The sequence below is a fragment of the Bombus fervidus genome, chromosome 6 (genome assembly GCF_041682495.2).
Source record: "Bombus fervidus isolate BK054 chromosome 6, iyBomFerv1, whole genome shotgun sequence".
Taxonomy (NCBI): Eukaryota; Metazoa; Arthropoda; class Insecta; order Hymenoptera; family Apidae; genus Bombus; species Bombus fervidus.
This window is the reverse complement of record NC_091522.1, coordinates 4,822,629-4,961,077: the sequence shown is the minus strand read 5'-3', so window position 1 is coordinate 4,961,077 and position 138,449 is coordinate 4,822,629. Positions and strand designations below refer to the sequence as shown.

Below are 138,449 nucleotides of genomic sequence, written 5' to 3'. Positions count from 1 at the left end.
GAGAACACGAGAAAACAAGAAAAACCTAAATAAACTTGCAAAGGAATTAAAGAATAAAATAAGGGAACATCATAATAACGAATTCTCAAAATTCATCGAATCAAGAAGTGAAAAGTGTCAGCAACACAACTGATAAACGCTGCACCATACTCCGCACAACAGCACAAGGAGTTACAAACTTAATTGAGGCAACAAAGACAAGTAAAGCACCAGGATTTGACTTGATCAATGGGAAAATCTTAAAAAACCTTCCCCCAAAGGCAATAAGACTAACAACGATAATATTTAACGCAATTCTAAGAATACAGTACTTTCCTACACTATGGAAAATAGCACAGATAGTAATGTTACCCAAACCAAACAGAAACCCACATCTAACTGCATCCTACAGGCCGATATCATTACTACCTGCGTTTTACAAGTTATTAGAGAAAATAATATATAACCGCTTAAAACCAACAATAGAAAAAGAAAAACTAATACCGAACCATCAATTTGGATTCAGGAATAAACACTCCACAATAGAACAAATGCATAGACTCGTCAATGAAATCTTACAGTCGCTTGAAACAAAACAATACTGCACAGCACTCTTTATGGATATCGAAAAAGCATTCGACAAAGTTAACCATGAAAAACTTCTTCAAACAATCAAAAAGCAATTTCCAGAACAAATCTACAAACCACTCAAATCTTACTTAAACAACAGAACCTTTGTAGTAAAAATAAATGATGCATACTCTGAAATTAAGGACATCAAGGCAGGAGTACCGCAAGGAAGTGTCTTAGGACCAATATTATACACACTATACACGGCAGATATACCAACAACTGTCAACAGTAAAACACTGACGTTTGCGGACGATACGGCCATACTAGTGAGGCATGCAATGTAGAAACGGCCGCCGCACTACTACAAGAACACACTACAAAAATAGAAAAATGGCTGCAAAACAAACAAATAAAAGCGAACACCAGCAAGTGCAACCACATAACATTTACACTTAGAAAAGGAAAAACACCAGACATCCAACTGAACGGCGCCCACATAGCACAAACAAAGCAAGTCAAATATCTAGGAATACATTTAGACACACACCTTACATGGAAGCACCATATAAAATCAATAATAAACAGAATAAGTGCAAAAAGGAAGCAGATGTACTGGTTAATCAATAGAAAATCTAAATTAAGCATAATGAATAAACTAAATATATACAAAACAATAATCAAACCAATCTGGACATACGGAGTCCCACTATGGGGGACGACAGCAATGAGTCACATAAGCAAAATAGAAATAGAGCAAGCAAAAATTTTAAGGACGATAGTTAACGCTCCATGGTACGTCAGAAATGAAGACCTACGAAAAGATCTAAAAATTCCAACAGTCAAAGAGGAAATCGCTAGATACGCAAAAAAGTACAAAGAAAGACTTGCAGCACATCCAAACCAGCTGGTTGTTGAAACAAATAAAACCAAAATAGAGAGAAGACTGAAGAGGAAGCATCCCGCAGACCTTGAAATAGAGATGCAATAGGAGACCTAGAAGATGGAACCCCGCTGGGGGTAACCATCCACATGCTATATTTTTATTCTTTAAGCTATAATATTTTACCAAATGTCCTTCTGGACAAATTGTAAAAATTTTAACAAATAATCAATAAAAAAAAAAAAAAAAAAAGTTGGAACGTTGGCCGATGAGCCAGTAGAATTTTTAAAATTTTGCTTTGAGTTATTTGGCTTTATCTAAGATATGTTGTTTCCATGTCAATCTTCTGTCCAGAGTCATGCCCAGATATCTGACTGACTCTTTATCTGGAGTAGGTATGTTGTTTATCGTCACCTGTGGGCAAGTTTGTTTTCGTAGCGTGAAAGTTATGTGGCTAGATTTGTTTTCGTTGACTTTGAAGCGCCATTTGTGGAACCACTCTTCCATAGAGTCGAGGCCTCGCTAGAGAGTAGAGGAGGCAATTGTCGGGTCTGAGTGTGACGCTAATAAGGCTGTATCGTCAGCAAATGTCGCTATGGTTATATCTGTCGAAGTTGGTAAGTCTGCAGTGTAGATGTTGAACAGCAGAGGTCCGAGGACACTGCCTTGGAGTGTGCCAGTTTATATAGGAAATATTGAGGTTATAACGTCTAAGTGTTTTACCATGAATTGTCTATTGGTTAGATAGGATTTTAGGATAGAGTAGTAGGTGTGTGGTAGGGTTTTCTTTAATTTGAACAATAGTCCTTCATGCCATACTTTGTCGAATGTCTGTTGAATGTCTAGAAATACCGCAGTGCAATATTTTTTCTCTTCTAAGTCTTGGTTGATTTTGTGAATTATACGATGAATTTGCTCTAAGAAACTAAAACTAAAAACCGAAACTAAGATAATGGAGATGAAAATACACCGGGCCTTCTCTTTGGAATTCTTAGGAATATCCGTAACACTTTAACTTATAAGCAAGCAATTGTCTGAGATTTGCGATAATGAGCCTGGGCTCAAGGCGACAACTAGTCGCCGAACGTAGCCGCGGTCACAGGATGAACGTTTTACCTAACAGAGGTATAGAATTGCATAGCTCTCCTTAAAAAGAAATAGTTGTACCGACACCTGACAGTAAACATTCCAACGGTCTCTGCCCCGTGGCTCGCCATACACAGACCCTATTCTTCGGGCAAGATGATTGCCAGATGTCGATGTATCATTCACAGTATATGTTCAGCTAGCCTGAGGACCCGCTATAAATCTTAGGATTTAGTTAACTAAGATCCTTCAAATTGACAAACAGTCTTTATCCTAACAGTCCGTAAATCTGTCACCTACTACGGGAAGGTACGGAAGATCTGCTTTCCTCACGTACGACGCTTCCCGTTAGCAACTTTCTCTCAAGGGCGGCTAACATCTTTTTCTAACCACCAACATAGAAATTAACCAATTAACAGCAACGTTCATTTCCCTCACTTTCCGAGCGGAGGCTTTCCTCGACGAATCCGATGATCTCGTGCCCTTAGACACACCCTATCATAATTTTCCTCTGCAGCATCACCGCGACGGATACGATCTCGTCAGCAAGAAAAACAACGTCTTTACGATCAGTGGATACTTCACGCTTTTAACTACGAGTTTGACTTAGACTTTGGAAGAGAGTATATTTGTTATCCCGTTGACCGCGGATTCGTTATCGAACCTAAGACCATTGTCACTAGTGTCTAATCACCGCGGTTACTTGTCGATTTTTTAATACTCACACTTGTGCCAATCAACATTACCTCGATTGCATAACAACGATGGCTAATTCCAGAGAAGATTCATTACACGTCCCTACCCTTAATCATAACCTTAACCCGACATATATATTGTAATCTATATAACTAAGTCCAATTTCTGGGCTAATAAGCTGAAATGGATAAGTTACTACTCGTACAATCCACCTTTTTACGCACGTATATGCATTTATACATGTATTTGTTGGTATCATATACGTGTATGAGTTGTATGTGCATTTGAGCGTTTTATCGCAATGCGTACACAATGATGTGTCAATTAAATTAATCCATTGCTTGATTCATTGCCTAATTATTTTTTGTCATGAAATTAATTTACATACCTCACGTACAAAAATAAATTATTATTAAATGTATGGTAATTATTTATCTTTAGAAACACCATGCCGATGATCTTGATTTTCATACACGTTGTATGATTCTGAATAATTTTTCTTAATAATTTAATCGATGGTTGTCTACAATTTGCGACATATTTGCAAAAAGCTATTGTTACTACTATATCGAATCTTATCTATACTACATTACGGTGGCTTGCAAACAATCTTTATAACGGGCGAACTTTTTCAAACAACTGATGCTGAGGTTCTCTCTACTGTAAACAGTTTTTTTTTTTTTTTTTTTTTTTTTTTTTTTTTTTTTTTTTTTTTTTTTTTTTTTTTTTTTTTTTTTTTTTTTTTTACTGTAAACAGTAAGTGGAATAGGTTGTTCGGAACGAAGGACAAGCAATACAAAAAAAATCTTTTGAACGCACAAATATCACATGCATTAATAGCCGCTATTAAAATCTACATCAACCCTTATCCCCGGAAAATGAAAATACATACTGATCAATCCAGCCGTTGTGAAGAAGCTGATTATCACCCATGCTGTCAGTATAGCATGCATGATATACTGACGCATATGCTGCTATGGACGTATACGTGTAACCAAGATTCAATGAAGTAGTATTAATAGTTTTTTGTAAATATCTTGAAAACTGCACGAGGCAGCCAATTAAATTATTAAGAAAAGTTACTCAGAATCATTTCTTTAACATATGTGAAGATCAAGATCATAGGCTGGTATCCATTGAGGTAAACAATTACCAAAAATATTGTACAAAATAAATTCCACAATATTCTACATATATATATATTTCATAATTGTACAATTTAAACTGCGCTACACTGTCATTAATTCAAGACGCTTCATTACTCTTACGCTAAGACTACACGGGCGTTTTGCACGCCGTATGTTGCACATCGCGTTTTCTCCGTCGAAGTGAGATCTTGACTTTATGAGTGTTTTACGTACATTTGACACGTTGCGCGTTACACACCGATACTAAATATTGTGTCGCAATGCCAGCTTGTTTCGTTTTCCGCATGCGATATGCGACAGACGGCGTTTGGCAAGCATGTCAGAACGTGTTCTACGTCTGAATAATCAGTTGCATTTAAACACACAATTCGATCTATGTCCGTTTACCGTTACGCAGAAGACAACACCTCGTTGCCACCTGATTAAACAACCATCCTTCGTCGTTCTTTGTCCATTATCTTATGATTTTATATTTCATTGGACCATAGGTCCCACCAGTGAGCCAGAAAATATCCTAAATCTGGAGATTCGAAAAGTTAGGAATAGTTCGTGAAATTCTGTTTTATGCTCTGAATCGATGAAGGCGACAACTCTCCATGATGTAGCTAAACCTTGCTTTAGGGAACAAAAAATTATTAATTTGTCGCCATACTACATAACTTCTAACCATGATTCGTTCAATGAATGGAGTCGCTGGCTATAGATAGAAGCACGTAGTTGGCAACCATTTTGGAGCTGTGAATCAAATGCCCCCAACCGCATATGTTTTGTATATGTTTAATTTTTCGTCTCAACAATGCTTCAAGTTACCTGCAGGTAATAGTTTTCCTAGTGCATTCGAAGAATTTAGTTGCGTTTTTAGAGCCAGGTTCTTTCTTCAAATTCTTTTTCGTTTCGTTTCTTTTATTTTTTTCTTCTTTCATGTTTTTTATTTTGTTTTGCTCTGTTTTTTATTTTTTCGTATTTTAACTTTTATTTTGTTACGTTTTCTGTAAAAATAATGGCCATAATAAAATAGAATTTATATAGCCTAATCGCCTTAAAAGAAGCAGCTGTTATTTATTTGGTTGCGAGAGAATAGTCCTTTACATAGTAGTAAACAGTGCCACAAACGTCAAAAGCTGTTGATTATTGCTGATATAATTTTATAACTCAGAAGCACAGGGACCGAACAATTTCGATGTCCCATTAACCGCGTCAAATGTAAACAATATGTAAACATGATTAACCCATTTCTTAATCAAATCTGCTTGCCTTTGGATAAGACGATCGTTGCGTTGGGCTGGACTTATATATTTTTTGCTTTGGGTAGTTCTTATATACTTCAACTAATACATATAGATGGAAGTTAAATAGGTGGCAGAGAAAGAACTGGATGCGAAGAGAACGATGACTTTGCTAGCCATCTGTGTGAACTTCTGTGGCGGCGATATTGCAAAGTGCATCAAATCGACACCCCTCCCCCCCGACACCCTCACTTTCCCATCTCAAGCCTCGAGTCTAGCTTCCAGTAGTCCCAATTGCAATAATAATAAGTTCAAAATCCTTTCCATTGCCTGCGTCCCAAGCACTTCTAAAATTGCTCCCATAAATCCTATCCTATAAATCCTACAATCAGATGAAATTATTGACACATTTGTAAGCGAACTTCAAGGAAATATAATCTGTACTTTATATAAATGCGCTACGATTTTTCCATAGCGTCACGGTTTGCTCAAGATGTTAGAACACGTATAGGAAAATCTTATTTGTTCGCCCGCGTTGACAATTCTACAAAAAATGCTCGCATATATCCTAAATGTCGTAACCGCAAAACCGTTGGGGCCTGCTAATCTACAACGCAGTAAGAGAGAGGGTTTAATTTATAGAACCCTCAATTGTTCTCCGACGAATGACGAAAACCAGGCGAGTGCTTTGTACATTTGAAGCTTTACATCTTTTACACATCTGCCATGGACGAAGAGGTTCCCGCCAATTCATTTGCTTCTAGCACGAGCTTCCATGTCTTCCACCACTGTCGCTAGCGGCTCTTCATTGTTCCCAAACACTGTTACTCCTATCAATCTCCACATTTCAAACTTCTCATGTAGCATCGTCCAGTTCGAAAAAGAATTATCGGCTCCGACAAGACATTCGTTATCAAATTTCTTGTAAAAGGAATTCGTCTACAATTTGATAATATTAAATCTTGTAACAAGTTAAAGCACCCCCTAAAAAGGATGAACACTTCCAAGCACTTGTGCTAAAAGAACTCTCCGGTATTCTTATCGAGAAAATAATGGAAGAGTTGAGAGAAAAAAACCTTAATCCGTCTTCTGGTGCAGAAAACAGAAAATTTATAATGTGTAATGTTAATTTCCCTCCTAGCACTAACATCAGTGAAGTTGATAGAAAGCCACGCCGCCTTTTCAACGTCCGAGTCTCTTGATATTGTATACTCTTCGAGAAGTGCATATGTGATTCACTTTAGGAGTAGCAATTTTGTTTCCACAGTAGACATTCCACCATCCAGAAAGTTCTTGAGACCAATCAATACATAGCTCATCAACACTATTAAATCAACTCATTCTTCTAGACCTCGCCAAACCCATTGATACTGTTTGACACGATGCTCTTCTTTACGAGTTCCATCTCCGAGCATCCATTTAACTCCCACTCATTAAATCGTATCTCAGTAACCAGTCTCTCTACGTCTTCCATCGTGGTTATGCTTTAAGTAAACATCCAATCCCAGACGAGGTGCCGCAGGGCTCCATTCGCGGCCTAGTACTTCTCGGTATATACATGAACTATACGTATGTAGAACCATGTGCCATTGCTCTTTTTGCCGATGAAATGGCAACTATATCTCTTCCTCATTTCTCAAAACATTCCTCGACAGACTTCAGAGGTATCTAAACTCAATAACAGATTTTACTGCCAATTACATCACCAAGCATCCTAATCCGGAAAACAAGATCTCATAACCAGAACAAAATCCCCTGCAAAATTAAAGCTATCTTCCCCATGTCTACCCTTCTCTTCCTCTCCCTCACTTACATCCTCTCCCTATCACTATACAATCACTATTTCTACTTCTACCTTCTTCTATTCCCATGAAATTCATTCTTTTCTTTCCAATTATGCTTTTCTAAGCGCTCCACTCCAAATTCTTCCCCCTTTTTTTTTTTTTTTTTTTTTTGTAGAGGAAATCCGCACGGACACCCGCCGCTTCTAGGGGAAAGAGCGGCGTGGCAATGTCGGACTCCAACCGACCAAAACCTCCACGATGACTGTCCCTCTTGCGATCGAGGGGTACCAGGGAACCGCTGAGGCGACACACCAGGCCCCCCTGCGCACAACAATCTATCCGCAAATGGCGCGGTGTGCTGCCATGTCACGTCGCGTCCCATCCCCGGGGGCCGTCCGGATCCCCAACCGGACTGCTTGGTGATCCCCGGGTGCTGGAGAGTCCAGCACCTAATTTCAACCCCCATCGGAGGAGCTGCGCCCTCGTCGGCCGATCCTCTCGGGATGGGAATCCCGCTCCCTCACCCGCTCCGCTGCCTCCTTCCGCAACATAACTAGCTCGCAGAAGGAGGCTACGGCCTTCCTGCCCCTCTCGCTCGTCAGCAATGCCTCAAAAATCGTCTGCGGCGAGAGGCTCTAGGCTCACTTCAACTATGTATCTCCATGCACATCATAAATGGAGAAAACTCTGATCCGAACACTATAGAAAACAATTGCATGTACAACGATACTTTCTTCGTGCCAACTAAGTTGCTTGTATCGTGTTTCTATAAACTTAAAGTGATTCCAATCACCTTATTAACTTCAATAATTACTATGCCACTCCTCATCTTTCCCTTATTATTCACATTCTTTGTTTAAGGTCCATTGATTTTTTGGAACTTTTGTACTTAAAGAATTTATGTATATTATATATAATGTATATACTGTGTATAACTTACATATGGTAACGTCATCTACTTCCGTTGAACGGTAAGCGAGCTGTGGCTCATAAAAACGGCCTGAAGGTGGAGCAGTAGTATTCGCAACGCTGTTATACAGATTATGCTTGCTGCTCTCCATTTTGCGCTCATCGTAATTTGAAAAAAAAAAGAATAAAAACAGAGTCACTCGTTGATTCTCGAAAATATTTTTATCACCACATATAATTGTTGTTAATCATTTCTAATTCGTTTGTACAGACCTTCTCTTGTTTTATTTTTTATTGATATTCGCAGCTGCCTGTCGCAGCTTCGATTTTTAAGCATCACCATTAACAAATTTCGATCATCTAAGTGAGTATTGAGAAACATACAAAATCATTGATAGTCGTGAAAGAAGCAACACTGGATAATATATAGAAGATACTTTCAGTTTCAGAAAATTGTTTGTGTTTCTATATCAACAAGATTAAGGAGATTATCGGGATTGTCGAAATTGCCAAGATTGCTCAGATTAACGAGATGAATAAGATGATAAACAAATTTAACGATTATAATTTGATAGGACAGAGAATGGGCAAACAAATTATACGAACTGTGCAGAATATACGAAATTAATCAATATAATTCATCGATATGAGGACACATTGGTAAATTTACAAAGAAGAAAATGTTTAATTCTACGAGAATGGCAAATATTAAAAATATTGTGTATAACACTAGACATATGATTCCTACCTTTTTGTTTAATTTAAAATTGAAACATGCTATAACTGTATAAAGAACTACTATGCAAACAACTGTTGTAAGTACGCTGTAGGATATAGCTCCTGATACGATCTCCACGTCTCTTCCTTTCATTAGACAACTTATTGTCCACGGTAAGCCCAAGCAAAGTAAAATGTCGAGAATATTTGCCCCCAACGTATTGCTCATCGCCATATTTCCGTCCCCTAGATGTATATGAAACATTCAATATTTCATATCGCTGATCAGTGATTTGATTCATCAAAATGTAACAAATGTAACAACAAAATAAACAAGAAATTTTGATACAAAAGAAATAAAAAAAAATTAAGCTTACCTTGTCTGGCTAAAATCACGATGGACGCAAGCTCCGGCATATTTCCACCAGCGGCTAAAAATGTAAGACCCATAATGGAATCCGGGATATTTATTGTATCACCGACAACCGTCGTCATCCAAGAAACTAAATAAGAAGATATTCCGATCCAAATCACACACATAATGAATGTCAATGGATACCAGTGTTTCAATCGTTCGATCCGGACATCTGGTATCGTTACATATAGCAAAAATTTCAATGGCCAACCAAACATAAACCAACATTTTGCAATCATAGTTCGTTCCCTTGGCCAAGTAAATAAATATTCTGCAAATAAATATACAGAAACGATACATACATACAATATGCTTATGCTTCTCATCCTCTTCACAATATTCATATACAATACATATACACAGATACATATGTACATACATACCAGAAACAGAACGTTCCAGCGATTTGTCAAAATTTTCTAGAACATTTTTGAGATCACGCTGTTGGCTTTCCAATGTTTTAATATCCACGTTTTTACTAGGATTAACTGCAACGACATCATCTGGAGAGCGCAGTTTATAGGAGCCACTACGAGGCAACTTCTCTTCAACGTTAGACGCTATAATTAATCGCAACGAATTGTTACTTAATATCTATCTTACTCGACTCGCAATATTTTCTCAAAACAGACAAACAAGCAAAGGAAATTAGTTGAGAAAGAGAATGTTACTTACACTTTGGCGCGGCTTTAGAATTAAAAGGAACGATTTTACCGCAACACTGCCAAATACCTTTGCCACAAAAGAGCAAGATTAGGTAAATGCAGAACAACATTAACAAAATCATGGCTTCGTACCAATGAATCCGACGATCCCACATTATTGCTACCAATGCTCCAATAGATACCACGTACATTGCACAGTCTCGTGACAATATTCGCCATTCTAACGGTATCGCCTGAGTCGAAAAGAATAAAAGACGAATTAGAAATTGCGTTTTTTGAAACAACTACTTCCTTTCAATTCTTCAAACTTCAAGGATAGAGATACACGTGAATAGGAAACAAAAAAGATAATCAAGAAAAAACTAATCATGTAACGCTAACAAGGTCAATGGAAGATAAGTAAAAGAGATAGGTATTCGATACGATCGATCTAAATATACATAGTTAAAGAGAATGCTTATCATATTTTATCTAAAAAGTCTGTATCGTTATAAGAAAATTAAATAGCTGAGATAATTGATTTGCCAGTGAATTCGTCAAAAATTATTTTCGTATATGTATACGCACATTATATGTATGTATATATATAAGATATAGATATGCAGTAATCAATCAATCGCCTGTAAATCGTGTGATAAATGTTAATATTAGATTGCTATCCATATAGCGGGTCATTTTATTTTTAATTATCATTCATTTTTGTAATCATCTAACGACACTTCTCAACTATATGTGTATTTTTAAATATGTGCGTATACTTACGCAAAGAGTCGTTAACGCTCCGCAGGCCGGAGTTGCAAACGTGTCAAATACGGCGCTACCGACAACAGTACCAACACCAAGATCCGACTCGGTTAGGAACGTTCCAATTATATTAACGAATAATTCGGGGAAGGAACTGCTCATAGCAAGGAACGTCGCTCCAGCAACATCGGTGCTTATGTTCATACTGACGCATATGCAATCTATAGCTGGTAATAGATAATCATGGCAAACGAATGCTGTCAATAGAAAACAATATAATCCGAGAAAGGTATGCAACACTACGGCTCCGTGACGACGTTCTTTGTACGTGAACAAATCCTCGGGAAAATCAAATATAGAACGATCCGTGCAGTTAATTTCTTTCTCTTCTTCCTTTTCTTCGATCCTAAAAGATACGAATGATTCTTGTCCATCGCTTCTCGTTGCTTGCTTCGCTACCACCTTATTTTTAATAGACAGCAACGGTTGATTTATGTCACGTGCTTCGGCGATTCCATTCGGCAAGTAAATCGAGAACGTTTCTACAAGCGAAACATTTCTTTCTCTTTCTCCAGGTAAAAGATATATTTTAAATGGAAATAACAAACAATATAGTTGTGTAAAATTCTCTGAAAACCTTAATCTAGAATTGATACGCGCATGCCTCTTTGAATATTTGAGCGCGCCAATTACTTGAGCGTACATCGAGACAATTGATATTTTCAGAAAATTCCTCTCTTCTATCGTTCCCCCTTTGAATTACGCGCTATCCAGTTCCGCTGATGATTCGATGTTCGTAAAGAAGGCAAACAGACGAATGTTGCGAAGAAAAAAACTATTTAAACGTATACTATTATACGCGTATATCGATCAAATTGACAACTATATGTATGCATCAAATTAACTACTCTAATTGTAAATTTACCACTTACCGTTTCCAAGTAGCGCGTAAGAGACTGGAGACCATATCGATAGCACAGTGATACACGCGTAACTTTTTAACAACCATATATTCATCTCGTCTTTCATGTACTCTTCAAATGTTCTCTTACGATCTATGTATATTGTTTCTCAATACTACTTTTTGAAAAGTAGTCTGCGCATTTATGTTATATTACGTTCAACTGATTACGCTCCCTTCCTAAAGCTCATTCAAACGCCGTTATTATCTATTTAACCATCGTTGACGTTGTCGTCAGTATCGATAACAGTAACGAAATCCGATTTTAAAACCACTTTATACGCTTAGCTATGCGCGAAGTAGTTACATTACCAAGTAGTTAGCTTCTTTAATTAAACTAAACATTTTTTAACTAAGGTTTACTTACCTCGCCACATCGACTTACATATACATATGTAAAGATATGCATATTGCTCTCTATATAAATTGGCAAAAATATTTCAGTCAGAAATGACAGTAAAATGATTAATTATACATACGACTAGGGAGAATAAATATACTAAATCGTATATCAAATGATTGCATTTGTTTATTATTTTATAATCGATTTCTTTTTTATCACGTACACTAATAATCACGATACTGATCGTATTTTTTCCCCGGTAAATGGCGTTTACGAATGATATGATTAGTAAAAAGAATTTGTAAAAATTACAAGTAATTGAATGAGATTGATGGAAGGAGACAAAACGAAAGAAATACATACGTGAAACGCTATGCGTGCAAATGCATCATGTTATGTCGGTCGGCATAACGCATATATACATACGAACCCTAAAACATACTGCGCGCATCAAACATACATGTATAATATACATGTCCATAGAAACGAATATATGTGTACATATTCGTAAAGGTATAGTATATCAAAATCTATCGAACGTTCATTCGAAATATTTCATTCATAAGTACAAAACCGTACAATGAGCGAAACCAGGAAGCCACGGTACACACATTTTTGTCTACTGTGTAATGTTCCTAAACTCGTATTTCATCATAACGTGACGAATATAAAGTCTCAGAATTCAAGATCATTTTCTATTTAAAGAATCAGGATCTCTCAGATAACGTACTCACATTCGTTTGCTACTTCGTTACATCTTTTCTAGTAGACTTGTCTTTACCATACATAGCATCTAGAAACAATCCCGCAAATACTATAAACGTGCCCAACCATTGCCTAAAGATCAAACTATTACCAAAGATAAGTATTGAACCTAAGACTGTAAAGAATTTTCTAGTTGTAGTTATAATGGAGCACGGCAATGGACCGAATTCCGCAACGGTGAGAAATATGAAGTATTGTCCAAATGCTCCTGCTACAGAAAAGGTAGCTATGTGCCATATAATAAAAGGGTATCTATGTAGAAACTGAATAAATTCGACAAGTTCTCCAGAGGCTATGATGACAATGCCGCTAAAGATCGCAGACCAGCCATTCATATTCAACATCATATGACCAGACTTGGAATTGTGTTCAGCTCTCATTCTTTCCTGCACAGCGCTAGTTAGACCATCCATTGTTAATGAAAGTAATAATAGTAATTCTCCAAATGCAGTTTGTCCTTCAGAATGCTTCTTCAATGGATTGACATCCTTGTACATAAACAAAGCTACACCAATAACTACTAAGAACACAAACAAGTACTTTCTAACTGGATATACCTGCAAGATAATGTGTTTAATTGTTAGAAATCATATATAAGATATGCAAACATATGATTGTAAATTGTGAAAAACAAAGTATCACAAAAAGCGACAAACAAAAAATCAAACATATATATATAATAATACAAGTTCCACAAATATTCTTCTGAAATAATAATACAGAGTAGATAATTGATTATATATCTATGAATGATACATCAATTACAAAAAAAACAAAATACCTTGTTTCCCAGCAGTACACCGAGTATCATTACCGGAATTGGTTTACCGGCTTTTCCAATCACTTGTGTTGGATAACTAACAAATTGTAATGCCATATTACTGCATACCATAGCAAGCAAATAAGTGAGGGCAGAGACTGCGTAATAAGTTTTCGGAGTAGTGTCCTCGCCCTGTTTCATGATTGTTAATAAACTAGTCTTAGCAAATAAATAATTAATTAGACACTGGAAGAAAACTAAAGTAAACATATACGTAAACTTTTCACTGCTTTTTTCATCTCCATATTGTCCTCGTGTGATCTTCTCTTGCAACATACCAAAATGAAAATAACATACAAAAATACCGATAGCGCAAAACAAAAGTTTGAAACGTTTTGAAGAAGCCATTATAGCTATATTAGTATAGCGTCAATATATTGGAATAATTAATTTTGCTATACTGTTACTCTTTCAGTCATCAGCCGATGTCACGATGAACAGAAAAATCTTCGAGACATTCTATGCATACGTAAATGACAGATAAATAATACGTGGCATTTAACGATAGGTTATGTTCCACGTAAATTACACATATGTAAGCAGAAGGGGAATGGCCATAAAAGTATGAGAGAGATGAGTGTGTACATGAGAACTGCGAGCAGCAACATAGAAATCGGGCGTTCGTTAGACAAAGATAGAGAATCCTCTTCTCAAAGCACCATCTTTTAGGATGGGCTATAAACCTAATAAGTTAGGTTAAATATAATGTGTGCATACCAAAAAAAAAAAAAAAAAAAATACTTATGTGCCTATCTACGCATTTGCACGTCAACATCGACGTATCGATATTAATTTATCTATGAACAACACTCTAGATCCATTTCTGTATACTAAGCCACGATCATATAAACAAGTCTTGACACTCACTAGGGAAAACCGAAAATTGAATCGTGCCTAATTGTGAAAAATCAACATGGAAATTTAACAAAGTCCACGATCTTTCAAGACAAACGGAGATGAGTAAAGTAATCTGTCGTTGTCTGAGACATTCAAAGAATTTCTCACATGCGCGGAATGTAACCTTTCTTCCACGTTAATTTTTTACAACTAGTCACGACTCAATCTTCAGACGGTTTTCCCTAGACCTCGGTATATAGAGTCGACACTTGTTCATACATAAGATCGCGTACTAAACTATTAAAGTTAAACAAAAACTGACCCAGGTCAGCTAGGGATTTTCTGCTGCTTATTGCAGCGTACCTATTCCACAACGACAAAAGCTACGATTGCCACATCCTATCATGGACTTATACACATAGTATATATCTTTTATGTTTATTTCTTTACAGTATACTAAAAGTTTCTAGTGGAAGTATTTCGTGAAAGATGATGATTTTTGGTCGCAATATTTATCGAATCTCGAATTCATAGGTATTTGTGTTTCTTACAATCACAATTAATCAATTTATCGATTTTGCATGCATCAATACCCTGAAGTCATAAAATGAGAAGTTCGATAAGGTCAACTTGCCAAAAGTCGACAGTGTTGTTTATTTTCACAAGCATAATTATTACATTATGTTCTATAGCGGAATGCTTCAAAACAGATAATTCAAATAAAGAATCTCTACAATGTGGTGGTTGTAGTTTTAGCAGACCGACCATCATAAAAACACAATATAAGAAAGAAACAGAAGATTACTGTCCAGCAACCAATGATCTTCATATTTATGAAAAGACTACTGTCAATCGTATAGATCGTTTAAAAAACATGGCTAAGATAGAGGCGGGCACTTTCACGATTGGTACAAACGAACCTGTGTTTGTCGCAGATGGCGAAGGTCCGAAACAACAAATATACCTACATAGTTTTTATATAGACAAGATGGAAGTGAGTAATCGTGATTTTTCAAAATTTGTCAACGTAACCAATTATCGGACAGAAGCTGAAAAATTTGGAGATTCGTTCGTATTTGAAGGTCTGTTAGATGAAAAAGTTCGAGCAAACGTAACGCTCGTTGTTGCTCAAGCTCCTTGGTGGTTACAAGTAAAAGATGCAAATTGGCAACATCCAGAGGGTCCAACCTCTGATATTAAGAGTACGTTTATCTGTTTTTTCGATTGCTCGAAATTATAAGTTGGAGGTAAAAAGAAATAAAATTAAATAATCCAGATAGAATGGATCATCCCGTTGTTCATGTATCATGGAACGACGCTATTGCTTATTGCGAATGGTTAGGAAAAAGATTACCGACCGAAGCCGAATGGGAAGTTGCTTGTCGAGGCGGACTGTCAGATAGGCTGTACCCATGGGGTAATAACTTGATTCCAAATGGTCAATACAGGTGAATAAAGTTGTATAAAGAATTATTTAAAATTAAAATAATCCATCAAATTAAAACAATCTGCAGAGCAAATACGTGGCAAGGTGATTTTCCAAGTAATAATACTAAAGAAGATAAATACGAAAGCACATCACCTGTTACAGAATTCCCGCCAAATAAATATGGATTACATAATATGATAGGAAATGTTTGGGAATGGACATTTGATTGGTGGACGACCGAAACCACAACACGAGGCGGGCCTAATAATCCTGTATATATGAATTACTTACGTCTATCTTTTTTATTTGTTTTTTCTTTATTTTTAAATAAAATCGGCAATTATTTTTATAACATAAAAGATATTTCCAGAATGGCCCCTCTCGTGGCACGGACAAAGTGAAAAAAGGCGGTTCCTATCTCTGTCACAAGAGCTATTGTTTTCGATATAGATGCGCTGCGCGGAGCCAAAATACTCCAGATACAACGGCTGGAAATCTTGGTTTTAGATGTGCATTGTCAGCTTAATTTTAATCGAAAAATGAATTAATCGGTTTTTTAAATAAATGTTATTTAATCATCTCATATTATATCATGTTTTTTCTTTCTTAACTTGAACAAATAGTGTGTCGTTTAAAAACAGAAGGTAGCTTTTGTAAAAATGGCAAGAAATTATAATACACGTACTATATTTCCAATGCATGTACAGATAAAATCATTGGAAAACAGTTTGAGAAGGAGAATGCCCGCAGCCGTTTTCGTCAATGCAATTTGTGTACGGTCGTCAAAAGTATCATACGTGTATAGAGATTGTAAATATTTGCAATTTCTTTCTTACATATTATGTCAGAGAAGAATTTCCTCTCAAAATCAGTCAATTTGTTTATACGTATATCCATGATTTGCTTTCTTTTCTATAGAGAAACATGAAAGCTTTTAACCATTAAAAGTTGAAATAATTGCTCACTCCTCTTCCTGTTTTTCAGCTCTTTCCACAACGTTATAACATAACCCTATTTACTCCGGATCGTTTCGACTATCATCGGCATTCATCGGTCTGTTTCGGTTAAGTTCATTTAAAATTTCGGGCGTCGGCTTGTGATGGACGACGATTATCAAAAAGGTGTTGTCTAAAAGTGTTGTCTTGTGTTCACGTTTATAACTGAATCGATTGAAACTTTTAACAATTATAATAGTAAATTATCATCGGAAGAAATTCATATGTGTCGAAATAATATTGCAACGAGAAATTGACGATATCATGGAAAACAATGAAACAAATATTTATAAACTAACCTTCCCTGTCACAGTGTAAAACACGGGGTGTAATTTCAAAACATCGTTTTAATCATTTATTAGAAATTGTAAGAAAAAGAAACTATCATATTCACTGTAAAATGAATTACGGAAAAAAATCTCCTAGCATGGGTACACCATCGGTATACTCGCACGTTACTACACGTAGCAGCGCAAATTTAAAATCTTCACGATCAATGCGTAGTGTTAAAACACGTTGGTATCAAAAACCAATTTTAACGCATTCACATTTACTTAATATTCAAAGAGGCGCCATGTTTACAGCTATATTTGCATTGGTAGGTATGTAATTGATTGATAATGACAAAATTTATATTCTATCATTCACATAGATAGTGTTTTTCTTTTTTTAGTGTTTAGCCATTTTTACCATTTGTACGTCTATATTTGATCTTTATTGTCTTTACGAAGCTGCACCAGGCTCAACCCATTATGGATACTATATAATATCCTATGAATTTGTTTATGTGGGCAATCGGCATGGTTAGTAAGATATAGGACATTAAAATTTGATTGTCTATATAAGCTCGATAAAAAGAAAGGAAAAATATTTATTTATATATATCATTACTGCTTTTTTAAATTTTACCTTGATATTTCATTTCAGTACGTAACGCTCTTGTTGTTTTTGCTTTGTTCTCTATGCTTGGTGGAGTGGTAGTGTTTGGAACATCTGTGATGTTGATAACTGCTTTAAGAAAAGAATATGAAAAGAAGATGGTACCATGGCTCTACAGTTTTGCAGCTTTCACTGTCTTCAGATTTCTTGCTTTTATCTTCTTCAGTATAGTAAACGACATGATATTTGCTTATAATATTACAATGTGTATTTTGTGGATGACATTCATTTGTTTTTCCACTTATGGATGGTTAATAGTGTATTCTTTATATGTGGAATTATGCGATCTTACAAGACTAGAAGATTTAGCTCACTTAAGAGTAAGTTTCTTTATTTAAACATCTGGGAAAGACCTTTTTTCATTCCTCTTTCCTGTTACTGTTGATTTTTTATCTTATCATCATTTGTCTAAATTATTTGTTTTTGTTTTTTGACGATTTTTATTTTATTCTAGATCGGGACCATGCAATCATTGAATGCATCAACTACGCAGTCCATCGCTGGTTCTCGTCCAACAACACCACATAGCGCGGTATCGGCACTGCCTGCGAATTAAGGCAGGAAAATTTGAATAATCTCTACATTCCATCAAGTTGTGACAGTGTCATTATTTTCGTTTCATCAATATGAATAAACACCTTACATGAAAATGGAAAGGATACTAGACGAGGAAGCTGGATATATGTACACGTACATACATGGTGTTACGATACTTGTTTAGCGCAAAGCGTAATATATATATATATATATATAAGCGTATATATATACATTAATCCGTCCGATAACATTGGGATTCCGTCCAAAACTATAATAAAGCACGAGTTCTTAAGAGTAGAAACTCGCACGCTTGTATGAATATTAACTTAGTAACTATTTGTAACCATATTTAATTTTTGTTATAATTAACACTCTTTTGCTAATAAAATTTGGATAAACTTTTAAACCCACATTCATTATTAGTCTGTCTTTAGTATATGTTCAATTATTTATTATTATCCATTTATATCTTCAATAATTTATTATCTTTACATAAATCGTTATTTGAACTTCACTTAAAGGATAAACTAATTTTTAATCGATTTTATATGTGAATTATATCACAGTTGCTACAGTTTCATGTGTTAATTATATTATTTTAATTATATTACGTCAACAAATAGAGTAAAATGAACTAAAATACGTAGTTACATAAAGAAACGAAAAATTTTTCCCAAATTTTGATCATCCTTCATTAAAAGTGCAATCGTGATTCCATTATAATTAATTGTCAGCGGATGATCGAGCTAATTCAGTTTCAGTATACATACGTAACAACGTATGAAAAAGTGAATATGCAAAGTAAATAGCTCTTCCAAGAAGGTTTAAGAGAAATATACCGATTGCTGTGATTAGCTTCAGAAGTACCCCAAATGTAGCCGTCAATATATACATGGCAATTGCAAGGCACATTTTCTATAAAAGCCATTAATTGCTACTACACATATATGTGTGTGTGTGTGCGTGTGTATACACATACATATTATACGTGTTTGCAAAGAATAAAAGAAAAACGAGAAAACCAATATGTATCGAATATATTTAAAAACGAGATCTCGATAATCAATCGTTAACATAGTAATATATATATATATATACATTTCCTGTACAAATTATCAGGTGTATCATATTTAATATGTTTCTTATCAACATACAATTTATTTTATTTCAGAGTCTGTGTGCACGCGTACATCCACGCGCATGTAGTTTAAATTGGCGTGTACTTTAGCCTGTTACGTGCTATGTGCACTGCAGATTATTTACATTATATATAGTGCTAAAATATAATACCAGTTGCCCAGTTTCAGTGTAAATAATGTAGTCATCATTTGCGTTTAATAATTTTGATACAGCAATATAATTAGATAAAAGGAAAATATTTCATACTAATAACAGAGAGGAAATTTCTTCTCTGCTAATGCGTGTAATATATACATACATATGTGTATGCTTATTTATGTAGGTAGGAGAAAATTTATTATTTGATAACAATGTTTCATGAAACTTGCGTTTCCAGTTCATTTATAATAGAACAAGAATGAACTTAAATGATGATTTGCGAAGATCTAAAACATAACCGTTATACGAAATTATAATTATACAAGTAAGTATGAATTCAAATATGTCGACGTGTGCATGTCTTGATCTTCATATACTTTATATTTTACATCGATATTTTCCTAGCGAAACTTGAATCTTTCTTTCGAGATGGTAAAACACCTGTTTCTAAGGAAACAGTGGGTACATGAGAGTAACACAAAGTCAAAAATGTAGTTGATACATGTCAATCGGTTTGTTCTCGATTCTGATTTTCGGTAAATATTGATATCTAAAATATTTATTTAAGCTACTGTTGATATATGTACCCATCTGTCTCTTGATGCGTCAACATAGTGTAAACATATTTGTTAATATTATCGTCGTAGTTAATATTTGTATGTCATTCTGATGTATCTTTCGACTAGTTTTTCCAGGAATCCTATTTTCTATAAATATATCATGTTAATACTGATTTTCCCAATTTTTTATCGGAAATGGGAAGTGGTGAGACAGAGAAAAGAGAAAGGGGAGGCGGGAGAGAAAAAAGATAAGTAAGTAAGTAAGTGGGGGAGAAGCAAGAAATATGATTGTTTGTAGTATGTTCATATGCATGATTGGTTCGGTATAACTCGTTTATAAAAATGATACGTGTTTTATTATGCCTATTTTACTGTCAAACCGTCTATCTTCGTTTGGCTTTTTTCTTACGTAGTATTAAAGGTAGATATTAAATCGCGTCAAATAGCGAGACATATATACGTATAGTAGAATACAGAATGTTGGATGGACGTGCAATACGTAATATTAACAAGAATGTTCTCTACAATTTTTCGGCATGACATTCGGAGCGACGACTCAAGAGAGATAGGTAACCGAAGAGGAGTTAATGATGCAAGAAAAAGAAAGTGGATAAAACAGGTGATTTAAGAAGACAATATTTCAGAAGTAAATGGTGGAAATAATGGTAAGCAGGAACCAGTTGAGTGATTTAAAGTGAAGAAACAAAAGTTTAAAGTTCGGATATGTGTATGTACTTATGTATGTTTAAAGGATGGATATACATTTGTGTGTATGAGGGGAGGGGCGTATGTCTACGGTAGAAGTGAAGCGTAATAGTGTTTGGAAATAAAGGAAGAATAAGTGTAAAGTACGAACTGGAGAATCCTATACGCGAATAACATATTTATCGAGTAACGTTAAACGCGATGCGTTTCAAACCGATCACGATTGACTAGTCGTCGCAAGAGGCAAGTGAATAAGTAAATCGAGTCCATTATGATTTTTGATGGAGAGAAAATTGTTTTTTTTTTTTATTACAAATGGAAGTTTAAAGTATAGCAACATGTTTTATACATGTCTAAAACACGTTTGAAATTGGACGGTATTTGGTCCAACAAAAAATATATCCTATAAGGACATTCGTGGAAAAAGGAAAAAGAAAGAGAAATGGAAGGAATTATATTGTATTTCATCATTTCCTTACAAACTTCTCGAACGCGGTTCATACATATCAAGTTGGAGTTACTAAGTGGTGGTTTTATGATCATCTCGAATCGAATAAACGCGAATACGCGGCGATAGAACTATATAGTACTTTGGTCAATTTTCCACTGTGTTCTTCCTTTTTCTCTGCTTCCTTTTTTATTCTTCCGAGCTGTTCAGAAAATTAGCAAGGTAACCTCACTTTTGATCACAAACACGAGACCAAGATCATCTCAATGAACTTGATTCAAGAACGACACTTAATTCTGAGCCAACTTCGAACTTCGAACGAAGTCATATTTATGTGTATCCGACGCGCATTACCGCGTGCATTACCGCGCGTTTATTTCCTCTCATCACACACGTAAAACATATTTGTTACGCAAATTGAGGTATACAATTTCGAAAAAGAAGAGATAAAGTTAACCAACATATTCGCAATAAAGCATAACCGAGAATTAGTTTTACCACTTGATGGGTCCAGTATAATCTGTAAAGCAAACATTCAACAATGATATAATATATATCATTAGGATTCAGAAGAAAAAAGAGGAACGGAATTGATTAATTTGGCTCACCTTTGCCATTTGATACGTGCTTTTGGAAGAGTGTCTAGCGGATCTTTTATCAGATACATACGAATTCCACGTATATATGTCCGAAAATATTGGTCCCAATCAATATCGGCGATATCGCATGCAAAATTTTCACGGTCTTCCTCTGTCATCTTATTTAGTAACTCTCTAATATTATTATTCGAAAACTTCCATTCGTGGATAGAAAAGTAGTTAAGTACATCCATAAATTTGTGTATCTTTTTATAAATTTTTAACATCCTTTGAGAAAATATTTTAAGATATATATAAATATTAAGTTCACAATAAAGAGAAGAAGCGGAAGAATTAGAGACATAGAATTGAAACAGAAGAGAATAAAACATTATATGAAAAAAAAAAGGTATAAAAAGAGAAAGAGGGAGGGGGAAGAGAGAGAAATTACCTCGGTTGTTTTCCCAGACAGAGCGTGACGGTGTCGATCAAGAGTGCCGGTAATAAGTGTAACAAGTAAACATACATAAGATGAATTATCCTATGTTTATTATTTCGGAAACTATAGTACCATATGGCTCTGCTGGTGGGAAACTCAAGCCCGTATTTTTCGGATAAAAGTTTCAATTGATCGTATGTTATAGGATTATCTTTTGAAACATAATTGTAAACGGGTATGTCATTTTCCCTTTCTTTGGTAGTTGCAGATCTGTGCATAAAAAATGCGCGTGAAAAATAAAATAAAATAAGGCAAAGATAAAGCATGCGTGAAAAGAAATAGAAATAAGAGAAAAAAGAAACAGGGAAAGACAAAAGTTAAGAGTAAGGATCGAAAAGTGTTGAAAGAGTAGAGAAAGATGCAAGTTTTGATCGATGAATCTTACTTTCGACGATTCGCGACATCCCATGCGCAAGCTATCAAGGCATTTACTGTTAAATCTCCAGGAACAACATTGGCTTCTATGGATCCATCGCAATGAATCGATCGTAAGACCCCGGTACCAGCCCCAGCTGCAACACCTGTTGGTCCGTACAAGTTGTCGATCCATCCTCGCACCGGTTCTTGGTATGTTGATATCACTGAAAATTCCATCAGATCCTCCAATCAAATTAATTTTTATATACATTTGACCGACATATATCCCTACCCCAATCCTCTTCCCTTTTTTGCTCTCACACTTTCTCGCTCTCTCTTTTATTTATCATTTTCCAATTTGTTTTTATATAGTACGTTGTTGTTCATGCTTTGTTACTGTACTCAAATCAAATTTTTTCTCCTGTCCGGTTAATCTCATGAAACGGGAAATGAACATACGATCGTGTGATGGTTAAGTATGCAGAAAAGAGATATGGAATTTGAAAGAGTCAACGAGAAAATGTTTATTATCGTTTGAATAGGAAAGCTATAGAGATAAAACTAGATAAAGCTATAGAGATTCCTAAGACTTCTACTAACCAATACCGGGACGAAATATTCCAACAGGCAAATCACCGGCCTGTTTCACAATGATACCTTCCGCTACTGCTTTTGTGTATGTGTACGTGTTCGGCCATGCACCTAATAATCTATAGCAACATAATATAGTCGAGTTATTGGAACAAGATTAAGTAGAATAGAAATAATTAGACGGAATGTAATTTTGATTCACTTAAATTCGAATTAATTTCGCTGGAAAAAATTGCTTACCGTGGAGTTATTTCCTCGATCAATTTCTCATCCATATATTCAACGATAGTTGCCAACTTGTCTCCGTCAATCGGTGCTTCGTACACCTTTTCTTCGATATGAGTTCGCGTACAATTGGCGTATGCTGTCGATACGTGGATGAACGCCTGAAAGTTCCGTTTATTATTACGGAATTGGTTACTATTTGCGAATTTAAGTAATTATAATTATAATTGCTTAAATTCGTACAATATACATAAAAGTATACATGTGCATGTACCTTTAAATATGAAATTTCCTTACAAAGATCCATTACTTCTTTTGGACTACGAACATTAATGGGTACGGCAAGTTTCATCTTCTCGTCAAATCTGACCGTTGCCGCAACATGAAAGACGATTGAGACTTCTCGCGTAAGTGTTTGCCTATCCGCGGGAGATATCCCAAGACCTGGCTGACCGCAATCTCCGGCTATAGCAACGATTTGATGCCGAAATTTTGGTTGCTTCTCTTTTACTTTGCCAAAGAGCTAAACAAAAAATAAATTAGTAATCAGATGTGATCGGTTGTCCTACTAGCTTTAATGTAGAGATTCGTTTAGCATCTGATTTGTAGAGGTTCGCTTCGGTAGCGAGAGGATAATATTGTAGAGGAGATAGAGTAAGTAGGGTAAGGTAGTAAGAAAAAAAAGAAGAGAGTTGCGAGATACCGGTGGTCGGTCGAGTGACTCGAGAGCGGCATGTCGAGGGAAAGCGAATTCGTGTTATGATCGATCCGTAGTGCCGGAAGCAAAAGTAGAGCTAGAGAAAATCGTAGGATCGGAATTTGTTTGCTCGAAAAGAAAAGAGAAAGAAAGAAGAAATTCGACAGAACTCGAAGAAGGTTGAGAGAAAGCTGGAGAAAAAATAAGATTTCTTACCGGATCGTCAAAGATTTCCTCGATACGTTGATGCATATCTTTCCCTTTCTTCGGACGTACCAACAAATAGATGAACGAGATTCCAGGACATTCTCGGAGAAGCTTCTCTATTAAAAGTTTGCCGACGAATCCAGTACCACCAGTGATGAAGATGCTTTGCCCATTGTAGAACTGTTGAATCGGGCTGAGATTCGACTGTTCCAAAATCAAATCGCAACGATCACTTTGAACCAAATGTTCCGTCGGATTATCGTTCAATTTGCAACCATTATCCAATACTATCGCTTCTTGGCCACATGGTTCCACCAAAACTTCCACCATCGCGTTGTTCGTGTTCGCTGCGTTTGCTGCGTGACGTTTCCAAGTTAACAGTAGAGCAACAACTGAAGAAAACGAAGCAAACAAAGGAGCAAATAAAGTACGGTATACCGCATCAACTACATGCCAATCTGAAATGAATACCGTTCCTCTTTCACACAACTGTTTGTACTTTTGCGATAGTTAGTCAGAGAGAAACTGCGTACATCACCGCGTCATAGAGTGAAAGTTGATCGTGAACTTGGTCGCGGCATCTTTTACTATGTTCCAAATTCAAATTGAAAGGCTACTATCGACAGTCTGTGCTCGTTGTCCGACTATGAAAGATGCTTTGCTATATGTTATATTTACTCTGCTGTTCTACATGTTCGGGAGAAATAGCCAAAAATTTCGTTACAGCGATGTTTATTTTGCTTGCCTTTCACTCGATTTCTCGAATCGCTACGAGCTAACGAGTTGCTCTTTGCTTCCAGGATGGAGGTCAAAAGAGCCGAAATAATGACAAAGCTTATGAAATTATTAATATGTTAATATGTTAACAAATTACCATGCAAAAATCATAAATAATACGGTAGATTCGATATTTACATAACGACGGCAAAGTCCTTTTCCTTGTACTTCGAATCTTAGATACAACCCCCCCGCTACCATTTCCACATTTTACGTCTAACCTAACCCCACTCCTAGCCTATCTTCAGCCGGCCAACTCCATCTTACAGATTGAACAGCGGAAGTCTTCTTTCCGTGAACTATCAAAATTTTGTGTTTGTAAAGGTCGCGGCGATATTCAAATTTCACACATTTCTTCCGTTCGAATACAGAAAGTGCTACACCCGACGTTTTGCAGATTGTCAACATTATTCGAACATTGTGTTCGATGTATTACGTAAGTACTAGCGGTACGGATGCTGCGAGTGCAACCTTTATAAAACACCAGTATCTACCGTTAAATACACTGTTCGATACGAGGAGTTCCAAAAACCACGAGGCTTCGTCACTGTAAAAGGACAATCTAGTCTGCGTTATTATGAATTTACCGAATTCTTATACGATATTTTCATATGATTATTCGTTACGTCGGACTGTCGCAACAACTATTCTATTTGTATAATTTTTTGTGCGATATACACATCTGAACGAACGAACAGACGAATGCGTCCGAACGATTCCTTTCTGCTATGCTCGACACGAATTTTAACTGGTGACGAACTCACGGTGAATGTCTGACGAAGAAAGTTGTGGATTGACATAGATCGAAGTCGATTCGTTAATTCAAGAAAATTATTTGCTACATTAATACATCGTACACATCTTACACATATCGTGCACACGCGAGTTTCACCCTTTCGCCGTACCCTATTCGCGACTCACCTCTACTTTACCTTCTGTCTCTCTCCTTTAATATTCGAATGGAAATTTATATTAGAAATATATGAAAGTTTGTTCGACGACCGTGTGAAATAAAAATTATATTAATTATATGTATATACACTAATGAAGAATCATTAAAAAGAAAGGAAAAGCTGATTGCAATTTCTACTCGACACACGCGTTTATCGCTACCGCTTATCTGAATGGAATGTAATGATGAATTCGACGAATCTCGTTTGAAAATTCCGTCAACGATACAAATCAAACAATACGAAGCATTTTTCAACCAATCAACGATCTGAATAATGTAAATTAATTCTACATTTGTAGTCTATATCATATCGAATTATTCAGATAACTTTTGCACAATTTCACTGACCTTATCCGATGTTCCGTGAGAGTAACGTCCACGCAACACTTTTAAGGTATGAAAGAAATTGTTATCCATCAAACGAATATTGTTAATCGAGCAAGGAATAGCCACAAGCGAAGAAAAGAACGAACGAATATACGAACGAGCGGAAGAACAAACAAACACTAGATATACCTTGGAAACTTTCTCCTAGTCCGAATCTACCGATCCTTCTCCTCTTATGCCACCTCAAGCCTTTTGCACGCGATACACCTCAGAATTGTCACTCGTGCCGTCGTCAGTCTTACTTTTCTTTTCTTCTCCTTCTACTCTGCTTCGTCCAGTGCCCCTCCTCTTTACCCTTTGGTTCTCTTTCCCCTTCCTTGATCGCTCAATCATACTCGACCCCCCATCAACCACCTCATTTCTATCACATTATTTCGTCCCTCATTTTTCTTAGTTTCCCTTTAGTTCTTTCCTCCTATTAAGTTATTTCTTCGATCTGTGATTTTCTGATTGGTTGTCCTATACTCTCGTCATAAGTGCTCTATAATTTAACGAATTTAATAAAATTCTTTTTATGAAATCGGAGGGAGGTAATTTTCCGGTTATTGTAAATAACTAAAATCGAAATTGGATAGAGCGAGAACTTTAGCCGACGTGAGCAACCTATTTCTTGTTAAAAAAATTGACCATGAGAAAAGAGAAAGGCGAGAAAGCAAGGAGATAGATAGAAGAAGAGAATTTCGGTCATTTCAAATATTTAAAGCATCTGAAGAAGTATCAGAATCGTGTATCTTGACTTGTTTTAAAATAATTTGGCCGATAATTGAACGGACGTTCGCAAAACTAGACGTTTCGATTACGACACATTCGTCAGCAAACAATCTTTGCAAGTATGGCAAAATTCGTTTGTTTGAATTCTGTGCTTGAACAAATAAATAACTAATATCCCGTTTAAACGTATGATACCGTTATAAGGTCATGAATCTGCTTTTGAATATATTCGTATACCATTAGCATATTTTTAAACGCATCATGCTCTATTTATGTATATGACTATTTCACATGAAATAGAATGGCGAAAAGCAAACCACATCACAATTTCTTTACGCTTATCGATTTATCGTAATTGTCAGCATGTTTTCTCACATACGACGCATACTATGGCAATCGGATTATATATGTACGTTTCTGGGAAGAATTAATAACCTCCTATTAGAAACACTGTTTCTTAATGCTAGTAGTTAATAATTAATAATTTATGATTATACAAGCTTTATCTGCATATATACGTATACATATTTATAATCTATTTATGTTTCTGTACAAAAATGTATAAGAACGGAAGTACAATTAAAATGTATACATATAAGTATAGAAAAGACGTGAGTTATACAAAAACGATTTGCTTATAACGAATCGCGGAAAAATAAAATTCGTTGTTGCTTGCAGCGAATTGTAGTAGAAGCACGAATCTTTACGTTACTGTAAGTTTCAAACGAACTTTGTTTCGCAATAAATAAACAAATTATTAATGATGTAAACATTTTTTCAAGTATATAATTTTTCATGCTAATTCGAATATACTTATGAAAAAACGCCACTTTTTGTGATACTTATGAAATTGATTTACTAAAATCGTGTATCTTTCCACGCAAGGATGTATGTATAATGCATATAGTTTAAACGTCATACGAACATCAGAAGTAACTTGTTTGCAACTAGATACGTCAGTGATTAGCACATTTACTATTAATTCTAGGATTCGTATCGATAAAAAGTTGCAGATCATGTAACGTTACCAATGTATGTTGTATTTATATTGAATTCTAATAAATGTCACGAGTTCGTATAGCACTTTTTTCTTTCCCCCCTTTTTTTTTTTATCAACGTTTAAATCAATCACATATACTAACGGAATATTTTATACATTAATTACTAAAATGTATATAATCTTTTTCAGAATTATATTATTATATGGACGGAATATTGCTCGGGTTGTAACATTAATTAACGTTAATGGTTTTTCATAGAAGACGTTCGCAAGGTCACTTAAAGCAAGGCACACAAACGTCCGTTATGTAAGATTATTCCTATAGGTTTAAAATTTCAGATACGTAGGTACTTACTTCGTGGTTAATGAGTGTGTATGTGCGTGAATGCGCACATAAGATGGAGGGAAAGAAGTAAGCGAGCGAGTGAGAGAGATGGGATCCGAAGGAGATGGTACGCGTGGGTGTAAATGTATGCCCGTGTATGTCTTTAAAGAAATAACAGCAGAGATGGAACAACATAAAAGAGAATGAAAGAGGAATGTGTTTGTGTATGTAGTGTACACGGAACAAACAAAACGTCAGCTCGAAGTCGATATTTGCTGAGTATGGATAATCGTAAGAATGTGCTTCGTAAAAAAAAAAGAAAAAAAAGATAAGGAAAAAGAGAATGAGTTTAATTTTGTCAATGACAAGGGACAAAACATTTAAGAAATTCGTCTCCAAGACTTCGTATTAAGCAGCAAGAAATGATTTTCATTGTCTTCGCTGGAAACGTTGATCAAATCGTTGATATTGTCACGCTAATGTGTGACGTGATGATCGTAGGTAGTAGTCTTCGATGGTATTTGTCGATCGTTTCATAAATGGTATACTTTCGTTTAAAGCATAAGAATATTCAGAATACCAATCGCGATGAAAAATATTTTCCAATTGCTGTCTAAGATTTTCCGAAGTCTGATCGCCGATAGTCTCGAATACCGTACCTATACCTAACAAAACCAATCGTATAAATCACATATGTATAAAAAGAAAGAAAAAAAGAAAGGAGGAAAATTAAAAGAAACAATTGCCTGCTGTATTTATAAAATAATCGCCAGACCAGTTGCTTGTTCCTATATACGCTGTTACATCAGTCACCATATATTTATTGTGATTTACCCTTGAAAACGGTATTTTGTCCAAATCAGGGTTCGTAGGAACTATGAATTTTCTCTAGAAAAACATGTTAGCGTAAATGTGATGTCATGTATGAAATATATAATGGAACTATTCAGAAGGCAAGCATGCTTCTTTAAGTCTTTACTGACCACTTCAATTTTCACACCCGCATAACTATCTGTTAGTTCCATGAGCGATTTCAAAAAGAAAACCTCTGATTTCTTCATATGCTTCCACGACGATATCAATAATCGTATGTGTACTTTACGTTCGATAGCTGCCTTTCTCAGTGCATCATCTATTATCGGCCAATATCTAAATCATACGAATTAAACAAAGTTAAATGTAGAATGAGCAATCCGAACGGAACTATAGAAATACATAGTACATATACGCATGCGTGTGAATATAGATAGATTAATGGACGTATTAGAAACACGTAAGTAGATTAATCGATACGTACTTGATTTTCGCTGTATATATAGTTAGTGGAAAATAATCCATTACTGAGATATAAATAAATTTCTCAGCTTTTTCGATACAATAAAGAATAGCATCCACGTCACTCGTTCTACCCTTTGGCGAAAATAGCGGAGGTGAACTCTGAAATATACGATATTATAATACAAATTCCGCCATTTCTTTCTTTCAGCCATCCTTTTTTCAATCTGAACTTGATATTTTAGATTCGCGCAAAATCTGTTTCGTATTAAATTTGTATACGCTGGAATGATGTCTTCAAAAAAATATCATACTTACCGCAACAAATGTTTTATACTTATTATTCATAAATGTAAAGTTCATCGGATTCTTTAAATTAATCCTCGTGTTAAGATAATCCGGCCAAACAGAAGGTATTTTACCATCGTTGCCTACTGTCCAATAAACCTAGCAAATATATCAAAAAATAGCTTTAGCGTTTAGTTAGCTATTACGTAGTATCCGTACATGGATTACCAGAAACAATCGACTTACGTCGAATATCTTGGCAAAATCGTTTGCCAAGCAACTGCAATTTAAAGCCATTAAACCAAGTTCCTTCACCTGCGAGAGCGACCGCCAATCCATATTCGCAGAACCAATATATAAATGCGTTCTGTCAACGAGCCATAATTTCGTATGAAGTACTCCTCCACCGAGCAATCCAGCAAAATTTAAACTTTTGACCTACTCACAGTAAATATGACACATGTTCTTCCCTGCGGAATCGTTATAATTATTGAATTATCTTAAAACAACATTAAATTACCTTAGCGTTTGCTTTTTTCGTCAACACTTCCGTATCGACGTTCGGTCTTATTTGCGACGGTATATTTTGCGTTATCTTCAGTAAAATATTCCGATCTCTGCCCGCTTGGAGAAGCAAATGGAAAACTTCTTCACCCTGAAACAATCGTTTCGAACTTTCCTGGAAAAAATAGATTCAGTTACTTACATACCCGTTTCGCACTATCGTCTGGATATACATCTTCCCTCCTCATAGTCCAATAAAACGATGCTATTTCTATCTTTTCCCGCGCCAAGGAAATCAATTTGATCCAAGAGTCGTAAGTGTTGTCGAGAAAAACGGTGTTATTCGCGTAATTCATGCCGATTGGCAGAGTTTCCACGAAAGATAAATTACAGCCATTCATGCAACTCATGTCGAAATCGAAATTCGTGTCGTTCGACGCGTATTTACCCGCTGCATGATCTAATAATGGCAATAAAACAACCAGCACTATCAAAATTAGTATGATTGTAATTGGAATGCAACTTGGTCTGCACCATCCTTCTGCACTTGCCCATCTGTTTCGGTAATACATAATATTAACACGACTAATTAATTATCTTATTTTTGAAGGATATTCGATCGTATTTCATCTTTTTGATCAAAAGAAACACTAACTTCGCAATTGGATCATCAGTATCGCTTCTGAACATAAAACCGGAATAATCCCACAATTCGAAATCATCGTCAGGAGCGGTGGTATTACCGTTAGCTGTACTGGCACCAGATCCACCACCAGAACCACTATTCCTACCACCACTGCTGACATACTTTGATGGATTCAATTCTAATCTGGCATTCTCAGAAACTGTCTGTGACAAGTAAGGTAAATTTTTGTTTGATGGATAGGACAAACGCATTCGAAATGGCGTAAAAAGAAGGAATCCTTACGTAATTGTACATACGGATAATTTGTGCTTAACAAGAGGCTTTCTGCTCTTACGACGTGGCAATAAAACGACTACATCCTGATCCTTGCCTTGTTCTTTCATGTACTTCGTATAAGACTTAACCGTGGAAGTACTGGGTTTACTCGTGGAAGAAGCTGTATGACGTATCGAATCTTCGTCATTGCCGGAACATTTCGAATATGCGATATTCCTTACATTATTGTTTCCACCGTACGAAACGTTGTGCGTGTTGTTCACCTTTCGGATCGAATTTCATACGATCAGTAAAATTACTCGCGCACTCGTATCGCAACTCGTATATGTAAAAGTAAAAATGTAAAATCATGGAAATCTTTTCACCTCTATTGATTTCAACTTAAAGACTGATTGCTAAAGGAATTAAAAATGTAAAAAAAAGCGAAAAAAGAGAAGTGCGTACAATTTAAATAGATAAAAGAAAGAAATAAAAGTATAAATAAATAAACCGCATTTATTCGAGTGTGCGAAACTCGTGAAAGTGACTTAATTCTAGTAAACTTACTTGTACTAATATGTGACAAGCTTGAGATGCAATTTGAAAAAGACCATCTTGTAAATTGTGTCTACCGTGTTCGGTATTTTCGGAACGATTGCTCCCTTTCCAAGCGAAGAAAGACATCCTCATGTATTTACTATAATTTAAACAGAGTATTTTTGTAAGAGGAACACTTAGAAAACTATGGAACACCATGCACGTGAAATATAATTAAAATCCTTTGCGGAATGTAAATGAAAAAAACACAATAATACGAGTAGTTTAATAACGAAACGCTTTTTAGCATAATTTTAATTATGACAATAATATATTTTGTTGCAATTTGAACAATTCCTTTTCAAAATTATTATTCTCCAAGCGATCAAAATATGACTGGTCGTAGCGTAGCCAAAGATTTATGCACTATTTCGTAACTTTCTTTGTTAAAAGCGCTGATCCGCTACATATTTTCTTCTGGATCAAAATGAACAAAGAAATAAAAAAGGATGCGGAGAATAAAATATAGGGAGTAAGTGGGAGGTTCGGAGTTAAGGAAAAATTGGCGAAAGTGCGTGTGCATCTACATGTATATACGTAAAAACAGTTGAATGGAAATGTATCAAGTTCAAGCTGGATAAAAACATACCCTGACGAAGGAAATCTTCGGTAACATTTACACACGTGCGCCGTTCTAAACGTTGCGTCCGTCGACCTACCACCGACGTATTTTACGAAACGAACAGTGTCGATCGAAAAGTCGCGTTTGCTTCGCGACGGACTTGCGCTCAAGAGCTTTCTGTGACCTACATATTTCGTCTTCAAAACTTTCAAAACGGTACCTTTCCATATTATTTCTGATTATTTCTTTATCTCCGTTAAATTTATTACAATCTAATTTGGACGACCGATAAATCGCACATACATATGTATGCGTGTGTACATGTATGTTATGTTGTATCTCTATAGGCGGATATAGATCAATATCAGTATCAAGGGAGCTTCAGAAATGCTATAGATAAAAGAAAACAAAAATGTGCATGCATATGTATCAACTATCCTTGATGCATTCTATGAATGCATGGTATCATACAAAATATCGTAGATATTTAAGTATAAGAAGAAATTCATTTCGTAGAACGTATTATAGATGTGTCGATATGACTCTTAATTACTTAATCCTTTCGAGCGTCTTTTGAGTTCAAGTCGAGACCAATCAATTAATGCGTCTGTTAATGTCAAGTATATTTAAAAATACATTTAATATCGTTTGTACGTTTGTGGCAAATTCTAAATTTTAATTTGTTTTCGAAATTATTATTAATTGCAAAAGATTTCCTTGGAGTTACATAAGTAGGATATAACGAATAAAGTATTCACAAAACCATTGTAAATGGAATATATCGAACGAAGACCGTTTTAGCGTACATTTCTAAATGACGAAATGTAAATTTTAATTCCCTTTCTTTCTTTAAAGCCATAAACTTCTTATCTTTCATTAAGATGTCTAAGAAAGAGCAGAAACACATCTCTTGGAAATGTTGAAAAAATTATTTTATTAGAAACAATAAAAAAATGCTATTGCATTATCATTCTAGGGTTGAAATTAAAAATATACAAAATGTATATATGTATGTATATGTAAATATGTAATTAGCATATTAGTATAGGCAGCTACCCACTCTAGGGTTCATCATAAACCTCATCAATTTTTGGAATTGGAAATAATATGTATGTATATAAGTTACGCTTGTGTGGGTATCGACATATCACTCACACTTGTTGTTTCTTTTTCGTTCACTTCAATTTCCGAAACAATTTTCTTAATAAGATATCGGACTACGATATTAAACATGCCAGAGAAAATAGCTGAATAACGAACGTACTATTTTACTTTTCATAAAAATAGCTATATAGTCACAAATTCCGTTTCCCTCTGAAATTCGTTGGAACGATTGTTATTTACACAAGATTTTTGTGACTCTAATTAACCGAATGTTTTTCATCACTCATGACAGACTTATTTATCAAGCACATAACTAATGTTAAACGGAATAGGCTATATCGACTATAGTTTGCCCAACGGGACGAAGCAGTAGACATACAGAAAATGTGATTGCTGTGACTGCAATTATTGGCTGCAACTATTGGCTGCAGCTATTGGCTGCCTACTAGTGACAATATTGTCACTACGTTTTATTTCGCTTATTTGTTAATCACCTTTTGTTTACGTCTACCGCCTCGTCTCGTTGGTTAAGCTACAGAACTAACATACAGCAAATAATTGTTTTCCCTATAATTCCATATAGAATTTATAGAACTGATAGAAATTAATTGTTTCGTCCGCGATCGTATAAACAAGTCTCGACACTCATACTGTAAGACAATGTAAATGTGTGCGTTGCGCATGCGTGGGTTTGTTGATCTGTCATGTTGATTTTTCACTAGATTGAGGTTAACTCAATTTTAGGACGACTTTCTCTAGCGAATGCCAAGACCTGTTCTTATTTTAGGTCGATACAGGTGCCTCCACAAAAGTCCCTAGGTTACTAAACTGTAATACGACTTAAACCCAGAGACGACTGTCCATGTACAAACCATAATCATACATATAAACAGAACAAAAAAAGGCTCTGTTTGAGACATTCATTGTATGTATATGTATATGTGTATCGCACGTGCACAGACCCATACCGTTTTTGTATTTTCATCTTGTTTCTTTACGGTTCAATTTTTGAACACCTTTCTTTTTTATACTTTTAGTATAAATGTGTCCAAACTTGTTTATATAACCTATATATGTGTCCTTGGTCAAAAGTATTGGCGAAACCGCAATGTACAATAATATAAAGGTGTTCGGACGCTCCTCGGGTGATTTGTAATTATTTCCTGGTAGTTCTATGGAAGCCGGTAGATTGTGTCAAAGTTTTGCTAATAATACTACCACTAAATCTGTATTACTACAATCTCATTAACGTGCACATAAATATGGTATGTTGCTGGAAAGAAAACTAGCGAAACAGCACAGGGACAAGGGAAATGCTGCTTGATATCGTTCATCGTCACACGTTGCTATATTGTTTTGTTTGATATTTGATACTCTTGTCCAATATGCATGCTTATCTTTATGACTGTGTTGTGTCTGTATGAAATAATCAATCAGACCCGCATTTCTTACGCTAGTCTTCTTTTCAGTAACACACAGATATGCTTTCCTAACAAACTGACAACGATGTCTCTAAACTGTAGCATCAGTCAGTGGAACTACCCAATAATCATCACAAAACACCGATGGGAGAGAGAGAGAGAGGGAGGGAGGGAGGGAGAGAGAGAGGGAAGGAGGGAAAGAGAGAGGGAGAGGGCGAGAGAGGGGAAGGGAAAGAAGTGTTTATTTTGAGTTGAAAAATATCAAAATGGAGATTAATGGAGAAAAATATCAAAATATGACACGGATAACGAAGAACGTAGGATGGATCCCTTTCTTACTCTCCATCTTGATCTTTTTTTTACTCAAAAGATGGTTGGTTTTCCCTAGCGAGTTTCTGGCCTGCTTACATAATCATGATAAAAACACGATCGTATACTCATCTCTAATACACATCATAAGCATAAATGTGCGTTAGAAATTTTTAGATTCCTATCCAGCATTCAAAAGCATGGCTTTATGTTTTATTTGTTCGTACGGATTTTTATCAATTGTAATTACTGTTTCAGTAACAGAGAACATTTACTATAATATAGAGTTAATGATTGAACAATCGATGTTCTTCATTCACTTCACCTCCCTAATATATTCCAAGAAGAAAGATTATGATGAAAGAATCGACAAATAATATACCGTTTTATAACAATTATTAACATGAGAAAGAAATGGAGATGAAAACAGAAAGAAACAAGGCAAGGGAAAAGGAAAGAAAAAGGAAAGGACAAAGACTACGGTTCAAGAAGTCACTAAAATTTTAGTAACATACCATACACACCGATTTTGATTCATAGGCGAGCAGTCTATATATTCAGTGATGCATGCTGGGATGCTGGGGTTCTGCTGGTTTTACAGTGTAGTATCCTAGTGTTGTACCGTACCGTAGAAATAGTTGCAACAGCGCGGCGTTCTGCTCGCTGTTCATAGGCTACCGCCATTGTTTCTAGAAGTGAGCAAATTAACAAACAGACTTTTAAAATTTTAGAGTCGAACATAGTAGTGAATACTGAATTCCATTGCCAATACAAACTATTTGAAGATTAAGAATAATAAAAAGTAGCATATTCCATGTGTTACATTTTCATTTAGTTTCTCATGTATTCGTATGAAACCAAAAAATTTCAGTGAAAGAATTTCGGAAAAGAGTTTGTGTGATGCATTTACAGGAAGAAAAATCAGTGTTCAATGTAGTTGTTTTCATTGGTGATGCTTTTGTATCAAAGTGGTACCTACGATGATAGTGCTAGTGTTAGTAAAAAGAGTGGTGTGTTGTTCTTCCATGGTAAAATTGACGAAAAACATTCCGTTAATAAAGGACCTGATCGTGTATAACGCGTCCCTTTGATCGCGGATTAATTGAATTAATTATTGCGAAAGAAACAGCTAACATTAACAATCAGAAGAAATCGAATTCCGCGTCCTACAGTAATCCCTCATCTTCTTTTTGCTCTTCTAAAAATAGTTTACATGCTGACAGAGTTCTGTAATTGTAAATTATTTAACAATATTATACTATCTTCCACTCGAAATGTTCTGAAATTTGAACGAATTGCTTCATGTTCAACAAGATCACTTTATACTTAAATATTGAATTTCGATCATGGAATATCATTAGGTGATTCTTTTTAAAACTGTTAGTTCTGTCTTCTTCGAATCAGCTTTGCATTTGCGATGCCAGACATACAAAAAAGGTTAGTGTTCCTAATGACAACCCTAATTCCCAGTGACAATGAATCATGATTATCATCAGATAATCAGTCAATGACAGGTCCGTAGAATTGTGTATTTCCGTGCGTATTCGATGAGAACGGGTTTCATCTCTTACATCGTGAAATGAATGTCGCGAGTAACGATTAAACTCGTGTTGATCGGTGTGAATCGATGTTATAGACGAACAAGTTATGCAATTTGAAGATTTATATCGAAACTAACTATAGAAAGAAAAGTAGAAATTAGAAGAAATATAAAACAGGCTTGTTAATTTCGGGAGACAACAAATATAGGATATGTAATAAACAGGAGAAAAATTGGACGTTTAAGGGTTGTTGCGATGCGCAGATCCGCGCCTATTCGCGCATCTCTCGAACGATAGGGTACGAAGAGGTGCACGCTAGGTTCGCGGTAAAGGGAGAAAACACGTTGAACGAAACCGATCGGGACACGTGTACTTTGCTAAATAATGCATCTACCTCGGGGGTTTCCTTCGTAGACGCTTTTCGCAGTTCCGTCAAACTCTGTACATACATCCTTTCGTTACCGTCGTACCTCTGTAATCGTAATGAATATTTTCTTCTGTATATTCCATCATTATGGTTTCTCGCATTTTGGAAAACGGACGATACGCTCTAGTTGGTACGTGATACATAGAGCTAATTTTACGAAAATGATAAGAGTAGTAGATGGCAAATCGATATTCATTATCAACACTCTATGGTATTCTAATCTCAGACAAGCATTTAATAACAGACAATGAAATTTCGAATTGAAGTTCTATTTAGGGTAGCTTAGAATTTAGATAATGGCATGAAAGAGAAAGAAAAATCGGAAATGATTCGACTATTTTGTGCGATAGCAATAGTTAATTGATAACATAAAGGACTGATAAGAATAATTTAAATGTAACAAATCAATTACATCTAATTATTTTTTATATTTCAGGATGCGAGAATCTTCCTTTTCATACAAGGAAAGACATTTTCACTGCTCAGCAACGATGTTAATACTGCTGATGTTATCCCTGGGTGATGTACACATTGTAAATGGTGAATATACATATGTACTCATATAATATACATATATAATGCAATTGTTAAGTCATATAGCGGTTCGAATGTAAAGTGCACTTTACTCACTCTATTTCGTGTATAATGTATGTAACCCATTGGAGGAATGTAGAGTGATTTCCATCTTTTCCTTTTTCATCGGCATTGAAAACATACAGTAGCGGACAAAAATTTAAGACGATGATTTGTAAACCGGATTACAAACATCTTATACGCATATTGTTCTTCTATTCGGTTTGTCTCTTCGGAATAACATAGCTGTATGTTTGACCTTCGTAACCTCTGACCGTCAGTTGTTAAATACAAACAATGTAGCAGTTAATAGTTAGTTACCGCTTAGCACTTGTAAACAGTGGACATTAGTTTAAGACGATCTGTGTAAAACGTGAGTATGAGTACAGTTTTTGAACATTTTGATTCTGGAATGTCAAAATCATTGTTTAGTGTGCCTTTTATTCCTTAAAATTCATTTAGGTAGGAACAGGCTATGGGTAAATCAAAGAATTTACTTGAAAGCGAAAGGGAATAAATCGTAAGGTTGTGAAAGCAAAGTAAAACCTTCACCGAAATAGCAAAATAGTGAACAGGTCAGAAACGGCTTGTAAGTAAGCTTGGTATAAATTTTTAAGGGCAGGCATGTATTGCGATCAACCGAAAAACGGAAGACCACGGAAAACAACGTCGAAAATGGATCGTTTTCGTAGTGCAAATAATATTGCTGCGGAGATAAACTATAAAAACGATACACAAATTAGTGCTAGAATTGTTAGAAGAAGATTAGAAGACTTTAACTTAAGAGGACGAAAACCACAAAAGAAACCACTACTGAGTTCTAGGAATCGAAAAAGACGACTTGCATTTGCTAAATCTCATAAGCATTGGACAAGTGAAGATTGGCAAAAGATACTGTTTTCAGACGAATCGAAATTCAATCGCGTCTCTTCTGACGGGATATGGCATGTTAGACGTCGAATTGGCGAAAGTTTGAAAACATAGTGCGTTTTAAAAACTCTTAAACATGGTGGTGAAAACGTTATGATGTGCGCGTGTTTTTCTCGCGGTAATCCTGGTCCGATATGTCGTATCAATGGAATTATGGACCGTTTTCAATATATGGACATACTCAAGAACACAATGTTACCTTTTGCACGCAACAATACGAGTGATGATTTTATTTTTCAAAATGATAATGAGCCGAAGCACACGGCTCGGGTTGTGAAACAGTTTTTTGAAGAAGAAAATATTACGTGCTGCCGTGGCCGTTGCAATCACCAGACATTAATCCAATCTAGAATTTGTGGAGCATCATAAAAAAGACAGTACAAGGTTATAAACCGTAAAATTTAAATGAACTTTACAATTGAAGCAGCTCGGAGTAATATTACGGTAGATTAATGTAAAAAATTAATAGATTCTATCCTAAGAAGATGTACCGACATGATAAGAAATAACGGATATTGGACAAAATATTGAATTTAAACAAAAATTATGTATATTTTCTTACCAAAAATTAATATTTTTTGTGTAGTCTTAAAATTTTAACCGACGAAATATTATACAGATTTCGTTCCTTTTTCATAACTTAGTTACTGAGCAAAATATCGAAATGAAATTTTTTTGTAAGTGTATAAACAAATGTCTAATTAGTTAATACCAAAAGTAGAACACTGTATCTATATTTTTTTATGGAAAGTAAATCAATTGTTTATTTTTTCCATTTCGTCTTAATCTCCTGTCCGCTACTGTATATGTATTCTTTTTCATTAAGGTAACATGTAATAATGTTGGAATGCTCAGCATTAAATAGTAAAAGGTAGAGATCTATAATCAAACTTGTCATTGTAAAATGACGATAGTTAAAAACAAATAAGAAACTGTTGAGGTTATTAGATGTATGTGAATACAAAGGAACGCGTGAATAAATTGTAAGGTAGAAAATATATATTTTAAATACTGAAGTGTAAATACAAGTCGGAATATAATATAAGCTGATCCAGATCCGCACACTAGCAGTGTTAGCCTGTGACTGAAAACCCTGAAGCCAACGTCGCCTATCGACTGTTTATGGTTTGTCTTCGACGCAGTCTTTTGTCTATACGCTGTCGATAGCTTCAGTGCTTGAGAAAACTAAAAGACCAGATGTAGAGTTTTCTTAGAAGTGATGACCACTTCAACAGAAACAAAAATAGATAACTATTTATCTAGTAATATTATAAAATTGTCGCAGGTTCTTGCGAGTTTCCAGTTGCGTGGACTGGAGAATGGTATCAATATGGGAAAATCACACCGATTATTCTAAATACAACAGTTATAGGCGAAAGAACATGCGTCGAGCGATCCGGAGACTCGTACATCGTGTAGTAAGTATTTGAAGTTGATACTTCCCAGAATGCATAATAAAAGAACAACGGCTAACTTGGAGCTGGAAGATATACTAATCCTTGCAATGACATTTCAGTGGTGACAAATGCTATTATTGTATAATTATTAACGATCGGCATGAGAATGTGATCCAATTTCGTGAAGGTTAGTCAATGAATTTTATCTTTGTTTCGTTGCTTCCTCACTACTTTTGTGTTTTGAAATACGTAAAACTCGTTTTGTTTCTCTTGCCAGGATGGTGCTTTACGGAACAAAGCACTTTGGACGAAATGTGCTCGAACATTAAGTCCGATGATACTTTGTATTCCATGTTTCGCGTAAATTCCAAGCCGATACCCTGTCCTTTTAGTGGACCATCATTTACGTTTACCTATGATAAGGGTTTTGGTGAATGCGCAATGCCTATTAGCCTTGGGGAGAAATGTACTGACGAAAGTAAATTACTTCTGAAATATCAGGCTTGCCCGGATATCAAACGAAGCGAGAGTAACAGTAAGCTTCAACAAACATTATTGTTGTCATCTATTCATTTTACGGATAAATGTTGTTTTCGTACATATATGCACATATTCTAAAACAATCAATATTGTTACGAATCTCTTATTTTTATATTTTAGCGGAGGAGTTACAATGCCTCGCTGTATGGAACGATGGTCGTAACAAATACCTCGTTGGAACATTAAAAGGAAGAAGTATCTCGAGTGCCGAAAAAATGTATAGGTATGCATGATTCAATAGGCCACACATTGAATTTAAAATTTAAACGTTAAACTTGTCTTTGTTTTTATCCTTTCCATGAGCAGATGTTTCCTATACGAAGAGAAAACACATCATCAGGGAAAGGTGGCCTACTTACTCGCTCAATCAGGTGAACCAACTTGTAACGGCCTAACTACAGTTTCGGAGGGATCGCCAACTATAAAGCTTACGAAAGGTATACAAAATTCCTCGGCCAATTTCATTTGTCCCAATATTCGTTTCCTTTGAGACGGTGAGTTTACAAAAACATTGGGCTTTGGATTTGCAGTTGATAAAGAACACAACAGATGCAAATATCCTTCGTGGATTACCGAACATCATGACTGGCGTTCTTTAGACGGTACTAAAGTTTATCATTTCACGAATAAAAATGCAACACTCAAAGTTAAAGTACAAAACACCGATGGCGATACGTTTCACGAAGAAAAGATTGTTTGTCATAATCTAGAGAAATTACATCCTACGGAAAATACACAAGGATATAAAGTAAAGTTGATTGCTCACGTTACTAGCGGTTGGTAAGTAATAGTTGTACGTTATATTACGAGTATATATTACAAATATAGAAGTAATTGTAACATATTATACATATACTATTCTTGCAGTGACATTGGCTACGTTTGCATGATATTTTATAAAAGAGATCACCACATTATAGAGTTACAGCAATCGGGTAAGTATAACTCGACATTTTATTTCTCGAGTGTTTCGATTATCTTTTTTCATAATTTGGAACATGTAACATGTATAGATGAAAAAGCTATAATGCCAGACGAGGCGTGTTCCCTTGCAGACACATCTACAATGACGTATACCACTCTAATAAGTAAGCGATACTCTGAGTTGATCATTTTAATCGTATAATTCGTGGAACGTACTATGTATGTATATTACCATGTGATTCGTTTCGTAATTGTATAGGCTCTTCATTACATCAGAGAAAGTGTCCCAATCCTGGACGATATGTTATCTTGGGATTTACTCCATTCAGTGTATTTAATACTTCATTTCGTCGACAACGTCGTAGTGAGAGACACTCTTCTAGAATTACTAAAAGAAGGACTTGGCACGAAGATATTTCTCAGAAAGAATTGCACGAACAGCAACGACAACACCAACAGCAGCATCACCATCATCATCATCATCATCAATATGGGGGAGAACAACATCAGCAACAACAAGAACTACAAAGGGAGGATTGTAAAAGAACCAATGTTGAAATAGGCTGTGCCTCGTCGGATCAGAATGAAATTCTTATTGGAAAAACATGCGATACGGAAGAAATAAGTAAGCATCAAATTTGTTTGTAGTACTTCTCTTAGTCACGCATCTCCTATGCCCCCTATTTATTTATTATTTATTACTTACTATATTTATTGTTGTTGCTGTTGCAGCGTATTATTGTCATGGTAGTTGGGAAGAAAAAAATATTTGGTATACGATAGTGTCGTTAAAAACTAATCAACCTTCCCCAAGTTTTGGACAAACCTTTTGTTTTTCTATGCAATTTGACGGTAGTACAGAGAAGACATCCGTAACCGGAAAAGCAATTAAAACTCAAGTCTCGGAACAGGAACTTTGGTTAACTAAATTGGATCGTGTCTGTAGTAGAGGCCAGATTGAAGACGAACGATCCTACACGCTTGTCAGTCAAGGTATTTTATCACTTTATCTCATCCTTTTACGTTATTACATTATGTTGTTATATTACATTATGTTATTATATTACTCTGTATACCGTTTTATTAGGTATTTTTTAAGATTAGATCAAAATCAAATAACACCCACTAATAATGCAATGTTTATGCCGTTGTCGTACAGCTTATAGACGTTGTAATCATCTTATTATTATTATTGCAGGAGTTTGCGAAGACATGGAAAAGGCGTATTCTAGTTTGGCGCCACTTTTTTCCAAATCCATAATTTTATTTGTCGCAATCATGGGAAATTGTGCCGTAATATTTTTGTTAAGATGATATGCCACTTCCACGTGAAGAATTGTACTCGATGCTTTTAGAGGGATTTTTTTTTTCTTCTTCTCGTTCTCTTTTTTTTCTTGTGAACGTCGAGGAAAGTCGACAAGCAGAGAGCAACGGCGAATAAACTCCTCCGATTTTATATTCGCTTTTGTAAGGATCGAGGCCAAGAACGAACGGTTTAATTTAATCGACTTTATTGGACAGCGCTGGCCAACTACCATCTGTCTCTTCGTATTTCTTTCAGACTTTCATCACATTCGATCTGCGGTCGATGACTCAGATACGATACTCTTTACTCAGATACGATAGCTTATACTACTATGTAAGTTTCTTTTGTTTTTCTTTTCTTTTTTATTGTGCATTAGATAACATCACACGATCTTTACTTACATTTTTTTTATTCATTCTGACATAGATAAGGATGTACTTAGATTCTAGATTTTAAGTCTTATGCCCGTCCGTTTCATACAATGGTCGAGATTTCTACCCGATTACATCTATCTACATCCTGTAAATCTGTATATTTGCACTTGTATTTTTTATATAAGTATATGTTGAAGAACGAGCAAAAGGTTCGCTCATGTACTGAAAAACCGCGCATTTATTTTCGATTTAAGAGTATGAAAACAACGATACCTCGATCGTTTTTACGTAATTGAGATTTATAAGGCACGCAGTATATTGTCAATCGACCGACTACTGTGCACCCGCAGCTTTCTTGTAAATATAAGCAGGGTATAACGAGTCAAGACCATGTTCGATTAATCGCGAACGAAATCGATGTAATCCTATAACTGCGAATTTGATTAATTTAACGCGTAACAATTACTTACGATAAGGAAATACTTTTTACCTCTTAACCTGCTACATTTTGTATATAATAATTTAAGCACTGTATAAAGACTGTTTTTAAAGGGTATAGAGTTTTCCATCTATACAATCGCGTTTAATTATCGAGCGCTAGCTTTAAAGTGATTAACTATCGTGTTCCTTTCGTTTTCGTCCATTGTGAGATCTGTATTATCGACGAAAGGGAAAAGATCACAATGGAAGAGTGGCGTTCGATTAACACATTTCGAAATATGTACGCAAAATAGTGTCCCGTAACGAGGATTAATGACGCATCGTGAACGCCGATGCAATTGCGATCAGAATTCGTTAGAAAAATAAACTGAAATCGCATTTCTTTTCTCTTGATAACATGGTCGCATTGTGCCTAATCAAAACATTATTTCTCCTCGATTTATGATAGATTTTCTTACGACAAAATTATATATGGCTATTTATTACTCTCGTTGTATCCACGATTATTTGTTATAGTTCACATAGGAACGGAATACAATTATACTGAATTCGAGAGTAAACACACGCGCGTATGTAAGTATATACATACATGTGTGTGTGTGTGTGTGTTTTTATATATATACACGCGCGCGCGCGCGCGTGCGTGTACATGTACGTACGTGTGTGTATAGATGTATACATATACGCGTATAAATAATTGAGACTGTTCCGAAATTCGTATAATTAGAATATTCGAGTACGACGATGCGCTGGTTCTAATCCGTAAGATAGACAAATTTTTAATATCAAGATAAATTCTTATTTTTATACGCATAAATCTATCGTTCCCAGCCCGATCCTCGTTCACTCCAGCATTTTTCTATTTATTTCTACACTGAAAGATTTTCTATCCTTTTTATTTCCTCCCGAAATGGACCCATAGTTTGTTTATACTTGACCAAGTTCCTGATACGTTCCGTACTAGTTTTAATAGGCGTAACCACTTCGCCGTGCGCCTTGTCCAATATTAAAATTTATTCGAACCATTTTACGATCGCATCTCAACGTGTCTCAATGATAGTTATTGACTCGATCGTACCCTTTATTACTAATGCATCTAGATAATAACGGACGAAAGAGAATTATTGTTGTTATTGTTGTTGTTGTGGGATGAGTACTGATATCTTGTGCGAAAGTTTCATCAATCGATATTGATCAAATCGAAATCCAGATATAATTTTTATGTACACCGCAATTTAATCGTAATACTTTTACTGCCTTCTACGTGAAAAATTTAACGTGAATACACAAATGCTAGTATTCGAGATATGGAAACAAAAAGGAAAAAAGAAAAAAACAAAAATACGAATGATTCAAACGATGAGAAATAACAATTCTTTACAAGGGATTTATTAACGTATGTTGTATGTATGCGCGTGCGATTTTTTACATCGTGTATGTTGATTGAATGTATGTACAAGTTGTAATGTATGTAAAAAACGAGAAAAAGAAGGTTAACGATAAGTATGTATGCTTAAGGTAACATTGTAATATTTTATCTACCAATGTAATGTCACCGCAACAACGACGATGACGATGACCAGGACGAGGACCAGAACGACGACGACAATGATGATGACTATGACAATGACAAGGACGAGGATAATAACAAAAGACGAACATATACGAGATAGAAATACGTTAATTTTAGGATGACTTAAGCATTGCTCGTGTTACGAGCACTGAGGTTATAAAGCGAGCGTGTTTTATTGAAAATGAAACGATTGTATGATGAATGTTGTAAAAACAAGATAAACGCAATTGTGACAGTATTTCAAGGCGATATCGTTCGAGATGGTCGTATGTTTGATTGTTTCTTCTCAAGCTAGAAAATCAATGAAGAGACAAAGCAAAGTTAAGATCGAAAAATAATACAATGACGATTCGAAACTGTCGATTTTTCGGGCGAAAGAATGAGTAAAGAAAGATGAAGATTCAAAATTACAATGGTATTTCGTAATCCAAAATGAAGTATCGACGCTTTCGTTTCGCAAAGATTGCTGATCAAAGCCCTGACCTACAACTATTACAAGCTACACTATGTGTAATGTTTACTATTATATTTTGAATATGAGGAAATACACGTAAATGTACAGAAGTTATCGTATAGAAAGATGAATGCATATTTTACCGCACATATGATAAGTACATACAAACCTGTATAAATGTACAAACGATCGTAAGTGCGTTGTTGCTATGTAAGAAAAGTATCGTTTCGAAGAAACGGATAGAACGAACGATTGTACGTGTATGCAGTAGCGTATGTGCCTTCTATATTTTATAATACTTGAAAAAATACATAATCGGCAACAGGATCCTTCAGGATGCTTATTACGAACAAATAAAATACGAAAAAAAAGAAAATCATAAATTGCAGGTATTTAAAAAAGTTTGTCAAAGATCGAACGTTTTCTTCGTAGCTGTAGGAATATTTTTAATGACGTCGATAATGTTCGGCGATAGGAACGGAAAAAGATTTTCTTTTCTGTCTCGGATCATTAGTCTTGGTTCACTTTCTACTTTGATTTTTTCTATTTGTTTTTACCGCGCTTGATTTTTATGTGAAAAGTAACGCACGAATAAAATGTACGCGAATATACGCGGAAGCCTTGGATCGATAGATGTGGTTGGTGTTTTGACAAAGCGGTCGATCAACTCGCGTGCGCTTCGGGTAAACTTGAGGGCGTGTGTGTAAATCGCGTTAAATCGTTCAGCTACAAAGACCACGCGAGTATCATCGATTTGCAGATTGCTAACGCGTACGTTTTCCTTCCCTCTGTTCCTCTCTCTAATTCTTTTATTTTCTTGCTATCTCACGAAAAGAAGCATATTTCGCTTAATGTTGTCGATTGTTGTTCTTTTCCAATACTTGCAAGCACGTATCTCGTGCGAAAGAAATACGAAAGATGCGAAGTTGAAAAGTAGAACGGTGGAAGATAAAATGTGGGGCAAAGGTGACTGAGGTGAACGACACTAGCTCGTAACACGCAGAAAATGGTCGCGCATCTGCGCAGATGTACAGATTTATGAGGTTCAATAATTTGTCAGGAATATGGCAATACTTTGTTCGATAGAAGTTGCTCGATATAGCGTGCATATCTCATTAAGGTTACGAGATCGGATTGACATTAATGAGTAGAACCTTTAAATTTACCTTGCTCTCTTTCCGATACTTTCATTCATAGAATTTTCATGTACGATATAGTTAAAACAAAATGATTCGATCGTTTACTATTATTCGTTCGTTTTATTATTTTCTCCGTTTTCTTCAGAAATGAGCTGCGTAAGTATGTTCGATCGATTCATCGAAAAGGTTTTCTAGTCGACTCGAATTGACGATCTTTTCTCATCTCTAGCCTTCCATCGCGTAACGATATTAATATCGATATCTGTAAAAGTTGTACATCCTTTGATCTCCCTATTTCAAGAGTGATTTGTTCCACGCGTTTGCTTGAAATGAGACCATCGTCGTTGTGTTGGACCTGTTGGGTTAATATCTTTAAAAGTATAGATTTTTAGCCACCTGGAAATATAGATTCTTTCGATTGATTTGAATTGGTGCATTTAATATTGCTACTGGAGGAAAATACGAAGCAAAAGTATAAACTGTACGGCTGAGAATAGAGGTAAAATAAAAAATGAGGAAATGTAAAATGCAAATTGTTGAAAAGGTCGAATGAAAATGCACAACAAATGCGATTAAAGAAGAAAGGGATAGATTGATACATGTTGCAATGGTAGGAGAAGATAGTATAGGAAGGGAAGAAGAGAAAGAAAAGAGCGAGTGGGGAGTTGGTGCAGATCGGGTCGGTGCGACGGTGCTGCTAGTTTAGCAGTTTTCACCCTCTGGAGTAAAAGCGCAAGCGCTAATGTCCTTTCCCGAAGCTCGGTACTACACGCCAGTAATCCGTGGAATGCCAAGGTAGAAGGAGCTATTTTTTCGAAGAGACGCAGCAGGTATTACTGTAAACTTTTCTTGCTATTTTTGACTAGACGAATTATAGACATATATATGTAATAAATAGACAACGTTATTATCGTATTTTGCTCGATCCATTAGGTGCAGGTTACCTCTTACACACTCGATCCGCATCTCTTACTTTCTTTGCACACTTTCTTTTGCACGCAGTATGTTGTTGTTGATCGTTTTCACAGCTAATTATTGGCCTGTTTGCTGTTGCAATTTTGTCCCAGTTACTATATCACTGGTTCCCTTTCCTCGTTCATACACGTACAATCGTGTATTGGTTGTGAGAAATGAGAAGTTGATTTTCAATCCAATGTGTCTGGATTTTAGTTAAATTTCATCAAGTTCTAAATTTGATAAATCTACGATGTACGTAAGTTTGCATCCCGTATCGAGAGATACAATTCTGCGTGATCACATGAAACAGAGTGAACTATTCCAATGAACGAACGAACAAACGGACAAATTAAAGATAGGGATGCAAACGAACTCTGGATCGTGAATAAACTGTTCTATCGTTGTCCAGAAATTGCGAATATATCTATAGAGCATAGAATGCAAGAACGATGGCGTTATAATTGGTATGCATATCTCGCTGGAAATCTAACAATTAAATTGCAACCGACGATACATATTTCCTCCCTCGGTTGTTTCAAATCATCGATAATCGTCGACCCATGTAATTTTCTTGGTCTTTATCGCTGACAAACACTCTCAGACCCTCCTTCTCTCTCTCTCTCTCTCTCTCTCTCTCTCTCTCTCTCTCTCTTTCACATTGTCTCCCCCTCTTTTCTTGATTATAAAGTGAGTAAGAGTCAGCGATCATTCTAGCAACTCGATATCGATTTGGTCAATGATCGATAAAACAACAAACAGATTTAGTTTCGTTATCGATCCGAAAACATTATCTATCTGGTTAGATATGTAGGCCTAAGCTAGCTAGGTTGTGAAAGAGAAGTAAAGCCGTTGAATCAGATGACAATTAGCATCCAACCGAAACGGATGTTTTCATTCACAAAACGATTCGTTTCGCGCCATTTCTACGTGCACTTTTCTCATACGCTCGATGAATTTGACATTGCGTTGGTCGATCACGTGGCAGGATTTTCAAATACCGATGCTATTACGAACGGGATTCGATTGATCATATCGTTTCGCGTTACAGAGACGCAGCTCCGAATAGTTTAAGAATCGATGGTCGATCGAAGAAAGGAGATTACCGTTGAAAGCAAGAACAGAGACGAAGATCGAACAGGATGAAGACGTGGCGCGTTCAAGTATCGACTTCGTATGGACCAACCAGTTACATGGAACGATCGAAGCAAAACTCGCTTAGATCGGTTTAATGTTTTTGCAGATAATACAAATGTCGATTTCCGTATTGCATTCTTTTGAAGATTTGGGCTAGGAGAGAAAGCGAAATAAGATTTTGTGTCATAACGGTCATAAACGTATCGCGATCCGTTTGACTTTCCTCCTCATCGATACTCTACTCGGTTTATTGGACGAATAGAATAGAAGAGAAAAGTAGGAAATAAAGGAAAAGGAAGCGCCGGGAAATAAGTATCGAAATAAGGCGGACGGGCAGAAGGACGGACGTATAATAGGAAAGAAGAGGTGATTAAGAGAAAGTACTGAAGGAGTGAAGAAGAAAACCGTTGGCGGAGAGGTGTGGAAAGTGGGTGGCATTGCCAAGATCAAATAAAAGAGCCTCGTGACGGAGGGGCTTCGTACGGCCCTGGCGCGACTGCGGCACTGCACCCCCACAGGGGGTTCTCTGCCAAATACACCGAATCCGCCTTCCACCCCGGAACATAGAAATCACGTGAGTATTGAAAATTGGCAGAATAACGCAAAGAAAGAGAAAAAGAAAATGTGTCTGATGTGTTTGATACGATAGGGGGATAGGAGTGCATGGATGGAATGAACGTGCGCGCGCGCGTGTGTGAGGAAGAGAGAGAGTGGAGGCGGAAAAGAAAGAGAAACTGTGAAAGCGATCATCAGTTGGCGTGGTGAATGTTTGATGAAAACAGGGATGTCTGGTGGATGGTCGCGGGTCGAACCGTAAAAACGGTGGCAGCTCAAGGGGTAGCGATGGGACCGATTCAGCAACAACCGAGTCACAGCAGCAGTCGCAGTCGCAGTCGCAGCCGCAGTCGCAGTCACAATCGCAGTCGCAGTCGCAGTCGCAAACATCGCGTGTTTCTAATGCCAGCGCACATCGTCACAATGGAGCGGAGAATTCGCGCGAAACCGATTTGTTGTCTCACGCTGCCTCCGCGTTACGAAGACTGCACTTTAAATCCGCAGGCGGAAGTCGCAGTTGTCGCACCGTTCCAAAAGTGGTCGTTATGGGTTCGAGCACCGCTTCCGAAACAACAATCAACACTAGCACCGACAGCGCCAACACGATGCTCACCATGGTAAGATCATCGAGGGTGTACGAGTTAACTGTGTTAACGCGTATGCGAACGTGCGCGTGGAAGAGGATGAGAAGTTCAAGCGAAAAATGAGTATTTAATCGTAGGTGACGACAACGGATGGAGAGCAACCGGACGACAGTTTCGATTTGATGGATATTCCATCGGAGATGTCACCACCGGCTGCTACATCGTCGACCGGTGGTCAGTCACCGGAGCCGATTCTATCGGCTGTTGCTGTAATCTCCTCACCGCTACCAGTCCACGCTTCGACCTCTTCGCCGATCGAATATTCGACCCCAGACGAGAAGGGACTTAAAACTGGCGCGACTTTGAGATCGGAGCTTCCAATCGATTGTTTGGATATTCGAACATCTAGTGTTTCGAATCTTCTCGATGAGACGGAGATTCCTTCGGTCGATGCAACGCCTATTATCATCCACGGTACCGTCAACGAGGTCGGTAAGGTTTCCATCTCCGGAAGAACCCCGCCTCTTCCAGATCTCCGAGCGACCGACTTTTTCAGGTTTCTATATCATTTTTTATCCATTCTCGTTTTCCTCATACCAATTACGTCTCTCGACTTTACTCTTGTTTTGTTTGTCCTTCCATACATATACACATGCGCTCGCATACACATCACACACACACATACACATATACATATACAGCACACCAGTAAGGGGTTCGATGGATGCTGGTCAACCAGACCCGGATGGTTTAAATCCGTTGCTAACCTTGCTTGTTGGAAGATCCCGTGGCGAAGATGGGAATCGAGAGAATCGAATAGTAAACAACATCGGTGAGAAGAAATACGGGGAGGGAAAACCGAATGTGAACGTTACGACGAACCCTTTGGACATATCGTTGATAGGAACTCACACCGATCAAAGTAACAACGATCAGTCGTCCGATGGTCCTGGTAGAACAACCAGTGCCACGAGCAAACCTCGAGGAAAACCCGCCGGTAAGTCGAAACGATCAATTCGACGTTAATATTTAATCGTTTCCCATATTTCTAATTAATCTCGTGTTTCGTCGATGTATTTAACGATAAATAGGTGGATAATTTATGCCGATTCGTTTATGTCGATCGTTGTAAAATGCGGAAAACATAAGAAACTGCTCGCGAGCAAACAAGTAGAAATAGAAAATAATCGAAAGACGAAAGAGCGAACGAAACATCTAGAGACAGGTTTCAAAGTTGTTCTCGTTAAGAATATCAATTGTGTTGTTTTCTTTCAGAATCGCATCCCCTCGTTTCAACCATTCATTCATGGGTCAGGCTCTTTTTCCCGTTTTGCGCAATAGGTATAAAGTTGATTATGACCGAGTTGTGCTTCGAGACTCTTTATTTTCGAAACTGAGAAATCACCGAACCGACTTTACGCATATACCATGTGTAAACTCGTTAAAAAACCGAGTACATAATTGATTTCTTCAAGTCAAAGTCGAGAGCCGCTTGAGCAGGACGATCATGGCACGATAGTCGCCGATCGTCAACGGTTGGTGGTGCCTCGGGTTCGCGCTGATCTTGTCCACCAAACGAATTTCACGGTTCCTTCGTTTCCGCCTCTTTTCCTATACCGTTATAGGATCCAAATATGAGCAGTACTAGTATTCTCATGTTTTTATTTTTGATTTAATTATATTTTATTCGCCACATCTCTTTGACATTTCGATTCTGTGTTTGCTTCCTAACTCTCATTTTCTGTTTTTCTCTCTTTTTGCTCCTTCATCTCCTCCTTTCCCCCCTCCTCTCTCCTCGATCAAAAATGATTGAAACGAGCATACATGTATGTATATTGTACATATTTCGTTCGTGTTTGACAAAAGTATTTACGTTTATTCGACATTTCGTTTTGTAACGGTTGGTATCGCTTGGTCGCGGCACGCTTTCCATGACTAGATTTCATAAAGGAACAACTTAATTTCACGAGAATCAACGTTGATCTACGATAATTGATGTAAAAAGCGGAACGGAGTACTACGATGGCAAACGTTTGAGGGAATGTTTCGAGGAGAGAAGAATCGTCGCTCATTAACATCACACACAGTTTCATTGCATTGCTCTGTATTTTTCGAAGCTTGAAAAGATGTAGTATGCTACGATATCCAAAAGCGCATGTATTGTCGACTTTGCCGGTTAGCTACTATAACTATAAATAGGTGATAACGCCTCGATCGCCATACTGCAAGTGTCGTCGAATTGCCGCCCTGGATCACGAAAATCTCCATTCGCATTTTCTTTTTAGTGCTCGATCTCTTTTCTTTTTACCTCTGCCGAAGTATTGTCTTCCTTCCGTTATCGTACTCTCCATTTTGGTCTCGCGTTACTTTAACGTCGGCATTTCTTTCTTTTCTTTTCTGTTCACATTTTCTCTTGTTTTCGTGAATCGATATCTTCAACGCGCGCGCGCACGTGTGTATGTGTGTAGTATTTCCGCCTATCAATCTGTCTATTCGTTTCTCCGTCCGTCTGTCCGTGTACCAGTCAATTCATAACGTCGGTGCCTAAAGATACACGACTTTCCGAAATATCGACGACGAAACGAAGAAAAAAAATGAACGCAGACAAAGACAAAAGAAATCGAGGAACAAATGTTGTATATATGCGCATAATACGGCAGCATAGTCGTCGATGATTGGAAAGACATTCCTGGGTGTAGTTCTAAAAATCGTGTTACTATGTGTATGTGTAGATACACGCGATATTCAATGTTCCATCGCGAATTGTGGGCGGCAATTCTGCTTGAAAGACGCACGCGTATGTATTTCACGCGTAAGCTTAACACCTTGAAAAAAGACTCTCCCGGCATCGCACGTTTCTTGGTCGCGAATAATCTGTTTACGCGAAACCACCGTAAAGATGTAGCGGTGAAAATCGAAGTAGACGAGAAAGTACTTAGATCCGATATCGAGGACCGACGAACGGAAACGGAAACAGAAAGGAAGGAAAGTAAAACAGGTGACGATGGTGATGGTGAAAATGAAGGTGAAAGTGAAAGAGGAGATGGAGGTGGAAGAAGAATATATATAGAGGAGAAGGAGGAGGAGGAGATGGAAGAAAAGGCAGGAAGCGTGGAACGTTGAAAAAGGGCAAGATGAATTCCGTGTTCGTTCGTACGATCGGCTCCTCTCGGCCGGTGAATCGCGTATGAAAATGCAAAAACGAGAAAAGGGAAAGACGAGGACGAAGATGGGGGGCGCGGACAGAGTTGGGATGGGAATATGTACACAGCGTTGTGAATCAACTGCGAAAAGGCGATAAGAAAGAAAGGAAATACAGGTGATGCAAAATGAAATGTAACAGACGAGGAAATGCTCGATATTCGGTGCTCGGAGATCTTTTTATAAGTACCAATGTAAACTGCAGTCAGGATCGAGGAACGAGGATAACGGATGTTTACTTTCTAATGCCGAAAAGGAGGCAACGCGAGTGGAAATAAGAGATCGACGCAAGCGGCAACAATCGTGGTGCAACAACCGTCGCTGTCATTGGACGGATCAGCCGGAGCTGCAACAATATTGCTGCACCCAGAGTTGGACGTTAGACGTCGAGAGGAAAATATGAGACAATTGTTGGATGTGGCCAATACCTTGACCTTGCAAGAAATACACGACTTTGAGATGAGGTTCGCTTATTATTCTTATTGGACGCTGTTACACGCGTGCATTATCATTTTACTCTATTATTCGTTAGACGTAAAACATAACAATGGTTAAGTACTTTCGACAAGTATGAAACAACCGATCTTTCTCTCCGTGGAATGTTTCAGGTACGGTAGTCCGCACCACAGTCGGTCTCAGTCGGTTAAGACACCCGGAAGCCGTTCATCGGGTAGACCAAACTACCTGTGTCTTCCACAGCAGAGATCAAGAGTCGCGAGCATGCCAAATACCGGCGTTGAAGAAGAGTATTATAGACTTCGACATTTCAGTATAACTGGTAAAGGAGTCGTAAATCGAGGAGACTCGTTGAAAAGTCGAAGATCTCGATCAAACAATAGCGTCGCTTCGAGTAACTCGAGGTGAGATTCCCCTATTTCCAATCCCTCTGTTTTTTCGTTTCTCGACAGGAATAAGCCGGTTATTGCATTAAACAACAAACTCAAGCGAAATGAGAAAAAATGAGAAAACGAGAGAACGGACCGACGACAATCGGAAGACAGAAGGAGAAGCAGTAGTAGTAGTAATAGTAGTAGTAGAAGTAGTAGTAGTTGTTGTTGCTGTTGTTGTTGTTGTTGTAGGAGGAGGGGAGAAACAAGAAGGAGAAGAAGAAGGTGAAAAAGGAAGAGGAGAAGAAGAAGAAGAAGCAAAAGAAGAGGGCGAAGAGAAAGTGCAAAACGACGACTTTATAATATAAAGTTCCACACGGCGATTCTACTCTAAATCGAACGCGTGAGTTTACGTGTAGCATTGAGCGTTTGAGCGACGTAGACGCACGTGTTGGACCTTAGAGTAGAATTTCAATGCTGCGCGCTAAGTGTATCACACAAAGACAAACATTTGCATCGCTTCCGATTGTCATCGATTTTTCTAAAATAGACTATTCCGAGCAAAAACGAAGTTGTCGTTAAACAAATACCGGACAGATGACATAATCGATATAAATTACAAGTTACGAATTTCTTTCTTTCCCTATATCACGTGTATGTAAATATCGATTATATACTTGTCTTTTCTCTGTTTTTTTCGCCCTTTTATCGGTTTCTACCATGGCGTGACTACCAACGTGATATGGCGATGCAGCACGGAACATTTAACAGCTTCGTATCCTGGATCGGCAAGAAATTCTGCAGCGGGATCGTTGGCGAGTTCCCGCGAAAGCAGCGCGTCTCAGGGACCAACACCGTATCGCGTTCTAATGCTGGGAGCTCCAGCCGTAGGAAAAAGTTCGCTGGTTTCTCAGTTTATGACGTCGGAATATCTTCATGCGTACGATACATCGATCGGTAAGTACTAAATATTAATTATTAATTAATATTATTATATATTATAATATATAATATTACATATAATTATACATAATATTATATTATAATATATATTAATTATCAGTATTACTCTTACACTGTCCGGTTTGCTTCGAAGCTATTGCACGATATCAAGCCCGATTTGTTTCTTCTTTTTCTTCCTACCTTTCTTTCCGTTCCTCTCTTTCCAATCTATCGTCTCTGACTTTTTGTTCCTTCTGTCCTCACGATGCCGTGATAAAACACTATGCTCCCGCCGTTTCTTTACAGACGATGAGTCGGGAGAGAAAACCGTCAGCGTTCTTCTAGCTGGAGAAGAATCCGAACTGACTTTTATCGATCACTCTAGCACTGAGATGACGGTACGTTGCGAATTACACGTGTATGCATGCCCATTGTATTGCTATGTTAACGTACGTAATCGAAAGTGAGGCAAATTTTTTATAGAATATACCCACGTTTGCTTATTATTAGATGAATTATCGGTTTACCACGCGTGAACGATATGTCGCCATCGAGCTATGAAATGTACGACATACGCAGATCGGGAATCAGAATCTGAATCGAGAATCTCGAGAATAGATGGATTTGATTAATAAAGGGGGAGAGAAAAGGAAAGAATGTGCGAGCAAGCGGGAACGTGAGAAGGAATAGGGCGCGCGGTCGAACGCGCACATGTGGTTAGCAGTAAGCATGTTAGTGTAAAACTCGGTGTGCCACCCTGAAGAGCGATTGACGATCATCGAGCCGTAACTATCGGTCAACCGTAAAACGGTTCAGCGATCGATCGAACCGTCTAACCGCGATATCTTATATATATATATATGATTCATATATATATATATATATACACATATATAAGATTTAACAATATATGTATGTATATATATGGCGAGTTGAAAATCATAATGGTGTACGTAAGTCGGTGCTATTTTTCATAAAACGTTATTTGCGTCCGTTACCGTGAAAGATTCGGTAAAAAATCTTATTAATGTTTATTAAAAAGTTTTATTAATCTTATTTAAATAAGATCGGTCAGTAAAGAGTGGGGAATAATACTTTGAAAAATTGACAAAGCAACGAAAGTACTAGAGTTAAAAACAACTCTTTCATTACTCCGCTACGATATTCGACTTAACGGCACCACGAAGCGGTTCGACTCGCCAACCGATACTATTGGATACGACATATTCGTTCCTGTCGACAACCAGTGATTTCTTTTTGCAGCCGGAAACCTGCATAACTACGTACGAACCACACGCTTACTGCGTCGTCTATTCAACGACCGATCGGGCTTCGGTACGCGTGGCGGAAGAAGTTTTGCAAACACTTTGGCGCAGCGACTACGTGTCGGCTCGAGCGGTGATCCTTGTTGGAAACAAAGTCGACCTCGTTCGCAGTCGATTGGTCTCGACCGAAGGTAAGAAGCCGTGTAACTTACCCGACCGTTTCGCGATAGGTCCTTTCATTGTTTCGTATCATTTAGCTACCTCGTTGATACCTAAGCTATCATTAGATCCCTCCGAAAATTCAAGTATAGGAGATCACCGGAAGATATACAGTATACAATACATACATACAACATCGATTATCGTTGCCGAACACATAGACACGGAATCGCCATACCAATATCCCTCCATTCCACCCTCGATTTTTCTTTCTATTCTATTCTATTCTATTCTATTCTATTCTATCCTATTCTATTCTATTCTATCCTATCCTATCCTATTCTATTCTATTCTATTCTATCCATTTTATATATTCTATTCTATTCTATTTTATTCTATTTTCATCTTTTTGATGGATACAATTCTATTTCTATGTTGTAGAGGGGAAATCTATGGCTACATCTTACGACTGTAAATTTATTGAAACATCGGTCGGAATCAATCATAATGTCGACGAACTTCTCGTTGGCTTGCTTACACAAATTCGACTGAAGCTCGAGAACCCTGAAAGAACAAGGGACCTATTTCGGAAGAGATCGCGAAAGAATCGTAGCAAATCACCTTTAGGGTCTTGTTCTGAAAACAATTCACCGAAAAAATATCGCGGTAGTCGTACAAGTACCAGTTTAAAGGTACGAAATTTATTAGGTAAGGTATGGGCAAGAGATAGCAAGTCTAAGAGTTGTGAAAATTTACACGTTCTTTAATCGTTTGGACGAAGAAATGCGACACGACATTCTATTCCTACTCGATCAGAACGTCACTAAAGTTACTTTCAATCTGAAATTTCTTCGTTTTTTACTTAGTTTCTTCCCTTCTCATTTCTCTATCGTTCTCTTCTTCCTGGTAGTTGTTTTTATCCCTTTTGCCTTCATTCATTATTTTTCGATCTTTATTCCATTTTTCTACATAACTTCTTGAGCTTCCATTGCTCTGGATTTCGCATCGCGGGGACCAGTATTCATCAGACCACTAGTCAATTCTCTCGTTGTTTCGTATTTTACTCTAATCGTATTGGTGTTATAAGTTTTAGTGGAATCGGTTTATTGGATAAAATGCGGTACATCTAAATACATATATGATCGAATAGCTTGAAAAGCGTTTATAAAGACGTTTTTGCGAAACTTTAACTACGTTTCGACAATGGAGTGCGTGTCAAGAAGTCACGAATAGATCGAAACCTCGAGTATAGAATAATTCGAACGAGTTTTCTCGGTTTTCCCCTAATTTCTCTCTGAACCCAATTGTTCCAACGTGGAAATTATAAAAAGCCGAAAACATTGTGTGCCACTTACATATTTCGAGCTCCTTATTTTAGCTTGTTCACCTCTTCTCTCGCTCTCAAACTCTTCCTCTTACATCAGTCTTTTTTTGTTGTGGTGCAATCAGTTTTATCGATCTCTTTACTCTTCGCATGTTTAATATACATATGTATATATTACTCCCGTTCTACGATCCAAACGCGAAGAAGTGAACCAATGTTCTTATGTTTTTCAAGCTCGCACGATCGATGCACAGCCATAATCACATTAGGATTATTTTCTTCAAATTTCGCTACATACCAGGAGTAAAACACCATTTATATTATATATCTCTACATTAATATTCAATCGACAATATACATATATATGTATGTAAGCAGTTACTTCGTCTTTCGCAATTCCACAACTTTCCTACATTGGGTTTCGTCGTTACGTTAGTTGTCACGCAAATGTTGCTTGAATGGTTGATTGGTTGAACGCAATCGTGAACAAACAGTACAAAAGTTTGTCGCCTTACTTCGTTCGTCACTTAAATGATACAGAGAATAAGATAGAGAAGGAGCGAGGGAAAAAAATAAGAGCCGGAAGAAAAATGATAAAACTAAAAAATGGAAAAATAAAAGGTACACGTGCCGATTTTTTATCTCGCAAAACAACGTTAAATTATGTTTCTTATTAATCTGTTATGATATATTATAAAAATTTATAGAATAACAAACGCGCCTTTTCTTGTTTGTTAATCGCGAAGCGAAAAAATTGTAACGAATCGAGTTGTATCGCTCGAGCAAGCAGATTAGTTTGCGTTTAAGTACATACAAAGAGAAAGAAGGATTAACTAATAGAAAAGAGACAGGGAAACATAAAAAGGGGAAAAAAGACAAAATCACACATTTAGAGTACGATAAGTGCATAAATACAAGTTTACATGTGAGATTTTGTTCGTTTACGAGGTTTTGCAGATATGACGGATTTTTGGAAGACTGTCCGGTAAATTGTATTACTCTTTAAGTATACAACCAATTTTACCTTAGTCTGTACTGTTACCTTATAATAACCTCCCGTCCATCGACTAGAAAGAAATTTCTACGAGCCATGGCAATCGTTTAAATCGCCATTACTGCATGGAATCGTAACGAACGTATCGGACATTTCGAGTACACGAATGACCATAAATTAGTCGTTAAGAACCGCGCTACTTGTTTCTGCGAAAAGTTTCCATTACTTTTCGTGCCGAAACGAACTGTAATTGTACCGTGCTGTACCGTGCTGTACCGTGCCGTATCATGCCGTGCATCGTACCAAATTTTAACTTTTAACCTTTCAAAGCGCATGTGCGAGACTGATTTTCATTCGATTTCGAATATCGAACGATACCGCTGACAAACGGACGTTTCGTTTCCTTGAGAAAATTGTTTGCGAAATAAACTACATGTTCCGATAAGAACAAACGTCGTCGATGCGCGCATGCTCTTTTACTTGTACTTTTTTTCTCTTTTTCGAGAAAAGATCGTCCTCTGCTCTTCGCTAGGCCGTATTAACGACGAGAGCAGCGACGTTAAACGACAAGGACATGCAAAAGGAAATTGAGAATGAGAGGGCAAACTGTAATCGAAAGGACCAATTTGATAAGAAATAAGATGCGCAAAGAAAAATAAAAAGAAAACATTATGACTTTCATGAATAGACTACGATGGAATGAGAATGGGGATGATGGGGAGCGTGCGAGCGAGCGAGAGAGAGAGAGAGAGAGAGAGAGAGAGAAAGAGAGAGAGAGCGAGAGAGAGAGGAGGGGTAGAAAATGAGGGATTTAGGGAGGGAAGAGTACGATGTTCGCTGATGATTATCCGTCCATCAATGTACACCTTGAAAAAGATATCCTTCGCAAACGACCATGCCGATTTTAATCAAGAGCTGATCAATGTTGACGAGCTTTGTTTGAAGGATCCACACGAACACCGTCTCTTGGAATGTGAGGTGGTGAATCGGTCGCACTGCCCTCTCGATGTGGAGAAAATCTCGAGAAAGACGCAAGCGGACAAATGATATATGTACAATGTACATATAATACGTCTCGATTTTGACGGACACAACACGTGTCGCTTGTTGAATATGTACGTATGTATGCATGTATATGTGTTTGTTGTGCGTGTGTGCGCGCGCGCACGAGCGCGTGTTGTGTGCATGCATTTATGTATGTATGTACGTATGTATGTACGTATGTATGCACGTATGCATATATGAATCTGTGTATGTTTGTACGTATGCATATATGTATCTGTGTATGTATGTACGTATGCATATATATGTATCTGTGTATGTATGCACGTATGCATATATGTATCTGTATATGTATGAATATACATATGTACGTATGTACATATTTATGTGCGTATGTATGAATATACATATGTACGTATGTACATATTTATGTGCGTATGTATGTATGAACGTATGTGCGAATGTATGTATGTATGTACGTATGTATATACGAATGTAACATGTATGTATATACGATCGAATGCACCGACGAATACCCACATTTTGCGGACCAGAGCCTACCGATTAGGCAATTTCTTCGATCGATGTTATATTATATCCTTGTACCTGTATGCGTAGTAAAGCCGCGCTGATTTTATTGTCTTTTCTTGTTATTAGCGTATCAAACAACGTTGTTAGTATATTGACCGTTGCTATCGAGAATACGATTTTCTAGTGTATGGAAGATCGGGATACAACGAGAAATAGAATCAAATCGAATATACGATTCGACGCTGATCTTTACGCTACATGATGTCATACCGGTGATAGCGATGACAATGACTATGACAACAGAGACGGTGACGACGATCGTTTCGATAATATATTACAAACATTTTTATTTCTATTTACATTTCTATGTCTGTACGTACGTCCAATATATCAGAAATAAGTTATCGTTTCATCCTTGTGTATGTATTTAAAAATCATCGAAATTGATTGTTCAGCGAATTATTATGCTGATGCGTTGATAATAATTCTCGTTTTTTCTTCATACATATGCATGTATATATAGGAACTACAAAATCTCTTGAAAGAAAATACTTCCTGAAGCATCGTGTGATCGCCAATTTAAGCATCCGATAAAAACCAAAGTCATTGTTTTCCAAAATTCTATTTCATCGTATACTAGTGATGGAATATTAATAATGTCCAAAAAAAAAAAAAAAAAAATGCGACACGTAGATGATACGGAATGCATGTAAATCGATAAAATAAAGATATAGCATTTTCTCATTCATCTAATTCGTTTATTACGAGTTGCACATGTTTTTTTTTCATAAAAATTTATCTTTTCGTATATTTTTCATGCGCATCCACTAGCATCGCGTGAATGCACGTTGGAGTATATACGCGTGTATTTCATTTTATACAACGTTACATATAAGCCCACTTACATAAATTCACAATGAAATTTCATTTCTTAAAAGGAAACTGTTTTTAAGTTGTTTGCTTTTTTATACATATAATGTACATATAAGCACGACATTATGAGAAGACGAAAGAAAGAGGAAGGAACGGAAACGAATCGGAATTTAAAGGACTGTTACATTTTATTCTATCTCTTCTTATATGACAGAACTAGTTCTTAGAACTAATTTCAATGCGTACGTATGTATTTATATACATGTGTACATGCACTTGATAACCATGTAAGTGGGGACCGAGGACGAGCAATCGCAAGAAACGCATGAAACAGAATGTGCGCCACTGTTATGTATGGATTTACTTGTGTATATGTGCATTGGATATTAATAGCTTGCTGAGATGTCACAGAGTTACAGGCATCTAAAAGAAAGACTAACCTCTTCGTTTCTTATACGATAAATGGTTATATTCGACGCAACCTTGAACAATTTTAGATACCTTTCACACGACAATTCGACAAATATTTATCGAACATAATCGAACTCGATCACATGCGGAATCACGTGCAAGGAATATCTCGTGATATTGTAAACCAAGGTAAAACATATGATTAACAGTGAAATGTCATTTGGCGTTTAAGGATAGCAGTATGAAACGTAACTTTCCGTGAGTTGAACAATATCCAAGTGGATATATTTAACGAATATATTATATAAATTCTTCAACGTTGTATCGTTTAAAATTTTTTAGTGCAAGTAAACTTGGGTTGACGGATAAGAAATTGAAGGAAGACTAGAAAAGTTTCTCTATGCGATGGAACTATTCCATTAGACTTTTCATGTTTCTCTTTTATATTCCATTTTAGATTCGCTTATATATAATACTTATTATATATAATACTTATTTTTCTCTTTTTTTTGTATTTATATCAAGACCATGTCAAAGCCTGACACACCAAAATTCGTAACTGCTCTTTTTTCCTTCAAAGGAAAAAACAATGACGAGGTATGTTTCATTTTCTATTTTATTCTCTATTTCTATAGATTGGTTTTGCAATTTCAACACTGCTGCATTTTTGTTTTAGCTGTGTTTTAAAAAGGGAGATGTGATTACGATAACACAGATAGACGAAGGAGGTTGGTGGGAAGGAACATTACATGATAAAACAGGATGGTTTCCATCTAATTACGTCAAAGAGTGCAGGGTTCCAGGTATTGTGCGTGTAATGAAACAATCTATATTTAATCGTTTTGATAATCTCCATTAGATTCTTATGTGCTTAATTTTTATGCTGTTACTACATTTACAATATTTTTATTTTCTTTATAGAGAATAGTGCCTCGCCTATGAAAGCAACTGAAAAAGTTCCGCAAGAATCTCCCGTGCATCAAAAGCTAAATCGTGATATTGTATTGAAAGATTTGGTAGACTCTGAAAGAGTGAATGTAGCGGAATTGCAGGGTTTGATAAATAGTTTTTTACATCCTCTAGAATCTGCTAACATGTAAGTATATGTGATAAATTATTTATTAATTTTGTGGGAATGCATACATACACATATACACACCTTTACTAATAATGAGATGTGTTATAAATCTTCAATGTATAGATTGAACAAAGAAGAATACAAGCAACTTCTAGGTAATGTACATGAAGTTTTGGAAGTACATCAACGATTGCTATCCAATTTGGAAGCAGCTATGACACAAGATTCTAGAGTTGGAAATCTCTTTCTAACACTTGCACCAAAATTAAAGTCCATTCATACAATGTATTGCAGAAATCATCCGAAGGCAGTATGTATTTTAGATCGGTACAGGTATGTATGAAATAAAAAAATTATTTTTATGTTACTTAAGTTTAACTATAGGAAAAGTATATGACACTTGAAAGTTATTTTCTTTACAAAATTAAATTCATTTCTCCTTCTAGAGATGAACTGAATGATTTTATGGAACGTAGTGGAGCAATATCACCAGGGATATTAGTATTAACAACTGGTTTAAGTAAACCTTTTCGAAGATTGGATAAATATTCCGCCATGCTTCAAGAATTGGAGAGGTATACGGAAAGAAATCATCCTGATAGAGGTGACACACAACGCAGTATAGCAGTATACAGAGAGATAGCGGTAAGTCGTTTGATTGTATCCTTACGTTGTCCTCTAGTTTAAGCTCCATAAGGATGTTTGGCATTTTCAGCAAGATACGTTACAATTTTTGTTGCGTTCTCTTGTAGGATCGATGTGCATCCATACGAAAGCAACGTGAATTGGCGCTTCAAGTGTTAACCAGCGGTATTAAAGGATGGGAGGGAGAAGAGTTAAGCTCACTCGGGGAAATTCTTTATGTCGGATCTGTCACTTTGGCAAGCGGAACTACTGGTCTAGATCGTCGAGATAGATACTTTGTTCTTTTTTCAACGACTCTTTTGGTCCTCAGTGCCAGTCCAAGGATGAGCTCTTTCGTTTACGAAGTATATTCGACATATTTTTTCTCTATATTTTATATCTTGCTGTATAACTCTCATCTTCACAGAAATGTCTAAATAAATGCTTACACATTTTCTCCATTCGCAGGGAAAACTTCCATTAACAGGTATTACTATTACTCAAGTGGAAGATACAGATGAAATAAGAAATGCTTTTGAAATTACAGGCAAGGAATCCGAATTATTTATTCGTTATGAAATAATATTAATCACCACGCAAATTCGATACAAACTTTACTTGACCTGTGATCAACAAAATTTTCATTTGATCTTAGGACCAATGATCGAGAGTATACTAGTACTTTGTGGTACTAAAGAAGATCAGCAGCGATGGATCGAACTTTTAATACAGGAACAAACAACGAATAACAGTCTCGTGAAATCATCAACGACATCACGCGTGAGTTACAGTTTACCTCCATATGCTCGTCTTTCAAGATATTTTGCAAAATTAGTCAGACAAAAAATTATACGTCCTGAACTTTTGAAAAAATTGCTTTATTTACAATACGTTCTGCGACCGGATATGAGTAATGTAAAAATGCGAAGGACTAATATAACGACATATGTCCTTCATCCGATGCAAACAAATAGTCAGGATAGTTGTTCACACAACTACTCGGCAAGTTTCGAGTCGAATAAGATCGCAACGAGGCAATCATTCGTTGGAACGACAATGTTGCGTAAATCTACTTTGACTCTCAATGTGAAATATGCATTAGCAGATATTGATCTTAGTACTGTAGGAATAACAAAGGGCTCATCTTTGACGGAATTAATATCTGCTGAGAATGATACACGAGGTGAAATTAGTAAAAGTTTGCCACTTGTTAGTGTTGGAAGTTCTATTACTGCTGGTTTCTCCAATAATAATAATAATTTAAATACCGTAAGCGTTGTTGACGAACAACTCGCTTGTCGATCACGTTTCACGAATCTTGCTCGTTCGTTCCCAATTGGCTGTAACTTCCATCAAGATACACTTGGTGAAACGAAGAAGCACATAGATGTAGCGGCCGCGATAAAGTGTTGGAAGAGTAAAGAATTCACTGAAGAACCACCTATTACTATAAATTCTGTACATCGTCCATCCGTTCCTGTGTGTAATTCAAACATTATTGAAAATTGCTGTCAAGCGAATGTAATTAGTGTTGGATCATCAGATTCAGGAATGGCTGAAAGTTATCGATTAAATTCTTCTGAAATAAATTCTTCTTGTAAATCGTGTACTTGCGTTGAGAACAAGTACAGCATAGAACATCCTATAAGGATCTATTCTGATGAAAGTGAGAACGATGAGAATAATTTTGAATATCAGTGCGTTTGTACATCGCCTTTTGGTTCAACCCCCAGGGATAGTGCTCACTTATCTGATTCATCGAAACACAATGATAATACTTTAGATTCTCCGACTTGCGAAACTGCTAGTACGATAGTTTACAATTCTGACCATGCCTTTGCAACGAATAAAATACAAACAAAAGAAAATGTGCTTTCGAATAAATATGAGCATACAATGCAAAGAAGGTTTACACAACCTATACCGTACACACATCAAAGTATTGTACGAAAAGTTGGAAGGAAAGCAATTCAGCCAACTCAACCTGTCGAAAACGATTATAATGGAACACATCAAATATACACGTCAGGACTGTATGCCCATTGGTGGTTGAAGAAGTCTATACCATTTTCTGGATGCTCGGATCAAGGCAAGCTTCCATGGCATGGCTGTCTTTTTCTTCCTACTTGTTTAATTAGCGTTTTTGCTTGTGTTACTACTAATTGTATCTTCTTACACACGCGCGCGCACGGCACACGCACGCACGCACGCACACACATACAGAGAGAAATGAATCGCGTACACGAGCACATAAGCGTATGCTTTCATTTCACAGCCATGTTGTGTGAAGTAAGCTTTCGCTTTACTAACGTCAGTATGCATTTTAAGAATCTAATTGGAACAAGAAAATCTGCGTTCACTTGCATATATAATTGGTTTATTTATGATTTTTCTTTCGTTCATTTAGAACATGGACATGTATAGAGCATGTTTCAAAATTATATATAATTGTTAGTTTAGTTATAATTAGCATAAATAATAAATTGATTTGCACTCTTTACGACTTATTAGATTTGCAGTCAACAAAGCGGGAAACAGCAACAACAACAAACGCAACAGCAGCAACGACAGTCACAACAACACAGATCAATCACGGAACATTGTGTCTCCCTAGGAATTAGAACACCTTGGAGTATCGCTTCGTTACGACCAGCACCTCCTTTCTATAGCTTCAAAGTATTTGGTAAAATTGATATTTGGATTTATCACGCGTACGGTCATACGGTATAAATATGAAATTTGAAAAATATATCGTAACATGTATATTCATAATAAGAAGAAACATGTTATCGCTTATAGATGAAAGACAATTTGAAGAGGATGCGATCATATTGAAGGTGATAGAGGCGTACTGCCTTTCTGTTAATGCTAGATTCACCGTGCATTCTGGAGAATCAACTTGTAGGTTGTGGATTACATTTTCGGTTTCTAAGATGTATAGTAGTGAATTTTTGTATAGTAACGTTTACATGTCGCATATCATGTTTACATTTTAGCAATGCTGGAATATGATTCGCATAAAATGCGAGACAGAACATCTTTGATGCATAATCGTGGAAATTGGGATTTTTGTAGTAATCGGTAATCATCGTCTAGTTATGTTACAATATTTCCTATAATTGTATACAGTATACACAAAGAAAACGCTTCTAACATATCGTTCATTTTGAATAGGACATTATCAGAAACAGTTAGAACATTGAAAAATCAAATGACAGATTTACAATCGCAAATGTCATTATTGACGAAACAATTGGACGAAGAGAGAAGATCGAGACTTTCTTTAGCCGCAACGGTAAAACGTAGCATTGGTGTTGTGGACGGATCGGTACCTTAAATGTTCTTGACAAAAGATATAATTTCTTGATATAATGATCTGTGTTTTATCATATTTGCATCTTTTAACCCGATTCAATTTAAGTTTGACATTGGGAATGTTCTCTCTGTAAAATTTTCACACAGTGCCATTGTAATAAAAATAAAAGAATGAGTAACTGAACAACACGTATAAATTATTTCAACTTTTCATCCGTCTTAGATGTGAAATTTATTACTTATTTCGCTTGCATAGAAATCTTTAGGAATGTATATACAGCATGAAGTATGTTGACTGAACGTATGTGTATGAATTTTTGTTACATTGAAAATGATGATTTAGAAAAAGAACATTCGATGAGTTCATCTTGATTTATTTTTAATACGCTCTAATTCGTTTACTCTGCTTCGTGCGTGTTCTAACCTGTGCCATGCCATTTGAAGTACCTTTTGACTGGCATATCCAGAGCCTTCATGTGGTTGCCCTAAAAAGGAGTAAATTTAATAAGAGAGTAAAGTAAATTAGATAATTCGTATAAAAAGACGGGCTGACTTTCACGTGGTCAAATGATTATTTACCTGTAGAAACTTGAGTTAGATAATTAATTTGTTCGCTCAATTTTGATTCCACATGTCCTAGTGTTTTTAGAAATTGCTGAGTTTGCGCTTCAGCTTGTTTCAAGCTAGATTTCTCTTTACTGAGTTCCACAAAAGCTTGCCCTACACAAAGTAATAAGAATTGTCTTTTAGTTACACGAGAATTATGGTGTTATGTAATGTTTATAAATAAGCGTTTGTTGATTACCTGCACTTTGCAAACACACAATAATATCCTTCTCAATCGTTTCAAGGATTTGTATTCTCTCCATCGGTGGCGTCATTGTGAATTAGTTGTTAGAAGCTAAACGCAGTACGATTGACAATGACTGACTTCACACTTGATTTATACGAAATTGTTGAAAAAATGATTAGAGAAAAAGAAAAATGAGAAACAAAATGCCACGTAGTGTCATGCTCAGTATCACACTAACGAACGTATTGTAATATGACCGAAGTTTACCGAATATAATCGGAAATGGTCGAAACGCGGCGCTGCCTGCTATATCAATCGGTATTCCCAAAGAGGAAGTTTCTTCTCTGACATTCCTTTCTATGTATCATCCTTTCTATGTTTCCTTTCTGGTTATACTTACAATTGGAATTAGTAAGTACATATTTTAATCAATAGTAGTAACACAGAGGAAGTTTCGTGTGTGGTAGTAAGTATATTTGTTTATTTACATTATATTTTTTTACATTATATATTTATGTTACATTTTATGTTTCATGTGTTTAAAATGTAAGAAATAGGCAATGCAACGCAGGATTTATAAAAGTATGTAAATTTATTTTCGCATAATTAAACAATAAAGAAGATTCTTAATGAAGAAAGCTGACGTGATTAAAAAAACAGTGGTATTACGCTTGTAATAAGATATAGTTAGTATTAGAAATATTAGTCGAGTAAATAACTTATTAAGGACAATAAAGTCAACCAACTAGAATGGTATCGTCATCGAGAAATTGATATTCTGGTATTTCCAAATTAGTAGGTGCTGGTCCTTTACGTATGCGCCCAGACGCATCGAAGTGAGATCCGTGACACGGACAGTAAAATCCACCGCGTATAATACCGGAGTTAGGAATTGGTATGCAACCGAGATGCGTGCAAATTCCAATAACGATCAACCATTCCGCTCGTTTGACTCTTTGATCATCTGTCTCAGGATCCCTTAATGTCGCCACATTTATTACTTTCTCTTGTTCTATAATGGATTGGGAGCTGTAATGTATGTGAAAATGTTTGAATGTTAAAAATAAGATTTGGATAAAGATAAAGAGCAGAGAGTGTAACCATCGGGAATGGATGATATTGGCTAAATAGCTCACCGATGGTAAACGAAGATCGGTTTTCCTCGCCATTTAAATACTGATACCTTTCCCTCCGGTGTATCTCGCAAATTAATCTCAATTTGCGCTTCTGCTAAAATGTTACGTGCTGGAGCCATACTTAGTATGTAATGTAACAAGTGAGACTTGAACCCATAAAGTCCAGCAACACTGCCCACTAATCGAAAGCAAAGGATCACGTTATCTTCATTGTCTTATCGTCCTCGGTCGCGCAAGTCCTTCTATCTCTTTTTTTACTGTATTTGTTTTTATTTTTCATAAACCTTGTACTCGTGGGAACGTACCAAAAGACATTACATAACTTGATGTTTTTCGCTCATCGATGCTCCGTTTAGTCGACACATTCGAATTCTGAAGAGATTTTCGACGATATTCTTGAAAGCTAACTTTGGGTAAATCAGTGTGTGCATATCGATTTTTTAAGGAGAATGTTAGCGTGCTCGCGTTCAACCAATTCTCGAAAGGAAATCGAGAATAAATCGATATGAAAGACGATGACATTTCTTCTCAGAGCTTGTAATGGTTACTACCCATTAATATAACATGAAATTCGTTTGAACGTCGCGTTTTTATTTTGGTTACGATTCGCGATTGTTTTTTGAAATAATTGCAAACGTGAATGCATCTCACAAAAGAAAGAAACGGAACAGAAGGAATAAAGAACAAAAATATCGAAAAGTTGTTACTACTATGTTATTGTCAGTAGATTGATACATGTGTACAGTATTGCAATCTTTTATTGGAAAATTTGATCGGGGCGAAAAATATTATGGAAGAATAATGTAGTAAAGATAGATATCGAAATTAATTCCATTTGTCTTTCTCAAAGTTTCTAACATATATACCAAAGGTAACAAGATTATTGATCGGTTCGTTCAAAACCATAGTTAGATGCATTTCGTTTCCACATATATGTTCAATGTATGACCACTTTTCGAAAGGAATAAGTGAAGCGTCGAGTACGCTAGGTATTATCAACATTTTTGCGTGATCGTTGTATCTTGCTGTGACGCTTAAAGTGGAAAATATAGTGGCAGATCGGGAAACGGAACCGCAAGAATAGATAGATTCATTAAGACATTGAGTCAAGCCACATAGACGGACACCGGCTTCTACTTGAGTGCCGTACAAGCGAACACCGTCGTAAACTACCGCGCGGTAATAAGTCGAGGACGAATTGTTGATGGTTTCCATATTAGCCTGGAAGTCGCAGCAAAAATTATGATGACAAATGGTTTCGGTCATCGAATCGTTGTTGAGCAGAATAGATTTGAATGATGTAACATTATCGCGTAATAATTTCATCCACTCGGGCGTGACTTCTTCCTTTATTGATTTATCATAAAGCATTTCATGGCGTGCGATGTTTTCCTCCATTCCGTGATTTTTCTTTTCTTTGTTCATCGACTCCTGTTGCACTTCTGCTCTTCTGGATTTTATTGTTTTTGGGACTCGAGAGATCAAAAGTTTAGGATTTTCAGCCATGGTTACGTTGGCTATACCGTTACGACCTAACGAAATTGAATTGGAAATTAATTGAGAAATAGTACAAATATTTCAACAAGTATAAAATTATGAATCTGTATGAACGTGCGATACCTAAATAAATTCCGCTTCCCGAAGTTCCGATAGTAGGTTGGTGATATCCAGCTGCTAAAAGATTCACATTCTCGGCAAAGGACCATCCAAATTGCGTTTGAATGGCTGGAAGAAAAGTTATAAATGAAAAATGTTAATTGATTGATTGGAAGCTAATAAAGAAAATATATAGTATGTTGTAAATAAATGGTACTAATGACATAAGATACCAGTTAGAAATGGCGTTTCCGAGAACCAGGCGGTGGTGTATACGATATTTGAAACTCCTTCTATTCTAGTCAAGGATAAGGGCGGTACCGAAAATAGTATATCGAAGCATATAAAGGTGCCAAATCTCACACCGAAATCGGTGTCGAATGTTACGATTTCCGGTATCTCGATCTTATCGAATTGGGCTTCCATATAGAGATTCACTTTGCGATACCTGATTACAAATAGAAGGAAGAAGGAAGTAATCGTTATAAATCGATCATGAAGATATGATTACATACCTGGCAATTATCTTTCCTGTTCGGTCGAACACCACATTAGTGTTGTGATAATGCCATGTTTCGTTCGAGGGGCATGCATCGCTGTAATTGGCCAATCGCTTTTCAGCGATATTTACCACCACGTAGATGCGATTTTTCCTTGCAGCGCATGACAGTCTTCTTAACGTCTACGAGGAATAACAGAAGAGATCTATGGTGTATGGAGTGTGGATACGGAGCACTTACTTCACTGACGTTAACGTCGGTTCCCGTGCAAGGGATATATTCATCGACAGGGGAAGGAATCACTGTTGTCCAGGAATTCATTTGTGATTTGCCAGGCAAATGAATCGATGTCAATCCATCTTCCGGGAAAACGATAATGTCAGCACCCTGTGTGGTAAATTCTCACATCAGAATTAACATGTTGCGAAAAATAATCACCCCATGAAACTCGATCGAGCTTACCTGTTTACTCGCTTTTTCTATGTACTCGATGTACTCATTCGTGTTTTTTCTTAAAGTTAATACGGGATTACGCCAATGATAAGTCGGTGAAAATTCTACCACAGCTGCTGTATAATAATCCGATGAATTCTGTTCTGTCATCTGTTTTATACAAATGGATGATAGGAATTAACGAACGATCATTTGTTACATTACTCTTATCCTTATTAAACGATGACAAGTTTGGAATCGTGTTTTAGATTTTGGTCTGTTTCGTCTTTCCAAAAATCATCCGATTCTTACCAAATTTCTATACAATGTACAGGTTATTATATACAAGGTATTCGACTACAGGTGTAAAAACATTTAAGAGGTGATTTTTAAAGCTAAAATAAGCGTTTATAATGTATATGTCCCGCTCGCGGGTGTTCACAGAAAATGTATACCTGTTCGTACTATTGAAATTTTAACTTTACCTGATATGAAAATCGTATGAGGATCAATAAAAATCCAATTTCGTTCAATTTTCCGCGCATGATGTTTGCTCAACTCGTCAGTCCTTTAATTTAGTTGTTTTAGAACTAACAAAAAACTAACAACCTGCAAAATAAAATATGTTTACCGTTTTTGTAACACCTGATTCGATAGGTTTGTACGTTTTTCTTTTCGCGTTTCGTGTTTTAGTGTCTTCTTGTAGTTTTTTTTTTGTCCTATACATTTCATGAATATGTAATATGAATATATAAAATAGGAGATTCCACTCTGTCACTGGATCAAAACACGCGCGCATATACGTATGCATATAATATACATGTAATGCATGTTATGTACATATATCACATAGATAATAATCGGTAGACATTTAGACATAGAGTAAAAGCAAGGTTTTTGAAAACCTAAGCGCGATCTGTCAACAGCCGTTTAATGATAATATAAATTGTAATAATTTGATTTTACCGTTGTCGCGATGACAAGAAATCCGTAATGTGAGATAAATACTAATCTAGTACCTCTTTGACATTCCTTATTTATACCCACAATGATGATATTTGCGGTGGGGGCATTTATCTTGTCAGTATGTACGTAGTAAATACGCGGACGTGTCGTGCAACTTCGATTGTGGAAGAAATTTTCAACACTACTCTTTGCTTCATCATTAACGCTTCTATGTATGTAATAACAATACATGGCAAGTATGTTCTGGTATATATAATACGTTACTAGCAAATTGGAAGATAGAAGAAATGTGAAACAGGTTGATTATTTCTGACAGACTTAATATTGGCTTAACATAACAACAAAGATAAGCATGCGTATAGGCCGAAAATATCATATATACAAATAAAACAATATAGAAAGTGGCAACTCATGACGATGAGAATCGTTAGTCTTTGACGATGAGTGATAGAGTGCAGTATTTTCCTTGCCCATGTGCTGTCCTGAAATCTTGTGTATTGACTATTCTTGAGTCCTGATTACCAACTTACCAACAATGCATTACTAGAGGATTTAAAGGCATGGTATTATATACACGATACATATATGTATATGCACATATATATGTCAGGTATGTGCGACATACAGAGTATGAAATTTGTTGCAAAAAACGTGAGGAGTGCAAAGTGTCAATTATTATACATAAATAAAAACTATATAAATTCTACTCTCTCTGGTTCAATTTACGAGTGGATCTTTATTTTCGCTGTTACTATCGCTCTTTTTTTTAACTTTTATTACTGCTGTTGCCATTGTTGCCCTTTATAGTGTCATTGTCGATGACTTTGATAACATCGTGCTATTATCAATTCTATTATCGTGTAAATTAAATGTAATTGCATTATTTCGTTACGACACCCAACTAGGTTATATTAGGTTAAGTTACTCGCATTAGTATTGCATAAGTACTTGTAAACTGTTAATTTAACGTTTTGATAGAAACTTGATTTTTACTTTCCTATCCTGTTTACGGAGTATTATATTCGAAAACGTCAAATCGAAAACGGTAATTATGTGCAACATTTTGTACAAAATTTATGAGCTAATGGGAATTAACGGATCGTACAATTACATAGTACCAGAATTTATGTTGCACGTGTATCGTATGTATATCGCTATACAAGTACCATATCTAAAAATGAAATTTTCAGCGATGTTAACTTGTTGTGATAAGAACGCCTTGACAAATGGATCACCAATGTGAATGTAGTAATTAACGAAGATACAATATCATAGCTATGATCGTCCTTAAAAAGCAAGCTATCGCAACTTGATCTTTTCCCACTAAATACATTATGTAAAGACGATATCCTACTTTCTTTCTAATTAATAAATAATTAAATAAAAATGGCATTCCTTATTAACGTACGTATGAGACCAAAGACAGATTTTTGTACTATAAAATACTTTTAATTAATAATCTTATAATTTATGACCAACCTACAGAAATGCACGCTAATGTTTACTTTCTAGAAATATATCAAATTCATATATGTATATACATACATAATAACTGTACAATTACATACATTATATGCGGTATGCTCATTGTTGAAGATATTTTATAGGAGATTCGGCTCTTATTTAAAACTTTCATCAAGCAAAGTCTCGACAACAATTTAACCGTTATCTATGACAGATTTTTCTGGTTACCGATAACTGTTGCATATACTATATATAAGAAAATTGTTATTTGGTTGCCGATAGTCATCTGTGAAGTAATTGTTTTTGTCGCCAGTAAGCATTATTTATAACGAAATTTTTTAGGGTTACCGATAACTACTATCGATGACAGAATCTTTTTTCTTTATTACTTTCAATCATTCAAGTTTTATTAACATTACTGATAATGATTAGTATCTAGATAAAAGACATCAAAAACGGATCCTCTGTTCGTTTTTTATATACATATATGTAACTGTTTCAACCCCTTAAGTGGTGAGAGTGGGTAAATATATCCGCTCGGTGGGTTGGTTATCGACAACCAAAAGAGAATGCCTTCATCGATATCACTGTTTAACAAATTTTGACTTTTTCCCAATTTTGCAACTTTCAGTGGGTGATTTTGTACACTTTTGTAAGCCAAACACGAATCTGTAAACCGCTTTCTCTTAGAATTTATAATTAATGTTTTAGGCTTTTAGGTTGAGATGAAAAAATTCTATGGACTCTCCGAAATAAAATGATATGTGTTGTTATTGAATTATAAACATTTAAACATGTTTGAATAACGACCAAAGTGAGAGAAGGACACCTAAAGCGCGACATCTTTTGATTACATTTTCCAATTTATTTAAAAAACTAGAGGTGAAATCTTTGATAAAACACGTGTCGGCGACGGCAGCGGCAGTGGTGCTCAATATTGGCGAATGCCTTGCCTGCCGGTATAGTCAGAGAGGAAATTTTTCTATTCGCTGTTCATCGGAATTGAGAATTATTGCCGTTGTCGAGTGTTTTGCCAAACCTTTTCACTTTTACATTGGAATCAAAATATGACTTTTTAGTTTTTTTTTTATGCTCTCCTTAACATCTTTAGCAAATGTCTGCTCTATCACGTGCTAGAGTTAGGGTTTCTTTTAGACTCTTAATTTTTAAAATATATAAAAAGGTGTGCATTTCAGATGTCATTTTCAAGTTGATCGTTATTTAGACATGTTTAAATGCTTATAATGCAGTAACAATGCATATCATTTTCGGGAATGTTCACAGAATATTTTCATCTCAATAGCAACTCGATAGTTGCAAAAGCACAAAACATTTGTAAAGTTAAAAGTTTGTAATTTTTTTCAAAATTTGACTTTTTCGAAAATGTAGGTTCTATGAAAAAATGGTTTGCAGATTGGAGTTCAGCTTACAAAAGTCTACAAGGATCGCCTATTGTAAATTGTAAAATTAGATACGTGTTAGACAGTCTAATGGTTATCGGTAAACAAAAATATTTTGATCACTTATAGCAGTTATATATAGCGGAGATTTGGCATTAGCTCTTTCATCACTTGTTTTGTTGTTTCCCGCTTATCACTTATTGCTTTCTTTCTTGTATATTCACAGCCTTATCCTGCAATTTTCTTTATTCTGATTATAACTGTTATTGACTTATATATACCTTGATTGAATCTAAATATCATGTCAACCAACTTTAGGCATGTTTATTGAATGTATGTTATTTATATTGCTAGATTATATTATTGCTACTTTGTAATTGTTTCTACGCTGTCACAAGTGTCATTTAACTGATACGGGTTTATTTAATCATTTATGAAATATCGTTTTATAATGAAATCAGATAGTCTTTTGATGATTCTTGCTCTTTCTCCGTTGGTTATATAACTTGATTGTTATTAGAATTGGCTATCGATAACTTGTATCACGAGATTTTTAAGTAGAATTTCAATTCGGTTATATCTATTTTAATATACATAATTGGTTTCACTTACGTGAAATTGCCGATCGTTCTTTATGCAGATTGTTGGTGACCTCGTTGATGACTGCATAGAAATAGTTGATTTGAAATGTGACTGTCACTAACAATTCAATTCATTCTTTTAAAATCAATAACCGTGATCGCTAGCTATTGGAGTTAAAAAATTGCTCTCATAATATCAGTTTCCTTGTGGATAATACGTGGATAAACCTTCTAACGGTGAACTAATTTTTCACATGTTTAAAACGACAGATTTATTACAAATATTTAATAGTGCATATGTTTATTGCAAATATATTCAAATCTTATGAGTGAAATAATATGATTAAAATGAAACGAATTGAAAGAGCAACGAAAAATATAACGAAATGGTGATTGAGATACACTTATCAGAGATTAATTACTCATTATAATATTTCACAAAACATTATTTAACATTATGCTTGCTTTAAATTTGTTTCAGGAATCATTCTGAGACGAACACAGAAGAAGATACAATATTCTATTCTTTTACCTTTACTAGATTCAGATTCCTAAATAGATAGAATTTCTCTGTAAGACATGTCTTTAGATTCTTATATAGGTAGAATACCCATATAAAAAATTTGGAGATTTCTAATAAATGGGATTTGTGAAATAAAAATTTGTTTTAGAAACCTTTTTAGGACCGATGACTAAAGACACGCGATAGACAAGATAGACGCAATAAATTAGATTTACTTTTAAGCAGAATATGTATTAATTATTTAATATGTGATTTAATATACGGTTAAGTATTTTTAAATCTATGAATAAATGAAATATTCTTAAATCGTCATCTTAACGCTTAAGTAGGCACTTGGTAGTAAGTAAACACTGATTAATACTACTAACCGTAAACGTTAATATGTGCCATTTCTTATATGTGTAAATAGGTGTACTTAGATAACATATACTATTAATTAAGTACGTCTATAGTTAAGAATAATATGTACGGTGATAAAGTATACAAAGTAATATAAAAAAATGCATATGTAAGAAGCTAAGTAAGTAATTAAGGAGCTTTATTATCCCCAAATAGGATACATATGTATGTATGTATGTGTTGTTATATACTTCAGAAATACATATATCAATTGTGACGAAAAGCTTAGAAGCGGTGAGAACACGACGAATAGGCTCCTATATAGTGTTGTAAAATAATATAAGCATTTGATAAGAGTTAAGTCAATAAAACTTTTCATTGATTCTCGAAGATTGTTACGTTTTCTAATGTCTAGTAGTAACGTCTCTAACGTGTATTCGATCAAACTTGAAACAAAGGATTGGGTTAGTAACAGAGAGAACGCATAATAATCGTTGCGACGATATTCAATGGCAAAAGGAGATAAGGAGGATGACAGAAGGAAAGGAAGAAAGCTGAAGTGGACATGGTTGTGGTTAATAAGAATTTGAGAAAGTAACAAAAAAAGGGAAAAGCGAGTAGACGAGAGGCATTAAGAAGAGGAAAATACGTGTATAAGGAAAGGCTGCGAGTCAACCGGATACGGTGCGCGGTTGAGATGTGCCATAGGGAGAACCGAGTTTCGCAAGGTGTGTGCCGTAGTCGAAAAGGTGGGGTTGATGTGGCGAGCGAGGACGAGATCGAGGGCGCGAGCCCGTGTATGGGTGGAAATTTGCGGCGGGGTCGTGCCGCGGCGGTGAGGTGGGAAGTACCAGCCGCGGAGCAGCAGTGCGTCGCGACGCTGCCTGTCACGCGGTTGCTGCTTCCCTCCTATCTTAATCTTCTCCTCGCTTTTTAAACATTTCTCTAATCAGTAAATTCTTTCGTTTCGTCCCCATCGTTTCTCCGTTATCCTAATCAGCTTAGTTCACTGCGCATTTTCTTTCGCCTTTCTTTCTTTCCTCCGTTTATCTTTTCCTTTTTATTTCAACACTTCCCTCCTTCCCAGCCTTTCCATTCCTTCCTCCCTTTCTTTCTTTCCCTACTTTCCCTTTCATTTTCCCGATTCGATTTAATCTGGGTTGATCTACACGGTCTCCCTTCTTTCTGAGCAGCTACCTCTCATCGTTATTCGAGCGCTCCTTTCCCTTCGTCAAACTCTTGCTCGTAATTGCATGTCTCCCTTTTCTTTTTCCAATTGATATTGCACCGCCCATTTTTGCCCCCTTTGCTTGGTTTGTTAATCTCGTTTGCCGGTTCCACATGAACTGTTTCCTTACGCTTTTGATTCTTTTTTCTCTCTTTTGATCTTATCTGAGAATTCGATTTGCGAAGATCTTCGTGATTCCTATTAGTTTATCATTTTGTCAGTCTCGGTTTCGTGGACGGCGATTTTTCATTATACGCGTATGTAAAGTATACACGTAGGAGCTCTGCTTGGCGATGATTGTCGAGGGAGAGGAACAACGACACTATCGTTATCGTTGACCAACGCAAAAAATTTGAAACGGATGGTGTCCATCAGTGAGCGTAAACGCGTAAAATGAATGTCATCGGATATCAATTTCGTTCGTCTAAACAATCGTTTGTTCAGTAGCGTGCCTTTTCGATACCAACGAGACAGGGGATAGCTTCCTCCTCCTCTGTTTTGGTGAGTATTTTATAATTCCATCTCTTCCTCTCTCCTATTTTCTCCCTATTTCACCCTTTCCGTTCTGTTTCATTCATTTTTTACGTTCTTTTTTCGTATCTTTCGCATCTTTCGTGACGTAACGAGTGTTCAAATATATATTTGTACCTATATACATGATATGTATATATACATATATATAAATGCATATATATGTACGTTTCTATTAAAATATATATGTACATTTCTTTCATTACAACACACGTCAAAAACAGAGAAAAATTGCTAGATCTTGTCCACAAAATGAAAGCTAGCGAAAGGAAAACGGAAGATTCGCATCATACAGGATTATTAATACATATATCACGATGCGCATCCTTGGTCAATATGGTTGATCTTGTAATAAAAAAGTGATTTGAAAAATTCAATACGCGAGTGCAATCGATGTCGCAATATTATTCGTGTTAATTTTAGAAAAAAAACGAAACGAAACGAAACGAAATGAAATGAAATGAAATGAAATGAAATGAAATGAAATAAAATGAAATGAAATAAAATGGAATGAAATAAAATGAAATGAAATGAAATGAAATAAAATGAAATGAAATGAAATGTAATAAAGTGAAATGAAATGGAATGAAATGAACTGAAATCTCTGATTTAGCGATGTTTGTGCGATGGGCCATTAGATTAATTCGCTATTGGGATACTCGAGTATTTTCTAAAACGAATAAAACCAGGCGCGTGCAGGCGTGTTGTTCGAAAATTTCTAGCGATATCACATATCGAGGAAACAGCAAACATCAGAAATTCATAATTTAATAGGTTTGTTACGTTCGTGGATTATATTATCGAATATCTATGATTGGCGATGTAGAAGACCATCGCTTTCGAGAACGAAATCGGACGACAACGTGATATCACTTTGCAAAAGTGTTAAGGCAGGAGTATTCTGATTGGTGAAATCTATAGAGCGATAATCTTGATACGGATATGGATCCGTAGTTGCAACGTCTTACTTATATCTGTTATATCTAGCATCGGTCAAGGTTACTACATATTCACCCTGTCGCGTCGTCGCGACACGTCGCGTCACGGCGTTGGCAACGGGAATGGAAGCGAGCCGGCTCCCAGGTCATCTCCACGAATAACACACCGAACGTTCCTTTCTTTACTAATGTCTATCGTTCATCTTTAACTGAACTTCTGTCAAGTTAATTACATTCGGAAAATAAATTACACGGTATGTTTACGATTGAGCATTTACGATATGATAACACGTGGTGGTCATATGGATATGGACTGATATCGTAGATGCAAGCAACAAAAGGATTCCTAATACGTGTTTATCTTTCCGATAAAGTATTTCATTGTAGCGTATCAATTACGACGTTTGCACCGCGGTAGGCGCATAAAACGGATTAAGTCGAAGGTTCTTATCGAGTAGAGATAACATAGAAAACTGTTATGACAAGTTTTGATATTTCAAACAGGATACATCTGTTAACTCTTAACTTTAGAAGATATATATATATATATATATGTCGGGTTGACGTTGGGGCTTGGGTTATGGGCGTGTAAAGAATCTTCGCCTGGGTTGTTCATTGTTGTTGCACAATCGAGATAGCGTTTATTATCACGGATACAGATGAAATAATGGCAATGACCTTAGGTTCGATATAGCGAATCCACGGTCCACGGGCTAACTCTTTATTAAACTCAGAATAGAATTTTATGCACAAAAGTAACGTTCGCTATGACGCTCGTTATATTGCTCTCTAGACGATGTGTCACTCTCCAAGGAGATCACAAGAATAATTGACTGATGGAAACTTTCCTCTCCTTACGATTGCGTTAGCTTTGTTAAACGTTGGCCCGGGATACCAACTGCAGCCACCCTTGCTAGGCAGACCCGCGTAGCTGCGACATTGCTCCTGCCCGGGGTTTGATTGTAACACAACGTGTGTCTCATAATATTAGTACTTTTCTGTTAGGTGGAACGTTCATCCCGTGACCGTGGCTACGCTCGACGACCGGTTGTCGCCTCGAGCCCAAGCTCATTGTCTCAAGTTTCGAATGACTGTGTCTGAGTTATTTCGTGAATGCTATTGAGGTTTTTCCAAGTAATTCCAACGGGTGACCCCGTTGTCCTTTCATCTCCGATATATATATATATATATATATATATATATATATATATATATATATATCAGTTTCATAGCAAATCGCGTTCGTCTCTTCTTTGTGAAGGCATTCTTACGCTTTTTGTGTGTGTGTGTATATATATATATATATATATATATATATATATATTGTGTGTAATATATATATATATATACACACAAAAAGCATAAGAATGCTTTCACAAAGAAGAGACGAACGCGATTTGCTATGAAAGTCGATACGAAGGATAGATTGTCGTGCACGCGCAATTTTGCCCCTTTTTGAACGCACGGAAGAAAAGAAAAGTTTTGCACGACCTAATTTTAGAGCTTTTGAAAGTTCGGTAGAGGGTCAATTATAAATACCGCCTCGCTTAGTGCTTTAGTTGGTTGAATGTTAAAGTTGTCCAGTCTTTCACGCTTTTCACGTTTTTCGAGCATCGTTTGCTCTGTTTCAAGCAAAAAAGCTCGAGTCTATTATACATAGAAGAATCTTGAAATCGAGCGGGAGAGTAGTAGAGGTTATCGAAATTACCGTACATTAAAGAAACATGCGATACAACGGTATTGGCAGACAATGAAAAGAAAAACAATTACTCAACGATTTACGCGGTAACGTAACTGGAAACGATGGAAACTACCCGTCTGATATTTTCTGCGATTAAACATCCATAAATAGCAATTAGTTTACTGGCGAGTTTGAGACTTTGTAAACTTTGAATGATTCGGTAATGCGTTTATCTTGTCTCGTTCAACCTACTCGCTATATTATTATTATTCATAGCTATAATAATCGATCATTAACCGGATCGGTGAGTTTATACGCGCTTGGTTAAACGTTGATCACGGAGTAAAAAGGTGAACAACTGCGAACCAACATCCGTTACCGTGATCGAGGGGAAAATCTTTTGTTTAGTGAACGTGATTTTAATCACAAGGTTAATAATTAATTAGGTTGTCTGAAATGTTTCAATGAAAAGACCACTTGAAACTATACCAAACTCGATTATGAGACGCATCATTTAATTTAACATAGACTGACAATGAATTATAGGGAAAAGTGAAACGGTCGAGCGGTATCCGCATTTAATGTTCCACGAATACGGGGAAAACCGGGGATTCATTGAAAGGTTAATATGTTATGCTGTACTATGGTTTAACGAGTTGTTTACATGTTAAAGCACGTAACGCCTACGCGCTTGTCCAGTCTCTTATCATGGGAAAAACCAATCTACTTATGTACGTAACAATTGAGCATCCATGCACTGCACCTCTTTCGCTATGAAAACGGATTATGTATAGCAGAAACAGGGGGGAAGAAGGCTGGCGAAGAGGACAGACTATAAAGAAATTAAATACATAGGATAAAATATGATGGCTATAAATGACCAAAGAAACGAGAAGGAGGTGAAAAATATCATTGGTATTGATTAGTTGGAGACATATAATCGACAGAGAGCTGGGTAATATGCAATATCGTTGCGGTGTCACCGTGTTATTTATTCTTGGCATGTCCTCGGCAAGCACCAACTCCCCTCCTGTGTAGAGCGTAGATAATGGGAAATTTGTGGAAACGAGAGGAGCAAAGGGTAGTCGTATTTTTAATATCGATATCGCACACGATACGCTCTTTCTCGCCTCGTTAATGTATTAATATGATCTCTGTATTCGATTGACAAATTAATACAATTACGAGATTCATTGATGAACACGGACGTGATGTGAGAGGTCAAACAGGCAAAAATTGATAAAACGTTTCTCTATTTGAATAAATATCTTTCTTTCAAAGGTAACTTAGCATGGAGCGAAAGGACGTAATTCTAACAGCAGTTTTTGGAACAGTGGGAGGTCTAGCGATATTGGTGGTTTTTGGTATGGCAGCGTGGCTTTATCTTCGAACGAAAAAATCGAAACGGCGGGACAATGATCTCGAACCACAGAGCGAACATGGGGATAGTTTCAACGATAACCGACATGGGAAACCAGCTAAGAGAAATGGTCTTTTAAATCTCAGGACACCTTTAATCAGTACAAAATCTTTCGGGTAAGCTCAAACGTCAATTTGGTTTTACATTCTGTTTGTCCGATCAAATATAACCGTACCTTTCTCGAATGAAAGCTGTAAAGATGTATGTAATAATTTTGCAAACGAGTAATAATATAATACCGCAGTTATATTCCTAATAAAACTGTGTAAATGGAAAGAGAAACAGGTTAAGAGAAGCGATGGGAGTAGAGAGTGGGAAAAAGAGTACATACATGTGTACAAACATATGTACGTATATATTAGTCAATTGAAGCAAATGAATGAAAATGGATAAAAGTTGAAAGTATCGGTTGGTAAAGCAGTATCCAATTACTTGTTACCGACTGAGAAATAATTTGATTACAGAGACCGACTATGGACAGGTTATTGTGACCGACGAGACGTCTATGCACAAAGTATACTCGTCTGTGACTTGACCATTTGACCGATCACTTGGCCATTGTCGAAAAATGCCGATTTTACCGACAATAGAGAAATTCGCGTTTCGAATATTGTTTGATTACACGGCTCGGGTACTGACGAGGTACAGGTATCTCTCGACAGTGGTTCGAGGTCGAGCGATCGATTAATTTTCGTTAACGTACAAAAGTAACGCATAAATATATAATAATAATAATAATAATAATAATAACAATAACAATAACAACAACAACGACAACAACGACAATGATAATGATAATAATGTACAAACTTAGTTTTTCTCTGTAGTCGATTCTCGGATGTTGCAAAATTTTACACAATTATAAGAAGAAGTACAATTATAATGTAATCTATGTTCGTTCTAGATGACTTTTTTCGTTTTGTATCTTTATTTCCACTATTATAGATGTATATCAAAGGGCATATTGCTCGCTTAAATAAATAAGTAAATAAATAAATAAATAGAACTAAATTATTTCGGTCGCGTCCGAACGTAAATACGCGTACGTTTCGGCGAATCATTATATCCACCAAAGCATTATATCCAACATAAAAATTGCGTAAACAACTTGTAAATAAAGTTAGTTCATGAACTTGAATTGCACACTACGTCGTAGATATTTTGTCATTTCTGTCAATTGTCTACGAAAACAGAAAAATGAAAGGGAAAACACTGGATATAAAGTAATATGTATAAACATGTATCAAGTCGCGATCGAAATTGTTCGTCGAATCGATCGCTTAAATCTCGTATTGGTTTGCCACTGTCGCTTGCTGGAACGGTCAAGTGTTTACTGATCAAGTATCGAAACTCGTGAACTTGATTGGCCGAGAAACTAGAAAAAAGTTGCAAACGATGATAAAGTGAAGGAGATAGAGCGCTATAAATTCCGTAATTCCCAACAAGGTGCCAATTGGAAACCTGCCAGGTAGTCTGGTGTTTCGCAGCACCTAAATCGGCGGAATGCAACAGATATGCCACTTGTTACGTTGCATACTTCATACATACATACATAGCTACCGTCTTCTATCGAGATTCGTATAACAATCACAGTTCGTTACGATTTTTACTGATTTGTGCCGATATGTAAGATAGCTAATCAAACCACGGTACACGTATTTCCGAAATCGTTTGGTTCTTATTAAAACATTCCGTCGCATAAAAATCCACGTTACTCGTTGCAATTCCTCATGAAATAAGGCGAGTAAAGGAAAATGGAGACCTTGTCCTAATATTGTTAGTAGATAAATTATGTTGTAACGTTACAAAACAATTCTATCTTTCGTATTACTTGTTTCAAAGCATACTACATAAATGCATATATGTACTGGTAAATCTCCGTATTTGAATGCTCTTACTTAGTTTAAACGTTTCGAAAGAGATGGCGATTGCTCGTAATCATTGTGTCGAACGGATATATCAATTGCAAACTTTTATCGAAAGAAATGAAATTTTGGAAAAGAGGAGAAAGGAGAAACGAAAAATATAAATCGTGACTGCTGAATGGCGTAATTGAACCATCGATCGTCGATCGTAGATCGTTAATCATCGATGTAGGCAGTAGGAAAAATAGGATAATGGAAAGGTTATTAGATTTACGAAGGTTTAAGAGAGAAAAGTAAAAGTAAGGTAAAAAATATAAATCGCAAATGGCATGGAGAGTAGAAGGTAGATGATGAACAAAAGCTAACCGTAGGATGAGACGAGACGAAACGAAAGAAGAACGACTAACGTGCTTGAAAGGAGGATGATACGAGAAAAGAAACGCGCGCGACAGTTGGCATGTGGTAGGAACATGAAGAAATAAGCGACGAAGCAAGGACATACGTCGAGTGATGTACATATTGTATGTATATAACATAGTTTACATGGTATAGCACTGGTCGGTAAAGAATAGTTGGTAGGAGAAGCGGCAGGCAGGGCAGAACAGGATAGGATGGGAGATGCGCCGTGGAAGGAAGCAGGAACGGAGAGAGGGACAGATAGTAATAGTGATAGTAATGTATATGTACGTATGTGTGTATGTATAAGCGATCCTGGGAAAAGAGTCGGAGGGGAAGCAAAGGTCCAGGAAGAGTCGAGTCTAGGGAGTGTGGATCGTGGTGCGGGAAGGAGGCGGGAAAGATCGGAGTGGGACTTGGGGTGGTAGAAACGAAACGGGTGGAACGAGGGCAGTGGTAGGAATAGGGAAAGAAGGTGAGGGGGGGAAGGCAGGAAGGACCAAGTGGGGATTGGTCATAGGGGTAACGGTAGGATTCCGGGGGTTGAAAGCAGCTGAGAGCAGTGTACGAGTAGGTCATACCACAGCGGAGAAAGGTAGTTCGCGTTTAGCAAACGGCTCGTCCGTTTCAGTTGGACGAAACGTATACTAGTCGTTGGATCGGTTCTCTACATTTTTCGTATTCGTATCATCCTTCGAGAATTTCTCGCCTCTGATATCGATTATCATTTATCCTTGTTGGTGTTACTATCGTCGCTATCGACGTTGTCGTGAATATCATCATCGTCGTCGTCGTCTCGTCGTTGTCGTCGTCGTCGTCCTTGTCCTTGTTATCGTCGTCCTTGTCCTTGTTTCCTGGAGGACGTAATCGAGGATCGAAGGAAATGGATGCTCGTATTGAAGAGCAATGGCTGAACATCTTTACAGTATGACGAAAAATCGAGAGTGACTTAATTAAAAGTACGAGTCACAGTGCGTCGATTTTCACTGGTTTTCAAAACGATCTGGTATTTCGTTAAAAAGGGCGTTAAATCGGTTCTTCTTTTTCGAAACAGGAAGTCGTGTGTCGCTGAATTTTTTTGAAGAATTTTCTTTCCGTAATTGGCTAACGACGCGAACAATCTTTTTTTCTTTCTACTACCATCCTCTATCCACACCCCCTCCTCTCCTCCTTCTCTTTATTCTTCTCCTCTTTCTCCACCTCCGCCACCTTCTCCCCTTTCCCATATTATCCTGTTGGGTTCGTCGAAAACTAGACGGGTGTATATCGTGCTTTCACCACGTAACCCTTGCATTCGATCGGCCGACTTTCGGTCTAAGTGATCGAATTTATTTAACTCTTTAGATCGGATTGGATCGGATCGGATCGGATCAGGTCGTAGTGAAATCGAAGCGGTTGTCACGTCTGACGGCAAACGAATCGACGAACGGAAACATTCGATCGGTGTATTTGCGGATTTTTTTTGAAAACCAGTGGATAAATAGTTTTATGTTCAAAGTTTCTTTAATTCGAAAGACAGCGCGAGAAAGAAGAGGAGACGAGCCGCGAAAAGAAGAGAAGAGAGGAAGATAGAAACAAAAGGGAAAATCGAAGGAGAAGCAGAGACGAGCATAGAGAAGAATAGCGAGTGGAGAGAAAAATTAAAAAGAAGAAAACGAGAAAAGTTTGAAAAATTACAAAGTTGTGTTGGCAGAAAGAAAAAGTTCTTTTTTTCGTCTCTTTTTACGGGCAAACTGATCGTATTTTTTGGGCACTTGTAACGCGTTGGCTATAATTACAACGTTGTTGAATCACAAAAGTGACGATCATTAGTCGTTGTATATATTTATTAATCTATTCGTCGAGCGTTGTCGCTGGACGACATAGAGCGTTTTTCGAATCAGTTTCTAAATTCACGCGAAAAAGGATATTTCAAGAATATCGAAGAGTTAAAGGAGAAATCTTTGACTACTTCGAATGTGACGCGACGGTTAGCCTTAATCCTACATATCCTACATATAGTGGGTGAATCGGTCGTTGGAAGGGCACGTAGCGCGTCTCGATCAAGTATTCATTTCTACCCGGAACGAACAACATTTGTACGCGATTTACTCGTAAATTACTAAGAAATTGATTTTCAGTTTCCCTGTTTCTCTTTGGAAAATGACACAAACGATCATGCTAAAAGATAAAATCGAAAAGAAAAGGAAATAAAAGAGAAGAATAACGAAAGTTAGTCATTGTTGCCGTCGTCGAGAAGTAAACGATCCTAACTATCGTGACCGTAACGCGTAAAAGGACCGGACACGCTATTTTTTGACGACTGTCTGACGACGACCGACGACCGACAAACGACGAACGACGACAAATCATCAACGTCTTTTCAGGAAAAGAACCAAAGAAGAAGGGGGACAGAACGAGAGAAAGCGCGGCGGGAGGGGGGTAAACAGAAAGTTGACTAGAAGCGTGTAAGAGAACGATAAAACGATAAAGAGAAAGAGAAAGGATAAATAGAGGAAAAAGAGAGAAAGAAAAAGAGAGAGAGAGAGAGGTTGGTAAAGGAAGGAGAAGAAAGCGAAAACTGTTTCCATTATACATGAAACTGTTTCGTCGACGAGGTTGGTGACGATCGTGTTGGAAAGTAAGGAGATTGAGATACGAGATCGTTGATGAAGAAAAAATTAGGCTCGAATCATGCGACGCTGCGATTCGACGAGAAATACGTTGAAAATTGGATTAATTGGCATCGAGGTAAAAGAGAGGGGTAAAGTAAATAATCAGCGTTCGGTCAGCAAGGAGGACTTGTAACGCTGTTTGCATTTTCTCGCCTCGCCTCGCCTCGCCTTTCGACGATTTGTATGTGTGCTTGGAACAAGATTGACGAAATAGCATAGTTGTTATTTCGATAGTTCGTATAGCAAACACGACCAGCTTCGAAACACAGAGAATCATAGTGATCGATACGATACGGTGAACGTACAATACGATATCGTGATATTATTATATCAGTCAGCCTCTGAATTGGGATCGAGGGATTTTCGTTGGACGCGTTTCGATTCGACGAATAGGAGGAACACGTTGGTTGGTTGGGACGTCGAAGGAGCTCGTTACTCGATAAATTGGAATCAGTCAAGAACGAACACGGGAAATTGTTTCGCTTCTAGTTTGGTTAAGCGAACGATCGAATATGGAAATCGCAGCCTCTGCAATGTTGGATGGCCTGAAAAACAATCGAATCAGCAAGTTGGCACTGTCGCGGTTCTTGTCGCAGAGTCTGTGAGTAAATTAACTCGGCCGTTCGTCGAGCACGTAATCGATTCGACGTGGTACGAGTAACCAGGATGCTAGAAAGCATCGGCACGTAGCGCGCGCACTAATTAATTGCTTGGCTTTTTTATGCTTCTGTCGCGTTTCATCGCCATCTAGGCAATTAGTATCACACAAACCTACGCATTCAAATCCGTTTTGGTAGTTTATCGCGCGCGCACTTGCTTGTCGCTGCTTCCATCCGAGATTATCCGTCCGATTCCTCTCTGTCCGATACTGATTATCCACGCTACGCGGTCGAGTCGTCGCCGTTTTCGCGATGGGCGCGCGCGGTTATGGCCGATTATGGCCGATTATGGCCGCTTGCACTCACTATCTTCGACTCTTTTCATCCTTTTCCTTCTTTACCCCTTCTGCTTTCGCAGTCGCGCAAAGTTCGCGCAGTTTTCAAACCGTGTATCCACCCCTCTTTTCATTAACAATTTCTCGAAGCATGCGAATCGTTTCAGCGAAACATACTCCTATAAATATCTATAACTATGTATATGTACTTATAAAGGAACGAATTTCCAACTTCGCTTATCCTCGGCAACTTAATAATTCCCTGGGTCTCGAGATCCATGGGCCATACGCGTCTTTCATTCTCGTTCTTTGTACTTTTATCGTTCTTCGTCGGTCTTCGTTCGTCTCATTTACGGGACGTTCCTGTATGCGCGTGTCGCGTACTTGAAATTACCTCTACATTGAAAAGTAAGGCGCTGATAGGCGCAAGATCTACGGTAAGAGAATCGAGAAGAAGAAACGTTGGTCAACGAAGAAAAATTGATAGAAAAAGGGCGAAATATTGGACAGAGAGGTAGCGAGAGGAAAAACAATAGAAAGAGAAAATGGGAAAAAAGGGAGGGATGGAACGAAAGAGTAAGAAAGAGAGAGAAAGAGGAGAGTATCATTCTTCTTAACATATTCTACAAATTTATGTAGAAGCGATCGATAACGATAGTCGATGTGTAATAATATTTTTCACAGTGAATCGTATACATATATTGTAAGCAGTATTCGGGATAACAAGTTCCTATCAAACGAATGAAAAAGCATCATCAATATGAAATGTTAGGGAAGAGGAGCTCTCAAGTAAAACTAAAGAGACATTTGTATGTTGTTGTTTCGATTTACAGCTGCTATCGAACAATTTTGCAATTTATCGTAAATTACTTATTTGTGTCGATATGCAGAGTCGCGTGTCCACGCGTTTTCGTAGGCTTTGTCGAGAGACCACTGTACCCACATGTAATACATATTCGAATCGCTCGAGGCGATGAATCTTGTAAACGGAACAGCCGCGTTTATCATCCGGTAGTAGAGTTCGGTCAGTTAAATGACACGAGAACGCGCCTGCGCACGTGTCTGCAACCCATTTTCGTTTCCTTTATTTCTCATCCGAGTTTTTTCCCGACCACCAAGATATATACAAATAATTAAAAGGACACCAGAACTGGCCCACTTTATTTAACGATGCCTCAGGCTTTTTCTAGACAAAGGAGAAACAGGAGCAACTCCCGATCGAACTCGTCGTTTCGACGATTCGTGGGTTTTTCTCGTTCGTATATGAAAAATCGGAAAAAATCTCCAGCTATAATTTCTTTCTTTCGTCCGATTTTTGCCGATTTAATCGACTTCGAATAAATGGAAAAGCAACTTGCATGCAACTGCGAATCAGGGGATTTGATGCGACGCGATGGTTTTAAGATTCATGGCATATTTTGGATAGACAATCCGGGAAGTTCGATATAGATCGTTTGGCGAACAAAATACCAGCGTTTGACGTAATTTTCTGATGCTAACTATCGGATCGAATCAAATTCTAAGGAAATTCGCGACAAAGCAAAGATTTTGAGAGAAGTGATAACGGATCGAAGATGAAGAGAGAAAGATACGCTTGTATAAGGGTAAGAGTGACAGTAAGTAGTAGCGGTGATAGTGTGACGGTGGTTGTGGTGGTAGTGGAAGGGGAGTGGGGATGGCGGACGGAGGTGGACGGAAGTGGAGGTGTGGTGGTAGTGGTGGTAGTGGTGGTAGTGGGGTAGTGGTGGTAGTGGTGGTGATGGTGGCGATGGTGGCGGCGGTAGAGATAGAGGTAGTGGTGGCAGCGATAGCGGGGTGTTGGCTGTGGAGGGGATGGGATGATATAGTGGGAGCGATAGCGGTACAGTGGAGATGGTAACAGGTACAGGCATAGAGGGTAAGGATACGACACGATGGTAGAGCGGCATAACCAGTGTGGAGAGGGTAGGTCTGGGTTAAAAGAGCAGGAAGGGGAGAGCAAACGGATGATAGAAGGGCAAAAAGGGGTGCGCGCGTTTGATCCCTGGTGCGTAGGAGAAGTTTTCTATGGCGTCCGGAACGGTCCTTGGGTGAGCAGCGAGGTGGCGCCAATGTATCGAAGGCTTGAAAGCATCGATGCGAATGCAACCAGGGCTTTTCCACCCAGGGGGAAAGTTTAGTCTGTGATGCGACGCGGTTGCGGGTAGAAGTGGCGAAATACGCGCGTTTTTTCGCGCGAAAGCGATCGCGGTACGTTACCACTTTCTCTTTCGATCGACGTAAAGAGATATTCTCGCGAGGTGTACTTCTTTACGATTTACGGCTCACGACTCACGGTTCGCGGTTCACTACTCACTACTTACGGCTTATGGCTTACGGCTTTCAGCCTACGACTTACAATTTTTTCAATTGATCCTACCAGCTTTTGTTATTATTCGTCCCGGCTACGAAGGCATTCGATTAGGATTTCCTATATATCACTTCGTGCGTTGTTCTACGACAACAAGTTTTTATTATTATCGTCCATTCGTCTGATTTTACTGGGGAATATAAAAGATTCTAGCAAACGCTTGTCATGGACTAGAAAGTTCAGGAAAGGAGGTCTATATAAAAGGTGTGCGATTTTCTCTCGAGGTCAGTGGGGGTAACGTGGGTGCGAAGGAGCCGCGATAAAATTGGAAAAACGATAAGCGTATATAACATGTCGCGTGCTCGCGTGGCGATCGTTAATGTTCTATCTTGCATTGTTTCGATCTGTGTTCTTCAAATGCGTCAACTACGTAACAGGTGGCTAACGAGTTGTAAGATTGCACACTAGATGAAACCTTTTATTTTCGACCAAGTAGCACGATGGCGGTGAAAATGAAAGTAGTAATCATCGATCGATTATAAATTGTTCGTAATTTGATCTTTTAAGGATAATCGATTCCTCGAATTAGATTTGTAAACTAAAATCGTTTCAAGTTGGTGACGAAATTTTTTCGGAAATTGTCTTTTCGAATCTACGTCGAATCCCGCGGACCGTACAAAATACACATATGTAAATATTTGAAAATTCTGAAATAAGATGATGTTTCAGTAACATCGTATAGTTGATATCATAATTTTGTCCATTGTTCGTACAAGCATTGCAAAGTAATCCGATAAATGTATGTAGTCGTTGAAGGGACACTACATGCATCTAAATTTGAACATAGTAGGTACCTACGTAATTCGTGCAAAGTCATATCGGGAAAGGGACGTAAATTCTTCGTAAAATTTCGGAAGGATCGGAGTTTGTCCATTTACTTGTAAAATTCATAGTCCGCGTGTAGCACAACGACTAGGAACCTGTTGCTTGGATATTCTTCGGCATTGACCGAACCGCATCACGGCCAGGAACTCTTACCTTTGTCGTGCGCGTGCGTTTCGATCGATCGTCTCGTTCGTAATTTTCCTTCGTACTGAAAGCTCGGAGGACTTTTTGCTACCGACATCTACGACCAGAACAAATCTCTCAGAGAAAGAGAAAAATCTACGCTATATGACTGATTTGTTCGCTGTACTAGAACGAAATTATCGTTGTTGTAACGATCCTCATTGTTCGGCGCACGGACGTTCCGAACATTATCTGGAGTCTTGAGTTTGACAGAGGACGAGGGCGAGAGATGAGATGGAGAGGAGACGGAAGGTGAAGGGGGATGAGATCGATAGGGCTTGCAGATCGATGGATACGTGTAAATTGTAATACATACAATTGAAAGCCAGCCTTATCAATAGAATTTCGTGATTGGTGTATAAAAATGGTTTAATCGCGTCTGGATGTAAGCGTATGCGTGCCCAGCGAGATGCGCGCGCCGTATCTATCGACCTTCGCAGACATCGTTGCCACGTGCACGATATAATATATCCTTGATTGAGTTTGGAATTTGTCGTCCGGTTCTCGAATATCGATAACGTCGGAGGACTTGGCCCCTGGAACAGTGCGCGAATCGATAACGCGTGACTAATTTCGTGGACGCGTCGCATAATCGTCGCATAATCGTGGCGGCACGGCGGTGTGTGGTGCTGCTACCAGCAATGTCGTGGTAACCACGATTATGGGGTGATAGCGTTGATTGGCAGTAGACACGATACGTAATAAAAGTAGAGAAGATAACAGTGGTGGTGGTGGCGGTGGCGGTGACTGTGGTGGCGGCAGTGACGTCGGCGATGGCGTGAACAGCGTGGCAGCGGTACCGGCGAATGTAGCTAAGATCGATCGTATCCCCTTCTTTCGACCGTCGCGTCCGTTCTACCGACCAACAGACTGACCGACCGACGCGATGGAATATAACCGAACCAATTTCCCAGACTTTTTTCGCGTATACGATCACTCACTATTATTATCTTTGATCGCTTTTCGAAAATACGGAACTAGAGCTTTCTGCATCGTTTGACTATTGTTCGTTATTTCCCCTCTGATACATTTGCGAAAACGTTGAATATTCGCGATATAGGTACACGACAGCCGCCATTCTCTTTGAAACATTGTTGCTCGAGAGAACTGAGATTCACGCATCACCGCTAAGCAGTTTCTGAAATGACGTCGTGTAGCGATACGAATTGTTTTATGAATGCGAAATATTCACTATTAAGAACTACAAATATTCTTACCTGCATCGGATTCGATATCTAAACGTATCGAAATGTTACAATTCTTAAATTAAACGTTTTCGTGTGCTGCTTATTGTGTATTTAGACAAAATTTGTCCAAAGTATCGAAGATCGAATCGGATCGGATCGTGCCAGGTTTTGTGATTCGAAGAGAATAATTCGCTTGAGGAAGTGTATTATCGAGCAAAGAGAAAGAAGAAAGAGATTGCAAAGTTTAGAGGCGTCTGGAGGTTGCACACGCGTATAAATAGGAAAATACGTTCTTCGTTTTTCGTCTTCTTTCAATGGAATAGATCATAAACTCGATAACAGGAATGTGAACTCTGGTTCTCGCAATAATCGTGGTTAAAGACTCTCTCGGAACGATAAAATCATGTGGGCTGCAGTCACGAGGTCTTTGGAAATACTGGTTGCCTTCTTCGAGTATTACACCACCAGGTAAGGAATGTGTATTAAATCGGCAACGTAAATTAGGAATAAAATTAGCATGATAGCGTGTCCCCCTGAGGCGATTAGCGTAAAGCGTCATCGAATAAGCTTGTCTGGAACAATGACTCACAACGTGGGACATTATACCTCTCTCTCTCTCTCTCTCTCTCTTTCTCTCTCTTTCTTTCTCTCTCTCTTTCTTTCTCTCTCTCTTTCTGTATTTCGCACCTTATATTTTTCGATTGGCTGGCCTCTCTTCTCAAGTTTCTTCTTCTTCGGATTCGTTACTATTGCGAGTGGCACTGATTGCGCCACAGTTCCAAACGAAACGTGGAACGTTTGGAACACCACAGCGAAGAAAATATTGTGACGCGAAAGTTCCGAGAGTCCATCGAACCAAAACGAATTCCTTGTGATCGTTTGTTTCGTCGTTCTCTCTTCGAATTCGAGATCGAGATTCAAGATTCAAGACACAAGACTCACCAATTCCTGTTTTCACTTCTTTTGTTTCATGCCTCCTTTCGGGGTTACTATTGGGATCCAGAGCGCAATTGGAGTAAGTATACCACGAGTTGGTAAATAGCAAAAACTTTTAATCTATCTTCTCTCGTACTGCTTCACTTGACTCTTCTATCTTCTCTTTCAATTCTCCTTCCTAATGGAACGAAATGTCTCATTCGCGGATGGGTGCTGCTTTATCTGCGTAAGTAGTTGAATTGAATTCAATTCTTCGATTCTACATTTCCATTTCACTCGTTTCAAGTTTCGTTCTAAGCATTAGCTTATTTCTCCTTTTTCCCTGATCAATATGATTAATACGATCAATGATTAATGATTTTCCCTGATTAACATGCGCGATCTCCCAACAATTTTTGCACCAAATTCAATTGCAACAAACTCTGTTACTTTTCTATTCGTAGTATCCTTTCTCAACGCTCGACTCTCCCTGATTTTCCTTTTGAACGAATTTCAAGTGAAACTACCGATTCGGCGTTGTGCAGAGGAAAAGAAAAGAGGGGGAAAGAGAGAAAGAGAGAGAGAGAGAGAGAGAGGGAGAGAGAGAGAGATTTATAAAACAAGAAAATCAGGGCAAATTTGGCATTGCGCATCCCAATTAATCGAATCGCACGTGCTTTTATGCGTTTTCACGACTGTCGATCAAACTTGAATGCCTAGAGTTTAAGAGACTAGGTCTAGATTCTAGATAGTAGCCCGAATAGCTCGATACATCGAAGGACGAGCATAGACAGCCGTTGCACCATAGCTACGTATACATATACATACGTATGTGTAGGATAATACGTTAGATAGGTAGATAGAACATAGAACCCCTGATAATGAGTCGTCGTTCACCGTAGTTTGTAGTGTCATGATGGTCGCTTTTGACGACGCACAATCTAATCGCGACTGCTTTAGCTACGCCAAAATATGTAGTTGAAACTGTATGCGCTTTAATTTTGGTCGTTGTTAATAAATGCACGTGAAAGGAAATCGGGATGACGCGAGATTTTTGGCGGATGACGAAAGATGAACGAGATCGAAACGTGAACCACGGTAATGATAAGACAATTACGATGACGCAACGAGGACGAGAACAATAAAAATGAGCCAGGCGGGGTACGCGATCGGATGAAGTGGTGCGATAGAGATTTGAAAAGAGGGTCGATTGCCGTAGGACAACCGATAGCCCGGCGAACAAACCAACAACATCGACAAGTGGAAGCGGAGCGGCGGGAACTAGCGGTTCAAGCGGTTTGACGACGAGCGGGGCTACCGCGGGAGCTAGCGGATCGGGTTCTGGCGTGGGAGCCGCGTCTGGTATCGGAAATGCGAACGCAGGAACGAGCGGGATCGGCGCCGGGGCGAACGCGGTTTCCCTCAGCGGGACTAGTAGCGGGTCGGCCGCTGGAACGGCCGAACCTCGCACTCCCACCGCCGGAGTGCAAAACAAACAGCTGCAAAACGTCAAAGGAGATCATCCGTCGGTAGGTCGGATTTCTTCGTCGAATCTCTTTCTCCCGTAGATTTCGCGAGTCCAATCCGTACGTGGTAGCTTTGAACACGTTTTCATTTCAGAAAGCGTTTCTGCAGAGCAGATCGATGTCTTTGGTGGACATGTACATCGATAATTCAGAACCCAGCGAGAACGTTGGTCAAATACACTTCAGCTTGGAATATGATTTTCAAAACACTACGCTTATCTTACGTATTATACAGGTTAGTGCTGCCTGCCTACGATACGTGAATCGTCGATATTCGGTCTACCTCCATCTACCTACCCATCGCGGCCAAACAAATAAATGACAAATGTTACTCGGTACTTTGACTTTTAGGGTAAAGATTTGCCGGCAAAGGACTTATCCGGGACGTCCGATCCTTACGTTCGCGTAACCCTTCTGCCGGACAAGAAACACCGACTAGAGACGAAGATAAAGAGACGCACGCTAAATCCTCGATGGAACGAAACATTTTATTTCGAAGGTAAGCATCGATACGAGATGCGTTCCAGGCAAACTGCATCGCATGCACAGATGCACACTATGGTTATGCGTTTCAGAAAGGATTACGTCGCGTTATATTACGTTCTTTGCATAGGTTTCCCGATTCAAAAGTTACAAAGCAGAGTGTTGCATTTACACGTGTTCGACTACGATCGATTTTCCAGAGACGATTCTATCGGAGAAATGTTTCTTCCGCTATGTCAGGTAATTTTCATGATCAATTCGTGCTCTTCAGCGATGGTTCGAGTGGTATCGAGTCGCGATATAACGATGAACGATTCTCGGTAGGTTGACTTTTCGGACAAACCGTCGTTTTGGAAAGCCCTGAAACCACCGGCGAAGGATAAGTGCGGCGAATTATTGTGTTCTTTGTGTTATCATCCGAGCAATTCCGTACTCACTTTGACGCTTTTGAAAGCGAGAAACTTGAAAGCAAAAGATATTAACGGAAAATCAGGTGAGCGATTCGATATTTTGAGATTGCGATCAGGCTACGACGCTTAATTTTGTCTTTTCCCTTTTCTCCACTCTGTTCTTGCGTTTAGATCCATATGTAAAAGTATGGTTGCAATTCGGCGACAAGAGGATCGAAAAACGGAAGACACCTATATTTAAATGTACTCTGAATCCAGTATTCAACGAAGCATTTTCTTTTAATGTACCATGGGAAAAGATTCGAGAATGTTCGTTGGACGTAATGGTGATGGACTTCGATAACATCGGTCGAAACGAGTTGATCGGACGGATTCAACTTGCAGGTACAGTATTTTTCGATAATTTGCTCAATGCAACCGCCACTGTGTCACTGTCACTGTCACTGTTACTGTCACAATCGTTCATTAACAGCGTCGCCGGTCTCTTTAAACATCTATGAACGCGTAGAACTATCGGATAACGTTGTTGTTCGTTGGTAAAATTTCAGGAAAAAACGGCAGTGGAGCGAGCGAAACGAAACACTGGCAAGATATGATTACGAAGCCGCGGCAGACGATCGTACAATGGCATCGACTAAAGCCAGAGTAAAGGTTTGAACGTATCTGGTGCTACTTGTATACGTTACGAGCACATTGGAAATCGTCGATCAAACCTAGACCTGTAACATCGAGAGTATCTTCCGAATTCTCGAGCCCCTTTAACTTTGCCACTATTTCGCGTCGTCTTTTTCTTTTCTTTACTTTTCTCTTTTTTTTTCATTTTCTGCTGTCTCTTTGTTTTCTTCTTCTCTTATACATCCTCTTCCCGTTTTTTTATTTCCTACTTCGCATAAAATCGATCAAAATCTACCGAGATCTTTGGTACGATTTCGAGGTGCCTGTTGATTTCGATTCACGCACATTTCGCAGTCGAGTATCGTGTCGAATCAAAAGTGACAGACATTCTGTCGGCTTACCCATACAAATATAGTTTACTACGTGGCGTTCCGTTTGGTTTCATGCGACGTCGTTCTTCCGCATAGAAAAACACGGAGGAGATCAACGGTGTTCTAGCTTCTTTATTTTCCCTCGATTGCTCTATCGGTTGGCTGGAAATGGGAAAGAGAACGGAGGAAAGGTCGAGCGTCCATATCGAGCGAAAGATTCCCCTTTCCCCCAGGATACTTATGGGCAGAAACTGTTTCTGTACGTTGCGTTACGATCGAACCATTTTCTCCGGCGCAACGTCGATATTTCCTGTCGGTTAGTTCTTTGTCCTCCTTTTTCTTCATGCACGACAACGATTCACGACGAATATATATCCGTATTCAGCTCCCTCGCGCGAACGATAACGAGCTCGTTCTCACGCGAGATCGTGTGCCGCGATGTTTGAACATACCGATATACGTTTCGAGCGAACGACGAGACGCCCGAAACAGCGACCGATCGATATTACTTTTGCGACTCTATTGACATTTAACATCGAACATTATTTTTATGAGTGTTTTGCACGAGTAAGTACGTACCGAGTACGTAATACCGTTGCTTCGAAATACGTTGATGCGATTCAGCGTCAACCTCGTCCCTGTTTCCCGTATATTCACCCGGTGTCTTTCGATTCTACCATCAGATATCAGAGCGTTATGACAAAGAAAAGAAATGTCTGCTCGTCTACCAATCTTTAAAAAATTTCCATTTATTACGCGCTTTCTGTTTCATCCCTTTGTCTCGATTTCATGATTTCTCATTTTCGAGTCGGCCGTTAAACTCAATAGATTAGCATCTTGTCCGTTGTTGAACGAAGGTAGAAGCAAACTCGGTCATCTTCTTTCCCCTTTAGTCACGTTCCCACGATATCCTACGTTTCGACAGTTCCCATTGTTTCGAAACCTCTATGTGTCAAAAACAAGGTCGCGCTCTTTTTCTTCCAATTGTTTCTTCTTCCTTCTCATTTCTGTTTCTTTTCTCGTTATATCCGTTATATCCGTTATATCCGTTGGTTATTTGGTAGCGTGCAATTGCTCATCGCGTACGTGTACGAATGATCGAAACGGGGGAACACCGGAATATAATATTGAATTCTTATAAGTAGAAACCATAAAGCAGCGATATTTTTGACGGAATTTTTGTATCGACCTAGTCGGAAATCTTTTGAAAGCGATAAAAATTGTGATCGGTGTTACACCTTGAATTAATCTTAAGCGTTACATTCGATAGTTTGCTGTTGTTGACGATAACACGTAGAGATATCCCCGAGATAAAATTGGGACGACGATTTGCAGGTTTTGCATACATTATACATACATACATACGTATATTCGCATTCGAAAAGTGTGCGTGTACATGTGCGTTTGCATATACGTGGCGTATCTGTGTGCGCAACTGCGTTCATCTCGGTATATGTGTAGAATCGAATGTGCAGTGCGTCGTGAAACGAAAGTAAAACACCGACAGTGGTAGAGAATATGTAGTTGTTGGCAAAGCGAGGGGCGTCGCGTAGCGTGTTTAGCGTAGTGCTTTTACGTTACAAGCGTAGATGCGATTTGCGGCTCGAAAACGTCGTACTCGATGTCGCGGCAAACACATGCTCCGAGCAGCGTGGTCGACGAATATTTTTACATTCAATGGTTTTACAATCTAACGAATAGCTAGATAGTCGAGTGTGAATAAAAACCGAGCTGCTTCTTAAATGAGCTACGTACCACGCCAGCGAGATCGAGCGACGACTTTGCACGCGACGCGGAATACATCCGATTCCTCTCTCGCGTACGTGTCAATCTCGTCTAATCTTACATCGATCTTGTTCGATCGCACGCACGCACGCACGAACGTACGTAAGTATGTACGTACTTACGCATGCATGCACGTATACACGCGCGCACGCACACATGCACGCAGGAACGCATACATATACACGAACGCACACACCTGCATATAAAGTAGGTCAAACATTTGCACGCATACGCATCGCACATGTGTGTACACCTAAATTATCGAGTAGCACAAAAACCAGTTAGACTAACGTTTGTATATCGTAGCCTGTGTATTATACCGTTACGCAACCGTTGAAATGCAAAATGCAAAATGCAAAATGCAACACGAAACATTACGATTTCGCATAAACCTGTTAGAAAAAAGAAAAAAGAAAAAAAAAAGAAAGAGAGAAAAGGAAAAAATAAGAAAAGAGAGAAATGCGCTAAAACGACTCGTTCGACTCCTGTTCGACTCTTTCGAGTCGGAGTCCGAGCTAACGTTTGCACCAGAGGAGTGTCACATGCACCAGATCCATAGCGTTTAGTCGTTAAGCGAACGCGTTCGCAGCGCGTTTATAAATATTATACGTTCGTATGTCGCTCGATCGCGTTTGGTCGATCGTGATGGAACGCCTGTTGGCGCGATTACGCGCGCTCAGATAGAAAATTAGCCCCATTATCGGAGAAAAAGTGCCAAAAGTAAACGCGAACGACGGATCGAAGGTGTCTGCCAGCCCTCGAGCGTTTCTTCTCCCTATTTTCTTTTCCGATTTTCTCGTTTGCTCCAACGCGCCGCGATCGTTCGGAATTTCGAGCGATCCTGGTCGATGGAGCTTTCGCGAAATTCGCGCGACAGCAACAACGACCGGCGGCCGGTGTCGATGGAAACCGAGTTAGCCGAAGCAACGGACGGATTATCTCTACCGTATACGCTTCTCACGTGGACGAAGATTATTCACGTGTGGCGCCAGAGATTCGTTGTTCGAGCGATCGATCGTTCATGTTTGGTATTTAATCTGCGTTTTCTCACGCAGATGGAACGCGCGCTAATTCTAAAACCTATTTTAGAGAGTCAAACGAATCGTCGACATACATTGCGTAGTGTATACAAACTAAATACGCGTTAATTCGAACTGGATGCGAATTGGGCCTTATACCATGGATTACCTCAATCGTAAGCAGCTTGCGAGTCAAGTTCCAGTTTGCGATAACGATAGAACGAGCGTTAATAGGATTTTAGAGCGATCCCGCGCGAGAATGGCTCGCTACTCGATGTCGATCAGCGTAATCCAGTCGATACTTATTCAGGTTCGATCATAGTCGGTATTTTATCGCCTATCCGTATTACCTCTCTGTTCTCGACACGATTCAGCCTGTTATAACTCGCGCGAAGTGGCGAGTCGAGAAGTGCAAGTTGTTGGCCTCTGCGTCGGATCGAGAGCGAGCCGACACGCGGGACTCATTTGACACGGCGTACGACGCACCGCGTCAAACGATATTACTGTCTCGTTTTCTTCTTGGTCTTTCGTTCGATCGGTAACATCGTGAAAAGAAAAGGCAGTTCGCCTCCTCTAGTTGTTTTCTGATTTGCAAATTTATCGAAAGTCGAACTTTACGCATCGACCATTTCATCATCGACTACTACAGTCTTTAATCTTGAGATTGATAAAGGCTCATCGCGTAGTTCAGGCATAACTTGACGAAGAAACAACGTGGTCGGGTCGCCATAATGCAAGTACACCTACTTAAAGGAGAAGCATCGTCGAGCCAGTAAACGAAAAGTTTCGAACGAAGGTAAAAGAAGAAAAGAGGTAATGGAAAACGGTATGCTGGAATAGCTGGCGAGCCGGATGCTGATGTGTTTGAGAATATAGAAAGATAGCTAATAAGTAAATAGGGAACGTAGCAGACGCTGGATTCGCGATCGTCCGAATCGAAACGAAAAAGAAAATTGGAAAAAAGAGATTATCGTGACAGCGTTATCGTTTGACATATTGCGCGCGACTATGAGTATACATATCGTACGCGTGCAAACGATACATAGGACGAACAGGGTTCCGTCGATCGGTGGAAGAGGAAGTAAGCGCAAACGAACTCAACGGAAGCAAAAGAGAAAAGAGAAGATAGGATGGGTGCGAAAGAGGACGAACGAACGAACAAACGGACGAACGAATAAATGACCGAACAAACGAACGGACGGACGGACGGACGAAGGAACGAACGAACGAACGAACGAACGAACGAACGAATGGATGAATGAACGGACGAATGAATGGAAGAACGAATGAATGAACAGACGAACGAAGGGACGAACGAACGGACAAAGGAATGAATGAACGGACGAACACATGAATACATGAGCGGGCGAATGAACGAAGGGGCGAAAGAAATTTCTGCGATCGATCGTGTTCGGTTGTGTACCGAAGTGAAGACTGCTCGCCACGCGTGTCCGGCCCTCGCAGCGCGCAACACTATACATATATTTTTTAGCTTCCTATTGCATATGCACGTAATGTTTGTTCTAAAAATCAAGAGAAGAGAATTAAACTGGAAGTTGGGAAGGTGTATCCATCTGTATAGGTGGGTGGGATGGAAGGAAACATCGATTCGAAGAAATAAGTTGTATTTTTCGACAAAGACTAGAAAAAGACGGACGAAGGGAAAACGGAACGAACGAGCCCCGTTCGAAAAGTAATTGCGTTTTCGGACGATATCGATAAACAAACAAACAAATAAACAAACAAACAAGCAAGCACATATACATACACACAAACACACAAACCGTTCGTTGTCGGAAACCTCGACTGACTAGGCCCACGTAGCCAGATCCGCAGTAAACGACTCTGCCAGTCGTACAGATTTAACGCTTCCTTGTCATATCATTTCCTCGTCGTTGTGTATCGCCTGTTATACACTTTATCGATCTGATCCGTGCGCGCACGCACAAACTCACCCACCCACCCACACACGCACACACACACACATACATTTTGCTCCACATCTTGCCCTTCGTCCCGAGCATTCCAGCAACCGACTCGGTCGCGCAATCTCTACCCTACATCATTCTGCTACCTCATTCTCTTTCATTCGACCCTCGACCCAACGACGAAGCGCATCGATTAACTCTTTATCGCTTAACTATAAGCTCGATATCGCTGTGTGTTTCCTTCGAGTCGAAATATCGTTTTACAAACTGATATATCGTTGACAAACTGATCGAACGGAGGCGTTTATTATTTCCTGAATATCGCTTGATGCTCGACATAACGTTGTATATCCGAATAAAGAGAATTTCGTTTGGGAAACGAACTCTCGTCATCCAATCTTATTGCCCTTTTTCCATTTTCGATACACCGACAGCCAAGTGTCCTTATTTGCAGCTCGTTCGAGTTAAGAGGACAAGCTGATAACGTTGGTACGTTCGAGAAGTTGAGTAACCGTCGACGCTAATTTATATGACATCCGTTCCGTCAGTAGTCGAGTCTTGATCCCGGCGGTGTTTAACGCCAATTGATAAAGGTCGGCGTAAAACTAAAAAACAAAAGAAAAGAAAGAAGAAAAAGGAGAAGGAACGGATCGTTTTTCTTTACCTTGATGTCTTCGTTGTCATCGAGTGGTAAGTCGGAGAATTCGGAACTGACCTCGGTACACCGTATGCGCATTGTCCGCGAAGATGTTACCAAGAGCGTCAGGTTCGTACGCTGAATGGTAAAGTTCGGTAAAATAAGGTCAAGTATATATTTTGAAAATAATGAACCGAAGGCTATTTGTTGGCGTGTTACCTGTTTTGCGACGCAACCGTGTACCTCTTTGAACTGCAAAACTATTTCTCGAAAGCTGCGAGTCGCGTTCCATCGTGACCAAGAAAAAATATAAGAGGTAGACAATAGAGCCATACACTCTCTCAAGTGTTTCTCAGCGACCGGGTGTTTGATCGAGAGTCCTTTTAAATAGCTGGCAGCGTCCCGTTCCGGAAACAGGTCGCATCCAACTTGTTGCAATCGCTGCAATTTGCGCTAGTGTTCGCTTTATTGCTAGTACTCTTTGTAAACGACTCGAGCATCGTGAAATATGTACAATTTACACGACCGGACAAAAGCAGAGGAACAAAAGGGTAAAAAGTTGAAAGACGAATTACACGTAGTTACCTCGATCAAGCATTCCAATTCGAAATATTCACCGATAATTTCCTTAATTGGTGTAGACGCGGCACCGGTAAGTGAGTTCAAACAAACTCGATCTTCCTACGAAAGGAAAGGAAACCTAATTGTTCGTCAATAAATAAAAAATCGTGTTCTTTGAATTCTGTATGAATACAAGGTCCCAGGTTAAGAAAATGCTATAGTACTCGCCCTGACAACGAACTCGGCTTGAATCGTGGCAGCTGTAATGCTGAGAACCACCCCGGCATGATCTCGTCCGCTTTTTCCCATTTCCGGTTTCAATTCCCAACTTTGAAACGGAAGATTCGCGTATTTGTAGCCTGCTAATCCATGGATTCCTAATTTTCCGGTACGAAACGTGATGGTTTGTTTCTCTTCGTTGAATTTAACATCGTGTACGTGTTTCGTTGACCACATTTCTTTCTCTGGTAACCAATGGGCGACCACCGGTGGTTCGAACCAGAACACCGAATCGGGCAGCCTGTACAGGTGCAACAGCAATGCGAGCAGCAATCAACAGGAAATGGAGACGGAAATTCAAATCAACAAAAAGGAAAATAAAGATCGTAAAGAATAAAATTGACGTATTGATGTAAACCGACTTGAGTGTAAGCAAGACGAGCGCATCCATCGCTAGTTCTAGAGCTTTCATTTCAGCTTCGATGACTTCCGGCGTTCTTTCGGACTCCAGTGGTGCCTTAGGTGTCTCGTATGATCTAAGAAACGGTACGAATTTCGGCTCCTTCGGTAATTCGACTGTAACGAACGTGCTTAATTGGTAACTGGTCCGGTTTCGAATTTCGGTGGTCGTTTCAATGACGCGATTCGTAATCGATAGCGCGGCATCGAAATCGCGGTGATCGGTGATTGGTGAACGATAAACACATATCCAATAATGCGAATTATGGCCATCTGATAGATAACCCAAATGGTACTTACGAGTAGTTAAGTAAGTCTCTTTTCCGAGATCTTTTGGTTGTGGCGGTTGATAGAGGAGATCTACGCGAAATACTCCACCGAGGATCCTATATTTTCGCAAATTCACTTCTGTCGTTTCGCATCGAGTAAAGAGTAACTTTCTGCTTTCCGACATTGCTTTCTCTGTGAACAAAACATTTCCCGTGCGACATGATATGACATCGACCATTGGAAAATCGGACGACGATTTTACCTTCCCTCTCATCAAGTATCTCGTTCGGGGTCGGCAAATAGGGTAATAGCTCCGTTTTCGGAGGCAACACCGAAGCCAACGTGGATTCGAATTCCAACTGGTAATCTTTCACCGAATGTGCTTTTTTCTCCTTTTTACCTCGTTTCCTTCTTTTATCCAGCCGCGGTGAAACCGGAGGATATTCCATTCTTTCCAGTATCGCTTTCTTTTCCTCTAGACGTAAACGTCGTCCTTCCGCTTGTTCCTCGTGTAATCGAACCTTTTCTTCATACTCTCTTGTCGAGTATTCCAGAAGATCTATAAAATAAAACACAATCTAGATGTAGAGGGAGGGAATGATGGAATTTGTTGAGGTAGTTGCGCCAAATTCCCAATCACGAGCGAACGTATCGAAAACTGCGTAGAGAAGCATAACGTACCTAGCGATGGATTCCACAGATCGAACAAATTTTCTGGTAGTTGGGGCATGCGATAGGAATTAGCTTCGATCGAGTAATGATCGTAAGCAAGCCAAAGACCTCTAATCGCCATACGATGGCAGTCCAAATCGCTCGGCATCTTAATCGTCAGTTTCATTTCTTCGAATTCTATTTCGATCGACTTTCTACAATTTGAAACGCGTAACGATCAAACTCGATCAGTATATTATTAACGGTACTAAAAAACTGTAATATAATATATCGGTAGATTGGCGCAGCAAGATCGAAAGGGTACCCGTGTGCGATTAACGACGATCGTTCTATATCCCCTCCTTGTCGTTTCAGTCCTATCGGCAACGCGATAGGAGCCCAAACGCAACACACTGCTTTGTTCGTCGCGCGAACGTATCTGGTAGTTTTCATGTCTTCTCTGATCATGTTAGCCTCGATGTTACGTAGCAATCGGTAGCACGCGAGATCTATCCATCGTTGAAGTTCGATTCGAAGCTTAGTAGCGATCTGTGGCGTTGGAAAATAAAAGTGACAATCGTTGGAAAAGAAGAGAGATTTCCTCGAGATCCACTCACCGATTCGCATTCGACCACGTATTCCTTCGAGTCGATCGTGGAGAAGCGAATAATTCGATCGATCTTGCTCAACAGCTGAAAGATTAAAGTTAATCATGAAGGATATCGATCGATTGACCGAATTATTCTGCTTACTTACGTGTGTGATCACTCGACACTTCTCCTCTATGGTATTCATACTAGCTTCTTTGTCACTCAACGGCCAAAGAAACAAAAATGTATTCATGTCGGACAACGAACCAGGATCTGGTAGACCATCGCAAGTCATGTACCGTGCCCACTAAAATGCATCGATAGAAACGGGAAGAGAGAGAGAGACATCATAAAATGATGGAAATGCGTGATTTTCAACCAAGTACCAACGTTCTCTTCTTGTTTCAGATTCAATATGTTATTCGCGTATTCTGTCCAATGTCGAGAAAGTATGACACTTGTCTGCTTCAGCTGTGTCTGCCGGATCGTCGCTTCTTCCGCTTCCATTTCCATTTTTCGTTTCTTATCGTATTGTTCCAAACGAATCTCCTCTTGCATGTCTTTTATCATAAGATCCCTGCGTAATATAGCAAAGGAAAAAAGAAGAGGAGGAAGGAGAAGAGAAAGACGATGATGATGAAGTAAAAAAGTATATATATACATACTTCGGTTCTTTCGTCCACGTTACCTGATATCCTCCATCCGACTAATTTTATCTACATCGAAGATTCCAGCTCTGACAGCAGACTCATCTGTTTTTTCTTCCGGCGGAGCTTGATCTTCTTTCCTTCCTTTCTGATTTTTTAGGGACGTGTCTTTGGATCGCGCTATAATTGCGGCCGCTGCCATTTTCTAAATTAATCGAGATTGTTCGATTTCTTTTGGGAAACGACCACGGCGTTTGCGGCTCAACGCGTTTACTAGATCGGCTGATTTGGAATTCGAAAGTTGGCCGAACCGCGTTACGTCGCTACACCGCAGACATCAACGCGAATCAAATGATCGTCGCTTATCTCGATTTACTTTACAGCGAAATAACCTGCCATTCGCGCCATCTTTCCACCTACAACATCGAACGTTCAACAGTACCAAATTAGATTATCGCTAACTGAAATACTATGTTTCTTCCTTACCAATGATAAGACGTGAAGTGGTGCGTCGATGGATTTCGCTCGTTGTCTTTGCGCGATACTTTCTCTTTCTACTTCATCCTCTTCATATTCCACGTACAACACCTCCGACTTGGAGTCCGAATCTGAATCGCGGTCATTTTCTTCGTCGAAGAAATCTTGTATGCTTTTCGTCGTTTGTCGGTTATTATTCGACGATGCTTTGCCCTTCGATTCCCTGCAAAATTTCTCTTTTATTTCTTATCTTACTCTATTTCTCCCTTTCCTTTGCGTGTCTGGCGGATGATGAATGGATCGGTATTACGAAATGACGAGAATGATTTGCTGTTGCAACCACCAAATATATTTAGAATAAATAATCAAATAAGATCGATACCGTCGATAGACGTTCGTACAAAGTGTTTAACAAATAGAATAGACCGCTCGCGGATAACTTGATAATAACTCGGTATATACTTGATAATCGTTCAACAATTAATTATTGATAATTGCTTCGCTCGCGATCGTGTCCGCTTATTTATACTGGTCGGGGGGAATCGAAAGATTCAAATTCGACTTGAAACGACAGTTGCCCTCAACGGCGACATTGTTTTTGCCTGGAGAGAATCTCGCGCTAATTTCGTGTATTGAGGCGGTATCTGTGATCCGAGGCACAACTGCAACATGAGTCGCTCTCGCTTCGCTTCGTCCTATGACTCATGTGTCGCCACACGTATATCGCACACAAGCTCGACGTAGAGTCAAAATGAGTACTTTTTTGCCGAATCGATACCTCTCCGAGATGATCACCTGGTCCAAGTCGAAGCTCGAACGAGTCAACAACGACGTTGTTTCGCTTTGTCGGGGAAATGACGACATCGATGTATTCAAATGGATAAGCGAGAAACCTCCGTTTCTTGTCAAACGTCGTCATGAATGTCACTATCGACAGTAACACGTCTGACAACTGCCGACTGCCGTAACCAACTACCAACGATATATGTATATACATATGTATACATGTATATACATGTGTAGGGTGCATCCTATACTTCGTTCTACATATAGCAAAAGAAAAGTAAAACGTATAGAGATGAGACCATTGAATAAGCTGCTTTCGTACTACGTGATTATTCGCGGGAAATAAACAACAAACGTATTGTATTCATGATCGAATTATCGGATATTTACAAAACTGGTATGGAAACTCGTCAGAAAATGGATATGCAGATATCATCAACTTATTAATTTATGTGATAATGTTTAAGAATTTATCATGCGACTACTCTTATCTTCGAACGTCGCGGGTATATAGGGTGTTTCCTGTATCTCGACAAATCGAAATATCTCATAAAGGATTGATTCTATTAAAAAAATGTTTGAATAGAAGTTATTTTGTTTGAAAGGGAGCATCATACTGCGCAAATTATTTTTTTGCAGGGCGAATAGTGGAAGAGATTTTGAAGTTCTTTATAAGAAATATTAATTCATTTATGTCGAAAAACTATTAGTTTAGCAAATATTTTAACCGCAATTTGTCAAATTTAACGTATGGAAGTTTAGCAGATATTTTAACCGCAATTTGTCAAATTTAACGTATGGAAGTCAAAGTCAGTGTAACCACAAGAATACTACTTTGCATCTTTTCTTGTTTTTCATACGTTAAAATTTCACTGAGATATAACAAACAAGGAACAAAAAAACGTTTACAACTAAAACATGTATATTAAAAACACAGGTCTTTAATTCTTTAATACACGTTTTACGTGCTACGTATATTTTAACAGCTACACACTCAAAACCATGGTCTCTAATTTCAATATTCAACTTATTTGAGACATGGCAATATATCGTTATTCGGAGTTTTCCAAGTGCTGAATTTATACATACAACTTAACAATGGACATATGCATATGCAAGGATTTGCCCTTTCAACCGGCATAAATTACAATGAAATCACTACGAGATCAATTTCAATGTCACCACTTCCTAAGGTCCCTGAGGTTTCACAATAGAATTGGTCAGTCAGTTGATAAGACGTTGATTGGTTCGCCGGTCAATCGATCGATTTCTAGAATAAAAGTAAATGAGAAAGAAATAGAAACGAAGAAGAAGGAGGAGGTGCCGGTAGAAAAGCAAATTGAACAGAAACTTGGGCAGAAATTTTAAAGAGGAAGAAGCAAAGAGAACCGGTTCAAGTAGCAGAGCGGAGGAAAATCAGTGACACTATGCCTGTAAGTTTTTTTTATCGAATAATCCCCTTTATTTCAAGTGTCTAAGTAAGTAAATAAATAAGTATAATAAATAAATAAGATGGGTCATACGTTGCGGGCAAAACGATCGGTTCCAGACAGACGTCGGTGCAAAGACCAGGTCGGAGGAACGTGCCTCGATAGCCGCGTTTTACGGTGGCCGGAATATTTTCGTGACTGGCGGCACTGGGTTTCTAGGAAAAGTGTTGATCGAGAAGCTGCTGAGATCCTGTCCCGATGTTGGAGAGATATTTATATTGGTGCGACCAAAAGCCGGACTGTCGATCGACGATAGATTGAAGAAAATGCTCGAGTTGCCGGTTAGTAAGAAAACGAAACGAGTTGATGTTCGTATTTGATACGTGCAGTAGTAAGTAATTATATACATATAATGAATATACATGCGTTCGTTGTCTCGACGAGAGTCTTTTTCGTGTTCGTAGCTGTTCGACAGGCTGAGAAAAGAAAGGCCATCCAACTTGAAGAAGTTGATCCCGGTTCGCGGTGACACGAGCGTCGAGGGCTTGGGTTTAGGACCGGTGGAAAGGCGAACGATCACCGAACGAGTTTCCGTGATTTTTCACGTAGCCGCGAACGTTCGATTCATCGAAGATCTAAAAAAGGATATATTCTCGAACGTTCGCTCGACCAGAGACGTTTGCATTCTTGCGGGAGCTATGAAAAACTTGGTGGCAAGTAGAAAACATTCTCTTTTTATCTTAATTTGGGAAATTATAAGAGCAACCAGCATTCTTAAAATCACTTTCGGTTTCATCAGGCATTAGTACACGTTAGCACCGCATACGCGCATGTTGACAAGCCGGTAGTCGACGAAGTTTTATATCCCCCTTTAACAGACTGGAGAAGCGCTATACGAATGACAGAATCTTTAGATGAACAGACAGTGCAAATTTTTACTTCCAAGTGAGTACTTTTCTTCCGTCTTTCTATTGAGATTACATCAACAAGTGAAAATCGTTGGAACGCAGGTACTTGGGTTCGATGCCAAACACGTACACGTTCACCAAGCGACTGGCAGAGCAGGTCATAAGCGATTACTCGAAAGATTTGCCTAGCGTAATTTTTCGTCCGTCGATAGGTAGGTAGCGAGGTTTATCTCATAATAAATAATAAATAATAAGTAGTAAATAATAATACGCTCGGAAATAAAAACAGTGATATCGACGATCAAGGATCCTGTGCCCGGCTGGCTGGACAACTTCAACGGACCCGTGGGTATGATGGTCGGTGGTGGAAAGGGAATATTGCGAGTAGTTCGTTTAGAACCGAACGTAGCCGCCAATTTTCTTCCTATTGATTTAGCCATTAAAATTATGTTGACAGCCGCGTGGAAACGAGGATTAGAAACGTATGAGAGCTAAATCGTAATTCGATCGATCGCAGTCGCGCTAATGTACACCCTTATATATATATACATAAGTCTAAGCTGTCGCGTTAAATTTTGATAGTAACATTTAGTACTTAGTACAATTAGTAGTACCAAGTACTAAAATTTAGTTGAAAACGCTCACGTGCATCCAGGATAACCAAGGATCCGAGTGTTTACGTCTATAACGGCAGCTCCCATCAGATACATCGCATCACTAGCAAAGAATTGGTCACAATGGGATTGAAGCTAAACGAAGAAACGCCGCTCGAAGGAATCATCTGGTACCCCCGAATCATCTTAACCTCGAATCGTCTTCTTCATTACGTTTTGACGTTGTTGACCCACGTACTGCCAGCCTTGATCATCGACGAAACTCTTAATGCGATGGGTCGTCAACGCATGTAAGCACATCTATACACTTGCTTTTTTCATTTTATCCTTTTTCCCATTTGATCTTATGTATCTTTTCGATATCTTTTTTGCTTCGATTAGGCTAATGAAAATTCACAAGACGATTTACTCCAGCGTCACACAATTGAGTATCTTCTTACACAACGAGTGGTGTTTTTACAACTCCAACATGTTGAATATTTTAACGACACAAGTGCCACCGGCAGAGCGAGAAATCTTCGGTTACAATTATGATTTCAACATGGAACAATACTTTAAGTAAGCGATCGGTCGAGTGGTACGCAAAAATAGTTTTCAATCGATATCGAATAGTTTTGCTTTTCTATATTGTTGAATACTATCAGGTATTCTTTTCTAATACATCTCTAATTTACTAATTTACATTTCATTTTATTAGGAATTGTTTGATCGGAGCGAAACGTTATCTCTTAAAGGAGGATTTGACTCGTATAAAACAGGCGAAACGATATTACGACAGGTAAAATTTACGATCGAGAAAACGCGTTAGGTGACTGTCCCGTTTGCCGTCGTCTCACCAGCTATCGTATTACTAACGTCTTTCTCTACCTACATACGTATGTACACGTTCCTAAGGTTCGCTTGATCAATCGCGTATTGATTTCACGTTTCCATCGATACTTACTACACAAGCAGACGCTATGGTGACGTCACAACGGGCAACTTTTGATCGCTTTCGTGAAACGGGAAATGGAAAACGGAAAGCAGGTTGCGGATTGTAGATTGCGGATTGCAGGTTGCGGGAACCGGAAAACCCCGTTCAGATAACGTAACCATATCGCCGCGTCAGATTGAATCCCCTCCCCTGCTCTCGTGTACTTCATACATTATGCTAATTTTGCTATTTGCTCATTTAATCTTCGACTCTATCCTCTGCAGGAAGTTATTTTGAATGATCGGATATTTTTTAGGATGAAGTGGTTCGATAGAATAGTCAGCGCTTGGTTAATCGTGATGACAATATGGATACTTTACAAAGTCGGAATATTTTCGTACTTTCTTGAGTTGAGTCACTCTATCGTCTAACCAATGTCTGTGGCGAACGTGTAAATATTTCCTTGTAAATTGCAATGAAGCTCGTATGATGATGCGATGGACGGAAAGGTGGGATCAAACAAGAAGAAGGAAAAAAGATGTATCGCGATATTGCCGCTTGTATCAACAAAATCAACGATAACGTTCTTACATGAAATAAACAAGATTGAGAAAAATATTCTTCTACGATGTTTCTTTCTTTTATAAATAATATATTTCGTTTGACTGACAATGAGTATCGAACGAGCAGGACGCTGCAATTCTCGCTAAAAGGCGATAAACTTTGGGACGTAGAAAATCCGATTACGCGCAACGCCCGTTAAAAGGCCAATCGCATGCACAATGCAACGAGAATCCTCCAGTTGTTTTAAGTGTTTGGAAACCGCAGTCGTCTCAGATTCCGCCGCTATAACTAACCACGATTTCGTTCCCCCTCTCCTTAACCGAGATGATTTCGACCGTTTCACAAGTAAATTCCTCCTTTCGTTTCTTCACCGTTCCCACCGCCACTTTCCGTTGTCCTTGTTTACTTCGCGTTCAGTCGCGATCAGCGCACGTAGAATATATACGCTTCGAGAAGGAAGAATTGCACGTTGCAACGGCTAGAAATTATTTCAAATTTTGGAACAAAGTGATCTATCTTCTATGACGTTTTCTCCAGCGATCGTAACATGAATCGCAATGCAATAACGTGAGTGTCATGATAACTCTGAGTAAAATTTTGTCTTTCTCTCTTCCTTCGTTCGTTTATTCTTTGGCGACATGCATACTGTCATCTTTGTCTTTTTCGATTAGAATTCGTACGACTATGCCAACTGGATAATTCCCATGTGAACCAACATGCATACGCGTCCATATGCAAATGGAGTTGAAACATCGTCATTGTCGTTGATAGTTGCGCATGCGCGTCCGCTATCGCGAAACGGACAGAAGCGTGATCAGTCGGCGGGTCGGCCAACTGGTTTAGCGCGTGTCGGTTTCTCGACGGTCAGGATCGATCGTTACGATTATTATTTCACGAGGATCGTATGCGAGGAGCGATCGGACGAAAATAGACAGGTGGGCCGACGCGAGATAATCTTTAAATAGGTGGGTAAAGTTGTGTAATTATCCGTAGATCGAGGAGTGACGAAAAGACACGATGATATCTTTCGTGGACACGACAGAGCAGTAACGGCTAAACTTCGTTTCAAACTACTGCCGAGTGTCTTCTAACGTCCCATGTTATTTATTGAACGCGCGCAGATTTCGTGTAACTATTTAGTGGTTTTGTCATTCAATAACGAGCGCAGTGTATGCGGTGAACGCGCGAATCTCTTTTTGCCTTGTTAACCATAAACAGCTGTCATCGTTCTCATTTTTTTACGGATGACATATTCGTGTTCCGATTCAACGAAGCGACTACACTGAATCGTCGAATTGGTTGCAGAACGATCGATCGATAGTGCACAATCGCGCTCGCGATCTTAGTTTATCTAGTATTTAGTATGAATAATTAGCTTTCTAAGCGATATGTTCAAAACAAATGGTAAATACGATATATTCTACGAATAGCTTTTATTTATTATATGATGGAAAGAGCTCTCTACCTATCGCGATAATAGAAACGCAACACTGAATATCGCCGTTTTCATACCTTACCTTTTGTTATTGTTTATGCGACTTATCGCATATCGTTTATTCCTTATTTCGCGACTTTATTATATTTTCTTAACTCGTTGGACTTTCAAATAAACTAGTTATTTACGTACGCAGATATTATACATTTTTGCTTTTGCAAACGAAACAAGTACGTAAAATTTTACAAATTATAATATTACGTCACAAAGATTATTTTTCTTTAGATATAAGAATAAATTCACGATTATGATACGTACTGTATATCGAATTTATTCACAGGTAAAAGGTCATAAGGATATTTTTTCATTGAAAAGGTAGACAAAGGTCATCGAACATGACGAATATCAACGCAGTGTCTGTACTTCGGAACCAAAATACCTCATTAAATTCCACTGGTTTTCACTTGTCGAATGGGATCGAAAATGTAATCGAGAAGATCGAGAGTCTTCGGCTTACTCACGACACGGTCGATCAATTGAATGAAATATGCGATTTCGACGCGTGTCGGACGAAACACAGCGTACGAAGAGTCCCCGGCTGTCAAACGTCGAACAATACCGACATCTACGACTGCGATCATGACCATGATAGGGAGAACGATCGAAACGATCTGATTGAACGAGGGCCGATTAAATCGCAATTTTGTTCGCTGACTCGCAGTCAACCTTACTGGACGAGCGTCGAACAGCCACGGAATTTTCAAGCAAACGAAACAGTTCCGATCGATTACGATAAAACCGCGGAACAAATTCTACGTGATAAAGAATGTAGTGAAAAATTGAACGCTTGTCTCGATCAATTACAAGATTTAGAGAGAACAAGCTGCACTTACGATAGTAACGCTAGAGATGAAGATACATCGCAAGTCTATAGTTTAAGGAAGGATGTACGTACTTACATTTGTTTTTTTAATCGAACAGGCTGTTTCTTTTTTCGAATAAATGTTTTATAAGTTAGGTTTTTCTTTAAAAACGTTTCACATTTCATTTTCAGTTTTCTTCGACTCCATCGGCGATCGTCAGCAACGCTTTAAGCGACGATTTGTTATTATTGGAGAATGTGCTATGCGGAGCTTTTCAAGCGGCCCAACACGTAACAAAGAAGAGTTTCCTTCGTTCGCAGGAAACGATGGAAACTTTCTTCGATACTTGTTTGACCGATGGTAATACGATCGTTTCCAGTTCTGAGAGCCGTGAATCGAGCCGTACTCACTCACCGGCTTTGCCTATTTCTACACAATCTTCGGGAAGATCGCAACCAAAGACAAATCACAGCCCAATCGGCTCTCCTCGGGTAATCGATATAGTATACGTATAAGCGTTTCTTATATGCTTGGAAAATTTCATATGTGATCAATATTGCGATATATGCATAATCTGTTCGATGTCAATCTTTAGATCACCGTCACATCAACGTGCAGACCGGCGCAAATTTTCTCCTGTTCTTCAAGTTGCTCGCCTTCTTCTTCGAGTCAGTCGTACGGTGACACAAGTCCGAACAGTTCGTTTACGTATCAGACGACAGCCGGTTCGCAAATCGAGGAACGATTCAAACAGGATTTCGAAAATTTCCAGTTTTGGAGGCTCGATGGCGATACTGTTGTCTCCAACACCGTAGTGAATGATATCGATGATAATGAACTGTGGTCGCAAGTGATGGATGAACTAGAGAGTAATTTAAACGGAGAAAAAGGCAAAGTGGGAGAAACATATTTGCAGGACACTTCGAAAGTGGAAAACGCCACAAATACAATTACCTTCCAAACCAATAATTTGCAGCAAGTCCGACACTCTTCGAATCGCGATAATGTCCCCAACGAAGGTGTGACGGTTGCGAAACCTGTATCTTGGTCCGACATATCATATTCTCCGGTATCACGAACTAACATTCCTCAGAAAGATACCCAGAAGATCGAAACGACGGACAATGCTGTAAACGCGCCTTTGCTATCGAGTTACACAAAATATGATAAAAGTTACGGTACTCTAGTTAAACAACGTTCGACAGAAACAATCAGTACGAAGGACGATATCCATCAAGAGCGTGATTTCTCCCAGTTGTTTCACTCGTTTGGTGACTCCTCGCCAACCGTGGGCGCGATTGTCGCTACCAATTTCAGCTTTGATGATTTTACCACGAAAAGCTTATCAACGAGTCCTAAAGACGATTATCAAATCCCAAAAATGGTTGCTTCGTTCGAAAATCATTCTCAGCAACGCTGGTGAGTCTCGTTGAAGCTTAATAAACCGTCTGCCGTTGCACGAGATACGGTGTACCAAGAACGATGCGATGCGAAATTGAATTGTATGTGAAGTTGATACTGATGATCTTTTGTTATGCAGTTTTAGCAATTCTGATCGAAATACGATACCCTGGTCATCGTTAAATTTGCCGTCTGTAAAGGCAAGCGAAAAATTGAAAGAAAAATTGGATCCGCAAGAAGTGAAGAAAGCTATGATTAGTTTGCTTAAACGGCCGGCAAAAGAACTAGCCAAACAGGACAAAGATGGAGATACGTAAGTGATTTCAAATTGATGAATTTTGTATTCGTGAGCTGCTTGATTTAATTGCTTTTCTTCCCATAGAAAACTGATGTGCCTGGTTGGCAACCCGAACGAACTTGTTCAAAAGATGGCCTATTTGATACCACTTGTAGAACGTATGAGTACAATCACAGGAGCTTTAACGATTACGAACAATCGCGGTGATGATGCGCTTTATTTGGCTGCTCTGAATTGTCCACAATTTCCGTTTGTTGCTGGTTATTTAGCTGCGACTATGTTGGAAAAAGGAATCGACTTCAGTCAACGATTATATCATACTCGAGTATTGCTCTTTCTTCCTTTCTTCCCATCATTCTTATTTCTCTCCGTCATTTTTTCAATATGCAAAATGTTTTTACATAATGCCTTCGTAATTTCTTCGTTTCTTAAAATTGTTGCATCCTTGTTACAGGGTGATACACTGATACATTCGATTGCGGCACAAGGGGATTCTCATGAAGAAACTTTAGCTGAATTGTTGGCTTTGAGAACCATCCAAGGGAACCGGCTGTTTGACCTATCGAAACGTAACTATGATGGTTAGTTTGGATTATAGTGTTTCTCTCTCCTTGTGAAAGAAAACAATCAGTCTTACGTTTGTTCGTGTTTCCTCGTACCTAGGTAGAACAGCGCTCCACATTGCGATCGAATCGCATATACCATTTACAAAAGGAATCACGTCATTGAAAACAATAACACTACTGTTAAAATACGGAGCAGATCCTAGAATCAAAGAAACAAAATATGGGGACAATGCGTTACATATGGCGGTTTCTTTGGATTGCGATCCTGTTCTTGTAAAGGTATTGTTTTATTCATTGCGAGTCGGTTTGTTCTACCTTTACCATAGCTATTTCTCATCTTCCCTAATTGATTTGATTTATGCGCAAACGCGGTACCAATAGTTATTACTGGATACTTGGGCTTCTGATTTGGTGAACGCCGTCAATTACAATCACGATACAGCGTTGCACGCAGTAGCAGCTATGTCGACCAACGTTTCCTTCGACAGGCAGAAGGAAGTGTGTTGGTTATTGGTTCAGGCCGGAGGCCACACAAATTTACCGAATCATGAAGGAAAAACACCGTTAGACCTTGTTTCCACGGACAGGAAGGGAGCTATCAGAGAGATTTTTCAGAAGAGGTCTTAAGGACATCGCAATATTTTAATATTGCAATGTTGCTACCCCGCTTTCTCGTATCGTTTTATATATACGTATAACTACTTATCGTTCACGTTTCTCTGCTACAGACCGTTTTTTATACAGTCTCCCAAATATGGATAAGAAAACAAATCAAATTCGTTAACAGGAATTAGCTTGTAGAAATATCGTTATACAGATCCATGGTACAAATACACAGTTAAGATGTAAGTGCTGTTTTTCTTTCAAAATTTCATAACCATCGGCTATATATATATATATATATATATATATATATATATATATATATAGTTTGTATATATACATATGTACATAGTATGGCAAGTTTATTATAAAAATAACGTCGCATAATGAAAAAAATCGCAACTGACATTTTTTTGTACAACCGCATTGCAGAACTAAAGAAAAATAAGAAAAAGAACGAAAGTTATCGAATACGTTGAAACTTCATCGAACTTTTGACGGATTGATATACACTATATCCTTTTCCGGTACAAAATTGAACAGTCGAGTACCATATGTTTCGAGCGAACTGACTCACGCACGTTACCCTATCCCAAATTTATTGGATGGGACGTGTTGCCACCGAATTACTCGTATGTCATTCAAAATGAAAGCGGCATGAAACAAGTGTCCATCTTAATCCTAACGATCAGCCTCTCGCAAGAGTTTATTCCGTGTTCGACCTTTGTAGCGATACTATGTTATTTTTTTCTACGTTTCTATCATGTAAATTCGCTTTAAGTGCATTATAGTTTTCGTTCTTTTGCTAAACTTTATCGTGAATTTTAAGCAATTCAATCCCAGTGAATGTTTTATAAAAAAGGAAAGGAGGAAGGAAGGAAGGATATACATATATATACATATACATATATATATATATTTATATACATATATAACGGAAAAGAGTGGATCGAAAATACGAGATAAAGTTCAGTCTACAAACGAAATTTACGGAGATAGATCTCTGGAAAATTGTAGGAAATGAAGACAATATCGACAGTGATAAGTAGTTGCGCGCTATTACTGATAACAGCTGCAAGTAATATTAGCAAACAATGCAAGATTCATGAAATGACGACAGTCGATTGCCATTGCATTGGAAATGAGGTAAATTTTTCGTCGAACGGTTTTACGTGATTTTGCGAACCAACTATGAGTAATGTGAGTAATTCAAAAAGGGTTTCGTTGCAAAATTTCTTTTCCTTTACAGGAATTTTTCCTACCAGAAGGATACAACTATGAAAATGTGACGACTATACAAATCGCGTCCTGCAACATTGCGAATCTTCATTTTTCCAGTTTAACGGAAGCGAGTCAAATTACGGAAATTATCGTGCAAAATATTAGTGAACGTTTGATCTTTGAATTATTTTTAACGTCAAAAAGATTGAAACGACTCAAGTTGTCGAGAATTGGGCGAATACCATTAATTAGTCGTGACACGTTCGTTAGACTTAAAAGCATTGAAACGCTTCGTATCGAAGATACGCGGATTAATAATTTCGCGGAACGATTCACCGACATAGCGATAACCAACTTTTCGATGATCAACGTTACGATCGAACGTATCGATCAGCTTAATTTCTCGGCAAAGGGTGGAACTCTACACATTAAAAATAGTGAATTTCAAAATGTTACAGGTTCGTTGAATTTCGCTTATTTCTCAACTGTAGAGATTCTTCATTCCAAGTTTCAATTGAATAAACCGGGTTATATATTGATCGAAGGTGATATCGTCTATATCGAGAACTGTGTTTTTTCCAATTCGAGCGCAAACGTAGTTGCGGCAGAAAGCATTAGGATAAATGATACTTGCGCAGATGGGAAAAGCTCTATGAGACTCTCATCGAATAATATTAAAAGCGTAAACAATCGATTGCCTACCGAAATCATTTATACCAAGAATAAAGATGTATCAGAGCATTTTTTCAGTCGAAATAATACAGTGTGTATTGCCGGAAATTGCAAATGTCCGAAAAGCAGTGGTCAGAGTGCGCAGTTAGTAAGCCTGTTTCTGGCATACACTTTCCAATTTTTCTTACCAATCGTTATTTTGCTATCGATACTACCTTAATTTCGTTTGGAACAAGAAATGCCTTATCTTTTTCTTTGTTCCTGAACTATTCAAATCATGGAATCCTATTATTTGATGAAATTATTCTCTATCGTTCTGTCTCTTATGACACATGTTTTCTTTTGAATAAAGTACAATTTCATCCCTGAATTATGTATGCAATTAATGCAGGACCTGGTTGTTCTTTGTTAAATGATTTTCAAATTTTTGTGAATTTTCAATTTTAATGCTTTCAATCAATTCTAATACTTTTATTTAATGATTGCTGTTAACACGTACGTAGATTCTTCTTTCATTGTAAATGTTCTATAGTTTGATGGCCTGAAAACATGCAATTTATAAATATAATAGTGTAGTATGTTTCTGCTTATGATTGTTTTTTTATGTACATAATATGTGATTACTTTTACCAAAGAAAAAAATTATAGTATAAAAAAGAGGTATACGTTGGATGCTGAATACTTGATAATTGTATCGTATTAATACATTGCATCTAACATGATTAATATTATCAAACTTATCTGGTATCTTAATATTTGCAGTCTGTAATATCGAAGAGTGAGCCAAATTCATTCAAATGTGACAATTTATTCCATAGCTCCAAAGATCCATTCCTATAAAATAAAAACATATGTTATATATGTAAATTCAAAGAATTTATGGGAATATTATACACAAGCTAAATCACACAAAACAAGGCAAAATTTAAAATTATAATTCTATATCATGTAAAATTGTTCCAATGGTATTGTTTTCAATCTAGTATCAACTTGAAATGTTTTTCATATTTTATCTTCAATCATAGTCGTAAACTATAAAAATTAATAAACAGAAAGTGCAAATATATGTATCTTACTCTATTGTTGAAAGATTTCATTACAGAAAATGCATTTCCTGTGGTATATGTAGAACACAGTTTAACATCATGCCACATAACCTAAAATACGAACCTTGAAAGAAGGAAGTGATATGTTTGCTATACTCCCCACAATATAACACGACGAGTTCTGAAATACATAATGAATATTCAGTTTTATCAGAGAACTCGATGGCGGACATAAATTTACGGATAAGAATCCTCTTGTATTACACTCACGAAAAAATATGTCAAATCCAGTGGAACTGATTGTCTAGTAACAGTTACTATGTAAAATTTCTATATTTTTTTCTGATTAATAAACGCAATAAGTTTGTAAAAATGTAAAGAAAATAATAGAATTTAATCTTATATCAAATTAATCAAGATACCTAATTCCCTGACGCAAATAGGTTGTACCACGATCTATACAAATCTGGAATACAATCTCATTGTAGGAGTAAGGCTCTAAATATTCAGGCGATGTTAGTCAACTCGTCCTTAGAATCGAGAAGTTAGGATTCGTTGCGTAACGCAATCTGTGTAACGCAAATATAAGAATAGCGCGGTCTGGGTTATCTCCGTCTCCTTCTCTCTCTCCAATGCGGTCACATATTTGACTCTTGGTGGACTGAATAGCAGGGGGATGCGAGAAAAAAAAAAACAGCATGACAATAATGATAATAGAGACCAAATTTTGTCTGACGTATATGATTATTATGATTATAATATTATTAGTTTGTATCTAACTAATGTCTAACAAATGTTATACAATATAAATATATGTTTCGTTATTAGAAACCTCTGTAAACTAAAATTATACTATAATTTTGCTTTTTCAGTAGAAAATTTAATTAAGCTAAAATTTAAGCTACATAATTTTTTAACGAAATAAAAAGAATTAAATACATATTTACTTTCCAATATTGGCGTCAAATATTTAAATATATGTATACATATTTCATTTGGAAGTTGTAATTTTATTAAGCATTTTTATTGGAGATGATACATATTTAACACTAGGTTTACGGGCGTTTCTTATATACCTATCTCTACGAGCACCCGTCAAATTAACGGGTAAACGAAAATACGCATTTTCTTTAAAAAATCGATTTATTCAAATTAAGTCTGAATTAAATAACATTAAGCTTCACGTTTAAATAAATTATTAATAAGTAAAAAGTTTTTTTTTAATGGTTTCTGGAACACGTTTATAATTATCTTATACTTGTACACCTGCATGTTCGGTGCTTAGATGGAGGACTTTTACGTTAGATTTACTTTTATTTACAGTATACAGTATATGTGAGGAAAACAAAGTTATCTTGTCCTTTTTTATCCTTTGCTGGTTTTGGCAGTTCTCTTTTGTTCGACCGAATGGTTCCAATCAAGGGCTAATTTTAATGTTACAAACTCACCCAACGATTTTGAACATTGAGTTTCATCTTTCCCCGTATAAGGGAAACCATTCAAAATATATTTTGTTTGGACGTCACCTGATAACCAAAACTTAATGCCAAATTTATGGGGCTTATTCGGCATATATTGCGTAAACCTACATCGAGCTTTCGTTGGAAATAATTGTTCATCTACTGAGATATTTTCATATGGCTTGTAACAAGTCTGGCTATTACTTATAAATCTGTTCCATATTTCGGATATCAGCGCAAATTTATCTGTTTGTAATCTTTCGGAAGCTTTTAGATTTTTAGAACATTTAGATTTTTCTATAGCGAGATATTCTATAGCGCACATCATTAAAAAGTGCACTAATGTCGACAATTTATTGTCAATTTCTGATTGTATATTTTCACTTTCGGCGTTAATGTTCTCCTTTTCCATTTCTTTTAATCGGAACATCGTCTGATGTAGAGGTAATTGTTGAGGTTATTAGATGTATGTAAACAAAGGAACGCGTGGATAAATTGTAAGGTAGAAAATATATTTTAAAACAGAAGTGTAAATACAAATTGGAATATAATTGCGCTGGTCCAGATCCGCACGTTAGCAGTGTTACCCTATGATTGAAAACACTGAAGCCAACGTTGCCTGTGTACTGTTTATGGTCTGCCTTCGACCCAGTCTTTTGTCTATACGCTATCGATGGCTTCAGTGTTTGAGAAAACTAAAAGACCAGATGTAGGGTTTTCTTAGAAGTGGTGACCACTTCAACAGTAGTGAATTGGGACAATATTATATTCTCTAATAAAGTTAGATCAGTCAGGTTGACTGTATAAGAATTACTATTCAAATCATATATATGTCGGAGATGAAAGGACACCCCCCCCCCGTTGGAATTACTGGGAAAACTACAATACTGTAGCCTTTACAAAATAACCCAAACACAATTGTTCGAGACTTGAGATAATGAGCTTAGATTCGAGGCGACAACTAGTCGCCGAAAGGCGGCTAGCATCCTTTTCTAACCATCAACATAGAAATTAATCAATTAACAGCAACGTCCATTTCCCTCACCTTCCGAGCGGAGGCTTTCCTCGACAAATCCGATGATCTCGTGCCCTTAGGCACACCCCATCATAGTTTTCCTCTGCAGCGTCATCGTGGCGGAAAGTCATTTCCCTTTCTTGCAGTCTCGTTAGTCAGTTATCTAGTGTCTGTACGATCGGTAAATAATCCACGTTTCAATAAAGAGTTAGTCAAGTAATCCTTGTATCGCGAGAAGTAAGTCGAGTTCGACTTAGACTTTAGAGCAAAGTACATCTGGTATCCCGTTGACCGCGAATTCGTTATCGAACCAAGGTCATTGTCATTAGTATCTAATTACCGCAGCCACTTGCCAATCTTGTAACATCCATACTTGTGTTAATAAACACTACCTCGATTGTGTGACAATAATGAATAATTCCAGTGAAGATTCATTACACGCCCCTAACCCAAGTCTTAACGATAACCCGACATATATATGAGGTGGATAGGTCGTGATAGGTGCTGAAGAAACACTCGAGTATAATTAACAGCATCTTTATTAACAATAGTCGCTATATACACTTTACGCAGAGCTCGTGATTACACTTAGCGATTCGCACTTCGGGTTACAACTCGACTTCTAGACGATGTGTTACGGTAGTGTCACAAGCTCAGAAACGGTAATGGGATAGACTAAGTATCCTGCATGCCACAGCTATCGAAACAATAACCAGAGAGTAACGGAATAGCCGCCTCTATACACCCGTCGATAACCCCTCCAGAGGGACTAAAACCTCAGTATAAAAACCCTCCAAATTAGCGCTCGATGCCTTTCTGTAGTAACACTTTGAACCGTCACTCTGTTGAATTCGCATAATAAACTCTATTACCATATATAAAGTTCAATTTTTTCACTTTACTTGTGGAACGTTCGAATTGCGACGCGAGGAGATCACCGGTGGTCTATCATTTTCATGATTTCTTGTGTCTCCTATGTGACAATAGCGGTTGAGCAGAGTGCGCGATACAAGTTAGATGATGATTGACCAATACCATGTCGTATAGTGGCATTTGATTGCTGCTTTTAGTTGTCGATGAAAACGCTCTACCATCCCGTTGAACGCGAGGTAATAGACTGTCGTGCGTAAATGATTGATGCCGAGCAATCGGCATAATTTCTCGAATAATTTTGATTCGAATTGGCGTCCTTGGTCAGATGTTATTTTAAATGGCACGCCGAAACGAGATATCCATGTAGAAAGAAGGTCAGAAGCAACGGTTGTCGCTTCCATATCGACGATGCGAATGGCTTCGGGCCAACGCGAGAAACGGTCGATACACAATCGGTAACCTTGTGAATATTGCATCACGATAATGTCTATGTGTATGTATTCGAACCGATCTGCTAACGCTCCGAATGTTCCGACGGGTGTAAGTACGTGCTTGATGACCCTACATCGCTGGCACGTGATACATTGTCGTGTCCAGTTTCGACAATCCTTGTTTATCGACGGCCAGACGAAACGCGTCGTCACCAGGTTTTGCGTAGCGCGTATCTCTGGATGGTAAAGTCCGTGTAGCGAATTAAATACGCTGCGTCGCAAAGATTTCGGAGCATACGGTCGCACGGTTTCGCTGGATATATCGCAATATATCTCCACGTCTTGGTCGGGAAATCGTATCTTTTTCAGCTGAACGCGCATGTGCCGGAGTTGACGATTTCGCGTAACTCGGTATCGTTCTCTTGCGCGGCTGCTAAAGTTCGGTGGATTTCCCTATCGCTTCGACCCGGGATAAAGTGTCGGCTACATTGTTATCTAGCCTCTTTATATACCGGGTATCGGTCATAAATTGAGCAATATAGTCTAGGTGTCGGAATTGTCGCGGCGAACACTTGTCGAGATTTTGATTGAACGCGTATGTAAGGGATTTATGATCCGTATAAATCGCAAAACCTCTCCCTTCCACGGCGTGTCTAAAGCGTTTAATCGCGGTGTACAATACGAGTAGTTCGCGATTATACGCGCTATACTTTCGTTGCGGGGGGTCAAGGATTTCGTAAGGAATCCTAACAGCTGCAAAGTATCGTTGACGCGTTGTTGCGAGACCGCTGCTATCGCGTAATCGAATGTGTCTACCGCGAGGCTGACGGGCGCGCCGGGAATCGGATGCGCTAACATCGTGGCGTCAGTGTGATGCCACCCAAAATCCAAACATCTGTGAACATCGGACATGTCAATAACATTTAGTCATGCGATAGGAATAAGAAAAGACAATAGCCGCACTCTCACCCATAAGATATCTGAGGGCATCGGACATGTCAATAACACTTAATCATGCGATAGCAATAAGAAAAGACAATAGCCGGACTCCCACCCATAAGATATGTGAGTCACAATGAGTAGATAAAAACCCCAGTCCGTTAGTCAGCAAGTCAGTTTGTACTCTGCAGTTAATAAAGTATACGAATGGGCTATTGCTCATTCGCTTTTTTATAAAACTTCGTTATTTATTACGTGACATTAACGATGGCGCGTTTCGACTCGCGGAAGCTACTTTCGGTTTATTCCGACTACTCAATGGGCGCGTTGTCCTTTTTTGCATCTTTTAACAAGTCGTTGAGTGGTTGGAGAATTTTTGCGGCCCCCGATATGAAACGTCGGTAGAAGTTAGTCATGCCGAGGTACCTTCGCAGGTGTTTTACGGTCGCGGGTTACGGTACTTTGACGATGGCGTCAACGCGTTCGGCTAGCGGTTTTATCCCGTCGGCGGTTACGATGTACCCTAAAAATGTGATTTCGCTCGCGTCGAATTCACATTTCGCGGGGTTTATTATTAAACCGTTTATTATTAAACAAGATTCGCAAGTGTTCGGGATGTTGTTCTTCGTCTTCCGAAGCTATGAGAAAGTCGTCGATGTACGCGTAAACGACATCTAAACTGCGTATTATTTCATCGACGAACCTTTGACAAATTTGTGCCGCGTTTCGCAGTCCGAACATAGTATTGACTGCTTTGAACAAACCAAACGGTGTCGTAATCGTAGTTTTTTCGACGTCCTCGGGCGCTATCGGAATTTGATGATACGCGCGGACGAGATCGATTTTCGAGAAGATTCGCTAACCATGTAGTTACTGCGCGAAATCTTCAATATAGGGCGGCGAATATCTATCGGGTATGGTACGAGCGTTCAGTGCTCGGTAGTCGTCACAGGGTTGTAGGCCTCCGTCTTTTTGGGAGACGACGTGCAAGGGTGATGCCCATGGACTCTTCGATGGTCTAATCACTCCTTGCTCAATCATCATCTCGAATTCTGCCTTCACCAGTTTAAGCCGGTCGGGGGCGAGGTGTCGAAGTTTGCTGTAGACGGGGATCCTAGCGTCGTCTTCATGTGATGTTCCACACCGTGCCGAGCTGTATCTATTCCGAAAACGGGCGGCCGGGTTAAATCCGGGAATTCCGCCAGAATTTGATGGTTGATTCGCTGATTATGGTTTTTATCGCTGCTACGTCGGCCGTGGCAGTGTATCCCATTGATGACCATTAGGTTGTCGTATCGAGGAGTCGTTTGTCCACGAGTCACGGATCCACGAGTAACCCATAGTAGCTCAAAAAGTCCATGCCGATGATGAGAGTTTGAACGTCGACTACTATAAAGCGCCATTTGAAGGCTATCAGGCCGCCGTCGCATGTCGCGTTTACGGGCGGCTGATCCTGCTTCCCTGATTCTAGGTGCACGAGGAATGACACTTCGCGCGTTCTAGGAACGTCGCGTGGTAGCAACATAGTCCGAGCTGCTGTATTCCATCTCTCGAAGTCGATCTACGACGACTCCTGTGTCACGGATCAAATTTCTGTTTAGCACGTGCTACGCCAGATGCGATGGTCCTTGCGAGATTCCTCATAGTCTGGGCGTTAAGAGCTATCCATTGTTAATGTTGAAGTGATCGATACTTCTAAGAAAACTCTACATCTGGTCTTCGGCTTTCACAAAGCGCCGATGTCATCGATAGCGCATAGACAAAAGAATGCGTCGACGACAGACCATAAGCGGCACACGTGCGACGTTGTTTTTCGGCGTTCTTTTAGTCTCAGGGTAACATTGCTAGCGTGCGGATCTGGACCAGCTTACATATATTCCACACTTTATACTTTCACAATAAATTATATATTTACAATACCTTACAATTTACCCACGCGTTTCTTTAATTTCACATCCATCCTATAACCTTAACAGTTAACACTAACCCGCAACAGGCCTAAGGAGACACCGTAAACCGAATCTGTTCAGTTTCATTTCTCTTCACATAAACATTTTCGGTTTACAGATGGTCCTCATGTTTGTTGCACGCTCTTAACTATTACGGAGAAAGCGGGTGTCTGGCGAGATAACAGACTTTTCCCATGAACAAGGATGCCCATATCTGGTTTTCTTTGTCGTAATAACTTCATTTATTAACCAATGGGCATCGCGGATCATTACCCTCACTTTTCTACCGAAAAGTGCGGACGACGAATCCGCGTTCTGAGTTTAAAAGGGCACACCCACACCGAGCTTTCTTCCTTGATGGTACGAGCCAGGTCCGAACAGTTCTTCTTCCGATCTTTTGTAATAAAAAACATAACTGTGAAAAATAAACTTGATTTCATAATGAATCTTGTGCATTCACTTTAAAAATTACGTGACACCTGCTTCGTCGTCGTGAAGGGCGGTCACTGCCGAAGCCCAACGCAGTTATTTGCGTCTGCAGTTGGATGAGTTGTTCGTTTAACGCGTTGTAGGAGGCGATCCTTGCTCCAACGTTTTGCGCAGGTGGATCGGTTACCGCAGTTATTCAGGATGCGCGCTGATAACTCTCTCAATATGCTTCCTCTATCCGGTCGGCTGCCCGCGTAAACTTTTCTGCATTGGAGTCGTCGGCAACGGCCAGGATGCGCCTAATGCGAGCTGGTAGTTGAATCCTCCAAAGCGTGAGAATGAAATCGTCTAGCGTGGAAGGGCTGGCGAGTTTTTTTAAGTCTCGGTAAAACTGGGACGGCCATCAAAAATCTGTCGCCCATCTCATCGCATTCCAGCAACTTTTTTACTCTCGTACTGTCTGAATCGGCCAGTATGTGGTCGTCTTTGGTGCGCCTTTCCTCGTTCGTATTTGCCATTGCACAAACACTCAAATTCGCGGCGACTGGGGTCTCAGTTGCACTATCACGGTCACCACTTTCACTGTATCTCACGTCGTGCCCACCAATTGGAGGTGAATGGCTTGTGATAGGGGTCGAAGAAACACTTGAGTATAATTAATATTATATTTATTAACAATACTCTCGATGTACACTTTACGTAGAGCTCGCGATTACACTTAGCGGTTCGCACTTCGGGTTACAACTCAACTTCTAGACGATGTGTTACGATAGCGATTGAGCAGAGTGCGCGATACAAGTTCGGATGATTGCTCAAGATGCGTCAAGGAACTGTCGTCAACTGTCTACTGTCTTTCCGTCACGATGATGCTGCAGAGGAAAACTATGATGGGTGTGCCTAAAGATACGAGATCATGGGATTCGTCGAGGAAGCCTTCGTTAGGAAAGTGAGGGAAATGGACGTCGCTGTTAATTGGTTAATCTCTAGATCGGTGCTTGAGGAAGGATGCTAATCGCCCTCGAGAGAAGGTTGCTAGCGGGAAGCATCGTACGTGAGAAAAATCAGATTTTCCGTATCTTTCCGTGGTAGGTAATACATTTAGGAATGCTAAGACTAAAACTATCTGTTCGTGTGAAGAAATTTAACTAGAGAAATCGTAAGATTTATAGCAGGTCCTTAGGCCAGTTGAAAATGTTTCGACATCTGGCGATCATCTTGTCCGAAGGATAGAGTCTTTGTGTAGCAAACCACGGGACAGAAACCGTTGGGAGGTTTGCTATCGAGTGCTACTACATATATATGTATAAGGTACATTATATCTTTTTAAAATAAGATTTAGAAAAAAGTTTTTCTAAAACATCTGCATTTAAGTGAGAAGTCATTAAAAACATTACATCTTTTCTTTCTCTTCAACAGGCATTCGACAAAGTATGGCATGAAGGACTATTGTTCAAACTAAAGAAAACCCTACCACACATCTACTACTCCAATCTAAAATACTACCTAACCAATAGACAATTCATGGTAAAACACTTAGACGCTATAACCTCAACATTTCGAGTAGAAGCTGGCATACCCCAAGGCAGTGTCCTCGGACCCCTGCTGTTCAACATCTACACTGCAGACTTACCAACTTCGACAGATATAACCACGGCGACATTTGCTGACGATACAGCCTTATTAACCTCGCACTCAGATCCGACAATTGCCTCTACTCTCCAGCGAGGTCTTGACTCTATGAAAGAGTGGTTCCACAAATGGCGCTTCAAAGTCAACGAAAACAAATCTAGCCATATAACTTTCACGCTACGAAAACAAACTTGCCCACAGGTGACGATAAACAATATACCTATTCCAGATAAAGAGTCAGTCAGATATCTGGGCATGACTCTGGGCAGAAGATTGACATGGAAACAACATATCTAAGATAAAACAAATAACTCAAATCAAAATTTAAAAAATTCTATTGGCTCATCGGCCGACGCTCCAACTTAAACACGCAAAGTAAAATTACATTATACAAGGCCATATTAAAACTTGTTTAATCTATGGAATCCAACTATGGAGAACTGCGAGTAATTCCAACATAGAAATTCTTCAACGATTCCAATCGAAAACCTTAAGATCCCTAATAGATGCACCTTGGTACGTCACCAACGAAACGATACATCACGACCTCAAGATACCCACAGTCAAAGAAGAATTATCCAAATTTAGCAATAGACACAGCACAAGAGTTAGCAACCACCAAAACCCTCTAATTACTCAACTACTCGACACGTCGGAACAGATCCGCAGGCTAAAAAGACATTACACCTGAGACCTAAGCACTAGATTCAAATAGAATCAAACATACTATAAACACTTATTAATTACGTCATAGTACCACGTCAGATAAATTTACTTAAAATTCTCTAACGAGAATTGGTTGTAAAATAAACGCAAATAAAAAAAATCTTTTCTTTCTAAATCATGCCAAAATTTTACGGTGGAATTTACTGATTGTTGGAATCCTAAGAAACAAGGCAGAGTGTTTAATTCAGAAGATTATGAACTAATTAGACATACTCTCAATTGATTTAACAAATTAATTTGGACAGATTTTGACAAATTAGAAATACTACACTTGTTTGGATTAGCTATACAAGCAGATCTACTATTTAAATTATCAAACAAACCACTGAGGATTTCGAAGAAGCTGAGAGTGTGCACGGTACTCAGCTTTATATAATTAGTTAAGTATGCAGCAAACAATGCAGAAGAAACTCTTTTGCCGAGTACTTTCAATCCGAGCTTACATTTCATTTTATCAAAATTACTTGGCCTTATATGTTTTCCGGTTAATTTGTAAGTCGTTCTCGTACCTTTATGGTATACTAAATTTCATAATGCAATAACATCGCACCAAGATACCTTCCAACTGTTAATTTGGAAATCATACTTTAATAAATTATTCTCGATGCTTTTAAACTAATAAAATAAATAAATAAATAAATAAAAAATAAATAATTGAATAAAAGGTAAATCTTGTTTCCATTTGTAATAAAATAAAGGTTTTAAATACTAACGCATCTTTCTCTCATTCTTTGATTACTTGCACCTTAATCGGAAGTAGCAGCTTCAACTTTCAAACCTGCATTGTGTAAAACATTATAATTTCATTCTTTGAAACAAAAAATGTTATTGGTTGCTTCCAATTACGGAACAAGCTTCTCATCATAAAAAGCAATACCTGTGTGTCCACTGCCGTGTTCCTGTCTAAAAATCCTAAATCTTAAAAACCTTTAATAATTTGTTTCTTTGGGTAGAAACTAAAACATTTTTTATTGATATTTAGTCAAATAGGAGAACACAATTCCTATGAAAATCATTTAAACTCGCTATCTTAATGCGCAACGCGCCAAATTTTATCATATGCCTGACCAAATCTCAATTACATCAAATCAGCGAACGATTGTGCTACGACTTGGAAGATTAAACTTGGGAGTACCACGCATTTTACAATACATAGAGGGCGAAGTGCAATACAGATTTAAACACAATCGTTATTTATCCGTTCAACAGCTATTTCGTCCACCACATGGAAATAATTACGTCAATATAAAACGAAATTGTGAACTCTATGCACGATTGTATTTTTCATGATTGTATTTTCATACATCACTAATGTTATCTAAAAAAATTTTTTCATTTATTTTTTTCACTGCTTCGCATTTCATCCGTAATTGCGAGTTAGACATACTCTTCTCTTGCTACAATTCATTTTCTAGTTTTTAATATTCTTGTATTCTTTTATTTTTGGAATGATTTTGAAATGATTTTCGAATACATCATTATCATTATATGAATACAAACAAGGAGTAGCATCCTTCCTTAATCTCTGGGAAGCATAAACATTATTTTTCAGGAAATGTTTACTAAAAAATATAGTTATTTTTTAACTCAATGTTTCACATTTCAACCCAGTCATCTAGCTCGCAATTTACTATCTGCATCACAAATCTATTAATACGAATCAAGTAAAAACTATAAGCATCCATATTACGATTAAAAAATCCCGATTATAATACAAACATCTCTTATAACGTTTCCTTTTATCTATTTGACGATCCATTGTATCTAAAACTAGGTTATATTAACTAACAACTACAGTGAAATAAAAAGATAACAGAAAAGGGAATTGATTAATTAATTTTAAAAGAAATAATTAACTAATTATGGGGGAACTAATTGAAAACTATCATAAAATTATTGTTAAGGAGAGAAGATTATTTAACAGACTTAATCTGCTTATTTCTATATCTGTGTCTCGCTGTTGTTCTACCAAATAATCTTAGACTGTCAATTATTTCATAGATTTTTATCACTTTAAAATGTTTGTCATTCATGTGATCCGATTGGGAATTTATAATTCTTGGTCACAATTTGTTTTTATATATCTGTAATGAAGCTCTAGAGTCACAGGAATTCGGGCTAAAAAATACTCGCGTCACTCATAACGTTATCAACAAAATGCATAAACATATTGCAACGCTTACTGTGGGAAGAATTATAAATTTCATGGCTGGTCACATGAACGACATTCATTTCAAAATGATAAAAATATGTGAAATAATTGACGATTTAAAAATATTTGGCGGGACAACAGCAAGATATATAGGCAAACAGGTAAGGAGGTTAGGTCTCGCAAAATTTATATTATTATAAAACTAATTTACTCGCATTTCTGTCTTCACAATTAGTTTCCTTACAATTAGTTCATTAATTTGTTTATGATAAATTAGCTTATTCTTTCCTATTTGTTCGTTTTATTTTACAGCAGTTGTTAGTTAATTGAATCTAGTTTTAGATATAATGGAATTGAAATTAAAAAGATAAAGGGGAACATTATAAGAAATATTCTTATTATAACAATTACTGAATCATTTTCCTCCACAAATAAGTCTTAAGTAAATTATTAACGTAAATTATTATGTGATCAATAAACTTTATTTATTAAAATGCATACATGTATGGCGGATCTATTAAAGGAACTGTTAAAGATTGTTACGCCACGAGGCTCAGTAGAGATCATATTTCTAACCGTCGCTCGTGGACCTACAGCGTCGCAGATATATCCTCTTATCTGCCCGACGAAAAACATACATTGTATCGACGAGCGTATACTTGTCACCAGGCAGCGAGTTCTGGAACCGTCGATTTCGGACCGTTATTTCTAACAAAGAAGTCGGCCTGCGTGATCATCGGCGCGAGCGGCGGCGTGATCCGAGCATAGGGGGGGGGGTCGTCTCCCCGAAAGACAAAGAATCGGTCTAAGGAAGTCAGTCTCAATCGAACATTCTAACCGATCAATCGCATTCGAAATCTGTAACCGATGAGTCTCATTCGAAAACTGTAACTGCAAGTCGCATTTGAATAGTCTCATTAGAAAATTCACACCGCATACATCAAAAATCGAATCGAATCTCTGTAAATCATTAACTGTATCTATCATGAAACAATTTGTGACGCTTCTATTCTTATTCAATTTATTGTTAAAAATGCTATATTAACCTGTTAACACAGTGTTAAATTCATTCAAACACCCCTGTTATCTTAATCGAAACAAGGGGAACGACTATTTCGCGGCGTCGATTACACGAATCATGGCGAGAATTTACGCCTCTCGCTGACGCGTTTTCCTCGCGACCGCGTCTCTCCGCGAACGGTCGTAACAAAGATGTTCTGTAAGAAAATGAGAAGTTCGAACACCTGGGACAGCCGTGTTTTCGAGTATTCTTTGTACAATCGTCGACGTGGACGAACGTCGAAGTAAAACCATGCCAGTTCGATATTTCCGAATCTACAGTACGTGATACTCAATTCAATATATAATCAATTTTTGTCTATTTCTTTATATGAATATGTCTGTAATTCAAATGTACACCTTCATACTACTAAAGCATTCGAGAAATAGTATTCGCGCGAAATATATCGTCGCTACATCGAGCCTGCAATTGCCTATCAAGATCAAATGTCTCTACTCTCTATAAGCACACGCATTTATACACGAATGCTGTTTGACTTTTACTGATACTTCTTTAATAAGTACTTTATCAATGACTATTGTTTATGAGTAGAGCACGCTAAAATTACTATGGAATTTCAAAGTCGGTATGACAGTTACGTTGCGCCATGAAGGGTGATTTGTCTATTCGTATATCTCGTTTGTAGCCTTACCCCCTTCACTGGAGTTTCTAGACCAGTGTATATGACCGTGGGTTGTTCGATAGCAGAGATAAAATGAGAATGGTTTGATAAGCTGTTTACTGTTTTCAATCGATAACGTCGTACGTAACATTATTCCTAGATATCATCCACAGCAAATAGAGATTCCTACCACAAATTTATCAGCAATTGATTACTGTTTCAGCGCAGAAATTGGAATACCCTTTAAGTACAGACATTTCAAGTTATTTTCAGGAAATCAACGTAGTATCGGTGTATTAATTTTTAACAATCACGTTATTTGTACTCGAGTTAGTACCTTTACATTGCAATTACGAAACTGTTGCTAAATAATTTTCTTTATTACATATTATGTTACTGCTAATGGATGATTTCGTATAGATATGGAAAGTTTAGAACGAATCACGAATATCAGCACGAATATCAATAAGACGTAGATTGAAACAGGTTAAGCTAGACTATACATAAGACGAGACTTCGTTTTTCGTATCGCGAAAGATCATCGTCGATATAAGAAATTCTCATTCTTTTAGTTTGAAACAATTATTAACTTGAATAATTTTTTAGTTCATATACAGCGTTAAACGAATGTATTGGCAGAGGCCGAATCGTCATATAAAATTTTTTGTAAATTTTCTAAACAATGTGATTCTCTATTTATTCTTTTTATAAAATGTAACCCTTGACTTAGAAGTTTAAATATACCATGAATCATAAACTTTAAAAATAATTATAACAAAAAAAAAAAAAAAAAAGAAAAAAAATTAAATATGCATATAAAAGACCGTTTTCGGTGGAACAAAAGTATTGGTGCATATACGATTTTGCAAGATAAATTTATTACAACATTTGGTTTAATATCTAGTAAACAATCCTTTTTTTATAATAGCTCTCAGGCGATTAGAAATTAAATGTAGTAATATTTTTATGATTTTTTGATCTATTTGGTGTCATTTCTCCAGCAGTGCTTTATTTAGGTTTTGCTTAAACGTAATATAAGATAAAGATACTCAATAAGATTTAGGTCTAAGGATTGCGTGGGAGTCGTTAACGTATGCGATATATTAAAATCGATCCATTGTCTAACAACGTAGGCTGTATGTTTGGTATCATTAACCTGCTGAAAATAATAATCTTGTGCTAAATTAAATTTTAGAATATTGAAATATTTAAATAATCATATTTGTGCTTGGTGTTTTCCATAAAAACAAGTTCTCCTACACTAGAAATGTTCATACACGCTGATACCATTATTCCACCACTCTCGTGTTTGAAGGTTTGGACAAATCTTTTCATTTGATTCAGTATTCGGTTTTCATCAAATTAAAAAGCGTCCATTCCATTGAAAAATATTAAAATTGCTTTCGCCTGAAAACAATATTTTGTCGCAGAAAGTTGTATTTTCGTGTACATAATTAATAGCGAACATCAATAATTTTTTTTTATTAATTTTATTAATGTATGGTTTTCTTCTTGCAACTCTTCATTCATTTTCAGCAGTTCTGGGTGTTGTTCGAACTGTATTTTCGTGTTAAATTCGTTTTTTACTATTCCAGCTATTTCCAATGATATAGTTTTAGGTTCTTTTTTTATTATATTGTTTTATATTGTTTTATATTATTTTATTTATATTGTTTTTATTATATTATTATATTATTTTATTATATTTTATTTATTTTTTATTATATTTATTATATTTATTATATTATATTTTTTTTCTCGGCCTGTAAACTCCCGAGGACGTCCGCTTCGTGCGGTATTTCTTAGATCTCATCATTTAATCAACACTTCTCATGGCAAAACGACTTCTGTTAATAATTTTGCTTATTTCCGAATAAGATTTTCTTTGCGCATATAAATTTAATGCGATCTATCTTTCAACTGTTGTTGCCTCTTTTGTTTTATTTCCCATTATTCACGTAATTTATCTTTCTGCAATATATTCTGACTAACTCTAAAAAATGATCATCAGCTTGAAGTGAGGAGCTTCCCGTGATATAACAGATATGTAAACATTGGAAATATTTAGGTATACTACACGTAATAACTTTAAATAAATAAATAAATAAATAAATAAATAAATAAATAAATAAATAAATAAATAAATAAATAAATAAATAAATAAATAAACAAATAAATAAATAAACAAATAAATAAATAAATAAATAAATAAATAAATAAATAAATAAATAATAAATAATATATATAAATAAAATAATAAATAATAATAAATAATGAATAAATAATAATAAATAATTGTTAAGGTTATTGGATGTATGTGAATACAAAGGAACGCGTGGATAAATTGTAAGGTAGAAAATATATATATTTATATTATGAATATCAAAGTGTAAGTACAGAGTTTGGAATACAATATGAGCTAGTCCAGATCCGCACGCTAGTAGTGTTACCCTATGATTGAAAACCCTGAAGCCAACGTCGCCTATCTACTGTTTATGGTTTTCCTTCGACGCAGTCTTTTGTCTATGCGCTGTCAATGGTTTCAGTGCTTGAGAAAACTAAAGAGTAGATGTAGAGCTTTTTAGAAGTGGCGACCACTTCAACACCCTCCCTAAAACTCTACATCCTTACATACAATTATCTCTTTGTAAATATTTGAAGCTTAATTTCGTCAATACTTTTCCCTTTACTATTCAAATTAATTTATTACTAAAAAATACTACGAGAAGACTTAACAGATCATGTGGAGTTTTTCCTTTTTTACAAGTGATAACCACTTCGACAATAATAAATAAATAATAGATAATAATAAATAATAAATAAATAATAAATAATAAATAATAATAAATAATAATAAATAATAAATAAATAATAAATAAGTAAATATAATTTCTTAAGTATGCTAATACTTTTGTTCCACTGAAAACAGCCTTTTGTGTGCATTTTGCCTTTTTTCTTTATTAAAATCATTTATAAAATGTATGTTTCATGGTATACTTAAACTTTAGAGTCGACAGTAATGTTTTACAAAAAGATTAAACAGAGAATCACATTCTTTACAGATTTACAAAGAATTTTATACGAAGATCCGGCCTATGCCAGTATTTTTCTTTGGCACCGTATTTGAAATAAGCAAATATCAGAGTATGCTGTATAATTTCGAATTTTGAAAGTGTACTAGTTATTTTAAACTATTACGTCTACATCATATAGACTGCAAAATTGAAATAAAGTTGCACACATATAAAAATATAATAGGATTCTGGATCTTCCATTTTCGAAACAAATATATTCTATATCAGAATTTAATTTCATTCGCCTATAATATCAATACTCTCAATCTAACAAGAAATACAATCCCGTTTTTAGATACGAACACGCAATAAAATCTTCTTGTCGGCCAATGTTATGAAGGGGTGGCAAAAACATTTACGACCACGAAAACGTATCGATATTCCGAGATACTCCAGGGTAATCTGTTTCAAAGTTTCGTGGGAGCTTAGAAAACTGTGTTTTCGGACATTTATAATGTTCCGCGATCGCGATAAGTAACTTTGAAGAATTAATAATTCGCGAATTGATCGAAACTCGCATTCCTTCATAGTTTCGCGAACAATGAGAGAACTCAGGGTACTATAAAAATATTCAAATACGGTATTTGATGGCATGCTTGGAATTTCATAGTCCGTCCAGCCGTCGGATTTTGCGGAGCCGAACTTTACGATACGCGAACTTTTTCTTGCGACTTGAAGCTCATTCGTTTCGTAATCTTCTCGACTTTGCGTTCTCGTTAAAAGGGAGGATGAGCAGGCACGTACGACGAAAGGTCCTCAAAGGAAAAAGGAACAAAAAAAGAGACAGAAGGAAAAGGCAAACGTTTTAGGAACGAGCGAAATGCGAAGACGTGAAAATCACTCGTCAAGTGTAAGCATAAAGCTTTTGCCTTATTCACTTGATATCTGGTAAGATGTGCTTGCTGATCGAACCTTTCAAACAACAGTATAATATTATTTCTGGAATCGTCGGTATATCATTCTCGTGCGACTATCATCAACCATCACGATAGATATTCGGTATCGTGAAGTTTGGACATTAAATTGGCCCTCATAAAACGTTCCACTTCCAAGAATATTCGGAATCGATCAAACTTCCCTGCGTTAGATATGTCTTTTCTATTCTTGGAATATTCTTTTACGTTTACTACCGAGACTGGGATTTCTATAGCAAACATTTCACGTACAATGTAAGTGGATAGTGAACGACACTTGTGCTTTTTCCCTATGAATACAACTCTTCTATGCGGTATACAAGATTTTTCATAGGTAGACTGCTGATATTTATGCAAACTAATATTTTGATGAATACAGCTATGAACCAGTTAACTGCGGAATTTAGTTTTAGAAATCTTTCAGAGGGTTAGGTCATGGAGTGCGTAAATAAATACAAGCGCACCGAAATAATGTTTTTGTTTGACGTATACACTCGTCAAAGATAATATAGTTAACTGGTTATAATGGAATCTACATAAATATTTGTTTCACTCATTACATGTTATAGCGAGTACTATACTTTGAATATGATTATAAAACCATTCAAAAATTGCCAATTTGTGTACACATGTTCATAGTTCGTAGGCATTTTGGACATTTTTATAATTTTAAATTTCCCATGCATTTATAATTAAAAAGATATTACATAAAGTATAAAGAAGTACTCATCAAGAATACTATGCAAAGTATTTTCACTATTGCAAATAACTTGCACTTTGATCGAACTCTGTAGGCTTGAAACACAAGTAAAAGTAGTAAATTGAAGTTTTTAAAATATGTATACAATATGTATTTTCGTAATTATTTGAAAATTTTCAAGGGCACAAAGAGAGATCTGTTTTGAAACTTCAGTTACGAAGCTAGATACAGTGGCTCATGAAAGTATTCGAACGCTTACTCTTACAAATTTCAATTAATAAAATGAGCTGTACTAAACTAATTTGTTAAAACAATTTGGTATCTATAGTGACGAGAAAGTGTCAAATTACATCAGTAAAATTTGAAAACGATTCAATAATATAGACAAGAACTATGATACATTTATTAGAAACATTCATGAAGAGTTTCTCATGAAAGTATTCGAACGCTTACGATTACAAATTTCAACTAATAAAATGAGGTGCACTAAATTAATTTGTTAAAACAATTTGGTATCTATAGTGACGAGAA

The 138,449-nt window shown here is 37.7% G+C and overlaps 17 protein-coding genes and 2 long non-coding RNA genes across 64 annotated transcripts; 10 read left to right on the top strand and 9 right to left on the bottom strand.

Annotated features, from left to right (window-relative positions):
• Positions 1–8,898: 8,898 nt before the first annotated feature.
• LOC139988323 (sodium/potassium/calcium exchanger 4) lies at positions 8,899–12,082 on the bottom strand. Of its 4 annotated transcripts, none has more exons than XM_072005565.1 (6): positions 11,755–12,082; positions 10,841–11,672; positions 10,089–10,311; positions 9,797–9,973; positions 9,376–9,684; positions 8,899–9,244 (listed from the first exon to the last, which is right to left on the bottom strand). In XM_072005565.1, the coding sequence occupies exons 2-6, from the start codon at positions 11,525–11,527 to the stop codon at positions 8,910–8,912; spliced, it is 1,731 nt and encodes a 576-aa protein (XP_071861666.1). In that variant the 5' UTR covers positions 11,528–11,672; positions 11,755–12,082; the 3' UTR covers positions 8,899–8,909. The 4 variants fall into 4 exon arrangements, with proteins under 4 accessions (XP_071861666.1, XP_071861667.1, XP_071861668.1 ...); XM_072005566.1 differs by having other exon boundaries at positions 10,841–11,657; XM_072005567.1 differs by having other exon boundaries at positions 10,841–11,601.
• A 213-nt stretch (positions 12,083–12,295) lies between these two features.
• Meigo (Solute carrier family 35 member B1 homolog meigo) lies at positions 12,296–14,288 on the bottom strand. Its single transcript, XM_072005575.1, has 2 exons — positions 13,673–14,288; positions 12,296–13,448 (listed from the first exon to the last, which is right to left on the bottom strand). Exons 1-2 carry the CDS (start codon positions 14,057–14,059, stop codon positions 12,870–12,872), a joined length of 966 nt encoding a protein of 321 aa, XP_071861676.1. The 5' UTR covers positions 14,060–14,288; the 3' UTR covers positions 12,296–12,869.
• A 615-nt stretch (positions 14,289–14,903) lies between these two features.
• On the top strand, positions 14,904–16,565 carry LOC139988326 (formylglycine-generating enzyme). Of its 2 annotated transcripts, XM_072005574.1 has the most exons (5): positions 14,907–15,082; positions 15,241–15,750; positions 15,825–15,996; positions 16,063–16,249; positions 16,348–16,565. In XM_072005574.1, exons 2-5 carry the CDS (start codon positions 15,423–15,425, stop codon positions 16,501–16,503), a joined length of 843 nt encoding a protein of 280 aa, XP_071861675.1. In that variant the 5' UTR covers positions 14,907–15,082; positions 15,241–15,422; the 3' UTR covers positions 16,504–16,565. The 2 variants fall into 2 exon arrangements, with proteins under 2 accessions (XP_071861674.1, XP_071861675.1); XM_072005573.1 differs by having other exon boundaries at positions 14,904–15,750.
• Positions 16,566–17,030: 465 nt separating this feature from the next.
• Positions 17,031–18,854, top strand: Pasi2 (Protein pasi2). The gene is made up of 4 exons (XM_072005576.1): positions 17,031–17,570; positions 17,646–17,775; positions 17,900–18,231; positions 18,366–18,854. The coding sequence occupies exons 1-4, from the start codon at positions 17,373–17,375 to the stop codon at positions 18,465–18,467; spliced, it is 762 nt and encodes a 253-aa protein (XP_071861677.1). The 5' UTR covers positions 17,031–17,372; the 3' UTR covers positions 18,468–18,854.
• Positions 18,855–21,434: 2,580 nt separating this feature from the next.
• Positions 21,435–27,156, bottom strand: LOC139988325 (fatty acyl-CoA reductase wat). 3 transcript variants are annotated; one of them, XM_072005570.1, is made up of 10 exons: positions 26,839–27,149; positions 26,671–26,708; positions 24,603–24,985; positions 23,964–24,212; positions 23,705–23,850; positions 23,474–23,583; positions 22,902–23,097; positions 22,469–22,726; positions 22,048–22,305; positions 21,435–21,959 (listed from the first exon to the last, which is right to left on the bottom strand). In XM_072005570.1, exons 3-10 carry the CDS (start codon positions 24,921–24,923, stop codon positions 21,848–21,850), a joined length of 1,650 nt encoding a protein of 549 aa, XP_071861671.1. In that variant the 5' UTR covers positions 24,924–24,985; positions 26,671–26,708; positions 26,839–27,149; the 3' UTR covers positions 21,435–21,847. The 3 variants fall into 3 exon arrangements, with proteins under 3 accessions (XP_071861671.1, XP_071861670.1, XP_071861673.1); XM_072005569.1 differs by lacking the exon at positions 26,671–26,708 and having other exon boundaries at positions 26,839–27,146; XM_072005572.1 differs by lacking the exons at positions 22,469–22,726; positions 26,671–26,708 and having other exon boundaries at positions 26,839–27,156.
• Positions 27,157–29,074: 1,918 nt separating this feature from the next.
• Positions 29,075–34,360, bottom strand: LOC139988322 (5'-3' exonuclease PLD3). 5 transcript variants are annotated; one of them, XM_072005563.1, is made up of 12 exons: positions 34,137–34,360; positions 32,281–32,410; positions 31,755–31,997; positions 31,462–31,661; positions 31,019–31,367; positions 30,829–30,963; positions 30,555–30,746; positions 30,339–30,467; positions 30,043–30,182; positions 29,729–29,894; positions 29,492–29,633; positions 29,075–29,404 (listed from the first exon to the last, which is right to left on the bottom strand). In XM_072005563.1, the coding sequence occupies exons 2-12, from the start codon at positions 32,401–32,403 to the stop codon at positions 29,217–29,219; spliced, it is 2,007 nt and encodes a 668-aa protein (XP_071861664.1). In that variant the 5' UTR covers positions 32,404–32,410; positions 34,137–34,360; the 3' UTR covers positions 29,075–29,216. The 5 variants fall into 5 exon arrangements, with proteins under 5 accessions (XP_071861664.1, XP_071861663.1, XP_071861661.1 ...); XM_072005562.1 differs by having other exon boundaries at positions 29,075–29,410; positions 34,030–34,359; XM_072005560.1 differs by having other exon boundaries at positions 29,075–29,410; positions 34,137–34,359.
• Positions 34,361–36,298: 1,938 nt separating this feature from the next.
• Positions 36,299–46,296, top strand: LOC139988341 (uncharacterized). 3 transcript variants are annotated; one of them, XM_072005636.1, is made up of 13 exons: positions 36,299–36,401; positions 38,111–38,214; positions 40,463–40,595; positions 40,694–40,761; positions 40,852–41,109; positions 41,235–41,337; positions 41,421–41,551; positions 41,645–41,894; positions 41,982–42,049; positions 42,128–42,202; positions 42,298–42,663; positions 42,771–43,031; positions 43,237–46,296. In XM_072005636.1, exons 2-13 carry the CDS (start codon positions 38,112–38,114, stop codon positions 43,350–43,352), a joined length of 1,932 nt encoding a protein of 643 aa, XP_071861737.1. In that variant the 5' UTR covers positions 36,299–36,401; position 38,111; the 3' UTR covers positions 43,353–46,296. The 3 variants fall into 3 exon arrangements, with proteins under 3 accessions (XP_071861737.1, XP_071861736.1, XP_071861734.1); XM_072005635.1 differs by having other exon boundaries at positions 36,299–37,143; XM_072005633.1 differs by lacking the exon at positions 36,299–36,401 and adding an exon at positions 37,585–37,804.
• LOC139988387 (uncharacterized) lies at positions 38,221–40,110 on the top strand. The gene is made up of 2 exons (XR_011800101.1): positions 38,221–38,620; positions 38,710–40,110. It is a non-coding gene; the product is annotated as an uncharacterized lncRNA (long non-coding RNA).
• Positions 46,297–50,198: 3,902 nt separating the features above from the next.
• Positions 50,199–61,548, top strand: LOC139988338 (uncharacterized). 4 transcript variants are annotated; one of them, XM_072005629.1, is made up of 10 exons: positions 50,199–50,588; positions 50,693–51,111; positions 51,257–51,552; positions 51,831–51,896; positions 54,013–54,220; positions 54,365–54,616; positions 55,338–55,540; positions 55,832–55,923; positions 56,789–56,981; positions 57,391–61,548. In XM_072005629.1, the coding sequence occupies exons 1-10, from the start codon at positions 50,517–50,519 to the stop codon at positions 57,714–57,716; spliced, it is 2,127 nt and encodes a 708-aa protein (XP_071861730.1). In that variant the 5' UTR covers positions 50,199–50,516; the 3' UTR covers positions 57,717–61,548. The 4 variants fall into 4 exon arrangements, with proteins under 4 accessions (XP_071861730.1, XP_071861729.1, XP_071861732.1 ...); XM_072005628.1 differs by lacking the exon at positions 51,831–51,896 and having other exon boundaries at positions 50,385–50,588; XM_072005631.1 differs by lacking the exon at positions 55,832–55,923 and having other exon boundaries at positions 50,385–50,588; positions 57,391–57,595.
• Positions 61,549–61,954: 406 nt separating this feature from the next.
• Rtgef (Rho-type guanine nucleotide exchange factor) lies at positions 61,955–67,288 on the top strand. 4 transcript variants are annotated; one of them, XR_011800075.1, is made up of 13 exons: positions 61,955–62,342; positions 62,427–62,681; positions 62,761–62,887; positions 63,006–63,180; positions 63,286–63,495; positions 63,609–63,807; positions 63,915–64,151; positions 64,255–64,333; positions 64,442–64,566; positions 66,298–66,469; positions 66,586–66,691; positions 66,783–66,867; positions 66,961–67,124. XR_011800075.1 is itself a non-coding variant. In XM_072005640.1 (13 exons), exons 2-13 carry the CDS (start codon positions 62,613–62,615, stop codon positions 67,121–67,123), a joined length of 1,743 nt encoding a protein of 580 aa, XP_071861741.1. In that variant the 5' UTR covers positions 61,957–62,273; positions 62,610–62,612; the 3' UTR covers positions 67,124–67,288. The 4 variants fall into 4 exon arrangements, 3 of the variants coding, with proteins under 3 accessions (XP_071861741.1, XP_071861740.1, XP_071861742.1); XM_072005640.1 differs by having other exon boundaries at positions 61,957–62,273; positions 62,610–62,681; positions 66,586–66,687; positions 66,961–67,288; XM_072005639.1 differs by having other exon boundaries at positions 61,957–62,342; positions 66,586–66,687; positions 66,961–67,288.
• Positions 67,289–67,316: 28 nt separating this feature from the next.
• Positions 67,317–68,116, bottom strand: Med11 (mediator complex subunit 11). Its single transcript, XM_072005728.1, has 3 exons — positions 67,907–68,116; positions 67,681–67,821; positions 67,317–67,586 (listed from the first exon to the last, which is right to left on the bottom strand). Exons 1-3 carry the CDS (start codon positions 67,980–67,982, stop codon positions 67,465–67,467), a joined length of 339 nt encoding a protein of 112 aa, XP_071861829.1. The 5' UTR covers positions 67,983–68,116; the 3' UTR covers positions 67,317–67,464.
• Positions 68,117–68,346: 230 nt separating this feature from the next.
• On the bottom strand, positions 68,347–69,585 carry LOC139988372 (cytochrome b-c1 complex subunit Rieske, mitochondrial). Its single transcript, XM_072005722.1, has 3 exons — positions 69,336–69,585; positions 69,031–69,208; positions 68,347–68,923 (listed from the first exon to the last, which is right to left on the bottom strand). The coding sequence occupies exons 1-3, from the start codon at positions 69,550–69,552 to the stop codon at positions 68,632–68,634; spliced, it is 687 nt and encodes a 228-aa protein (XP_071861823.1). The 5' UTR covers positions 69,553–69,585; the 3' UTR covers positions 68,347–68,631.
• Positions 69,586–69,720: 135 nt separating this feature from the next.
• Positions 69,721–73,124, bottom strand: LOC139988348 (vanin-like protein 1). 2 transcript variants are annotated; one of them, XM_072005650.1, is made up of 8 exons: positions 72,995–73,124; positions 72,044–72,167; positions 71,589–71,729; positions 71,367–71,513; positions 71,142–71,308; positions 70,860–71,074; positions 70,651–70,755; positions 69,721–70,562 (listed from the first exon to the last, which is right to left on the bottom strand). In XM_072005650.1, exons 2-8 carry the CDS (start codon positions 72,101–72,103, stop codon positions 69,856–69,858), a joined length of 1,542 nt encoding a protein of 513 aa, XP_071861751.1. In that variant the 5' UTR covers positions 72,104–72,167; positions 72,995–73,124; the 3' UTR covers positions 69,721–69,855. The 2 variants fall into 2 exon arrangements, with proteins under 2 accessions (XP_071861751.1, XP_071861750.1); XM_072005649.1 differs by lacking the exon at positions 72,995–73,124 and adding an exon at positions 72,525–72,645.
• A 4,458-nt stretch (positions 73,125–77,582) lies between these two features.
• Syt7 (Synaptotagmin 7) lies at positions 77,583–102,497 on the top strand. 19 transcript variants are annotated; one of them, XM_072005651.1, is made up of 10 exons: positions 77,583–78,560; positions 82,491–82,745; positions 94,066–94,077; positions 95,197–95,506; positions 95,598–95,738; positions 95,855–96,002; positions 96,117–96,226; positions 96,311–96,479; positions 96,568–96,780; positions 96,945–102,497. In XM_072005651.1, the coding sequence occupies exons 2-10, from the start codon at positions 82,501–82,503 to the stop codon at positions 97,043–97,045; spliced, it is 1,449 nt and encodes a 482-aa protein (XP_071861752.1). In that variant the 5' UTR covers positions 77,583–78,560; positions 82,491–82,500; the 3' UTR covers positions 97,046–102,497. The 19 variants fall into 19 exon arrangements, with proteins under 19 accessions (XP_071861752.1, XP_071861753.1, XP_071861755.1 ...); XM_072005652.1 differs by lacking the exon at positions 77,583–78,560 and adding an exon at positions 81,940–82,290; XM_072005659.1 differs by lacking the exons at positions 77,583–78,560; positions 82,491–82,745 and adding exons at positions 85,492–85,626; positions 87,257–88,145.
• LOC139988337 (dynein axonemal intermediate chain 7 homolog) lies at positions 102,000–107,704 on the bottom strand. 4 transcript variants are annotated; one of them, XM_072005624.1, is made up of 16 exons: positions 107,404–107,704; positions 106,635–106,848; positions 106,190–106,564; positions 105,892–106,078; positions 105,668–105,808; positions 105,529–105,603; positions 105,237–105,460; positions 104,942–105,126; positions 104,523–104,819; positions 104,291–104,452; positions 103,954–104,107; positions 103,537–103,832; positions 103,337–103,428; positions 102,971–103,192; positions 102,779–102,889; positions 102,000–102,719 (listed from the first exon to the last, which is right to left on the bottom strand). In XM_072005624.1, the coding sequence occupies exons 3-16, from the start codon at positions 106,348–106,350 to the stop codon at positions 102,579–102,581; spliced, it is 2,448 nt and encodes an 815-aa protein (XP_071861725.1). In that variant the 5' UTR covers positions 106,351–106,564; positions 106,635–106,848; positions 107,404–107,704; the 3' UTR covers positions 102,000–102,578. The 4 variants fall into 4 exon arrangements, with proteins under 4 accessions (XP_071861725.1, XP_071861726.1, XP_071861727.1 ...); XM_072005625.1 differs by having other exon boundaries at positions 104,661–104,819; XM_072005626.1 differs by lacking the exons at positions 106,635–106,848; positions 107,404–107,704 and having other exon boundaries at positions 106,167–106,332.
• Positions 107,705–108,459: 755 nt separating this feature from the next.
• On the top strand, positions 108,460–111,894 carry LOC139988347 (fatty acyl-CoA reductase 1). 3 transcript variants are annotated; one of them, XR_011800077.1, is made up of 10 exons: positions 108,460–108,844; positions 108,961–109,182; positions 109,306–109,554; positions 109,641–109,786; positions 109,852–109,961; positions 110,039–110,231; positions 110,405–110,653; positions 110,745–110,921; positions 111,061–111,238; positions 111,593–111,894. XR_011800077.1 is itself a non-coding variant. In XM_072005648.1 (10 exons), exons 1-10 carry the CDS (start codon positions 108,839–108,841, stop codon positions 111,571–111,573), a joined length of 1,446 nt encoding a protein of 481 aa, XP_071861749.1. In that variant the 5' UTR covers positions 108,460–108,838; the 3' UTR covers positions 111,574–111,693. The 3 variants fall into 3 exon arrangements, 2 of the variants coding, with proteins under 2 accessions (XP_071861749.1, XP_071861748.1); XM_072005648.1 differs by having other exon boundaries at positions 111,061–111,141; positions 111,561–111,693; XM_072005647.1 differs by having other exon boundaries at positions 108,463–108,844; positions 111,061–111,141.
• A 245-nt stretch (positions 111,895–112,139) lies between these two features.
• On the top strand, positions 112,140–117,252 carry LOC139988336 (uncharacterized). Of its 4 annotated transcripts, XM_072005619.1 has the most exons (10): positions 112,141–112,407; positions 112,512–112,805; positions 113,616–114,222; positions 114,330–114,629; positions 114,734–115,557; positions 115,679–115,852; positions 115,922–116,162; positions 116,292–116,418; positions 116,501–116,682; positions 116,785–117,252. In XM_072005619.1, the coding sequence occupies exons 3-10, from the start codon at positions 113,671–113,673 to the stop codon at positions 117,028–117,030; spliced, it is 2,646 nt and encodes an 881-aa protein (XP_071861720.1). In that variant the 5' UTR covers positions 112,141–112,407; positions 112,512–112,805; positions 113,616–113,670; the 3' UTR covers positions 117,031–117,252. The 4 variants fall into 4 exon arrangements, with proteins under 4 accessions (XP_071861724.1, XP_071861720.1, XP_071861723.1 ...); XM_072005623.1 differs by lacking the exon at positions 112,512–112,805 and having other exon boundaries at positions 112,140–112,407; XM_072005622.1 differs by lacking the exons at positions 112,141–112,407; positions 112,512–112,805 and adding an exon at positions 112,812–112,968.
• On the bottom strand, positions 114,344–119,070 carry LOC139988378 (uncharacterized). The gene is made up of 3 exons (XR_011800086.1): positions 118,930–119,070; positions 116,475–116,602; positions 114,344–116,396 (listed from the first exon to the last, which is right to left on the bottom strand). It is a non-coding gene; the product is annotated as an uncharacterized lncRNA (long non-coding RNA).
• LOC139988366 (uncharacterized) lies at positions 117,413–119,441 on the top strand. The gene is made up of 2 exons (XM_072005714.1): positions 117,413–118,152; positions 118,256–119,441. The coding sequence occupies exons 1-2, from the start codon at positions 118,027–118,029 to the stop codon at positions 119,117–119,119; spliced, it is 990 nt and encodes a 329-aa protein (XP_071861815.1). The 5' UTR covers positions 117,413–118,026; the 3' UTR covers positions 119,120–119,441.
• The last annotated feature ends 19,008 nt before the right edge of the window (positions 119,442–138,449 follow it).

Bases quoted from the DNA above. Each gene is read 5' to 3' on its own strand.
- LOC139988366 (XM_072005714.1), top strand. From the start codon at position 118,027: ATGAAGACAATATCGACAGTGATAAGTAGTTGCGCGCTATTACTGATA. The intron at 118,153-118,255 runs GTAAATTTTTCG...TTTCCTTTACAG, and splicing joins GCCATTGCATTGGAAATGAG to GAATTTTTCCTACCAGAAGG.
- LOC139988337 (XM_072005624.1), bottom strand. From the start codon at position 106,350: ATGGCAGCGGCCGCAATTATAGCGCGATCCAAAGACACGTCCCTAAAA. The intron at 105,461-105,528 runs GTGAGTGGATCT...CCAACGCCACAG, and splicing joins ACGTGGTCGAATGCGAATCG to ATCGCTACTAAGCTTCGAAT. The intron at 103,429-103,536 runs GTACTATAGCAT...TTTCGTAGGAAG, and splicing joins CGAGTTCGTTGTCAGGGCGA to ATCGAGTTTGTTTGAACTCA.
- LOC139988347 (XM_072005647.1), top strand. The intron at 109,962-110,038 runs GTAGGTAGCGAG...AAATAAAAACAG, and splicing joins AATTTTTCGTCCGTCGATAG to TGATATCGACGATCAAGGAT. The intron at 110,232-110,404 runs GTATGAGAGCTA...ACGTGCATCCAG, and splicing joins TGGAAACGAGGATTAGAAAC to GATAACCAAGGATCCGAGTG.
- LOC139988322 (XM_072005562.1), bottom strand. From the start codon at position 32,403: ATGAGGATGTCTTTCTTCGCTTGGAAAGGGAGCAATCGTTCCGAAAAT. The intron at 31,998-32,280 runs GTAAGTTTACTA...TCGATCCGAAAG, and splicing joins CTTGTCACATATTAGTACAA to GTGAACAACACGCACAACGT. The intron at 29,634-29,728 runs GTCAGTAAAGAC...ATGTTTTTCTAG, and splicing joins CGGGTGTGAAAATTGAAGTG to AGAAAATTCATAGTTCCTAC.
- Pasi2 (XM_072005576.1), top strand. From the start codon at position 17,373: ATGAATTACGGAAAAAAATCTCCTAGCATGGGTACACCATCGGTATAC. The intron at 17,776-17,899 runs GTTAGTAAGATA...ATTTCATTTCAG, and splicing joins TTATGTGGGCAATCGGCATG to TACGTAACGCTCTTGTTGTT. The intron at 18,232-18,365 runs GTAAGTTTCTTT...ATTTTATTCTAG, and splicing joins AAGATTTAGCTCACTTAAGA to ATCGGGACCATGCAATCATT.
- LOC139988348 (XM_072005650.1), bottom strand. From the start codon at position 72,103: ATGCGCGGAAAATTGAACGAAATTGGATTTTTATTGATCCTCATACGA. The intron at 71,514-71,588 runs GTAAGCTCGATC...TTTACCACACAG, and splicing joins TAGAAAAAGCGAGTAAACAG to GGTGCTGACATTATCGTTTT. The intron at 70,756-70,859 runs GTATCTTATGTC...CTTTTCTTCCAG, and splicing joins GGAAACGCCATTTCTAACTG to CCATTCAAACGCAATTTGGA.
- Med11 (XM_072005728.1), bottom strand. From the start codon at position 67,982: ATGACGCCACCGATGGAGAGAATACAAATCCTTGAAACGATTGAGAAG. The intron at 67,822-67,906 runs GTAATCAACAAA...TACTTTGTGTAG, and splicing joins TGTGTGTTTGCAAAGTGCAG to GGCAAGCTTTTGTGGAACTC. The intron at 67,587-67,680 runs GTAAATAATCAT...ACTCCTTTTTAG, and splicing joins TCTAACTCAAGTTTCTACAG to GGCAACCACATGAAGGCTCT.
- LOC139988325 (XM_072005570.1), bottom strand. From the start codon at position 24,923: ATGGTGGAAGTTTTGGTGGAACCATGTGGCCAAGAAGCGATAGTATTG. The intron at 24,213-24,602 runs GTAAGAAATCTT...TTTTTTGTTTAG, and splicing joins AGGAAATCTTTGACGATCCG to CTCTTTGGCAAAGTAAAAGA. The intron at 23,584-23,704 runs GTAAGCAATTTT...ATGTTGCTATAG, and splicing joins ATCGAGGAAATAACTCCACG to ATTATTAGGTGCATGGCCGA.
- LOC139988336 (XM_072005623.1), top strand. From the start codon at position 113,671: ATGACGAATATCAACGCAGTGTCTGTACTTCGGAACCAAAATACCTCA. The intron at 115,558-115,678 runs GTGAGTCTCGTT...TTTGTTATGCAG, and splicing joins AATCATTCTCAGCAACGCTG to TTTTAGCAATTCTGATCGAA. The intron at 116,419-116,500 runs GTTAGTTTGGAT...CCTCGTACCTAG, and splicing joins ATCGAAACGTAACTATGATG to GTAGAACAGCGCTCCACATT.
- LOC139988341 (XM_072005633.1), top strand. From the start codon at position 37,731: ATGAATATTTTCTTCTGTATATTCCATCATTATGGTTTCTCGCATTTT. The intron at 40,596-40,693 runs GTAAGTATTTGA...ATGACATTTCAG, and splicing joins GGAGACTCGTACATCGTGTA to TGGTGACAAATGCTATTATT. The intron at 43,032-43,236 runs GTATTTTATCAC...TTATTATTGCAG, and splicing joins CTACACGCTTGTCAGTCAAG to GAGTTTGCGAAGACATGGAA.
- LOC139988338 (XM_072005629.1), top strand. From the start codon at position 50,517: ATGGGTTCGAGCACCGCTTCCGAAACAACAATCAACACTAGCACCGAC. The intron at 51,112-51,256 runs GTTTCTATATCA...ATACATATACAG, and splicing joins CGAGCGACCGACTTTTTCAG to CACACCAGTAAGGGGTTCGA. The intron at 54,221-54,364 runs GTTCGCTTATTA...GGAATGTTTCAG, and splicing joins ATACACGACTTTGAGATGAG to GTACGGTAGTCCGCACCACA.
- LOC139988372 (XM_072005722.1), bottom strand. From the start codon at position 69,552: ATGTCATCGTCTTTCATATCGATTTATTCTCGATTTCCTTTCGAGAAT. The intron at 69,209-69,335 runs GTACGTTCCCAC...GCTTTCGATTAG, and splicing joins AAGTTATGTAATGTCTTTTG to TGGGCAGTGTTGCTGGACTT. The intron at 68,924-69,030 runs GTGAGCTATTTA...CATACATTACAG, and splicing joins CCGATCTTCGTTTACCATCG to CTCCCAATCCATTATAGAAC.
- LOC139988323 (XM_072005565.1), bottom strand. From the start codon at position 11,527: ATGTACGCTCAAGTAATTGGCGCGCTCAAATATTCAAAGAGGCATGCG. The intron at 9,974-10,088 runs GTAAGTAACATT...GATTAATTATAG, and splicing joins TTCTAAAGCCGCGCCAAAGT to CGTCTAACGTTGAAGAGAAG. The intron at 9,245-9,375 runs GTAAGCTTAATT...ATATACATCTAG, and splicing joins CGTGATTTTAGCCAGACAAG to GGGACGGAAATATGGCGATG.
- Syt7 (XM_072005651.1), top strand. From the start codon at position 82,501: ATGGAGCGAAAGGACGTAATTCTAACAGCAGTTTTTGGAACAGTGGGA. The intron at 96,227-96,310 runs GTAATTTTCATG...GATTCTCGGTAG, and splicing joins TGTTTCTTCCGCTATGTCAG to GTTGACTTTTCGGACAAACC. The intron at 96,480-96,567 runs GTGAGCGATTCG...TCTTGCGTTTAG, and splicing joins AGATATTAACGGAAAATCAG to ATCCATATGTAAAAGTATGG.
- LOC139988326 (XM_072005573.1), top strand. From the start codon at position 15,156: ATGAGAAGTTCGATAAGGTCAACTTGCCAAAAGTCGACAGTGTTGTTT. The intron at 15,751-15,824 runs GTACGTTTATCT...TAAATAATCCAG, and splicing joins TCCAACCTCTGATATTAAGA to ATAGAATGGATCATCCCGTT. The intron at 15,997-16,062 runs GTGAATAAAGTT...AACAATCTGCAG, and splicing joins ATTCCAAATGGTCAATACAG to AGCAAATACGTGGCAAGGTG.
- Rtgef (XM_072005640.1), top strand. From the start codon at position 62,613: ATGTCAAAGCCTGACACACCAAAATTCGTAACTGCTCTTTTTTCCTTC. The intron at 63,181-63,285 runs GTAAGTATATGT...TTCAATGTATAG, and splicing joins CCTCTAGAATCTGCTAACAT to ATTGAACAAAGAAGAATACA. The intron at 64,567-66,297 runs GTGAGTTACAGT...ACGACTTATTAG, and splicing joins AATCATCAACGACATCACGC to ATTTGCAGTCAACAAAGCGG.
- Meigo (XM_072005575.1), bottom strand. From the start codon at position 14,059: ATGGCTTCTTCAAAACGTTTCAAACTTTTGTTTTGCGCTATCGGTATT. The intron at 13,449-13,672 runs GTATTTTGTTTT...ATTATCTTGCAG, and splicing joins GTGTACTGCTGGGAAACAAG to GTATATCCAGTTAGAAAGTA.